General features: G+C 39.1%; 3 protein-coding genes across 4 annotated transcripts in view; 2 read left to right on the top strand and 1 right to left on the bottom strand.

Moving 5' to 3' along the window:
* The window catches only part of LOC127650577 (gonadotropin-releasing hormone II receptor-like), a 14,410-nt gene extending 704 nt beyond the window's left edge, over positions 1 to 13,706 (bottom strand). Inside the window, exons 1-3 of the mRNA XM_052136078.1 lie at positions 13,627 to 13,706; positions 5,079 to 5,610; positions 1,391 to 1,598 (exon numbers count right to left, since the gene is read on the bottom strand). Coding sequence (XP_051992038.1) covers positions 1,391 to 1,598; positions 5,079 to 5,609 — 739 coding nt within the window. The 5' untranslated portion in view covers position 5,610; positions 13,627 to 13,706. The remainder of the gene's footprint in view (positions 1 to 1,390; positions 1,599 to 5,078; positions 5,611 to 13,626) is intronic.
* Positions 13,707 to 24,079: 10,373 nt separating this feature from the next.
* LOC127650848 (transcriptional repressor p66-beta-like) lies at positions 24,080 to 109,598 on the top strand. 2 transcript variants are annotated; one of them, XM_052136485.1, is made up of 11 exons: positions 24,080 to 24,096; positions 91,641 to 92,000; positions 92,813 to 92,942; positions 93,062 to 93,193; positions 96,316 to 96,441; positions 97,011 to 97,181; positions 98,949 to 99,315; positions 99,734 to 99,936; positions 100,017 to 100,127; positions 100,658 to 100,868; positions 104,949 to 109,598. In XM_052136485.1, exons 2-11 carry the CDS (start codon positions 91,642 to 91,644, stop codon positions 105,083 to 105,085), a joined length of 1,947 nt encoding a protein of 648 aa, XP_051992445.1. In that variant the 5' UTR covers positions 24,080 to 24,096; position 91,641; the 3' UTR covers positions 105,086 to 109,598. The 2 variants fall into 2 exon arrangements, with proteins under 2 accessions (XP_051992445.1, XP_051992444.1); XM_052136484.1 differs by lacking the exon at positions 24,080 to 24,096 and adding an exon at positions 24,719 to 24,932.
* A 13,293-nt stretch (positions 109,599 to 122,891) lies between these two features.
* LOC127650873 (tubulointerstitial nephritis antigen-like) overlaps positions 122,892 to 144,179 on the top strand; it is a 44,995-nt gene continuing 23,707 nt past the window's right edge. Inside the window, exons 1-3 of the mRNA XM_052136506.1 lie at positions 122,892 to 123,000; positions 130,368 to 130,678; positions 134,782 to 134,848. Coding sequence (XP_051992466.1) covers positions 130,375 to 130,678; positions 134,782 to 134,848 — 371 coding nt within the window. The 5' untranslated portion in view covers positions 122,892 to 123,000; positions 130,368 to 130,374. The remainder of the gene's footprint in view (positions 123,001 to 130,367; positions 130,679 to 134,781; positions 134,849 to 144,179) is intronic.

Here is a 144,179-nt window from a genome sequence, read left to right as displayed (position 1 = left end):
GGATACATAACAATCACACACACACACACAAAAAAGAACTAAATAAATGTGTGTGTGTATGTGTAGGTGTACAATGAAGGCCATGACATTTCTTTTAAAGGGATAGTTCATCCAAAAAGGAACATTTTCTCATCATTTACTAACCTTCATTTCATTCTAGATGTGTATGACTGTGTATGATGTGTATCTTTCTTCTAGAGATCACAAACTACGATTTCTAGAATATCTCAGCTCACTAGGTCCATACAATGCAAGAGAATGGTGACCAGAACTGCAGAAGGTCCAAAAAGCAAATTAAGTCAGCAAAAACAAATCCATATGACTCCAGTGGTTAAATCCATGTCTTCAGAAGCTAAAGGATAGTTGAGGTTGAGAAGCAGATCAATATTTAAGTCCTTTTTATTATAAATCTTCCCCTTTGAAAAGAACCAACACCAGAATGTGAAAGTGAAAGTGTAGATTTACAGTGAAAAAAATACTTTTATATATTGATTACAATATTGATCTGTTTCTCAATCACACCTATCATATCGCTTCAAAAGATATGGATTTAACCACTGGAGTCTTATAGATTACTTTTTTGCTGCCTTTTTGTCCTTTTTGAACCTTCTGAATACTGGTCACCATTCACTTGTATTGTCATGACCTACAGAGCTAAAATATTATTCTAAAAATCTTAATTTGTGTTCAGCAGAAGAAAGAACGTCATACACATTTGGGATGGCATAGGGAATATTCATTTTTGGATGAACTATCACTTTAATGTCCGTAAAATGTTAGTTAATAATTGAGTCTCCTCCTCGCTGTCTAAATGTAAAATCACCCAGACTTACCTTTTTTTGGGCATGCGCAGGTATAAATGAATGCTTCAATTCTGATTAATACAGGCATATTCCAGTTGTCTTATTTAGATTTATAGAAACCAGAATATTGGCCTAATCCGGTTATGGCTATCAGGTTAACGTGTTTACATGATGCTCATATAAACAGAATGTGACCAAATTTTGATAAATATCTGAATATTCTTGTAGGTAAGTAGTCAAGTCAACTCAGTTTTATATGTATAGTGCTTTTCACAATACACTTTGTTTTAAAACAGTTTTACAGAAAATAATGCTGTAATGCCTTAAAGTTGAGCAGTTTCATTGAAGAATGTCATTGAAAATCATAATTTAAAAATTAGGCCCTCAATGAGCAAGCCAAAGGCAGCTTTGGCAAAGAACCAAAAACTCTCTAAGATGTTAGTTAATGGAGAAAAATAAACCCAGGGAGAAACTAGGCTCAGTTGGGGGACCAAGGTCCACCTCCAGCTATATTGCATGAAAATAATGCCAAAATCAGTTAACTATGTGAAATACAACAGGTACCATGTCAGAACAGCACAAATTACCTTTTCCTTTACCACGTGGCATCTGGCGGTTGATTTCCACTAGGATTCGAGTATAGCAGAAACTCATGACAAGCAGAGGGAACACATAGAGGGTGACAAAGTGGAACATGTTGTAGGCTGTTTCCTGCCATCGCTGCTGGAAGCTTCCATGTGTAACACACTGCACAAAGTCTACTCCTTTAGCTTTAATTGTCCTGAAAATAAACAACTGCAAAATAAAAAAAGAACAAAGAAAATGGGTTGATAAGGTGAGGTAAGATGTAGAGCAACCCCAAAGATAAATACTCACTGTCCTTTGCTTATATGGGCACTTGCCAGTATAAGTGTATGTCTTAGGTCCTTTAACTGGTCATCATTTCTTTTAAGTTTTCACCATTTCTAACCACCTTTTTCCCTCAACTAGTTAATTTTAAATGGTCCTGCAGTGTGACAAATATTCTATGTAGTCTGTCAAATAAAATTATTAACAAAATGCCATTTAAAATAGTTAATACCATTCTATTAATGTAAACTACCCGAAAACATGGTAAAGTCATGAATGTTTCTGTTGTGGTGTCAAAATACTTTGTTGTTCTGACTTCATGACAGGAGTTCCTCTGTGAACTGTGGGATGTATAATGGATTTTGAGGGGGAAATAAAAAAAAAAACACATTCTGTTATCCATGTTAAACTTAAATCAAATACATTTTTGTCATGTTATGCCTTTATGCTTTCAGATAAAGGAAATGTATGTGCTCTAGGTTGGCATTATTTTTCCATTCAGTGTGCCTCTCTATAATCTCTTACACATTTTTATCAGGTAGCACACAGCATGACAGAGGGAAGCCCCACAATTTATTCTCAGGCTGGGGGAGGTGTGCACTGTGTGCATAGAATACAGGAGTGGGGGTGGCAGTGAAGAGAAGTACAGATGTATTGATGTACACATCTCAGTGCCCACACTCTTGTCTACAAAGTTACATCTCTTTCCCATTATCCGTGACTGACTAACTGCCCTTGTATCAGAGTGGCTTCTTTATTTCCTTCTTAATGATTTTAAAAGCCAATGTCACATCCACAGGCTGCTAAAAATAACAACTCCTACATTTCTGGAATTTAGTATGTGGAGAGAAATCTTTCTTTCAGAAGGGAACAGGGGGTGAACTTCCCCACTGAAGGGAGTCAGTCAGGCATGTTAAAGGTTACAGAAAATGCTCCACGCCTACACCGCTTCAAGCTACTACTAATCAATTAAAAGAAATGCTAACCTTAGATGGATAACAGAAGATGCTTCATGTGGTATACTGAAAGTAGTATTTCTGCATCATTTCAATTGAATTAACTTTGGTACAAAGCAAAACTAATTCAGTTTGGCCATGTGTCATCCAATACTTAAAGGTGAAGTGTGTAATTTCTCTGCTACTGGCCTCTAAAGGTACTGCAAAAATAATGACAGTTTTCATTCAGGTTTCACAAACATTCCCCTCATCTGTCATCGGTCGAACAAACAGATAGTCCCACCCCAAACTCCCACCATTGGTTAAACCAATGTTACTGCATGCAAATCAGGCTGGTTGGGATGCTGAAACAAACACAGAAGTTTTTTAAAAGCATTATTGGGGGAATCTGCCTGCAGATGGCTTTATACTTAGTTTTTATAGTTTTTTAACAAACACGGGGTGTCATTTCACTGTTATGCTGATGACACTCAAATATATCTGCCCTTGAAGCATCATGACAAAAATGGCTTAAAGTCCTTATCCACTTGCCTGTCGGATATTAAGTCATGGATGTCCTTACATTTATTTTAATATCTAAATAAGAGCAAAATAGAGACGATTGTGTTTGGGCCTTCAGGCATCTCAGGCAGCAAAAAATAATATTTGGGAGATTTGGAATCTTATGTTAAACTCTCTGTGAAAAATGTTAGTGTCATATTTAATTCTGCACTGAAATTTGACAAACAGATAAATGCACCTCTTTATCTTGCATTGCTGTTTGTACAGCATATCTGTATTTATGTATTTTTGTGATATTTCTTTTATTATGGTTGTACAGCACAGTGGCCAACTACTGTTGTTTTTATTGTGCTCTATAAATAAATTGATTGATTGATTGATTGATTGATTGAGTTGTAAAAAATATTTATCAGGTAACCTAAAAACGTGCTTCATGTGTAGTGTTGTTAACTGTTTGCTAGGACATCCTATATTTTGGCCAAAATGAGAACCTATGCACCATTTGTCCCATATTTTAGCAGCAACGCATTTGAGGGGGAGCATCGTCCAGTTTCTTTGTTTAAAATGCTCAAGTGTCCCGTATTCACATGGTGAAATGTTGGTGTAACGGGATCCAGCTGGTACGTGATAGCTGTGCAGTATGTGTAAACCTGATTACTCTGGCCTCTAGAGGCACACTAGCGACTGATGATAGGGGTTGTAGCCTTTAGCCTCCTTGTTAACACGCCCACCTCCCTTGCTGGAGATGTTGGTTCGAATCCTGTACGGAGCAGGTCGAGCAGGTCCGGTTTCAGTGGTGCCGTTGACCCGGATAGGAGTGAAGTTCAGGGTGGTGAGAGGAGAGGGAGCCAGCTGGTACGTGATAGCTGTGCGGTATGTTTACACCTCACTACCCTGGCCTCAAGAGGCGCACTAGTGACTGACTCTAGAGGCTGTAGCCTTTTGCGTCCTTGTTAGTGCACCCGTCTCTCATGCCGCAGGACCGGTTACATTGGCAACCCTGTTTCAGTCATCACAACTCTCAGAAAGATTGAGCATGTTCATTTGGGTATGACATAATGATAGGATATTGGTTTTGGGGGACTAGATCTGCTATGCTACTGCTGCTGTTACAGAGCACATACGCAGACTTGCTAATGCTAGGAAATACAGTACACAGACATGCTGAGGTAAGCATGTACAAATGCGACTGCTGCTGCACAATTAGGCAAAATGCAAGACATGCTGCGTTGAGCATTTATGACATGCTGCTGCACAAATGTACAAAATAATCCCTATATAGCAGATCTAGACGTGTGGAGGTGGGTTTCAGAGGAACAAATCTTACAGTGTACTCCACTGAAACTGGCTTTTCTGCTAAATTTAGCAAATGAAATGTTAGACAAAGAGAGAGAGATGATTGGCTACCTGATTACATGTCAAAGGACCATTCATCTTGCTTACACCATCTGAACCGGTTGTCTTAACATGCCACATGTGAGCAAGCTGATTGGCTAACACATAATTAGTTCAAAGCACTTATCAGCTTACACCACATGGATGAACTCTGGTCAAACATGTAGTAGCTTCTAAATTGACTGGTTTTATTCTAGTAACAAATATTTAATGTGACTAAATTAATCTTAATACATTAGGTTGCACAAACAAAATAAATTTTTAATGGTTATAGAGCAAAATAAAATACTTTCCCCTATCCCATCTTAGAATCCTGACCATCCTGATACAGCATAATTGGCTCAATTTATGGTGTGAGTTTAGGGAGGGACTCTTTGTCCATCATTTCTTTAATAGCAATTATGTTTTAGTGGCGGAGAAATTACACACTTCAGCTTTAATGAGTGCCCCCAAACACCATTATTATCATCAATCTATAAACCTTCTGAGACAGTTTAGTGCTGGTTCATAACAAGACAATTCCACACATGACAACTCTCATTAAAATAACGTCTTGTTAATTCACTTACTGTACCTGTGGAGAAGCAAGCAGTATGCTGAGGATCCAAGCAGCCAGCAGCATCCTCCTGTTCCTGCGTCCAGCATCTAGAGCTTCCAGCGGGTGCAGAATGGCATGGTGCCTGTCCAGACTGACCACCACTAGGATAAATGCAGCGGAGTGCATGGCAAAGAGCTTGAGGAAGCAGAGCAGCTTGCACATGGCATCACCGGCATACCACTGCACTGTGACATTCCAAATAGCATCAAGTGGCATAACCACAAAAGTCATGACCAGGTCAGCAGAGGCCAGGCTGGCGATGAGAGGCCGCAGGTGGGATGCTAGGCGGCGTCCACGTCCCCTGGTGACACTGATCAGTACTGAGAGGTTGCTGATAGCAGCGAAGATAAAGAGCACCATGGTGGCCACCACACGGAAGCGAGCAGCTACAGTGAATGTGGGTGCCTCCCAGTTAGGTGGGAAGCGAGGAGGGGAGGTGATTAACAGAGAGGAGTTGTCCCAAATGATTGTGGGACTTACTGAAAAGAGAGACAAGTTTCCTGACATCCTGTGAATGGAAAAAGACTTTGTTGAATAATACAGGATTGACACAAATTAATACAGGGGTCACACAATGTAAAATTGTTAAAATTATACAACATTTCTTTATCACATGGTTTGAACAAGGGTGAATGATGTCAAGCTCTTTTTTTGTCGAGATCTATTAAGTCACTCCAAAATACATAATAAAAGCACACAAAACAACTGAAAATAAATAAATAAATAAATAAAATGTTTAATTAAAAGCTGATATTCTTGAAAAACTTTTTTTTTGACACTAGCAGTTTGGTATAAACTTTTATTATTATTTCTTTAAAAATAAGCAGTGAAATTTAGTTTAGTTTTGTTTTTTAAATATATTTAATATTTGAAAAACCTTTTCCACCAAATCAAACTCTGCTGTCATGTAACAAATAAAAATACAAAACAGAGTAGACCCTTTTAGAACCTCATGACTATGTATTCTTTATAAAAATCAGATATTTAGAAAATTTTTAATGAAAATGCACATTATGTTCATGGAGTAACCATAAGAACCTTGAGAAATTATATAATAATTATTTAATAAGCAATGTATTTTAATGTTTACTTGATGGTTACAGAACATGGACATTAAGTCATTAAATATATATATATATATATATATATATATATATATATATATATATATATATATATATATATATATATATATATATGCTATACAGTATACTATAACAGAAATGTTTTTCCAAAATGTATAAAAACAACATGGACACAGATTTTGTGTGTACCATGTGTGTTTTGAAACTGTATTTTCAAATGTTTTCCTATTTTATTACCTCATACAACCTAATTTGTCCATGACCCGTACAGTTGCAGAACACATTTACATTACATTTATGCATTTGGCAGACGCTTTTATCCAAAGTGACTTACAGTGCACTTATTGCAGAGACAGTCCCACTGGAGGAACCTGGAGTTAAGTGCCTTGCTCAAAGACACAATGGTGGTGGCTGTGGGGATTGAATCAATAACCTTCCGATTACCAGTTATGTGCTTTAGCCCACTATGCCACCACCACTCCGAATAAAATGAAACCATTTGGATTTACATGGATTTCTGCACAAATTGGTCCAAAAATTTACTAAGTCATAACAACAGACAAAACACGTTCTGCTTAAATAAGTGACACACAAACAATGTTATGTTTTCAAGTGTGAAAAAAGTGGAAAAAGTGAATCCTCATGCCTATAACATCTCTAAAACCTTGGAATCAGGAGTCCACTAACCTAGACTCCAATAACTAAGCCGAGATTGGAGATGGTCAGAACCACTCTGCCCTTAAAAACTTAAATATTTTCAGTTTGCTATTTACAATAAGCATTGCATGCCTAATATGAACTATGCTTCAAACAAAAGAGAACTCAGTGCATCTAAAATCATAGAATAAAGCCGGAAAGGTTTTCAAAAGTACCTCTAAGAGCCTTGATGTTCATTTGTCCACCTCTCTTATAAGGACAGTAAATTCTTGGTATCTCTTTTAAGCACATCACTGATTAATCCTAACATTCATATTCTGAGCACATCTGCTAGAAACCCTGATTACCATTACATTAGAATAGACGCATCATTCACCCTCTCAGCATAACACCTCAATATCCATTGCCTCTGCTCCATGTACTGTAATATCCCATGCTTTTAGTGGCCATTTCATCTTCTAGAGACAGGAAACTCTTGCCAGGGGCCTTTTCCCACTCAGGATCACCTCAAATTGGGGGGCCTTCATAAACGTTGCAGGGAGATTGATTACTCCTAAGAGGTTCTTTAAATGTTTATATATAAACCTCAGAGACAATTATTACTGCTTTTAGATCATGCACATTGTTTGTTTGTTTTTTTCATTCACATGTACAATATGTTCTAACTGCCTTGTTTGTCATGCTTGTTGATATCTGATTAGGCCAATTATGGTATTGATAAAACATTAAGCAGACTACAGTACATTTAAGATTAGTTTAAATTACCATAAATTTGATCAAACTGAATGAATGTTATTTGATCAAACTGAATGAAATGTTAATTCCAGCATACAGACCGCTCGTCAGACGCACAAAACCGCTTCAGAAGCAGGTGAAAACCTGGCCAGCAGGAGCCATCTCTGCTCTTCAGGACTGTTTTGAGTGTACTGACTGGCACATGTTCAGGGAGGATGCAACATATGGCGATTCTACCAACTTGGAGGAATACACAGCATCAGTGACCAGCTACATCATCAAGTGCATTGATGATGTCACTTTCTCCAAGACCATCACCACACGCTCCAACCAGAAGCTGTGGATGACTCGTGGAGGTGCGACGCTGCTGAGGTCCCGAGACTCCGCCTTCAGAGCAGGCGATAAGGCAGGCCTAAGAACAGCTAGGGCCAAACTGTCACGGGCAATCAGAGAGGCAAAGCGCAGCACACCCAGAGAATCCACAGTCACTTCCAGGACAGCGGTGACACGCGGCGCATGTGGCAGGGCATCCAGGCTATCACCAACTACAGGACAACATCAGTTGCCTGTGACAAAGATGCCTCCCTTCCAGATGCGCTGAACGACTTCTACGCCGGTTTGAAGTGCAGAACGACGTGATGGCGAGGAAGTCCACCCTCCTCCCAACGCACCAGGTGCTCTGTCTTACCACGGCAGATGTGAGGAAAACTCTACGTAGAGTCAACCCACGGAAGGCTGCTGGACCAGACAACATTCCTGGCAGAGTGCTCAGAGGATGTGCAGACCAGCTAGCAGATGTTCTTACCGACATCTTCAACATCTCTCTGAGCAGCCCGCTGTTCCAACGTGCTTCAAGGCCACCACCATCATCCCCATGCCAAAGAAGTCTTCAGTGTCCTGCCTCAACGACTACCGCCCCGTCGCGACTTACACCCATCATCATGAAGTGCTTCGAGAGGCTCGCCATGAGGCAGATTAAGACCCAGCTGCCCCCTCACTAGACCCACTGCAGTTTGCGTGATCGCTCAAACCGCTCAACGGATCGATGCCATCACCACAACCCTCCATCTGGCCCTCACCCACCTAGACAATAAGGACTCATACGCTCAAATGCTGTTCATAGATTTCAGCTCAGCATTCAACACAATCATTCCCCAGCACCTGATTGGAAAGCTGAACCTGCTGGGCCTGGACACCTCCCTCTGCAACTGGATCCTGGACTTCCTGACTGGGAGACCTCAGTCAGTCCGGATCGGGAACAGCATCTCCACCACCACCACACTGAGCACTGGGGCCCCCAGGGCTGTGTGCTCAGTCCACTGCTGTTCACTCTGCTGACTCACGACTGTGCAGCAATGCACAGCTCGAATCACATCATCAAGTTCGCCGATGACACCGACCGTGGTGGGTCTCATCAGCAAGAACAACGAGTCAGCATACAGAGAGGAGGTGCAGCTGCTGACTAACTGGTGTAGAGCCAACAACCTGTCCCTGAATGTCGACAAAACAAAAGAGATGGTTGTTGACTTTAAGAGAGCACAAGGTGAACACACTCGCTGAACATCGACGGCTCCTCTGTGGAGATCGTCAAGAGCACCAAATTCCTTGGTGTTCACTTGGCGGAGAACCTCACCTGGTCCCTCAACACCAGCTCTATCACCAAGAAAGCCCAGCAGCGTCTCTACTTTCTTCGAAGGCTGAGGAAAGCACATCTCCCAACCCCCATCCTCACTACATTCTATAGAGGGACTATTGAGAGCATCCTGAGCAGCTGCATCACTGCCTGGTTTGGGACTTGCACCGCTTCGACCGCAAAGCCCTGCAGAGGATAGTGAGGACAGCTGAGAAGATCATCGGGGTCTCTCTTCCCTCCATCAAAGACATTTACAAAAAACACTGTATCCGCAAAGCAACCAGCATTGTGGACGACCCCACACACCCCTCACACAAACTCTTTACCCTCCTCCCGTCTGGCAAGAGCTACCGAAGCATTCGGGCCCTCACGGCCAGACTGTGTAACAGCTTCTTCCCCCAAGCCATCAGACTCCTCAATACTCAGAGACAGGTTTGACACACACGTGTCCTGAGTTGCACTTTAAATTACTGTCACTTTATAACTGTCTGCTACCTCAATAACTGCTATGTGCATAGAACACTATCTCATAGTATGTTATGTTTACATTTTTAGAAACTGTCATCTTTTTGCACTACTGTGTACTGGTCGGCGCTGCACTGTCTATTGTCCTGTTCATTGTCAGTAATTTGTTGTACTGTCCTGTACTTTTTGCGCATGTTTGCACGTGCACTTTATATAGGTATATATAGGTAGTTTATATAGGTATTTTATTTAGTTGTGTTGTCTCATGTGGTCCTGTGTTGGTCCTTTGTTGTTTTTATGTAGCACCATGGTCCTGGAGGAACGTTGTCTCGTTTTGCTGTGTACTGTACTAACTGTATATGGTTGAAACGACAATAAAAAACACTTGACTTGACTTGACTTGAAACAAATTTCCACTGATGGATTACCTGATGGACCAGATAAAAACATAAAGTGTACAGTCTTGATAACATCATGCTGCCCTAAAGACAAAATAATAATTTAGGGTTCCTGCTCTGGTTCAGATATAAATGCCCTATCATGTTGACAAATGGCTGTTATCATTATTTCCCTTCATTTTAAAGTGATATGTATGGTCTTTTGTGTGGTTGTTGTCCGGGTAAACAGCATGGTGGTGATAGATAGAGAGAACAGTAAACAGAACCACTGCACCAATCTACCTTGTATCTGCACCCCCACACCAGTTTGGCACAGTGCTTTAGTACTACAACACTGGAATTGTTGTTCAATGCTTCACCTGAATTACATTCACCATAGAGTAACAAAATTATTGACTACACTTTAAAGAGTGGTAACCTGCAAGTGTTACCTTAACCTGTTGATGCGCGATTCCCCCGCATGTGGTGGTGTCGTCACTCTGCTCACGTTTAATATATAATTTACTGTCTATAAATGTAATTAATGTTAACAAATTAAACATCTTTTCAAAGGTCTAAGGGTTCAACGTTGATATCCGATCTCTGTTTCACGATAGCTATGCTCCAGAAACAGCAATTTAGTTATTTGTGCCAGGAGTACAAATGAAAACATGCAATATCAAAACAGAACTTCATACCTTTGTTATGAAAATGAGATCGCCAGATGAATCCAATTCACCACATTTGGGTCAATTGTCCATGTCAAGTGTTCATTGAAAAACATCCAATAGCACTTTTTGTCCATAAAAGTGATAAATCTGAGAAATATTGATATATTCTCCATTGTTTACATGACTAGTTTCTTCACAAACTATGCAATCTGAGCACCATTCATGTTGTAAAACTCTATAATATCTTATATATTAGCGTCCCGTAAACAACATGAGCCTGTCTCCAAAGTCTATTTTTTTAAATGTGGCATAGTTTTATTCATAATATCCAAGCAGTGCAGTCAAATTTTGTGTCGTCTTGAAAGGTGGAGCCTTAATTTTACTCTGTACGCTTCCAGCGATTTTACAGAGAAAAAAGCTTTCAGGAACCTCATTTTTTGTTAGATCATCTTCAAATTTGAAACATAACTTCTTTAGACTTGTGGCTTTGAGAACATTGTATTTCTGGCACTTTTATTATTATTTTGTAGAAAATATTTCCATTACTATAAACTTCATCTTCTCTAACTTTAAAAAATAACAACATATATTAATTCTTAACTTGGGAAATAAAGCCCAATGTGTCTTCTTTCAAAATATACTACAAATATGTCCATACACCAAATGGTCCAGTAAATACAACCATTTAAGTTCAGGTATGTCATTTTCATGGTTTGTGCTCAAAAAGGGGGGTGCGTATCAACAGGTTAAAGAGCTATTTCTACCTGATCTAGCCCTTAAATGAGTTTTGTTGTAAAACAATGAATTCAGGTTGATTCAGCGATGTTAATTTAGATGTTACTACTAAGTAAATTTTTTTGGTTAACATTTTTTCAGTGCAGTAAAACTCTCAAGATGCATTTCCAAATAATTTGATATTTTGTTGGATTAATTGAACCAAATGAGCCTACCATGGCATAGAGTATATCTCTGATTTATTCATAGAGTTACAAAAGCAGACTACATTATTACATTTCTTTCTTTCTTTCTTCCTTTCTGTTTTCCAGTGGCCTTAATGACTTATTCATGGTGCTGTGTATTATTGCTGATTGCTGAGATGCACTTATAAGCATCTGGTTGGAAAAGTCATACTGTATTAATGTAGTTTATTTTTGAAAGTTTTTGAGGGATCATTGCCATCATACTATTTCACTTTGTGATTAAGGATAATTCTATTTATATTCTTGATCATGTGACAAATGGCTTAGAGACAGTTCATTAAGATAAGGTTAATGAGAATATTACGATTTCACAGCAAATTACTGTGTGAGTGAGCTGACATTTGCCATAGTGCTTTGAGACAAGGCAGTGCTTTGAGAGAAGGAAAGTTTAGCCTTTAGAGGATTATTTCCAAACATAAAAAGAAAGAAAATAGTATTCAGAAAATAAAATGATAATAAAGTTTAATGAAGGCAAGGCAAGTTTATTTATATATAGCTGATTTCATACACAATGCCAATTCAAAGTGCTTTACATAAAAAATTTAATATAAGATACATTTTAAAACAATTTAAGGACAAGAAATGAGAATACGAAGTGATAGAATACATAAAAACATAAAAATTATTACAATGAATAAAAAAGAAAAGAATACAGAAATAAAATGAAGGAGTACAATCATTGAGAGCAGCACAGTGCTCAATTAGTAAACGCAAAGCTAAACAGATGTGTTTAAGTCTGGACTTGAATGTGGCTACGGTTAGAGCACATCTGACCTCTTTTGGAAGCTGGTTTCAGCTATAGGTGTCATAATAGCTAAACAGTCTCACCTTGGTATTTCGAACTGTCATGATTCTAATGATCTGAGAGGTCTGTTATGTTTATATTCACCAAGCACATCTGCAATATATTTAGGTCCCATGCCACTGAGTGATTTTTTAAATAAGTAAGTAATATACTCAGATGTTTTGGATTCGGGTGAGAATCCTTGCAGCAGCATTCTGAATGAGCTTGTGCTGTCTAATGGTCTTTTTGGGAAGGCTGGCAAGGAGTCCATGGTAGTTCTCCACCCTACTGGTGATGAATGCATAAACACGTTTCTCTAAGTCTTGATTGGATAGAAAACATCTAATTCTAGCTATATTTTTTAAATAATAATTGGCTGAATTATTTATTGAAGGTTAAAATGTGACTCCTGCCCTCAGACATATTTCTATTCAATTTTCAATTAGAGACTTGTTAGGTGTTAACTGTACTTAGGCAGTTAAAAAGTTATTTACACATTACAGTAAGGTAATATAAATGTTCTGTAACAAGCAAGGTTTTATCCTGCACCTCACTGCCATGTAACCAACTTTATCAGCTTCAACATAAAGCTCAACAGATTTTTTTATTGGCCATTTGATACAGTGAAATGTCTGAGAAATACACCTTAATGAAGTCATTAGCTTTTCTATTGTACCTTTTTCTTTCCTCGCCTTAAAGGATTACACTTACACTGTAAAAAAAATGTTTTGTCTGGTAAACCAAAATATGTGCTTCCTGTGGTAATATCTACATCTACTGGGGGTTTTTTTTTCATGAGAAAAATAGTATTTAAAATCACTCAATCTACCTGAATACAATATAGTTTTGTTGGTCCATTCACAACGATTTCTTTAAACAGATATCTACTAAACATGGGTAGCCCTTCAAATACGAGCCTATTTTTAGACATCAGTTTTGAGCTCAGGTGACTCAGAACCCACACATGATAGCCAATAAAGAGCTATACAAGCATATGATGCCCAGAAATGCCAAGTAGGCGGCATGGTTTGATACACAACCTTGATAGGGACAGTTTTGATCACGATCCTATACGAGAGTATAATATCGTGAAAAGTACTAAATAACTATTATAAAAATTATTGTTATTAGACTTACCTGTATGCTGGAATGTTTTCAATGTATAGATTAATCCATAAATTGTCCACTAATTTTTCCCAGTCTTGAGTCAGAAATGTACATATCAGACATATTATGCTCCAGATTAAAAAATAATGCTATTTATTCGGTCCGATATCAGAACATCAAGACTAGTACTGCATTGATAAACATGCAAATCCATGAGAAGTCTCGTCTGAGACGCGGAGCTTTATCGTTTCCATCTCGGCTTGATCTTGACAGCATCGCGTGCAGCAGAATACAGTTTGCCGCAGTCTACAGTTATTCCCCCATCAGGGTGGTAGCCTAACGATGATCTCCTGGAACAAAAGTTTGGTAGCTTGAAGGTTTAGAATTCTAGGACTGTTTTTAAGAAGCTAAACTGTAGGTTTATACGAAAATTGCAATTCTGTTGACTACGGATTTGCGGAGCTGTCCAGGTGCTGAAGAGTCTCCAAAGCCAAGCGTCAGCACTGTCTGTATCCATAACACCCACCACTCCTTCACCTTGAGTCAGACTTATCAGCTGCATAAAATCCTCCTCAACAGAACATCACAGTGATGAAACCTCAGCGTCACGATACAGCTGTTATTGCGAATGGACTGGCAATCTGAGGGTGTGTATTCCACTTTTAGCAATTGTGTGAAGATTAAAAATAGCCTTGAATATAATCAGTGGATATAAAAAGTCTACACGCCCCTGTTAAAATGCCAGGTTCTTGTGATGTAAAACAATGAGACAAAGATAAATCATGTCAGAACTTTTTCCACCTTTAATGTGACTTATAATGTGAACAATTCAGTTGAAAAACAAACTGAAATCTTTGAGGAAAAAAAAAACAAAACAAAAAAACCTCACAATAACCTGGTTGCATAAGTGTGCACACCCTTAAACTAATACTTTGTTGAAGCACCTTTTGATTTTATTACAGCACTCAGTCTTTTGGGGTAGGAGTCTATTAGCATGGCACATCTTGACGTGGCAATATTTGCCAACTCTTCTTTGCAAAAGTGCTCCAAATCTGTGCACAGCACTCTTCAGATCACCCCACAGATGTTCAATTGGATTCAGGTCTGGGCTCTGGCTGGGCCATTCCAAAATGTTAATCTTCTTCTGATGAAGCCATGCTTTTGTGGATTTGGATGTGTGCTTTGGGTCGTTGTCATGCTGAAAGGTGAACTTCCTCTTCATCTTCAGCTTTCTAATGGACGCCTGAAGGTTTTGTGCCAAAATTGCCTGATATTTGGAACTGTTCATAATTCCCTCCGCCCTGACTAAGGCCCCTGTTCCATCTGAAGAAAAACAGCTCCAAAGCATGATGCTGCCACCACCATGCTTCACTGTGGATATGGTGTTCTTTGGGTGATGTGCAGTGTTGTTTTTGCGCCAAACATACCTTTTGGATTTATGGCCAAAAAGTTAAACTTGTTTCATTAGACCATAACACATTTTCCCACGTGCTTTTGGGAGACTTGATGATTGTTTTTGCAAACTTCAGCTGGGCTTGGATGTTTTTCTTTGTAAGAAAAGTCTTCCGTCTTGCCACCCTACCCCATAGCCCATTCATATGAAGAATACGGGAGATTGTTGTCACACGTAGCACACAGCCAGTACTTGCCAGAAATTCCTGCAGTTCCTTTAATGTTGCTGTGGGCCTCTTGGAAGCCTCCCTGACCAGTTTTCTTCTTGTTTTTTCATAAACTTTGGAGGGACATCCAGTTCTTTGTAATGTCTCTGTTGTGCCATATTTTCTCCACTTGATGATGACTCTCTTCACTGTATTCCATGGTGACTGTCTTCACTGTGTTCCATGGTATATCTAATGCTTTTGAAATTCTTTTGTACCCTTCTCCTGACTGATATCTTTCAATATTGAGATCTCTCTGATGCTTTGGAAGCTCTCTGCGGACCATGGCTTTTGCTCTGAGATGCAACTAAGCAAATGTCAGGAAAATCCTACTAGAACAGCTGAACTTTATTTGTCACTTTAAATGATGGCAGGTGTGTAATGACTTCTATTTAACAAGAGTTTGAATGTGATTGGTTAATTTTGAACACAGCCACATCCCCAGTTATAAGAGGGTGTGCACACTTATGCAACCAGGTTATTGTAAAGTTTTTCATTTTCATTTTCCCCCCACGAAGATTTCAGTTTGTTTTTCAACTGAATTGTTCACATTATAGGTCACATTAAAAGTGGAAAAAGTTCTGACATGATTTATCTTTGTCTCGTTCTTTTACATCACAAAAACGTGGCATTTTTACAGGGGTGTGTAGACTTTTTATATCCACTGTATATATATATATATATATATATATATATATATATATATATATATATATATATATATATATATATTAGGATTTATACATAGTCATTTCAATAATAAACAAAAAAATTAATTGAAAGTCTCTTTGTGGTTTAATTGGTCTGTGAATTAATGTAAGGCATGTATATTGTTTTTGCGTTGCAAAAAAAACAAGATAACTAAAACAATAAGTAAGTATATACAGTAGGTAGGTAAATAAATAACTAAATTGAAAGTCTCATGGCAGTTAGCTTGATGGTCAGAAAATAACTAAAGGTATAAAACAAGTTTACCCAATTCAATAATCTTGTTCTTATTTTAAGCAAACCAGAAAAACTGATTATGCAAGAGAAAAGAGAACCTTTTTCTCAAATAGTATGCCTTTAAAACAACAGGGAGTCTTTGCTAAACTACTTTATTGGGTTGAATTTTCTGAACGACAAATACTTGAGGTGGATTAACAGCACATGGTTACTGACTTTTGATTTATTCCCTCAGTGGTAAATGTTATAAAGATCTTTTGTTATAAATTATTTTATCATTTGTCTTCACCTTTCCTGTGTATTGCCACGTTAATGGATGCATCAGAAAGTTACAGGCTTTAACATTAGCCTCCGTAGACATTTTATTTGCTAAGAATGTGTTGACGCATTGATCTCTGCTGTCAAATCTCTCCAAGGTTAAGTGGTCCAGAGATTAAATTTCGTGAAAGAGGATAATTGCATTCCATTCTTCATGCTCTGTTGATTAAATAAATCAATAATATAAAGTCAATTTTTGGTCACCTTTACAGTGTGAATGTAAAGAATGCTTTAATTTCCAGTGTTGATGTGGTGAGAGACATTGAACAGAACTCCTAAATCGGTTAATTTTGTTCTTTAGTACTTGCTTAATTATAGACTGTACAAGGTTTTACCATTCTAAGTAGCAACATTTACTATTTAAGGAATTTAACAGATGCTCATATCCAATATGACTTTCATAACATATAGCTTCCATGGTTGTGGACTCAAGTCACATGACTTGGACTTGAGTCACAAATTTGATGACTTGCTACTTGACTCGACATAATCAAAGTGTAAGTTGCGACTCAACTTACATTTTGACAACAATGACTTGCAACTTGACTAGGACTTGACTAGCCCTCTGACTTGGAAAGACTTTATACCTTCTAAAACCATATATCGGAGTTGTACATTTAAAAATATGCAGCAAATCAAAGATAAGTTTAGTTTCCCCAATAAACAATTCATTTGATTTTCAAATCTGCATTTCCATGCTCAACATTCAAATAATCAGACAACCATCCAATCAACTTCCACGAGAGCAGGACAAAGTTTGAAGATTGCACATTCAAGGACGACACAGCCAAAATGATAACTAAAGGTAATATAATTTGGATACAAAGGATACAATACATGTTTGATACAATGAACAATGAATACAAAGGCAACAAAAGGACTGCAACATGTAGAACCTGTGGTTAAAAAATTACAGATGCTTTATCAACAACGTCCAATTTTGTGAGGTATCAGAGGCTGCAGTGGGCCTACCATCTGTGCACCTCAGCAAAAATCAAGATTCATCAGAGCAGGCTATGTTTTTCTATTCTTTGATTGTCCAGTTTGGGAGTCTGTGCTCACTGCAGCCTCAGATTTATGTTCTTGGTTGACAGAAGCGGAATCCGACGTGGTCTTATGTTGTTGTAGCCCATCCCGCCCCAGGTTTGACATGTTGTGCATTCTGAGATGCTATTCTGCTCCCTGCAGTTGTACAGAGTGGTTATATGAGCTACCGTAGCCTTTCTGTCAGCTCAAACCAGTCTGCCCATTCTCTGTTGACCTCTCTCATCAACAAGTGTTTCCGTCTGCAGAACTGCCGTTCACTGGAAGTTTTTTGTTCATGGCATCATTCTGAGTAAACTCTAGAGACTGTTGTGAGATCAGCAGTTATACCATACCAAAGTATTTATACCAAATACTCATACTAGTCCATCTGGCACCAAAATTATGCCACAGTCAAAATAAAAAATGTTCCCATTCTGATGGTTGATGTGACCATTAACTGAAGCTCTTTAACCAATACCTGCATGATTGTATGCATTGCACTGCTGCCACACAATTGGCTGATTAGATAATCACATGAATAAGTAGGTGTATGGGTGTACCTAATAAAGTGGTCGTGAGTGTATATCTCACATGAAATTGTACTGTGTGATGAATATACTTCAAAAAGCCTTCCTGAAATAAATTAATATGAATTTAATATGGTAATTAAGACAGACACTATTTTGGGCAAAGAACACTAATGACTTGTTTAATTCTTGAAGCTTAAATTTGAGGACTTGGGACTTGACTTGAGACTTGAACACAAAGACTTGAGACTAACTTGTGTTTTGTAAGTAATGACTTGGTCCCACCTCTGTTAGCTTCCAATGTTAGACAGTTGTAGCCTACTCAACAACTAGCAAGCAAGCATACAATTCGGAGCATTGTCGTTGTAATTTTCGATCTTTGTAATATTTGATCTGTTGTCCATTAGATATCATTGAATTGAATGGGAAATCCTGACTGTTCAGGGGGTCACATATAAATACAGCACTATAGTAATGCAAATTAACATAGTTTACTTTATGGATTTTTCTCTCGATTGTTTAGTATTCCTGAAACGACTCTGAAGGATTCTGCAATGTGCTTAAACCTTAATTTAAAAATTAACTCAGAGGTCATTAGAGAACAAAAATGTCCGCATCCAAAAACTGCCATAACAATATTATATATTAATATTATTTTCCACTTTCACTGACTTATTTAACCAACATCAGTCCTGATCATAACTACAAAATATACATTCACACACACACACACACACACACACACACACACACACACACACACACACACACACACACACACACACACACACACACATATGTTGGTCTACCTATCATTATGAGGACTTTCCATAGACATAATGACTTTTATACTGTATAAACTATAGATTCTATCCTCTAAACCTAACCCAACCCCTAAACCTAACCCTCACAGAAAACCTTCTGCATTTTTACATTTTCAATAAAACATTGTTTAGTATGATTTTTAAGCGATTTGAATTATGGGGACACTAGAAATGTCCTCATAAATCACATTTATAGCATAATACCCTTGTAATTACTAATTTGTAACTTACAGAATTGTCCTCGTAAATCACAAAAACACGCGCGCACACACACACACACACACTCATACACACACACACACACACACACACACACACACACACACACACGGGAAAAAAGCATAGGCTAAACATGGGAAAAATGGCACCATCTGGTGGAAGATATAAAAACATTTACTTTTGAAGCCAGGGCTCTAGAATAAAAGCATAATATCGTAGAATTCATGATTTTATGCTTTAATGGCTCTGGGATCAAATATTGCAGTTTTATGGGTTTCAATGGGGAAATTCTTTGTCCTTAAGTTCCTGAGTGTAACTATTTTGTGTATATAGATGTAACGTGGGAACTGAAGTTGAAATATCAAAATTCCCTCAAAATACACACTTTTGGCTAAATTGATGCCCTTGGCATTAACTCGAAAACACAAAATTATCAAAACACGAAAAAACGTGAAAGACAAAAATGTTACGAAGGTCGCACAAGGTAAACTTGTTAAACTTGTTTTAGGAGCATTGAGTCGGAAATGATCAAAGCATTTATTTATTTACTTTCACTTAGTTATATAATTTGTTATTGAAAATATATAATTTACCTTGTGCATATTTCCTTGCACTTTTTCTCAAATTGGGACATTTTTGCAGAGCATGTACTCATGAATGGCAATGTCCCTTTAGGCTGTACTGCCCTTTGCTGGTAAAATATGGTTATGCCAGCTGGAAGTGAAAGAAGAGTCTCAGAAACAGACAACAGCCACACATAAAAACATATTTTAGCTTATTCTTAAGATAAATTCATAACAAAATCAATCCAAATTGTATGTACTTTTTTATTGAAATTGAAATTCGTAAATATGTTTCAATTAACAAAGAAATATCATGTGTAAATTTGGTTTAATGAACAGTCATACATCAGTGATTACAAATCAACCATAGCAATACAATAATCAAACAGATCAAAATCATGAGTTATTTCAATGAATATGCATAAATGCTCTTGTTGACAAAAAGCCTAGAATTTAATTTTATTGTTTTGACAATAGAATTCCATTCATGCTAAATTTGATGCTGAATGTTGATTTCGGTGTGTTTTCTATCCAAATGTTATTTATAACAATGAACATTCAAAGCTTTAAATGAACTGACAGCTCACACACCAAGGAACCCCTCTGCCAGTTGTGTGTAATAATCCTTAATGCTATTCAAAACTTACTGAGCTGTAACTCATTGACGGGGTGCTTAATTATTCCCTGTCTACAGACTTCCTAAGTCTTAAATTTGAACATTAATTTGCAATGAGAAATAATCTGTAACATTTGATCAATGAACAATCATACACAAGTAATGTTCACTACATTCATATAAAAATATTTAATTATGCTATTCATACTATGTAAATGTAACATGTACAGTGATGCAATTGGAGAAATAAGGCATCAGTTGCATCAAACAAGTTACTTTTTATATATAATCCACTATAAAGCATTTATTGTATACCTACAAAAAAAAAAACGCTACACCCATATGCAAGTGTTCCACTGTGATAAGTACTTAATGCTGTTTATTTGTGAATTACATGGAGACTGTTGTCTTTTTATATATGTATTTATTTTTCTTTCAAGTTCACTCCTTAGATGGAGTTTAACATTATGACCACCAGGTGGGAGACTAACTCTGTAAAAGCACAATCAAACGCAATGTAGCCTTTTGTACACTACAAGGCACTACTTGCAAAATCAAGCCAACACAGATCAAACAAAATGTGCAATGATCTATGTTCTAAGCTCATATTTTGACATTATAATTGACGTGAACAGTGTATAAGAAACTGGTATTACAATGGAAACGTGAGTGGATGCAATCTCTGTTCTCAATTTGATGGAGAAGGTGTTTACCTAAAAGCTTACGGAACTGATGGCATCATCGAAGTCGTAGTTGTTGTTTCCCTTATTTTCAAGTCCCAGTTTTTAATCACGAGTTAAACCGCTTAGTCTACTTAGATTTAGTCTTTAATGCAGAACTCATGCTGATTTACCCAGTTTGTGGGTAGAATTTGGGAGATTCTAATAGGCTATAACAAATATTTTCCCCCTTGTTTTAATTGACTTGAAGCCAAGAAAGCGCTGTTAACGTCTCGTAATGTGTTTTTACACATTTCCAATGTGGGATTACTGGAATCAACACAAGTGACAGTAGTGCAAAAACAACAAGGCTGAATGCACTGGTATAAAGAAATGTGGCAGTTCACACTATTTTAATTTAAATAGTATGTACATAAAGCTTACAGGAAGTGTATTGGTTCACACATCTCAAGCTCTTCAGCATTTTGTGTTCAAGAAATTTTCATTTTTAGAGGCTTGGGTCATTTTCTTCAAAAGAAAAGCCATAAGATGGCAGGTTTGTATGAGAACCTAGTTTGGATGTTACAGTATTATTACATTCTTTATTCCAAACATGTGACTGCACTCATACACTTACCACATGACACCATGTGACTGCAAACCTTATAGATGTGTGTGTGTGTGTGTGTGTGTGTGTGTGTGTGTGTGTGTGTGTGTGTGTGTGTGTGTGTGTGTGTGTGTGTGTGTGTGTGTGTGTAGGTTTGGATGGTTTACGAGGAAAACATTTTAGGTTACAAACTGGTAATTACAAGGGTATAATGCTATAAATGTGGTTTATGGTGTATAATAATTCAATAATTCAAATCGATTAAAAAACACACTAAAATATGGTTTTTTATGTAAAAATGCAGAACGTTTTTGTGAGGGTTAGGTGATAGAATCTATAGTTCGTAAAGTATAAAAATCATTATGTCTATGAAGAGTCCACATAATGATAGCTGCACCAACATAGTGTGTGTGTGTGTGTGTGTGTGTGAGTGTGTGTGTGTATGTGTGTGTTTGTATGTGAGAGAGAGCGAGAGAGAGAGAGAGAGAGAGAGAGAAGGAGGGAAAAGAACAGGAATTTGGCTTCTGTCCCCTAACCAACAAAAACTTTGGTTGTTCGTATTTCATAAAGTGAATGTGAGTGTTCATTGGACTACCATGCAAATGGCCTATCTGTGAAGAGAATTCTGGATAAGCACTGCATGCATTATTTAGCTCTAATCTGTATTCTTAAATCCAACAAGCTCTCCTAATTGAAATGAATTACACATAACCTGATTTGAGAAGCACAAAGGAAGTTAAGCCATCATCTGACTCAAAATAACTAAAATAAAATATATTGCTGCATGGGAAAATGCTTGTCACATACTCTGTTTTAACACTGAACCACTCACTTCTGTGTCATTCATAACATTTCAGTTCTGTCTGGACTTAAAGGGCAATCTAGAATCCATATGGGTAAAGTTGTGCAGTGTTTTTTCCTTCTTTGCCGAGAATGGAGAACAAGAAGTATTTTGTTAGCACAAATAAGAAACTTCTTCTAATTATAGGTTATTTTAAAATGAACGCATGACTCATTGAGAAGTTTTTCTTTTGGGGAGAAGGCAACTCTTAATTGGTGAACGTTTCAGTATTGAAAACATTTGTTAGATTTTTCTTAATTTCTATAGGCCTACATATGAATTAGTCTATAAGTATTGTAGCGTACAATGGGGCTATAGGCACAGGTTAAGGACAATATGCTTTTTTCTGGTCACAAAAGGTGGCAAGGGAGCCTTTAATAGGTATGGCGGTTATAGTGAAATCATGTAAGTATAGGGACAATAGTTATAGGGCAAGACGTGTCACCTTAGGTGCTGTCACAAATACTTTTGAGACAGCAAGATGTTTTTTTGAGTAACAAATTAAGATAATGCTCATTCAAAATGACCGCTTCAGAAAAGTGTTAACCTTTTTCTGTTATTAACAGTCACATATGGCATTTTATCCCATATTCAGTTTTCTAAACAAATGAATCTCCATTGTGATTGGATAAGACATTGTGAGCCCACTCTGAACTATTCCCCCATTTGAGAACCCCCCCCCCCCATTTTTTATCCTTATATATTGTCCTTTCACCTATTTGACAGTTATTGAAAAACTTTTGATTTAATCACCTCAACAATGAAAATGACAAATAAGTGTTCTGTATCAAAATCAATTATTATTAAATTGAAATTTTCAGGGATTATCCTACATAAAATTGCAACATTTAAACAATTATTAAAAATTAGAACAAATTACATTGAAAATCAAACGTTATGCATTGTCAAAAAGATCTCATGGAATCAGGAATATTTTAGTGCATAGTGACAGACAGGTATTAAGAAAAGTACTGGTGTATTTTGTATTATTATTGTTGCTGTTTATTGTTTTGAGAGAATAGAATCAAAAGTGCCTTTCGCCCCTGATGGCCTTTAGCCTCATTGTACCGTATACATACAACTCAAAATAAGTTTGTGTATCAAAGTAAGCCTGTGATGTAATGCTACACAAAGTAGCTCACACCCTAGGTGCACACAGTAAAGTTATTAATGCATCATGTGACCCCATGTTGCAGTGACACACTCAGCTACTTAGAGCGTTTCAAATCTACCGTAAGCAGCACAAACCACCGCTAGAGGTCCCGATTCCAGTGTTGACAAACAATAAAAGATCAATGCATAGATAGATCATGTTCAGATAAAACGCTTAGCGGTTTTATGGTGGACAAATGTCGCGATTTGTCAGGTCAGTCTTCTTCTAAAAAGACAGCTCCAGTTAACCATAGAACAGCTTCCCATGCGACTGACGGGACAAAGCCGTTTCGGTCCCGTAGACCCCAGTACAGTACTGTACAGTAACAGTATTTGTCGAGCGAGATACATACAGTATAAAACCCGTCACTGTAAACAACACTCGGTATAACCGATGAGTGAAAAAAAAACCGAAACCAAATAAACACTGCATGTAGAAATAATCTGACTGAATCTTATATTCCTGCGGGTGTACTTGCTAACGACAACCGTCAATTATATATTAAGGAACACAGCGTTTTTCACCTGCATGCCGATTTTCTGGTGTAAGTAGGTCAAGGGAGAATCGTATTGTTCTGTGTGTCACTGCCCGATCAGTTGTCGTGTAAGAAATAATAAATATAAGCAAGGAAACGAAAGGGGGAAAGACAAAAAGACTTAACAACTGCAGTATTTTTGATATGCACTCCAAATGAGGTATGTCATGCTACCGAAAACAATTGAGCAGATTCGGATATCTCCTTTAAATGCGCATCTTGTAATTATTATGAATACGAATTTTCTAACAATTACCGAGTCAGGCAATAGCATATCAAATTTCGCAGGAATCACTCTTGTCCACCTATGCGGCCTGAAATAAAATAAAAAAAATCACATATCTGATACTGTAAAAAATACTGTCTGTTTTGGTGTTCTGTAAGTTTTAGGCACGATCGAAGAATGTCAAAACCCTCGCGACGGTTTCAGATCACGATGTTCCTCAAAATGCTCCAGTCAATCGCCCCTGAAGACCTGAGGAGGGAGTTAATATGGCTGTCCACAATTTATCTGTCAGTGTAGTAGTAAGTTCTCCTTGTGCTGCCGACACGACGCGCTGCATAACAACCCATTTAGTTCACATCATTTCAGAGCTTCTTGTCCCCTCCCCTCCAGACACAGACAACAACATACACCTTAATAAGGGCGCGTCTCCGACACAGCCGCCGACCAATAACCCGTATGTCTGGGCAGAGACCAAGGGGATGAGCGCTCGCCGAGGCCCAATCAGCGCTTTTTTGTTGCCTGCCGGTGCCCGGGACTGGTTGTGAGGAGCTACAGCAGCGCTTCAGGATCGGAGAGTAAACCCGGAGCCAGAGGAACCTGAAGGGGAAAGGCGAGTCAGGTGAGTCCGGGGGTTCGAATGAGGCCTAGCCGGTATCGGAACGGATTCGAATTTACACGCGAAATGATTTACAAGCACGAATGATGCGTCAGTTGATGCAACCGAATGGGGTAAACGAGTAAAAGCGATCACCGACGCACGCTTTTGAGGAGCCAGACAATAGCATAGCAGCATTTGCGTGGAAAGCAAATCGTTTCTAACATGCAGCAGTTCAAAGTGGCTGGCTAATATTATTAAAATTATCTCGGGATTGCTCTGGTGCGCGTCGTAAACCGAGCGGCTCACTTTTCTTCGGAAAAGTCGTTATGTTTAGGAAGCAACTTTAAGAAGTTTGGTGGTTTATTTGTGTGAAATGGGTTTCATTGTTTCATCTGGCGTCTCTAGGGGTTAACCCAGATTGGCGGAGAAAGCCTCGCGTTCTCCCGGCTGTGGCTACAGTAGCAGCGGCTCAGAGACAATGAAAGATAATAACAAATTCACTCGTACTGCGCCATCTAAATCAATCTACGGGATATTTTCAAACAATATCAGCTCAAACGTGCTGTTTAGTGTCTGTTTTGGGGGAACGGATTTTCTCAGAATTGTGTTGAGGACACACGGTGGTGCACGGTGAGCCTTTATGACTGTATAATTAGAAAAAAAGAAAAAAATCTCGAAATGCATCAGCCATTTACGTAAGTGAGGACGTTCTCTCAACTTGCTTCATATGCACGCAAATGGCTGCCCAACACTTGACAGACGTGAGAGTGAAATCTAATTCCAGCGTGAATGCAGGTATTGATCCAAGCCAACAGGGAGTCACTGATAATCTGGGGGGAGATGACGTTTAGAAAGAAACTCTGATCAATGATATATATATGCAGTTTGTTATTCGTGCTCTACAGACACGTCCAAAGTGAGACAGTGCTTAATTTATAGGCTTTGTATAGTCAGCGGCTTACTATAGTAGTCTGATTTGCAGAGATTGGACCCCTCAAGGATTTATAATATGCTTTTAGGAGCCAAATAATAGAAGTTTATGGAGAGATCCTTAATTTTTTCCCCCTTCATTCTTTGACACATTATTTTATCTATTGTGTACAACGCATCACATTCAAAGTTAGTTTGAAAGCATTTTAAGTAAAAAAAATGTACTTGCCACAGATTTCAACGTCCTACATCTTTCCACTATATGAACAAATTTCAACAATCAAGTCAAGTAGTTTTATAATTTGCACATCTCATACCGTTTACTGAGCATTGAAATGCTTGGGATGAGGCTCAGATTGCAGAACAATGACAATTTTGACAATCGGGCAAAAACAAGATGCAGATGAAGAATGGAAACACAAAGGTAATATAAAGTATAGAGTAAAAATCTAAATGAAAAAATATAAAATCGAATGCATATGAAGAACAGTAAATTAACTCCAAAGGTGTAGTGCATAATATGAAATAAACAAATGGACAACGCAGTAATATGATGTGCTGTGTGGTAGTAGAGCAATGATAAATAACCAATTAAATAGTAAAAACAGTAATTGAAGGTGTGCAGTGGCCAACCCACCCAAAAAGTTATAATTTTAAAGGAATATTCTGGGTTCAATACAAGTTACGCTCAGTAAACAACATTTGTGGCATAATGTTATTGGCACAAAAATAGTTCATTCTTCTCTTAACTTGTGTGTTGTTTAAGCTGTGAAGTTTTTTTAAACTATCGTTTTTAATAATCTCATTCGGGTTTACAGAATTATGTCGTTATGGTAACAAAGTTGTAAATTTGGAAATAACTTTACACAGAAAAGTTTACTTCCTGATTTTATCACACTAATATCTAGTCTGCTTATTGTTTACATCTTGTGGCTATACTTTTGAAACATTGAATACTTAAACATTTACAAATTGGCCCCATTCACTTCCATTGTAAGTGTCTCACTGTAACCCTTTTTTTTTTTTTTTATGGGACGGGCAAGTCGAAATACATTTTTGTGATAATCAATATCGTGCCACAAGCATGGATTAAGCTTAACTTGTATTGAACCTGGAATATTACTTTAAATGCAATGATTTACTTAAGAATCTCACACAACTACTTTTGTACTCCTATGCAATATGTTGTATAGTATGTAAAAGTGTCAGAGAAAAGGCTCTCCACCCACTGTGATCAGAAGTCATGGAACATATACGTCTTGTGGAATGACCCTGTTCAATCATACTAATGTCTCATGTAGAAATTTGTGTAAACAGAACTTACAACTAAATATTTTTTAGCAAGTGACACATCTGATAAGGGCCAATTGGACTGCTTTCTGCTAATTTTTGAAAAAGGCTGCTGCAGGGGCACCTCACTAGTATTACATCCTCAAGAGGGGTCCAAACAATGTTCTTATTGACTGTTTTGCTCAAAGACATTTTGTGTGGACTGTTCCCTCCCTCCTCTCCCTCAGGCGGAAGATACTTGGCAGTGTGGTATTTATTTTTCTACCTTTTTTAGGCTATTCGTCAAGCTTATGGCAATCGCTTGTGAAAGGATCTTATGCAGTTTGTTCTCTTTAATTTCCATGGTGCATGAGCACCTTATTGCTAGTGACTGTCTGGTCTCGTTAAGTCTACAAAACCTGTGAAGTGTGGTGCCAAGTGATAAGATGGAGCTGAGTAAAGACTCTGAGCTCAAGTTATCAATGGAGATTTCATCATAGATCTGTCACAGTTTAGAAGTACCTGTTCAAGTACTGCTTATACCTGCATCACTCCAGATCTTATAGTGCCACAAGTGCTTCACCACACCATTGATATTCTTATGCTAAATACACCACTATAAGTCTAGGTCCTATTTTTTAATGAAAAGATGAAAATTGTCATGTTTACTCACTCTCATTTAACTAAATCCAAGTTGACTTTTATTTTTACGTAAATGAAACAAAATGTAAGGGACTGACAGCCTCAGTCACCATTCACTTTCATTGTAAAGAAATATAGATGCAATGACTGGGGCCAGCATTCTGGCTAACATCTCTTTTTGTGTTTCATATTAGAAAGTCATATGGGCTTGAAATAACATGAAGGTGAGTAAATGATGACAGAATGATTTTTAAGGACTAAATAGCTATTGACATTATACCTAAATACAAGACTGTTGAACAGTTCCTTAACATTTCACTGGCTCCTCTGTTCAAATGTGGATTGTCTGAAAGACCAGTTCACACTTTGCCATTGAAAGCTGAAAGAGATATTTGAAGTGGAAATCACGTTTAGAACTGGATATTAACTCTTGGATCAGAAAGAGTAGTCAAGTTGGCTGAGTTTCAGGCCTGCTGAATGGTCAGAGATGGTAGTGTTTAGAATTAGCACAGCAGTCCCCCCTTGTCAAAGGTTTTGTGTAGACACAATAAGATGACTTGCTCTGTAAACATACAATGTGAGATTTACGGCAGTGCAAAATGATGTAGACCCAAGTTGTCCTACTTTTGTAAAGTGAACCCTCACTGCGACAGTTCCGAGACACAAGAGGTCGGCACTGACACTCGCATGTCCTCCCATTGATCTCTTAACCTTCAACGCACCTTCAGTACCTACGCTGTTGTTTTAAAGCCAGTCAGAATGGCTCATTATGTGATAGTGGGTTTAAAAAAAAAGACCCTCCGGACCGAACTGTCCGGTCCAAAAAGTTTGATTCATTGGCTCTTGGGGAGGCTAGGGGCTGCTGTTCACTCTTTCAAAGATAAGACTTATTGGTCTAGGAAACAATATGACCACGTCTTTTGGCTTTATAAAGCAGAGTGATGACAACATCATTACCTCAGACCTTCCCATTGACATCATTGTAAAATGTATTACCCCCTCAAATACTCATAGGAATGTTATCTGAAGTTTTCAACTATTTCCTTTTGGTTAAATTTGTGTTCAAGTGATGTTCATACTAGTTATTTCTTATTTGTCTTTGATAATTGATCAGTTTGTATACCAAGACTGGCAGCATTCTCTTCTCATTGGCTGTTAAGAGCGGATCACATTGATTATACGTTAAAATCAGTGCTCTTTTCATGGCCCATAGTTATTTAAAAAATAAGACCTGAATGCCTTATGTTTTGAGAAAAATGAAATCAATGTAATTACTTCTTAATCAGAAAAATCCTCAATGAAAATCCTTTGAGGGGAAAAGTCTTGTCAGTTGCTGGTACATAATTGATATGTATGATGTTAATGAATGCTTGTGAAGCAATAAATCTAGAGCAGCAAATGAAGACTAGTATCAATTAAGCATAATGTAGTCAAACTGTTTCTGTGCCTTTTTGGACTTCAAACCACTCTGTCCATTTTCACTAATAGTGAATCAAATGAGTACAGTTAAGCTATAATAAACAATTTGGAAACCAGTATAGGCTACTCTAGGTGTCAAATTCAAGTTTAATTTGAGAATAGTTATTCCTCTCAAAGTCGTCAAACAGATTCTGCAAATAGTCCTATACTATGCTGTTTTTAGAAGTAGAGCTTAGGGCTGGGTGGTTTTTCAGATTTTTCGAATTAGTTCCAATTTGCGTTTTGGCACAATATTTTAAAAACTTTTAAATCGAGATTTTGCAAAAAATATTGCAAAAGTTATAGTTTTAAATCCACCAAAGGCTGAAAAAGGAAGAGATAAATCATTCATAGCGCTTGTCTTAATGCCACTCCTAATTTGATCAGCTTTGAATGTGACGGGTGAACAACATGGAGACACAGTAGGGCTGCAACTGATTATTTTGTCTATTAATCTAACAATTTACATTTTTAGATAGTAGAACGATTATTTGACTATCCAACGATTTATTGCAATGATTAATCATTAGGTCTTAACCGATTATTCAGCTTGTGCCCGACTTAATAGGCTGTAAATGTGCTTTCTAACAAAGAGGACAAAATCATCTTTTAAAAATACCTCCTAATGACATTCACTGAATTAAAGGGAAAATAACTTTTATTAAGTTTCATTCAGTAAAGAAATTCACTGCAAACAATTATATAGTTATCAAGTGTTTTTGTCTTGTTTTCCATTTAAAATAGTCTAAAAATCCTTTAAAAAAAAAAAAGATACACTTACTTGACTTTAAGACTTGCTATCAGAGAATGTATCTTAAATATAAGAGTATTTTGTATGCAAGTGTATTTTTATATTTATGCGAGTGCAGTTAAGACAAAATGTACTTGTATTCAAGATCTATTCTCTAAAAGCAAGTCTAAATATCTTATATGCTGCTTCTCAGGTGCATGCATATTTTCTTTAAGGATTTTTAGATATTTTAAAATAATTTTATTTTTAATATTATATTCAACATTTCAGATAAAAATATTTTTTCAGCAGTACAGCTGCTAAAGAAAATGTATGTTTTTTTTTTTTTAGATATTTTTATTTGAAAACAAGCCAAAACAAATCAAAAATGTATTTTGTTCACCTTTCTCTTCACATCTTTAACTCACAAAAACAAACTCTTATTATTAATAAATAAATTATTAATAATGAATTATAAGTAAAATCTTATTAAAGCTGCATATTGCCAATTTTCTTCATGATATGAAATGCACAGTTACATATATTATGATTCAGTAAGTCGTGAGCAATCACGTTATAATCTAGCTGCATTAAGCGTGCACGCTCGAGGGATGAGCATCCCCGCGACAGAGATTGCATCAGCCGGTTGCTGTTTCAGTCTCTCCCCTTTATGTATTTACACTATGCACAATTCATCAAAGAGGAGCTGACTGCACATAGAAATGCCAGATTTGAAGTTTGTAGATATTTACATGATCTACTTAAATTATTTTAATTTTAATTAATCTATAAAGCATTAAATATAACTGCATTTAAGATGTAACTCTGGGATGTTTCCTTTAAAGGCTCTCGACATGCAAGTTTGCTCCAGCTCCACTTATTCCACAACGAGAGAGTGCTTCTGTATTTACTTAGTAAAGCTGTGAACATTTTGAGTTCATCTGGACTGTGAGCTGTGTAATTCTTCCTCTCCTCAGTCAGGTGCGAATTGCAGTGCTTCTCTTACGCAGCATCATTGGTTTAATGTGATCTCATGTTATGTTAAATGAGATCAAACGACTTCGACAACAAAATTTTTGTCGACACTTTTTTTTGTCTATGTTGTCGATAACATTGACTAATCAGCCCTAGTACACAGTGTGATTGTAGCTCAGCTTCGTCCATCATGCAGGTATACAATGGCTTAAGACCATAACTGACCTGGCATTTGTATGTTGATTAACGGTCTCTTTTCTTTTTACCCATAAAAAAACATAATTTACATGACCATTATTGCACTTCATTTCAAATCATTGAGGCTATATATGGGAGAATCAAACATCCGCAGCTCTTGCCATGATGATTCAGGTAGATTGATAATTATTAATGGTTGGTGCATTTGTAAATTTTTCTTGCACACTTTTGTTTCCTATAATGAAAAGAACTTGATTTTTTTTAACCAGGTTGCCTTACATTCTAATAAAGTACATACAATTTGAATTATGTTAGAGTACATATAAAAGTTGAAAAAATCGAATCATGAATCATCCATAAGTTTGATCAAAATCAAGATAACATTTTCTTTTTTTTGCCATATTTTAGGACAGGCCTAGTAGGACAGGCCCTAGTAGGCCTGTCCTACCCCTTTGGGGGTCTTCGGTTGCATGGGGACCTTTGACTTCTTCACTTCTCCATTCAGTTCTGTCAATTGCAGATTAATTATTCTCCACCATTTTATTTGTGATCTTAGTTGAGCACCATGAGAAGGTGAAGAGACGGACTGTTTCTGTCGACCGTAATGCATTGCGTGTATGTTTGTATGCTGGTCTTTTTAACACCTGAATGGGGTAGGCTGCATTCTGCGGGCCTCCTGCTAGGCTTATTAAACCCCACGCAAAAACAATCAGCCCAGATGAATGACTTCCTGTGAAGTTTAATTAGAGGGCCTCCCTGATGCTTTTGCTGGATAAACAGCAGCAAGAAACAACATGACAGGCCTCTTATGTTGATTCTTGAAGAATGTGTATATACAAAGAGTGGTTATTCCAACTGGAAACTTGCACAGTTGCACATGAAAGTAGGCAAGAATAATATTGTGATGTACAGGGTTATTTAAACCTGGTTACTTTTATGTGTTTTACTGATCAGATAGCGACCATTGCAAAAGTGTGTGTAAATGCCCTCCAAAACGGATAGCAATGCGATCATTCAATCTATCTCAGGAGGGCGTTTTAGATGCCTTCAATATTCGACTACTCTGTACAGTATACTCCGTCTTTACATGTGCCGTTATGTCTAATGGTCGACCGATTTATCTGCCTCTGCGATAGATCGGCTGACATTCTGACTGTTTTAGTAATTGCCATCAGCTGAGAAATTTTCCCCTTTGGCCGATTTGTTTCTTGAGGCCTCTGAGAATCGCCTGCTTTCATGTGAAGCGATTGAGACATGTAACGACCAGTCACAGTTCGTTTTGTTGGTATGTGCCATAGTGTTACTACAGAAAAAGAACAGTGTGCAACATAATCTAATTTAAAAGGTCCACATATCAGAGCCGCAGCAGACGCGTTAGAGCTCATAATGTTAAAGTGCTCATCTGTTTCATTTTCCCTCTCTCTCCTCAGCAGTTCCCTGTAACAAGGGATGACCAGATTTCACGTCACGACCAAAAACCAGGAAAAAAACCATGTTGTCTAATGTCTATTTTTATATATATATATTTTTTTAAATGGACTGAAAATGTGTCATTCGGTGTGGGTCTAATTGCTTGCGCCGTGCGTGTGTCCTGCCCTCTGCCTGGCTGGTCTGTGAGGCTGTTACTATGGTAACGGAGTTCACGAGGCGATTGTCTAGGTGAACTTTCAGTGCACGTGAAACTCTCAAAATGAAAACATGGTGGAACAACGCAATCTCCCGGAGTTGTATCCGCCGAAGAAGCGAATTAAATGAGCTATTTAGGGGCATTTTGTGTATCTAAAATGAAAAAATGTGTATGCGATGCCTCCAAATAGTTTTTCCTACTTGAATAAGATTTCAGTGAGCGTAAATGTTCTTTGATTATCCGGCCGATCGTTAGATTACGCAAAGAAAGAAGGTTCTCCTAGCCTGACACCGTTTTATTTTAAATGTATGGTTTAAGTTATAGTTATTTATTTTGTTATTTTTAATTTATATATACATTTATTTGAATTTATTGAAAGGGTATACATTTTTGTTGAAAAGGTACAGTACATTTTGGTGTAAGAGGGCAGATAGAGAAAATTATAAAAAACTTAAATACAAGTATTTTACCTACTTGTTTTCAGTTAAAAGTAGGAATATATATGTTAACTGCATATCCTAACGAACGCTGCAATAAAAGTTGTGATTTGTTTGTGGAGGTTTTTATTGTTGCATAATAGGTACATTTGCAGATAATCGTGATTTTTGTTTTTTGATTTTTTTTATCAGACAATAATCGTACCATCAAAAATTCACATCGTGACATCCCTACATGTAACTTTTAACTGTCTTGTCAATAAAACTATCATATACTGTCTGCAAATCTGCACATATCTCGTTTTAACAGATGTAATAAACCAACCTCACACAATTTCAGCAGACTCAACTGTTGAGTCTCTCCTCAACAGTCCCCTGTAACCTTTCTTTTTTTGTGTGATTTTTCTCCCCTTTTCCTCCCCAATTTGGAATGCCCAATTCCCAATGCATTCAAAGTCCTTGAGTTACCTCCGTGTCTGAGACCATCAACCACCGCGGTATCCACGCACAACTCGCCACGGGCCCCACCGATAGTGAACCACATTATAGCGACCACGAAGATGTTACCCCATCACTCCACCCTCCCTAGCAACCGGGCCAATTTGGTTGCTTAGGAGACCTGTCTGAAGTCTCACAACCCACAATTCTTTGTTTCACGGAAATGTCTAAAAATTAAATTACGTCAATTTTCCCATTACATTAGAAATTGTATATTAAGTACTTTGTTTATGCAGCATGTTATAATTTGACTTAATTTCAAATAGAAAAATAAGTCCAAAGGTCCGAAATATCCCACGACCCACAACGTGGGTCACAACTTTTTTTTAACAATAATTAAACTCAAATTCGTACTAAACATGAATATTTTAAGAGGGAAATGCTAATACTTGCTTTTCTTAAGTGTATTTATATTTTAACAATACAGTTGGCTGCATGCACATATTATATGGAGTCCTTCATGTGCGTTTTGCGGTATTTACAATAACGATTAATTTATTAAATTGATCGTTAATTTCCACATTGATCGATTATGAAAATGTTTAAAAATTGACATCCCTATATGGGAAGAAAAGAGACACTGGGCATTTGCAGTGCATACATTTACATTTATGCATTTGGCAGACACTTTTATCCAAAGCGACTTACAGAGCCCTTCTTACAGGGACAATCCCCCCCGGAGCAACTTGGAGTTAAGTGCCTTGCTAAAGGACACAATGGTGGTGGCTGTGGGGCTTGAACCAGCATCCTTCTGATTACCAGATTACCAGTTATGTGCTTGGACCACTACACCACCACCACTCATACATACCTTATTCCAAAATGTATTATATTCATAATGACAATGTGAAAGAAGTTTGTTTGAAATCTTTGCAAATTTATTACAAATAAAAAACTAAAAAAATCACATGTACATAAGAATTCACAGCCTTCGCACAATACTTTGTTGAAGCATCTTTGGCACCAATTACAGCCTCAAGTATTTTTTGAGTATGATGCTACAAGCTTTGTACACCTATTTTTCGGCAGTTTCTCCCATTCTTCTTTGCAGGACCTCTCAAGATCCATCAGGATGTATGGGGTGCATCGGTGCACAGCCATTTTCAGATCTCTCCAGAGATGTTTAAGTCTGGGCTCTGGCTGGGCCACTCAGGGACATTCACAGAGTTGTCCCGTAGCCACTCTGTTATCTTAGCTGTGTGCTTAGGGTCGTTGTCCTGTTGGAAGGTGAAACTTCGCCCCAGTCTGCAATCCAGAGCGCTCTGGAGCAGGTTTTCATCAAGGATGTCTCTGTACATTGCTGCATTCATCTTTCCCCTCAATCCTGACTAGTCTCCCAGTTCCTGCCACTGAAAAACATCCCCACAGCATGATGCTGCCACACTGTAGGGATGGTATTGGCCAGGTGATGAGTGGTGCCTGGTTTCCTCCATACATGAGGCCAAAGAGTTCAATATTTGTTTCATCAGACCAGAGAATTTTGTTTCTCATGGTCTGAGAGTCCTTCAGGTGCCTTTTGCTGAGGAGTGGCTTCCGTCTGGCCACTCTACCATACAGGCCTAATTGGTGGAGTGCTGCAGAGATGGTTGTTCTTCTGGAAGGTTCTCCTCTCTCCACAGAGAAACGCTGGAGCTCTGTCAGAGGGACCATTGGGATCTTGGTCACCTCCCTGACTAAGGCCCTTCGATTGCTCAGTTTGGCTGGGCGGCCAGCTCTAGGAAGAGTCCTGGTGGTTCCAAACTTCCATTTACGGATTATGGAGGCCACTGTGCTCATTGGGACCCTCAATGCTGCAGAGTTTTTTTTTTAGTTTTTTTTAGTTTTTTTTTGTACCCTTCCCCAGATCTGTGCCTCAATGCAATCCTGTCTCGGAGGTCTACAGACAATTCCTTGGACTTAATGTCTTTGTTTGTGCTCTGACAAACACTGTTAACTGTGGGACCTATACAGGTGTGTGCCTTTCCTAATCATGTCCAATCTACTGAATTTACCACAGGTGGACTCCAATCAGGTTGTAGAAACATCTCAAGGATGATCAGTCAAAACAGGATGCACCTGAGCTCAATTTTGAGTGTCATGGCAAATGCTGTGATACTTATGTACATGTGATTTTTTTTTTTTTTTTTTTTTTGTAATTTGCAAAGATTTCAAACAAACTTCTTTCACGTTGTCATTATGGGATATTGTTTGTAGAATTGAGGAAAATAAAGAATTTAATCCGTTTTGGAATAAGGCTGTAACATAACAAAATGTGGAAAAAGTGAAGCGCTGTGAATAATTTCCGGATGCACTGTAAGTGCATACAATGACTTAAAGTCTTTCTGGATAATAAAATGTTAAACTGCTTTCTGGATTATAGATCCGTCCCTCCACACTAAGAGTAATCACTATTTTTGGACTGTTTCAGAATTTTCACATTCTCCATTTCCGCATGGCTAGAGACCAGTAACATGTCTGTTAGTAGGTAAAAGTGTTGCAAAACTCAAGAGCTAATAGATTTTAATTTGAGAACATGTACAATAATTCACACACTCCAATTTAATTTAATATCTCTTTTTATAACCTTACAGTTAATTATACATTTAATACAATTATTACGCTAGTGTTATATGTAGAGGTGCACCGATCAGGAAATTTGAGGCTAATGCAATCTTTGATTTTTAGAACACTAAGATCCGACGAGACCGATTATTTATTTATTTATTTTATTTTTTTCTTAGATCCCTTTCTTAGATTAAAAGTTATATTCTGCAGTTATGTTTATGCCCCACACAGTAAAATATGGAAAGACTTTACAAAAAAGTTCCATTTGTTAACATTAAGTTCATTAGTTCATGTTAACTAATGTTGTTAATGTTAGTTACAACATATAATATTGAGTGTTTTAAATCAAAAGCTGTATTGCTTAACATTAATGCACAATGAATATTGTTAACTAACATAATGATTTATAAATGCTGTAAAAAATATATAATTCATTGTTTGTTCATGATAACTAATGTGAAAGAAATGATGCCTTTTTATTAAGCGTTACTTAAATGTATTTATTTGTTTTGAAAATGGTTATGAATAGTTATGTTGTCAATATCAAAGGTCATTGTGACATACTGGCAACCAGTAAAAAACATGAGATCATCACACACGGTAGACATATGTTCAAAGAAAAATATATCCATTACAAGATTTAAAACTGCTCCAGTGTTTGCTGTTGGCATCTTGTTGTAACACAAATCACGAATTATTAAGCAAATGCTTGAAGAATGCGGTGCTGTTATTGAACAGTTTTATCTTTTATTAGTGGTATTGTGACCAACATTAATCTGATTTAAATTGGGAACCTCGCAGAATAGCGCTGAGTGTCTGTGAGATATTGAGAGCACCTGCAGAGCGCGCATGTTTGACACCGAGAGCGCTCATGTTGAAGGAAGTGAAGCTGAAAGTGCTCATGATGGCTCAAACACTCTCTATCGCTCCACACAACGAGTGATTGTCACGACTCATGTTACATCATGTGTACTCCGTTTGTATTTGTTGTTTAATTTGTTTTATATCCATTTGCATTCTCTTTATCCTCTACCTGCTCACAGTGCAGCGAGTTAGAATTACTATCTTGATGACTCTAGAAAATGGGCAACTTAATATTCTTACACCTCTAATTCTTACACATTTTTAAAAACAAAACGTCATATCATGTGAATTACATCATGTCTGAAAGTTTACATTTGTGAATCCTTGGAATTGCCAACATCTCCAACCATCCAAAGGCCACTCTGTCATTCATCAAGGGCTCAGTTAGTGCTCATACACTGCTATGTGAACCACACAGGAACTGTGAAACAAGAACTGCCCTTATTCTAGACATGATTGGCTGATCACTGATTTAAGACGAAGATGGGCCTATTTCGATCGGTGCACCCCTAGTTATGTGAAATTAAATTTTCATGCTTTGGATCCAACTTGAACATTTTATTGAAGTGATAAAAGCAAAATATGAAATGAAATGTACAATCTCACATACGTGTGTGTGTGTGTGTGTGTGTGTGTGTGTGTGTGTGTGTGGATGCTCCCTTCTCAGTTAGCTGATTAGCTTTTTAGTTTCAGTTGCATTATGCTTGCATGTCGTCAAAAGTGTGGTGAGTATGTAAAGTATTAGCCGATGGCCATTCTTTCTTCATTGTCCATAGGTTAGAGATCAGATTTAAATGTGTTTTGTTGAGACACATGAATTTGTCCAAGTGTAAATGGGATGTGCATACTTCAATCGATCAAAAGCAGGGGTCTTCAACCATTTTCATGCCAAGTACCCTTTGGTGGGTAGAGAGAGACGGACTAAAATTGCAGGCTACCATGTTATTGTATATACTGTACATACTTCATGATATTTACATTGCAAAGCCATTGAAAAAACAATTAAATGCTGCCCTGCTGAAAAGACCAGCTAAAACCAACATTTGCTATTTGGCTGGTTTTAACTGGTCACCCAGCCTGGTCATATCTAGTCAGGCTGGTTTTAAAAGGGGTTTGAACACTTCTTTTTAGCTGGTCAGGGTGGTCTTAGCTAGTCTCCCATTCTGGCCAAGCTGGTTTAAGCTGGGAGTCTAACTGGTCTCCCAGCCTGACCAGCTAAAACCAGCCAACCAGCTTAGGCTGGTTTTAGTTGTTCTTTCTGCAGGGGTCTACAACATTTTTGGCATGAAATAACATTTTTAATATTCCTTGTTGATCCCTAGTGCCAAACCTCCTTCAAAAAGAAAGAAAAACAGACAGACCCTGTCCATGCAGACTAAAACAACTCTTATAAGGTTACTAAAATGACCTTCATCTTATGCGAGTGATCGATTTTTATACATATATTTTGAAATTAATGTTAATTTCATTGAGTAAATCTTTTAATGATGAAAACGATGACTGAGTGCACCTTGAATTATGTTGATTTGAGGGTCACCATCACGTGTGCGTGTGTGTACGCGCGGAACTCACGCTACCTTCCACTGCAGCGCTGCTAAACTTGATGTGTGTTGTGCATTGAAGGGTTTTGATGAGCATGGGCACGTGAAGGGTTTGTCCGGGCTGTGCGCTTCTGATGACAAGCTCTGTTTAGCCACACTTTAGGATTTGGCATGCAGCTGTGAAGGACTTCAACGTGTCGATAGACTAAAATTCATACCCCTGTAACTCGTGTGCGAGTGAGTGATTATTACTAATGACAATGTCGTATCAAACAATAATTTGCTTGACTCTCTGGGGGCCGTGGACCCCCTGTTGAAGACCCTTGATCAAGCGGCATAAAGTGACTTTGGTATAAATAGGCCCACAGTGACAAAAGATGTTTTTAGGTTTAAGAAAGTTGTCGTTTTCATTTTGTGTCTGTAATTCTCCTTTCTTCCTCCCTCCCCCATGGATGGTGTCTGAACATCCCAGTCATAAAATTTGGATTTTGTTCCAGCTTCAAGAGTGAACTTGTCACTAGTGTTTTGGATTGTTGTTAATTTGTTCAACCTCTCTTAAGTGGGAGTTCTGTAAAGATGAGATGTGGACTGCGTTAATTGCGAAGTCTCCAGGTATTGGCTCTGGTTGAAAAATTCTGAAGTATTGATTCAGGCCAAGCTGTTTTCATCGTTCTGCAATGTGTTGATTGTAGCGAGACGGAAGCTGTCAATGAATATGAAGCACATAGACCTGTTTTACCATAGAGTAAGGTGAGGATATAGAATCCCCTGATGGGTGACTCTCGTAGTGTGACGTTCTTACTGCACTTGTGTGGGAATGAGGAAACTGTGTGAGTTGGTCGAAGGATTGCTGGAACCCTGAATTCAATGGAAGATAAAAAAGCAGAACCCATACAAAGCATTTCTCTATGGAGCCATCTTGGATTTCATGGCCTGGGGTTAGTTTATCTATTAATATTGATGGACTTGACAATATGCATGGCATTGCATCATTTATTTAAGGTAATCTTGACTTGGAATGTGATGTTTAGTTTTTGGCAATGCATTCATGAAAACTTGGTTTTAGTGATTTTTGGCACACTCACATAATTCGGAATGCCTGTACTTGTACATTTTACATGACATTGTCAATTCCACAAAGCAGTTTAAACTGAAACGACTACATAAGAAGTCCATTTCTGGTGGTTGACCTCTATGGGTTTTTTGATGGCTGATCCGACACCAATATCTGTAGAGTAGAATCAATTTTATGTTTGTGTGTTTCTTTTTATATTAGGGTTGCAGCAGTATACCAGTTTCACGGTATGAAAATGTACAGTTTTATACCATGTACATTTGCTTATCTATGGTATTGAGAAATAAAATACAACCGGACAGAGAATCTCACCTGTGCGTGCACATCTCTTTTCTCTCTCGTCTGCCTGTCAGACTCATTAACTTGTGCTACACACATGCAACGGAGAAGACGTCAGAGAGAGGCAAGGCGGTCTGACATAAGTGTGTGTGTGTGTGTGTGTGTGTGTGTGTGTGTGTGTGTGTGTGTGTGTGTGTGTGTGTGTGTGTGTGTGTGTGTGTGTGTGTGTGTGTGTGTGAGTGTGTGAGTTAAAGCAGTGTTTCTCAACTGGTGGGTCGCATGTCTAGTTAGACTGGGTCACGGACAGCAGGGAAAGAAAATTGCCATGGTTCTCCCATTGAAGATATTTCAGTGGATCCCCATTTGATAGCCTATCTGCTGAGGCAGATTTAATGATAATCTCGCAATCGGCTAAAGGCTTCTCATCTGCACTTTCACACAAGTGTTGCGGAAACCAGCTCGCGATTATGATCTGCTCTGCTTTATGGCGCACGTGCGTGCAACAACCGGGCTTCCCTCAATATTGCAGAGCACAGACCTCAAAACTGATGTGACCATCCTATTAAGACTTTTCTAGATTAAAGCGTTACGAAGTCAAGTCGAACCTCTCAAACAGTAGTCTTCCCTGACATGCCAAACAGCACTGAGAAGGAAAAGAGCAACACTGCTATTTTTTTTTATTATTTTTTTTTTCATTATGCTTTATCACCTTTACAAAATTGTTTCACGATTTTACATAAGTAAAAGTAACCATTATATTTTGACAATGTTATATTTTTATATGAAATAACCTAAAGGTAGACTCTATTAGACTTCTTCAACAGTGGCATTTTTGAAGATGTGTTTCAGCTAGTATTTATTTTTTTCATAAATATTACAATTTGTTATTTTTTTTTTTTTTTAAGACTAGCTACACTGTGCTAACCATGGTAATGAGGAGCCTTTCCTCCTGTGTAATATGTATGTTCTGTTTGAAATTGGAAAGTAAATGGGATAATAATGGGCTCATATATTTAAATATGCTCTTAAATGTTTAAAAGGGGGAGAGAAAACTTCCTGCTAAATAATGTCACTTGATGCATGTTCTTGTACTTGAAAACCATGAACAAAACTATGCAACATAAAAGGAAATGTGACCCATTACATGTTAGGTTTTTACTATGGTGGGTCGCCACTTGATTTCCAATGTAAAATCTGTCCTGAAGCAAAACCAGTTGAGAACCACAGAGTTAAAGGTACAGACAGGAGCAGTATTTGTTAAATATTAATAATCATAAGACATTACTTTAAAAGCTCACACAGCTGATGTTATTTTTTCATTTAGTAGTTAATTTAACATGCTATGCTAACATGTAAACTAACATGCTTTAGTTATATAACATGTTCTAGTTGCATGCTATTTTTTATCGTGTTTATAATTCGATTTATTATTATAATTCTGTTAGATTTCTTATTTTATTTATTTTCAGAAGGGAGACTTTTTGTATTTTTTTACACATACTTCAATAAAAATAAATGGTTTCAATTATAATTAAGCGTTTGTTCAACCAAAAAAAAATTATCAGTTACTCATTGTAACTGATCATTGTAACTGATAATTATAATTGTGTAATATTGTGATATTTTCTGAGACTGTTATCGTACCCTTGAAAATCTCATACCATTGCAACCCATATATACATACATACACCTACTTATTCATGCAATTATCTAATCAGCCAATTGTGTGGCAGCAGTGCATAAAATCATGCAAATATGGGGCCAGGCGCTTCAGTTAATGTTCACATCAACCATCAGAATGGGGAAACATTTGATCTCAGTGATTTTTGACTGTGGCATGATTTTTGGTGCCAGATGGGCTGGTTTGAGTATTTATCTAACTGCTGATCTCCTGGGATTTTCACACAAAACAGTCTCAAGAGTTTACCCAGAATGGTGCCATCCATTGAACAGCTGTTCTGCAGATGGAAATGCCTTGTTGATGAGAGAGGTCAATGGAGAATGGCCAGACAGGTTTGAGCTGACAGAAAGGCTACAGTAACTCTGATAATCACTCTGTACAATTGTAGTGAGCAGAATATTATCTCAGAATGCACAACATGTCAAACCTTGAGGCAGATGTGCTGCAACAGTAGAAAACCCCATTAGGTTCCACTTTAGTCTTCCAAGAACAGAAAGCTGAGGCTTGGTGGACACAAGCTTACCAAAACTGGACAGTTTAAGACTGGAAAAACATAGCCTTGTCTGATTAATCTCGATTTCTGCTGAGGTACAAAGATGGTAGGGGCACTGCAGTCTTGGCTTTCTGTTCATGGCTGATAGAAGTGGAACTCGACTTGGTCTTCTGCTATTGTAGCCCATCTGCATCATGCTAGTCTGCTCAGTACAATTGTACGGAGTGGTTATCTGAGTTACCGTCTGACCATTCTCTGTTAACATCTCTCATCAACAAGGCACAGAAATAATACACATCTTAATATCAGGTGTAAATGGGGTCTGACAGTATACATTACAGTGCTGTGAAAAAGTATTTGCCCCTTCCTGATTTCCTCTGTTTTTATTTTTTTATATAAAACAAATTCTAACAAAATGTAACTTAAAACAAAAGCTATCTGAATAAACCTAAAATAACATTTTTAAATGATAATGTTATTTAGGGCCCTATGAAATCTGTCTTATTTTTTCAAAAGGCAGTTTTATTTTCCCCCACATTCTGTGTTTTCTGTTGTATTTTCTTTGAATTCCGGGTTTTGAAGTTTAATTATATTTTATTAAAAAAAATTAGTGAGGTATACTTTCAAAGCTGTGCACACACAACGTGCATGAGATGGAACGGAGCGCGCAAAGTGAAATATATCTGGGCCTTTAGTTACTAAATCCCCAAATTTATTCAAATGCTTTCATAATGGGGTTCAGCTGGACTATACACACAGGCCTGATTACTGCCAGCCATGTTCAATCAAATCAACACCTAAATAGAACTTTTTCAGCAGCATAAAGTTGGCTAAAAGTTCTCACCCAGTAGCACACTGTACCAAGGTAGAAAAAAATTACAGAAATGATGAGGAAAAAGGTGATTTGAAATACATCAGTCTGAGAAGGGTTAAAAAGCTATTCCAAAGGCTCCGGGACTCCAAAAATCCACAGTGAGCCATTATCTCCAAATGGAGAAAACTTGGCAGAGTAATGAACCTTCCCAGAAGTGGCCGACCTTCCAAAGTTCCTCCAAGAGCGCAGCGACGACATCCAGGAAGTCACAAAAAGCCAAGGACAACATCCTGAACAACTGCAGGCCTCTCTCACATCAATAAAGGTCACTGTTCATGACTCCACTATCAGAAAGACACTGGGCAAAAATTGCATCAATGGAAGTGTGGTGAGGTGAAAGCCACTGCTAACCCAGAAGAACATAAAGACTCCTGAGTTTTGCTAAAACACACCTTGATGATTCTCAAACCTATTTGGGAGAATCTTCTATGTACTGATGAGTCGAAAGTGGAAAACAGGGGTCCCGTTTTATCTGGTGTAAATCAAAAACAGAATTCCACAAGAAAATCTCTACTGTTAAGCATGATGGTGGTAGTGTGATTGTGTGGGTATGCTTTGCTGCTTCAGGGCCAGGATGACTTGCAATAATTGAGGGAAACATTAATTCTGCTCTCTACCCTAAAATCCCAAAAGAGAATGTCCGGTCATCAGTCCATGAATTGAAGCTCAAGCGCAACTGGATTATGCAGCAAGACAATGATCCAAAGCATAGGAGTTTGTCCACCTCTGAATGGTTCAAAAGAAGCAAAATGTAAGTTTTGGAGTGGTGTAGTCAAAATCCTGACTTGAACCCAATTGAGATGCTGTGGCAGGACCTTAGACGGGCAGTTCATTTTCCAATGTGTCTGAACTAAAGCAATTCTGCAAAAAAGAATGGGCCATAATTCCACCACAGTGTTGTGAAAGACTGATCTCCAGTTACCGGAAGCGTTTGGTTGCAGTTGTTGCTGCTAAAGGTGGCACAATCTGCTATTAAGTTTAAGGGGGCAGTTAGTTTTCCACATGGGTGATATAGGTGCTGGATAACGTTTTACTGTCGAGACTCAATGTTGAGAGAACTTTATTCAAATGCAGAGCAATATCGCACAGCAACTACAAGAGGAGTGAAGTCGGAGGAGCAGTTGTCAGTGTCGATCTGATCACAGATATTTCTTATAAAAGTGCTCTTTGCCACACGTATGAAAATTATTTATGTTAATGCCACATACTGTAAAATTACTTTCAGCTTACTGTAGTTGTGAAATGCTAACATTTGGGGCTGTCGATTTAACATGTTAATTTGGTGTGATTGATTGTATTAAAAATACCTTTAAAATTCGACTGTGTTTATGACACGGTGCTGCCAAAGAGTTCCAAGTTTGTCTGACACAGGTGTACATTGACTTGTACTTAGGAAAGCCCTTAGAATAAATATATCTGTGACATAGGATGCGTTCCATTCCGAAGGGCTCATCCCAATGCTCTAATCTCTTCAGAGGGTTTGCCCTCCAGAGTGAGAGCTTAGGATGGTTTAAAGGTGTAGGGCTCAAAAATATCAGTCATTCGGAATGCACTTCAGCATCATCTATCCAGGCCAAAAGAGCCGCTGCCGTTGCGCAAAGGCTGGCGCTAATGAACATCACCTGTATCTAATCATAAATATTTAAACATGGTTTTGCCTCTAACTGCTCTTCAGAATGCAAACCTAAAAGAAGTTATTTAAATGTTTGACTTTATGAAAAAAATATAAGCTTCTTGTTTGTTTTATGGAAAAAAAAGAACAATTATACAAATGTACAGTGTATATTTATTTTATTTCAACTCCTTTTATTAAAATAACAGATCAAGTGAATTTACAGGAAACTAACACAAGCAAAAGCCAGTTTCAAACAGAAAGCAGGGGTTTAAAAGTTTATTGTAATAATGAAAAGCCTTTATAAACCACCAAATTTTAGTTTATAGAACCAGAGTGTTTAGTTGTGCAACTGGTTTAATTTACAACAAACCTGCAGACTTGTAACATATGCTCTGCTTCCGGTCCGCTTGGCAGTGACGCGTCCATCAGGTGAACCCTATGGAAATGGCTGTTTTGAAGTGCCCTTAGAAGCAGCTATATGAGCCCTTCAGTTTGGAACGACCCTTAAACATGGCGGCCACAATCGTTCCCCCTTTGAAGTGCACTTCGGAGGAAAATTTGTCCTGTTTTGAATGCAGGGATTTTGACGAATTCTATTGCAAAATGGATTGCGGTGGACTGTGGGCCAATAATAGGCTTATATTCAATAATTTTTCATATATTCCCTTCCCTAAAGAGACCTTTTGTTTTATCAGCGATCATTCGTCTGCCACAATGTAATACATTTCAATTATCTGAATTATTTGTTCACTATATATTGAATTATTGTTATTTGATGAGCTTTCTCAGCAAATGTTTGGGCTATATATGCAGTTAATTGTGATGTAATTCGATGTTAATCTCAATATCATGCAGGGCTCAAGGCTAATGATTTTTTTTCTATTGGTCAGTTTGGGCCAGTACTTCAGATTTTTACTGACCCCAACATGAAAATGACAAATAGCTGTTTTCACCATCATGCCTTTAAATTATTTCCAAAGATAAATATTTTTTACATGTCTTATGTTTTTAATACAATGTCCCCCAGGGGCCTGGGTAGCTCGGCAAGTAAAGACGCTGACTACCTGGTGTCGTGTGTTTGAATCCAGGGCATGCTGAGGGACTCCGGTCAGGTCCCCCAAAATTGAATCACATTTATAATTTGCAAGATATGATTTATGCCTTATGTAATCCCATATATGCGCTTTACAGATATACAGTGGGTACGGAAAGTATTCAGACCCCCTTAAATTTTTCACTCTTTGTTATATTGCAGCCAGGAAAGATGCAACAAGTTTTTCCACATCTGGATTTGGGTATCCTCTGCCATTCCTCTGCCATTCCTCCTTGCAGATCCTCTCCAGTTCTGTCAGGTTTGATGGTAAACGCTGGTGGACAGCCATTTTCAGGTCTCTCCAGAGATGCTCAATTGGGTTTAAGTCAGGGCTCTGGCTGGGCCATTCAAGAACAGTCACGGAGTTGTTGTGTAGCCACTCCTTTATTTTAGCGGTTTGCTTAGGGTCATTGTCTTGTTGGAAGGTGAACCTTCGGCCCAGTCTGAGGTCCAGAGCACTCTGGAGAAGGTTTTTGTCCAGGATATCCCTGTACTTGGCCGCATTCATCTTTCCCTCGATTGCAACCAGTCGTCCTGTCCCTGCAGCTGAAAAACACCCTCACAGCATGATGCTGCCACCACCATGCTTCACTGTTGAGACTGTATTGGACAGGTGATTAGCAGTGCCTGGTTTTCTCCACACATACCGCTTAGAATTAAGGCCAAAAAGTTCTATCTTGGTCTCATCAGACCAGAGAATCTTATTTATCACCATCTTGGAGTCCTTCAGGTGTTTTTTAGCAAACTCCATGCGGGCTTTCATGTGTCTTGCACTGAGGAGAGGCTTCCGTCGGGCCACTCTGCCATAAAGCCCAGACTGGTGGATGGCTGCAGTGATGGTTGACTTACTACAACTTTCTCCCTTCTCCCGACTGCATCTCTGGAGCTCAGCCACAGTGATCTTTGGGTTCTTCTTTACCTCTCTCACCAAGGCTCTTCTCCCCCGATAGCTCAGTTTGGCCAGACGGCCAGCTCTAGGAAGGGTTCTGGTCGTCCCAAACGTCTTCCATTTAAGGATTATGGAGGCCACTGTGCTCTTATGAACCTTAAGGGCAGCAGAAATGTTTTTGTAACCTTGACCAGATCTGTGCCTTGCCACAATTCTGTCTTTGAGCTCTTCAGGCAGTTCCTTTGACCTCATGATTCTCATTTGCTCTGACATGCACTGTGAGCTGTAAGGTCTTATATAGACAGGTGTGTGGCTTTCCTAATCAAGTCCAATCAGTATAATCAAACACAGCTGGACTCAATTGAAGGTGTAGAACCATCTCAAGGATGATCAGAAGAAATGGACAGCACCTGAGTTAAATATGAGTGTCACAGCAAAGGGTCTGAATACTTAGGACCATGTGATCTTTCAGTTTTTCTTTTTTAAAAAATGTGCAAAAATCTCAATTCTGTGTTTTTCTGTCAATATGGGGTGCTGTGTGTACAATGAGGAAAAAAAATGAACTTAAATGATTTTAGCAAATGGCTGCAATATAACAAAGAGTGAAAAATGTAAGGGGGTCTGAATACTTTCCGTACCCACTGTACATTCATAAATACATCATTAATCTCGTCCTGCCATTTACACATGTGTTTTTAAGCCAAGAGTTCTGTGGAGGAGATGATGGGTTTTCGGTCACCCGTTTAGTCATGCTGTCATGCAACATTTGCCCATGTGTAGTGTTTTCACAAGAAGGATCAAAGATTATCCACTGAGTTAAATATTTGATTATTGACTGAGAGAACAGATTTCCTACTAAATTGGTTGTGATGTGTAATATACAGTAGGTAAATATTAGGGCTGATCTGTGAATTAACAATGTGTATATAACATGAAATCAGACAACCCAAACAAGACCAAAACTGACTGATATACAAAGAACAAAAACAAAAATACCCATGTTTCAGAAATGAGACATAGAACAGGTGTTTTATTAGGATGATATGAAGTAGACATTTTCAAATATTAATCTTCACCCTGCAGCTGAACAGCTCTGATAATAATAGCCTAATAGAATAGTGATCTTGCTTCTTTTCATATCAAACGGCATTATCATGTCAAATTAATGTTTACGTTTTGAAACATTACCTAATTAAATGCATACTTACATATTGGATATTGTGCAGCTCGTGATATGCCAGACACATGTATAACTGGGGTTTAACAAAGTTTATTACTTCTCATTCTGCGTTTCATCTCTTAAGGCAAAATAATGAGAGAAAATATGTTCTTTTTTTACAGTGGGAATAAAACTAGCGCTCTGTCCCTTTACGAGAGCACATGCATGTTAAACAGTCTACGCTGCACTTAGAGAGATGATGATGAGACGCATGCACAGAGAGACATGGATTTTCAGTCCTGTAGAAAGAAACTGTGGTGATTTCTTGTGTTCCAATGTGTGGATTACTAATTTTCAACAACACGTAAAAGCGAGAAACCGGAATGTGTGGGGATACTTAAAATATTGCACAACGTTAAATTCATTAAGTGGGGGTTTTTCCTGCTATTTTCTACACCTTGGTAATAGCTGCTGCAAAGACACTTGGAAAACAGTGAGGACAGTGCTAGGAGAGTGCGCTCGGTGTCTGCACGATCTTGTGCATGCACACGACTGTGCCTTGGTGCGTCCAGTATATTATGCATTTGCGTGTCTTTGCGATATAAATATGCTCGCTTTTTGGTAGAAGTCTTTGTTCGCTCCATGTAATTTGTGTGCTCTCTTGCTTGTTGTTTGCTTGCACTAATGTTATAAATACAGCACTGGCCCGATCGGGCAATTGACAGTTCTAGCAACTGGCCTGAATCTTTCTCACACTGGCCCCGGGCCATCGAGCAGTCCTTATTGTTGAGCCCTGCACTTGTAACAGTGCAAGGACAGTTTTCGCAGAGCACCCTCGGTGTCTGCACATTCTTGTGCACTCATGCGACTGTGCCTCGCCGCGTCCAGTAAATTATCCGCTCGCTCATATCTGCCATGCACAATCAGGCAGTCCTTATTGTCGAGCCATGTCATGTAATTAATTAGATTAAAAAATGTTATCGTATGAAAGCCCTAATTTGAATTAAAAAAAAAACTTTTGTCACTATCAAAAATCATTGGACAAACTGCAACCAGTAAACACCATGAGAGCACCACACACAGAGTTGGTACATTAAAAAATAGGAGAGAGATATCCATTACATGCTCCAAAACCGCTCTATAGGGAAATCATTTGGAATCTATGATTTGTATACGTCTTTGACGTTTAGTTGTGAGGTATATCATGAATCATTACACAGATGGGGTGCCATTATTGAAGGTTAAACCGTTATTGCTGTTTGTAGTGTTGTTGCAACAAACATAAACCTGCTTAAATATGTGTTGTTGTTTTTTTTTTACAAAATACAGCTGGAATTAGTGACTGATAAGAGCATGCATGTTTGATTTGACACTGTTGTCGGAGGGAGTGAAACTGAGAGCATGCACAATTGTTGAGACAGTCTCTATTGTTCCACACTAGGGTTGTCACAATAAAAAAAAAAAATGCAGTAGTCAGTACCAGGGTTTTTCCTGGCTAAACATTAGGTGGAGCTGGCACCATACTGATCAAAAGGTGATGTTAAAAACAAATAAACGTTGGCTTTGCGTTAACTAATGACTTTGCAACTGAATAATAGTGTTAATTTGGTCATCTGTTTTTTTTTTTTTTTTTTTGTCTTTGTCCTATGTCAAATGTCCTTATTAGATTTTAGCATATTTATTCAATCTTATCATATTATTTGTAGTCATGTTTTAGTTGACAAATACTGGTCATTTTAATGTAGTTTTAGTCAATGAAAACTGTTGACATTTTAGTAATATTTTAGTAACATTTAGTCATATTGATATTTTAGTCACTGAACACTGTAAACATTTTTAGCCATAAGAGTATTATTGATAAGCATTTGTCAATCTTGTCTATCCAAAACATATGTGTATGTGTGTGTGTATGTATATATGTGTGTATATATATATATATATATATATATATATATATATATATATAAAAACACACACACACATTTTATTGTTGTTATTTTTCACATAAAATTGATCTCATCAATGATGCAACACGTTACGAGCTGCAGACAGCGGGGGTGAGAGACGAGTATATAACATTTTGCACCAGTAACATCCCTTGCACAGAGTATAACAGGGACCAAATTGAGTCTGTGGTCGGTAGTAGCAGTACTTCTGAAACACCGGTCTCATTACATCTTTTTTTTAATTTTATTATTTACTTTGTATCATATTGCTGGTACTTTTGACATCACTACTCCACACAGACAGTCTGTTGCTATTCATGTTACAGCAAGTATACTCTGATTTTGTGTTCATATGTTTATTTGTTGTTTAATTCAGTTTTAGATGCATTTGCAGTATCCTTGTCCAACTGTACATCGTAATGACTCTTTAAAATGGCACCTTAATATTCATACACATTTTAAAACAAACCAACATATTCATCTGAATTACAGCATGTCTGAAAGTGTAACATTTTTGAATGCTTTGAACTGCCAATTAATCAACCTCCTGGGGCATTAGTGGTGGATGTGATTTTGTGCATTCTTTAATTAAAACCAAAAGTTCGGCCCCGAATTTAGACACGTTCTGCTATCACAGAATTTAAGATGAAGCTCGGCTGTTCTAAATTGATGGCGGAAGATATTATTCCTTTTTGACTCCTGTTGCCTCTATGCCTGTGCCCATCACAGTAAGGAAATACTAAGAAATGTTTTAACATTAAGTAAATGCATTTTTTTAAAACTATTGGCCGATTAATCGATTAAAACACCAGCTGAATCGGTGTCTGTTAGTCGACCTCCATATAAAATATTAAGACAATTTAATGATAGCAAATATTATTTTGATAAAAATAAAGACTTATTTTAAACAATATTTACTAAATAAAAATAAAAAAAACTTTAATCATTTTATAACAACATCAGAATCAGCTTTATTGCCAAGTATGCTTACACATTCAAGGATTTCGTCTTGGTGACAGGAGCTTCCAGTGCACAACAATACAGCAACAAGACAGAGATAATGAAAAAATATAATAAAAAAAAAAATTAATAGAATAAATGTAGAAATGCACAATAAATAAAAAAAAAAATAAATAAAAAATAAATAAATATATATATATATATCCAATCACTATTGTTACACAACCATTTACACAAGTGCAATATAGCAGTCATGACCGTGATGAGACCTAAACCAATTTACAATAAACATCAGATTTTACACACACAGTATACATATCTAATATACACATAATTGCACAACACAATATACGATAATGATATACAATGTACTGTATACAATATAGAAAATACACCGTATACAATAACAAATATGTTGTATTGTGCTTTATTGACGTTCAGGCTGTTGGTTGATAGTTGCCAGTATTATTAAGAGCGAATATAATTTATGACAGTCCAGTGTGAGATAATAAGATTAATAATGTGCATTGCTGATGTATATTGATTGTGAGAGATCAAGAGTCTGATTGCTTGGGGGAAGGAGCTGGGAAGGAGCTGGCATGGAGTCTGCTGGTGCGGGTCCTGATGCTGCGATAATGCCTGCTTGATGGTAGCAGTGAGAGCAGCACATGGGTCGGGTGGCTGGAGTCTCTGATGATCCTCAGAGCTTTTTTTTTTACACATCGCCTGGTGTATTTGTCCTGGAGGGAGGGAAGCTCACCTCCGATGATGTGTCTGGCAGTTCACACCACCCTTTGCAGGGCTTTGCGGTTGAGGGCGGTGCTGTTGCCATACCAGGCTGTGATGCAGCTAGTCAGGATGCTCTCTACAGTGCTGGTGTGGAACCGTGTGAGGATGTGGTGGTTTATTCCAAACTTCCTCAGCCTTCTCCGGAAGAAGAGGTACTGGTAAACCTTCGCAACAGTGTGGACGGACCATGTGCGTTCCTCTGTGATGTAAACACAGAGGAACTTGAAGCAGCTAACTCTCTACACTGGTGCTCCATTGATGGTGATGGGGCTGTGTTCTCTGTCTTTTCTCCTGAAGTCCACCACAAGCTCCTTGGTTGAGGGAGAGGTTGTGATCCTGACACCATCGTCTCAGAATCTGCACATCCTCTCTGTAGGCTGATTCATCAGTGATCAAACATACCACCGTCGTATCATCAGCAAACTTAATGATGGCATTGGAGCTGTGTGTTTCCACACAGTCATATGTGTACAGGGAATACAGGAGTGGGCTGAGAACACAGCCCTGCGGGGCTCTAGTGTTGAGGGTCAGTGATGAGATGTTGCTGCCCATTCTGACCACCTGGTATCTGCTTGACCGGAAGTCCAGGATCAAGCTGCACAAGCTGAGTTTCACATTAAGCTTGGTGGGCTCTAAGGTGTTGAATGCTGAGCTGTAGCCTACAAACAGCATTCTCACATATATGTTCCTTTTTTCAGGTGGGAGTGAGCAGTGTGTAGTGTAGATGTAATGGCATAATCAGTGGGGCGGTTGTTGCAGTATGCAAACTGCAGTGAGTCCAGTGAGGGAGGCAGCAGAGATCAGATGTCTCTCTGATTAGTCTCTCAAAGCATTTGCTGATGATAGGGTCAGAGCAACATGATGCCAGTCATTTAAGCAAGTGATTTTGGGTTGCTTTAGTACAGGCACAATGGTGGATGTTTTAAAGCATGTGGGGACCACAGACAAGGAGAGGTAAAGGTTGAAAATGTCTATAAAAACACCAGCCAGTTGGTTCGCGCATGCTCTGATGACGTGGCCCGGAATGCCTTCTGGACCAGCGGCTTGACGGATATTCACCTGTCAGAAGGATTGGGTTACATCCATTACAGAGATTGAGAGTGAACTAACCTCTGTAGCTTCGGCTGTGAGTGCTCTCTCCATGAGAGAGACGAGGAAATATTATTAAGCTCTAATAAACAGCGGTGTTCACGACTGAGTTTTTATTCCTTTTTGAAGTCTGTGATATTAATTACCTGCTACATGCTTCTAGAGTTGGTGGTGTTGAACTGTCCTTCAATCTTGTCCCTGTACTGGCGTTTGGCTGCTCTGATTGTTTATGCTCCTCCGCATTCCCGGAATTAAAAGCTGAGGTCCACGCATTAAGTGCTGCATGAACATTGCTATTAATCCATGGTTTCTGGTTCAGGTAGATCCGTATAGTTGTGGTCTGTACAACATCCTCTATGCCCTTACTGATGAAACATGTTAAGGCGTCAGCGTAAACCCTCGATGTCCTCATCAGAGGCAGACCTGAACATCTCCCAGTCCGAGTGATCAAAACAGTCTTGTAGCACATAATCTGATTGGTCCGACAGCACTGGATTGTTCTGAGGGTGGGTGCTGCTTGTTTCAGTTCAGCCTGTAAGCGGGCAGAAGCAAAAAGGAAGAGTTGTCCAATTTGCCAAATGATGGTCGGGGAGGGATTTCTAGCCATCCCGGAAAGGAGAGTAGCAATGTTCCAAAACCACGTCCCCTTAAGTGTTGCAACATATATGCTGGAAGCTTTCGGTGGGATTGATTTGAAATTGGCTTTGTTAAAGTCCACGGTCACAAGGAACGTGGCCTCAAGGTGCACTGTTTCCTGTTTGCTTACACTCCCGTACAGTTCCTTGAGTGCCCAGTCTGTGTCGGCTTGTGGCTGGATGTACAAAGCTGTGATAATGACCGCTGTGAATTCCCTCGGTAGCCAGAATGGCTGACACAGAAGCATGAGAAATTCCAGACCAGGAGAGCAGAAACACTTGATAGAATGTACGTTCCGCTGATCACACCAAGATTTGTCTATCATAAAACATACACCACTACCTCTGCTTTTACCTGAGAGGTCTTTCGCTCTGTCCGCTCTGTGCATAGAGAACCCCCATGGGTTCGATAGCGGAGTCTGGAATCTCTGCAGACATCCCAGTTTCTGTAAGGCAAATAATGTAGCAGTCCATCATCTCTCATTGGAAAGAGATCCGCGCTCTCAGCTCACAGAACGTGTTGTCCAGAGACTGAGAATTTGCCAGTAGAATACTGTGTAGCGGGGGACTATTTGTGCGACGACTTAGTCTGATAAGAACGCCGGCTCTCCTTCCCCTTTTCTGGCTACGTTTCCACGGCCGGGCAGCCTAGACAAAGGGCTTCGCTGGTGTGTTTGTAAATAGCGAGTCGGCATTGAGGAATTTACAGTCTAGTTTTCGGTGTGCTATCACAGAGCAATTGTCCAAAATTGTTTGTCTATCATTGACGATAAGGCAGACAACATCAAAGACAAAAAAAACATAAGAATTGTAGACAAAACAAACAAAAAACTGCAATGTTGGGTCGGACCTCGCAACGCATCAACCATACTCAGCGCCATCTTGAACTCAATATATACGCATGTACAATATGCAAATACAAATCTGGGGAAAGCAAACATAAATTTAAGTGAGGAAAAGTCTGAAACAATGCTGAACCTGTGGTCGGGAACTTTGATAAGAATTACAGAAGACTTGCCATACTTGCACAACCGCAAGATTAAATTCCCATAATCCCTGCACAAATGCCCCTTTGTCTTATTACTGTGTTCAAGCAGATTAACAAATTGAACCTTAGCACTTTTAAGCATCCTCTCCATACACCCCCTCTTTGTAACTGGTACTGGCTGAGGGTGGAGCTTGTGTGAATGCTGAAATGTGGATTTTCTTAAAGTTGTGGATCTATGCTCACCCTAATTCAGTCTATCTCTACCAGCCTATCTGTTTTTCCAGAGTGTGTCTGTGTACCCATTACTTTGAGCGTCATAGGGGAGCCTCTGCAGATTTTATCGCAACTTGATAAACCACTGGTCATATCTGTGTGTGCCAAGGTAGTGTGCATGGATTGTGGACTCTGTATATTCTGTTTTGGTGGATTTAAAAAAAAATAATTTTTTATTGGTTTTGCCTATGCTTTATTTAAATAGCATTTTTGTTTTTGTCTCCTGTCCTTGCAGCCTATTTCCCAATTCCACCCCATTTTAAAATCTTTTTACTACCTCACTCTCTCCAGATGGCTCACGTTCCAGCATTTTTCCCTTTTTTTCTTTTCTTTTTGTTTAAACAACGTGTATGCCCCACCCTGTGGTCTGAAGTTCCGCAATGAGCCGTCTTGTCAAGGTGCCAGGTTTTCGATTCAGCGTCTCGTAAGATGTACATTTTCTTCTCTCTGCCCCCTTTGGCCCCCTCCTTTTCTATTTTTTTCCTTTCTCTCTCTCGCTCTCTTTCTGTGTTCGTGTGACGTCCTGACCACTAACGGCTACATATTAAGAGATAATTCCATACTCTGAGGTTACAAACCAGCTTAGACTGGCTCTCTCACATTTTGACTCCACTGGGTATCCTGGGTGAAAAAAAAAGATATTGTAACTCCCAGATTTTTTTTTTTTTTTTTTTTTTTTAAAGGAACAGGAGACATAGTCTCACCAAGAATGACATCACTTTGGTTGGCAATGCCTGAAACAAACATATCATACATAATGTCATTCTACAAGGTTTGCTCATATCCCTGAAAGCACAACTAGCTAATCATGGACAGTTTATTGTCTTGATCAGAAATATGGTGATTGGAAAATTATTCATTTTGGTTTGGCATAATTAATCACTTTAGTCACAATAATGCAAGCTTTAGTTCAGAGTTGCGTTTTCCACTTTTGCACATGGGTTCTGCATGGACTCCATAACAGGGCACCAGTGCCTTATGGTTTAATGAAGTAAATGTTCTAGACTGACATGAAAACAAGGACAATGCTTTTCTTTCTCATAATGTTCTGGATCTCAACTGGTGGGTTACAAAAAATAGGTTGAAAGCCAGTTCTGACCAGGAAACCGACAGCACCAAAAAAAACTATGCTAAATGCAAATAATAAAATAATAAAATGTAATGAACCATGTTATAATGCATAGTTAGCTGCAACTAACAATTATTTTGATAATCGATTAATCTAATGATTATAAAAATGATTTAAATATTCTGCGATTTATTGCAATAAGTAATCATTAGCTATTAACCGATTATTCAGCTTGTGCCCGACTTAAAGTTTACGTGCTTACTATTAGGAGTGGTGGTGGAGTAGTGGTCTAAGCACATAACTGGTAATCTGGTAATCAGAAGGATGCTGGTTCGAGCCCCACAGCCACCACCATTGTGTCCTTGAGCAAGGCACTTAATCCAGGTTGCTCCAGGGGGACTGTCGCTGTAATAAGTGCACTCACTGTAAGTCGCTTTGGATAAAAGCGCCTGCCAAATGTATATAAATAAATATTAATAAAGAGGACAAAATCATCTTTTAAAAATACCTCTAAATGACATTCACTGAATTAAAGGAAAACAAATACTTGTTATTTAGTGTTTTTTGTCAAGTTTTTTTTTTTTGTCTTGTTTTCCATTTTTTTTAATTCTCTAAACATCCTTTAAACAAGATACATTTACTTGATAAGCAACATATATAAGATATTTAGACTTGCTTTTAAGATAATTTATCTTAAATATCAGTGTAGTTTGTATACAAGTAATTATTGTATTTCTTCACTTAGTTATACTTCTGCGAGTGCAGTAAAGACAAAATATACTTATATTCAAGAAATAAATTCTCTAAAAGCAAGTCTAAATATCTTTATATGCTGCTTCTCAGGTGAATGCATCTTTATTTAAAGGATTTTTAGATATTTTAAAATATTTGTATTTTTAATATTATATTCAACATTCTCCGATAACAATTTTTTCTTCTGCAGTATAGCTGCTAAAGAAAATGTACTTTTGTTTTAAAGGAGTTTTAGATATTTATATTGGAAAACAAGCCAAAACAAAAACAAATCAAAAAATGATTTTGTGTTGCAGTGTATAATTGGGCAAAGACTTTCTCTCTCACCTTTCTGTTCACTTCAATCTATCCTTAACTCACAAAAAAAAAACTCTCTCTTATTAACAAAGCTGTGTAATTATCTTAATAATAAAGCAATAGCCAATTTTCTTCAAGATAAGAAATACACAGTGACCTATATTGCGATTCAATATCACTGCAACGCAAAATAAATTGCGAGCCATCACGTGTGCGCGCTCTAGAAATGGGTGTCTGTGCGACAGAGTGTGCCTCAACCGGGTGCAGTTTCTAACTCTTCCCCTTAGATCGTGACATCCACGCAACTCATAGAAGAGGTGCAGACCACACAGAGAAATGCCAGTTTCGGAGTTTATAGTTATTTACTTAATCTGCTTCTGAAATTATTTGAACTTTTATTAAAGCTATAACGCATTAAATATAACTGCATTTAAGATGTAACGCTGGGGTGTTTCCTTTAAAGATGCTTGACACGCAAGTTTTGCTCCAGCTCCACTTATTCCACAACGAGAGAGTACTTCTGTATTTACTTATTTTGTATTTTTCATTATAATTCCCTCATACTTTGCGATATACATCACCTGAAGCTGTTTGGAAAGTTTAGAGTGCATCTGGACTGTGATCTGTGTAATTCTTCCTCTCCTCAGTCAGGTGTGAGCTGCAGTGCTGCTTTCACGTGTCATCATTAGAGTTCAAGATGATCTCGTGTTACGTGAAATGAGATTAAACGACTGTTCGACAATGAAAATGTTTGTTGACAATGTTCTGTCGACATTGTCTACTAAACATTCATTAGAGTAAAAAGGGACCATCTATCACAAACATAATTGTCTTTTTGATAAAAAATGCATATATACTGCATATAATATGTAGTTTTACCATTAGCTATTTTGCACATATTAAAATTAATCTTATATATATATATATATATATATATATATATATATATATATATATATATATATATATATATATATATAAATGTATTATAATTTTTTTTTGTAGAAAGCATATGGACAAAGTCCCATATTGTAGGATATCCTAACATAACATTATTACACTATTTAATTTTCATTCAATGTGGGACTTTTATTTTGAAAACATGTCAAAGTGCTTGCTGTAGACATTTGCTTTCTGCTTTGGTTTAATGTGCTTGTTGTCAGTCCGCGCTGAACTTGAGACCGAAAAGAATGATTTCAAAGGGCAATCCATTAATTAAAACCCATCTTTTGATTCATCCACATAGACCACATCAGCCATTAAACAAGCCACGTTTGAATGTGTATACCAACATCTAATCTCTTTATTATCTGCACACACAAAATGCAGAGTGAAAGCAGAGGACAGCGCTGGCTACAGCTACATATGCACAAATTGTGACATGCTCCATCATTTGAGTTGGTGCATATGCCTACTGTACGTACGCACACACACCGTAACAACCGTGTGGCCAGTCTATTCTCTGCTATCTGCGTTGTCTTGAATGTTACTGTATTAACATTGTTCTGTTTGTGATATGCATATCCCAATATGTACATTTGTGATATTTAGATAAATTTGTTCAGCGCTAGTTAGAATTAAAGTGAAAATGCTTCCCATTAAGGATGTCAAAAGTACCGGAATTTGTGTACCAAGTCAATGCTAAAATTAAAAGATGAAACAATACCAGTGTTTCTGAAGTACTGTTGGTTCCGTGCACCGACTCAATTGCTACCACCCTATTTCCCATACTTTTTGTTGTTTAGATCAAAGTTTGTATGTCCAATCAAATGTTGACGTCAATTGACAAAAAAGGCAGATACCAATATGGACCGGTTGCACAAAATACACTCAAACAAAACTATGTGAGGTAGGCTAAAAGAAAAATGTGTAAAGTTATGTGCCTATGCAGTTCCAGGAAGCAATGACTGTTGAGAACCACTGGTCGTTATTAAATGATTTTATAATGTTGTGACCATCTTTCAACTCTTGTCTGTCAATTCTTGTCTTTCAGCCCCAGCCACATCTTTGACTGTTCCTCTTGCATGCCTTTTTGGATAGAAAGAAATAATCTGTGTTTATTTGCTTTGTGTGTTTTCTCACTTTTGGCATGAGCATTAGATTTCTCCTTAACCTTGAAGTCTGTTTGGATCTTGTATAAATAGGTCTCTAGCTTTATTCAGATCCTCTCCCTTCCCCTCTCTACAGTTTCTGCTGCTTTCATAAAACCTCCTGTTGAAGGCTTTCCCATCCCTCTGCTTATTTGAACTGAAATTCTGCTTTTTTTCCCCCCCTCTTTATCCTAAGCAAGAGCAGCTGAGAGAGAACTGTGTCACTGGGCCTGTCATGGCCGATTGAAGTCAGAGAGAAGAGAATTACTATTGTGAGAAAGAGAGTGTGCCCGATACGATAAGGTTGAGTCTATTGCTTGGTCAGCATAGTCTAGGTTACAATCTGGGTCTGAGTTTAAAAAATATATATTTTATATTGTTTATTTTGTATATTATACACTAAAATATTGTCTTTTTTAGTGGTGATGCTTTGATTGGCTTGCTGACAGTGTGCTGTACTTAAGCTGTTAAACAGTTTACATGGTAAAAACCTCTTGTAAAAGTTGTGTATGTAAATTCTTCCCCTTAAATGTACCAATGCTACATCCACAAAAATTGTGATGTACGTCTTTTACTGGAGTTGCATGATGCACTGTTCTCTAAATGTCCCACCACCAAAGTTGTGATTCTAAGATGCCTGTCATAAAATCCAAAAGTCTCTAGGCCCATATGTTCAGTTTCATTCAACTGATACCATGTTAAGATGTTTTTTTTTTTTTTTAACAAACTGTGAAAAAAAAAAAAAAAAAATATGATCTGTGTCAGGTGAACCAAAAACCAGCCTAATTATACAGGGCTGCCTTAAGATCAATTAGTCAGCCTGCCTTTGAACAACCCACAGACTAGTCCACTAGTCTATCCACAAATATGTATGGACATCCCTACTCTTAAAAACATTTACAGTATGAAGTGTTGAAGTTTAGTTTCCCCCCTATGTGCAGGGGTCTCCTGTCTGAAAGGTCTGGTAGGCCTGATTGCAATTCTGTGTTGTTTTTGTACCTGAGATCAGCTCGGGCCTCAGGTTAACGCACTTCCTCACAGGTCTAATTGGGTAGGAAACCTGGTTTGAGTTTGAGGCACATTTCCTTACTGTAGGCCATCTTAACCACTGTTGTGTCTTTATTTGGTCTCTTTGTCTTCAGCCTCTCTTCCCTACACACTTCCTCCCCTTTGCCCCGTGCTACTGCCCCCACCCTCCTCCTGAACCGCCCCTCCCTCCCTCGGGCGACAGCAGAACAGGAATTGATTAGTGGCCTGGCTTAAAAATAGAAGGGCTTGTTGTCATGGCAACGGCCACAATGAGCTGTTGTCTTGCTTAATGAAGAACGAGATTTTAATTGTTGTGGTTAAACAGTACAGTGTGCGGGAGACACCATTTCTGGCTAGGTGTGTAGTGGTGTTTGCAGACGCTGGGATGGAGATATTTGCAATAATCTCATCCCTTCTGTTAAACGCTGCTACGTTGGGTGCATGTGTTATGCTGTATGCAGATGGTTGTGAGTGTTTTGCATGTGTATGTGCAAGCGTACAAGTGCAGGACAAGCTTATGTGCGTGTGTGGCTTTGCAGGTACATCTACCAATCTGCTTTGTCGCAGTCTCATCCTTGTTGATATGCCCTCAGATATGCGCTGAATCTGCAGAGGTGCATTAATGTAAGGCATCAAATGCATCATGCGTTGGCAGCTCTAAAACACATTATGGACTCAACCCGCATCCTGTTACCCATACGTCCCATACACATCAAGCCAACCAATTACAATCTTGTTGCCATGGATGCCATCCGCCTAATTGGCCTCATTAGTGTCAGAAACTGTCCGCATGCAAATTTTGGTCATATTCCCGGCAGATCTCTTCTCTCAGTTATATACAGTAATAGTTAGCCATTGTGTAGGTCTTTGGTGAGGGCAACGGTCCAATTAGCAAATTTCCCATTAAGCTTAGATACCTCCCAGAAGTGTTTTTGAAATTCCTGTCAGTAGCGTAGGACTGCACTCGTGACTGGTTGTTCGGTGTTGGTATACTAATAAGGCTGTCCCGAAATTCCCTCACACCAACCACAGCACAGCTGACTTTCAACATCTCAATTATGCTTGCATTACATTGCAGCTGGATTGCATGTGATGAAAGATGTGATTTAGACATAAATATGTCAACAAGGTTCTTTTTTTAATTGGAATTGTCATTTGCATCTCATGAATTGTTGCAGAGCTCTAGTGTGGTGCCTTAGATATGATATGTACTGGCTTTTCTCAGTTTATGAAGGACTTTTAACCAGCCTTGCTGTGTGAAGTTAAAGCTTTTTCTTCTTTCTTTTTTGATGTGAAAATACTTTCAATCTAGTCATTTGTTGGTTGATTTCCCTAAAACTGTGGCACTTGTTTGAGTAGCTTGACACCGCAACATTGGCCCAACCAATGGCGTGAGTTTGTGGCAGGAATATCTTAACAAAGGCAGATGATGGTGTTTCAGAAAAAACTGTTTGAAAACAATCATTATTTGTGTAATTCCATTTGGTGATACTTGGTTGCATAGAAATGATACGCATAAGTTTTAAAGATTTTAATCGATTAATAGCCCTAGTTTAATCAAATGAATTACATGGTGTCCCGATTAATTAATCGCGATTTAATCGCATATACAAATATTTGCTGAGAAAGTCCCTCATATAACAGTAATTCAATATATAAAGATTATACATATTTATATCAATATATAATTATACATAGTTATATTTAAAAATTATATATTTATATATATATATATACTATATATATATTTTTTTTTTCAGATAATTAAAATGCTTTAGATTCTTGTAGCAGAAGAGTTAATCATTGATAAGACAATACAAAAAGCGGCTTTAGAATACAATGTATTGTTTACTACCATATTATTGATCATAAGACAATAATTGGCATACAGTTCACAGCAATCCATTTCACAAATTAATTTGTCAATCAGTTGGATTTATTATGAGGGCTTGTTTAAGGACCCGTCAATGTACACCTGCTTCAGACATGCTTGTGTAGCATCTCGGGTGCGTTGCATCATAAACATAAAATGTTTAGTTCACGGTTTCAAGTTAAATATAGTTTGATACTCAATCTTTAAACACATCTTGAAATCCCTTAGTTCGCATTTGCGCTCCTTAAAGTGTTTTGAACGCAAGAACGTAACGCATGTCTGTGTTGTGGGTTGTTTTCACTGTATAAACTGTGCGTTGCTCATACAGCTGAAATTTCACTTAACTGCCCTGTGGAGTAAACCGGTGGAATTACAAGTTTGCATTTCTCAGGAATCTTCCTTATTATGGTGCGATTAATTGCGTAAATTTGTTTAACGCGTAATTTTTTTGACAAATTAATCGCACTGAATTAACGCTTTAAATCGACAGCCCTACGTTAAACTCTTAAGAAGGGATGTAAATTTTGTCCATTTATTTTATCTGAATAAAAACCAGTATTAACCAGTTATTAACCCAGGGTTTCTGTATGTCTTAAAGTCTTAATTGGCCCTTATGCAAAATAAGGCCTTAAAAAGGTCTTAAATCGGAGCAACAAGTCTTTAATTCATAAGGTCATGGCATTATATGTTGTATGAGGGATTTTATAATTGCGGTATTGTTCTCTTGTTGCGTTTAATTAGGGTGACCAGATTTCCCGTTTTAAAGAGATGTGCCCTGGTGTCCCGACAATTCTCTAAACATTGTAATTATGTCCTGGTTTCAGCTGGTAGGCTCACTGATTTGTTCTACTTACATTTGATGTACTCTTTTCCTTCTCGCTATTGTCTTTGGTATTGTTTGCGGAGAAGAGAAGCAATTTTGCACGTTGATTTGATGATTCTTTCATTCTAGTCTTTCTGCTGAAATGTAACTGGATACCACTACAATGACGTCATACGCTTGGCCCGTACTCTTTATCAACCTGTCAGTCAGCACAAGTAGAAATGCACCAATAAAAAAAATTATTTTTCAACAACAAGCTGAAAGAAGCCGATCTATTTCTTCATGCAGCACGTGAATATGTAAGCGAGTATTTTTCTCTGTTAATTTCCCACGAGCACTGAGGTAAATCAGACAATGTCACATTTAGACAGCTACACTGCACTTTTTACTTAGTCCAAGCACTGGGGCTGCCCCTGATAGTCGACCAAATGTTAGTCAACCAAGTCTTCGTCTTCGTCGACCAAGTTTTGATTGGTCAGTTGGTCGCAGAATAAACTCCACAGGAAACTAACAAACAATGGTATTACCGCTGGTTGGACGCTAGTTTGTAATATGGGGTAATTTACGTTAAGCAGGGTTAGGGTTAAGCCTACACAGTAAAGCAAGACACCTTGGTTTCAAACCAAATTTTTTATTTATTTTAACTAAAAATATAAAAGAAAGTGGAAAAAATATAAATGCATTTAAAATGTGTGTTGTTCAAATTTTTGAAAGATGGTTTTACAACAGTCAACATCTCTCTGGCAAAGAACCTCATCTGTGCATTCTCTACCGGTCTGGTATTTCGTTGTCTGGGAAAATACATCGCGTGTGAATAAATTAGAATGTTCCCTCCTTCACGATAGATAGATGGATGGATGTATGGATAGATAGATAGAATATTCTTGCTTTAGTGATTTTGCATTGATTTAAGTTTTTTCTATAAATGTAATTTTCAAATACATTTCTAAATTCAAATTGCACTCCAAACAAAATGAAAAAGCAAATAAAATAATGAAGTGATAAAAATAATTTTATATATATTCCAGTTGACAAGGGGTTTTCAAATTGGGTGAAAGTGAGCACTTGAAGACAGCCTTTCAAACACGTTTGTCTTTCTATTTTAAACATATTGTGAACACATACTTTGCAACACATTTTTACATTCAAGCAAATGGGAAACTGTTTAGCCTTCTGTACAGAATCCTCCAGACAAAAAAGTAAAAGTATTCTCAACATAGACAGACAGAACAGACATAGAACGAAATCAGCACAATGGACAGCTCTATTTTCTGATCACTGAACAGATAACCCTCTACGGTCAAATAACTAAACTGGAAACATGTTCATTAACAGCCACAGGCTACTAACGTTATCTCAATTGAATAAGAGCTATTTTGAAGATTTTAGGCTACTTAAGCCAATTCAACTTTGAAAACATCAACATCAGAAATCGAACAACATCAGCTATGGACAGCACTGTTTTGTCATAGTATCAAATGCGTAAAAATCACTTCCATATAGGCCTACGTTAAGCAAAAAAATTTAATAAAATCTGATTGCCGATTTTGCCTCTTCATATTCATCACCCCTGCATCAGTGGGAACAATGAGTCCGACTTTTTGATGCACACAGGTGATCGATGTGGTGCTGCACGGTAGGCTTGATCGGTATTTGCTTTTAAGCAGGGTCAAATCGGGAAAACCCACACTCACATAAGTGGAGGTGAAGGGCATGAGGATTTTCATAGCCTTTCAAGAGAGGTGTGCAAACTCAGTTCTATATGTAAAGCAACGCGATATGATGCTTCAGTCGCCTTAGTATTAACAGAGCTAAAAGTCTGGATTTCTCTCTTTTGTTTTTGCAATTCTTTCAGCTTTCTGTAAATAAATTCCAGTGTCTTGACCACCAGACTAGAGCTTGGCCTCAATGTGACACCGGAGTTTATAGGGTCTCATTTGCTAGTACCTCTTTGCAAATAACACACTGTGGCAGCGGCACATCATCAGGACTAGTCCACGAAAATCCCAACTTTAAATATTCGAGATCATACTTCCTCCGTTATTTTGCTTGGCCCAGAATCTGCCTCCTCTCCTGTAGACTTTTTTTTTTTATTGTAGACACTACATAGCAATCCATTTTGCAACACGCATTTGCATAACATGCACTTTAACATGCAAGCTAGCAACGCCTCCCCTGGGGCTCTCTTGCGCCTTGGCGCACCTCACCTATTGAAAACCTCAGCAGTAGACAATTCCTGGTCTAATATTGTTTGGAAAAACAGATCTTCTTTCCCAACCTGGTCTCATAGGGAAAACGTGACTCTGTATGCATTTTTTTTAAAACTTGTTAGTCTCCAGGTACTATTCCCTGCAGTTTCCAGGAGAAATGAACACTAGAGGTGGTACAACAACTGTTTTTTTTTTTTTTTTTGTTTGTTTGTTTGTTTATTTATTTAAATATAAAAAAAAAAATCACCTTAAAACCATGTCTGAATACACCATTTTACTTGCTTTTGGGGCACCCAGCTGAACATTTCACTAGTAACCTGAAGCCAAACGTGATCTACAGTATGAAAATTTTGAATGGCAAATGAATTCAATTTTCTTAATCAACAATCAGAAATATTAATGAATGAAAATAGATTCATAATTAACAATACCAATAATAAACTGCAAGTGAACAACTTAAAAAAAATAAAAATAAAAAAAAAATAAGGTTGCATATTTTCTTCAATTAAAGTTTGATTTTTGATTGACCAACCGTTCTTATTCAAACTTGAAAACATCAACGGTGCATCAGAGAAAGATTCCTTACTAAGGATGTGCATGCAGCATAATGTTTAAAGGTACACTCACTGAGCACTTTATTATGAACACCCGTACACCTACTTATTCATGTGTTTATCTAATCAGCCAATGGTGTGGTTGCAGTTCATAAAATCATGCAAATACGGGTCAGGAGCTTCAGTTAATGTTCACATTGACCATCAGAATAGAGGAAAATGTGATCTCTGAGATTTTAGCAAATTCTCTCTGTCAAGAACATAAAGCTGAGGCTACAATGGCCACAGGCTCACCCAAAACTGGACAGTTAAATACTGGAAAAACATGGCCTGGTCTGATGAATCTCAGTTTCTGCTGAGACACACACATGGTAGGGTCAGAAATGGGTACCGACAGCATGAATCCATGAACCCAACCTGCCTTTTGTTAACAGTCCAGGCTGGTGGTGTAATGGTGTGGGAAATGTTTTCGTGGCTCACTTTGGGCACGTTAATACCAATCAATTATCGCAGTTTATTGGAGTATTGGATGAACAAGGTCAGCAACCTTAATGACCACAATTTACCCATCTTCTATTTGCTATTTCCTATTTCCAACATGATAATGCATCATGTCACAAAGCAAAAGTAATCTCAAACTGGTATCATGGACATGTCACTGTTCTTCAGTGGCCTTACCAGTCACTGTATCTGAATCCAACTTTACACGTTTGGGATGTGGTAGAATGGGAGATTTGCAGCATGAATGTGCAGCTGACAAATCTGCAAAAATTGCATGATGGAATCATGTCAACTTGGACCAGAATCTCAATGGAATGTTCCCAACATCTTGTGGAATCCATGCCACGAAGAATTGAGGCTGTTTTGAGAGCAAAGGGAGACCTATCCTGTATTAATATAGTGTTTCTAATACAGTGCTTTGAGGTTTTTTTTTTTTTTTTTTTTTTTCAGTTTATTTGCATTCAGGTGATGTTCACTATGCATTTGTAAACGGTTTAGTTTATGCTTAATGTCTTACCTTTTAATAATAACATTTCTAGAAGAGACAAACTGAAGTTCATTAAAACTTCACGTTGCAGATCGTGGGATATTTCAGACCTATTTTTTATTTTATTTTAAATTAAGTCAAATAATAATGTGCTGTGTGAATTAATCCTAATAGGTCCTCCTATAATGAGTCCTAAAATGTTGTGACATGCCCTTAAGTTTTAAGAGTTTAAGAGTACTCTTAAATTTCAGAGTTAGGAGCTACTTTTAGCCTTACGATTTTTTTGGAAAACAGGCCCTGATATTGAAATCATTAGTGACCCTTGCCCTCTCACCTCTAGTGAAGAGCAATCACAGAGGAACATTAATCTGGGCTGGAAATACCCCTCTATTCCCACTTAGTAGTTGAGATTGTGTAGTCCGAGTTGTGCTTTGTTTCTGGATCACAGAATTCCGGATTCTGGATCCTGTTGACTTTATGAATCACTATAACCAACTGAGTCAAGTACCTGAAAACCTTATTGTTGGTCCCTGCTTTAACTCAGTTAAGTTTTTAGGAAAGTAAAAAAAAAAAATCTGGAAAGTAATTTGATTCATGTTCTTGAGGAGCTTAGGGAGCTATTCTGTTGACATATTTCACACATTTAAGCCCAAGTGTTCTGCCACTCCATACTGATCAGAGGGCTTACTCAATTGGAAGGCTAATCTGAAAACCCAAAGGTGACAAATAGCTGTTGTGAACTAGTTAGCCCCTAAAGCATGTCTTTGGTCCAGAGAGCATGCTCTTAGTCAAGTATGCTGTGTTTGGTCATTTTCCACTTTCACATTTTCACCACCTTGTTCAGCTTTTCTTTTTTTTTTTTTATCCATCAAAACCTACTCTCAGGTGGTGGATCAGGGAGATGTAGAGCGAAAGAGACAGCAGAGTGAAAGACGTCAGGTAGGTTTTGACCAAACAGGTGTTTTCACCTGCTTTGTGTCTACTGAAGTTGTGGCTGTAGAAATGGCTGTGGTATTAGATCATGTGGCCCAGGTTTGCTGTTCAAGTCATATTTCTGCTTTACGTGCCCTGGGGGAGGTCACACTCTCGCTGGTGCTTTGTTACTTGTGAAAGCGAGTTCACGGAGTGGCAGCCAGCTGCTGAGGAGCTGAAGATAAACCTCATAATAGCAAATGGAGGGTCATCACCTTGTTGACATTTTGTTCTGCAATGTGCCAGAAGGGTCCGGGTGTTTTAAGGTGTGAATCCACGGCATCCAAATTTAATATAGTTCTTTTGAAACTTGGTATGCTTAGCAGCAAACGTGGTTACTATATGGTCACATTGAAAGGGATTCCAGCAAAGTAATTTGCAAATTAGCATATAGTTACTGTTGTATGATTAAAAGAAGATTAGAAGTGTCAAGTGTTTTTTATAATTCAGATATGCCTTAATTAAATTTAGGATGTTGAATGCGTCCCAAATATTAAAATCCAATCCTGTTGGAGCTATATTTTTCTTATGACGTCTATGCTCTATACCCATGATGGTGAAAGTAAGGGGGAATGTTTATTCTGTAAATGAAGTGTTTATTCAGGATCCAGAATTCTTACATGGGAAATGTCAAATGAAAGCCCACTCTTCACAAATAGTATAAACAAATAAAGTATCCTCCTCATTCTCTACACAAGTCAACAGAAGTGTAAGGACAGATAGAAGGACACTTATTAAGGGATGGACTACATCCTTACTGTTGCACTTCTCACAGGCATCTTGAAGACCCAATGAAATTGTTTGAGCGCAGTTTTGATGTGTGGATTTTTGAAACGGGAAGTTTGGGACATATTAAAGGCAGTGGTGTAGTCCTACCAAAAAAAAAAGTGGTTTGCCACCAGGGGTGGGTTTGGGGGATGGGGGGCTGTTTCCAACTGTACATATCGTAAATGGGTCATTTTTACAAATGTCTTCATGTTTCATCATTACAAGGATGTATTAAAGATTGTATGAATCTATCTGGTCAAGTTACATTACAAAAAATTCTGATGTCCATATAGTTAAATGGGCAGTATTAGGGTGGACATTCAGTGGATAAATGAACCACTACATGGTCTGTGATTTGATATCTAGGAAACATATTTGTAAACTAATATTTATGATTTTATTTCTGTTAACATAAATACTGTATATTGACATTTTAAAATGATATAAATTTCCCATAATAGAGTGGATATGTTATGCTTGACTACATATGACTAACACCACAAAATAAAGGAAAACATAAAAAAAATAGAGTTATAAACTATAAATAAACTATAACAAATAACGAAGTAATTTTGCAGAATGGCTGATGTCCACCTACTGTGTGTGATGTCATTTCCTAACATGTATTGTATCTTCAATGAAAGGTCATGGTATCATGATATAATGGTGCAAAATAAATCAAGGGACACACAAAAAACCTCCACTATCAGTGTTATAATGACACATTTACCACAAATGAATACATGTATGTGAGAGAATGTAACACAATTAAGAGTTTAGTATGTGGGGGAAAAAATTGAAATTAAGCGATTTGGCATTTCTTTTTGTTTAATATGATTGATGTGCAGTTTTGGGGGCAATTATCAAAGGATTTAAAATGTAACTTTTCAGCCCACAGAAGTGTGTGACATTATAAAAAATTTTTATTCTTTTTAACAAGCCTTTCAAAATTGTAATCGGGTGAAATTAAACAATAGAAATACCACACACGTGTAATGGGGACTTAAATATCAAGTCAATTTTATTTGTATAAAAAGGCGCTATACAAATAAATGTCAAGAAATTGTGGGAATGACCCATATTTTTAGGCGTTTCTGCACGAGACGCTGCTTAATATTGAAAAACGCATTCAGTATGAACATCCCCTACTAAACTTAAAATGAAAAACGTTTTAATACAATGACCAGGAGTGAAAAGGCTTAACTTGAAAATAGTGTTTTTCTTAGTGTCATTGTTTTGGCAGTAAATATTATTTACTGTAAGGGAAATGTAAGAGAATCATGTTGTGTTTTAACTAAACCTGTACTACTGTACATTTATTTAGAATTAATGCAGTTTTACTTGAGACTCTCTTTTTCAGAACAAGCTCTGACATATGCAATAAAATATAAAGGCATGTCATGAATAGGTGTGTATACTAGTGTTTCGCTTTTGAATGCTATGATTTTTTTTTTCAAAGTTATCTTGCTTCTGACATGACAGAAGACATCTGATTGTCACTGATCTTTCCCCCAGCAGTTTCTGTCAAGTGTAGCATCCATGTAAAGCAGCATCCGATATCTCACACAACTCACGCGATAGGTGTGTATGTTGCAGGTCCATTTCTTTCGATTTGTGAAAAATTCTCAGCAGTTTGGGTGTATGGATTTCTTATGGAACACAATTCCCTCAATTATGGGACAATTCCTTATTTTACAGGACATTTGGCATATTTCGTTAATTAATTTTGCCTGATACTGCTTCAGCATGAGGTAAACTCTCCACTCACTGGCATGAATTACCTCAGTCGATGACGACAGTGACAGCTGTTGTCAGAGGCGGGGATTGATAGAATTCTAGTAATAATGAACCAATTACAACAAAGAATCTCCAGTTTTACAAAACGGCATCCAATACAGTTAAAGGGAAACTAACAGGACAGTAGATTATAGACTTCTAAGGCCACAAAACAAGTGAGTATACCGAGGGCATATGCAAATATTGATCCTTAGAAGTTGTTGTTACGCAAACAGCCAAAGCATATGGTGTATACGTGCATGTGACCCTGACTACATCACCTATTGAAGGGTTTGACCTTTTTGGTTTTTTTTACCATAAAAAGTCTTTGTTTACAGCACAGCCATTAACCATGACTTGTATGTTGCAGGTGGTGTTAAGGGGAGGGACATTTGATTGGATCAGAATGTGTGTAGTGGAACATGAGTGATTAACATTGTTGGTCTATTTTCCAGAAAGAAAAAGACTATTTTAACTGTGAGAAGTTCATTTTGTCAACTTTTGCAAGTGTAAGCGGTCCTGCTCGACCCGCTGCGAGGGGCACCTTCTGTGTGGGAGGCGGGGACACTAACAAGGAGGCTAAAGGCTACAGCCTCTAGCATCAGTCCCAGTAGTGCGCCTCTTGAGGCCAGGGGAGTGAGGTTTACACACTGCACAGCTACCTACCAGCTGGCTCCCGTTACACAAGTATATTAGCTTATAGATTGCTTCAAAACAAATAGACATGGACTAACAGCCACAAAACTGAAATTCATGGGGTCTTTAAAAGTCAGTTGGCTCCTGCCAAAACACAGCCAAATACTTCCCCTATAGACTCCAACAGGAGAGCACATTAACCTGAAGCTTGCATCCAGACATAAGCCATTGCGTTCACGGTAGCTCACCCTGTGTGACCCTATGCCAAGCCCATTCTATACAACTTTAACTAGGTTTCTGCGGCAATGTCTGCCATGTACAATAAATCACCCTCCTTACATTTAAGGTAAAAAGAACTGATTCCAACTAAACAATCATGACCCCCCATTTGTTGGTCAAAGCTGTCTTTGCCCGATATGTGTTTTTATTCATCAGGGTGTGCACACACCTTAGTGAAGGCATAGCAGCCATTTTGAGGTCTCCGCATCGGACGCTGCAAACAGGAAAGGTTTAATCTAGCTAACTTAGCGGGTGGGTGTTCAGATGGGCTGCATGCGAACAGGCAGATTTGGGAGATTGGCAAGACTCAGATGGTGAGGGAGGGGGTAGGGGTGGCGGAGCAAATATGGGTGCAAACTCCTGCTCTTTCACGATAAGTGCTGTGCCTTAGCATGAATTGCAGGGGGGCGGATGGGGGGTGGAGACTGTGTGTCTTTAAAACAAGATACCATCTACCTCTCTGGGCAGAGGATGCAATGCCACAAGCACATTAGTCTTGGAGGTGGGGCAACGAGTTACGTCAGCCAAATGAATTGTCATGATGCTGATCATGCGTGAAATGAGCTGCGGATTCCATCGTGTAGTCACAAACGGCCATATTATTATCATTCTCTCTTAGCTGGTCCATTTTAAATGTACTTCTGGATCAGTTTTTTCTAGTGGGACAAGAGGCATTGATTGTGTTTGTATGTGTACGGTTTCGGGGGGCTTCATGGTGTGATTGTGTTTGTAGTGGGGGCAGACGGAGGAGGACATTTTTGTGCTCTCAGTGAACTGATCGACAAGCAGCAGTGGCGTGTTCATAAAGAAAATGGTGTGCAGGTGGGGGGATGGGCAGAGGGGAATTAAGGGTTGGCATTATGACAGGGTATAGCGTGTCAGTAGAGTGCTGCTGTCTTTTTTCTTCCATTTCATATTTTTTCAACTCAATCTCACCCTATTCATCTTCTGTCCACCCTAACTCTCCCCCACCCTCTAAAGAGGATCATTGTGTATGTAACAATCTATTAAAAAGTATGAAAAAGTTGTTTGTGGTTGTCCGTACCTTTAAGGGGCCCACAGAAAGTGAGCTTGTGTTTATTTTTACAACGCAGGGAGGAAAAAAAGGAATACATTTTTTTGGAAGGGGGGGAGGGGTGGAGAGCGAGAAGGGAGGGGTCATTTTTCGCTCTCGGCTTTGTGGTGTGTGGCACAGCTGTATTAGAATGGCAGGTCTAAAGGGCACAAAGTGAGTCTTGTGTCAGCATGGCCCACGAAACCAAGCACGCACAGATTGTTCTTTTTCTTAACTCGATTTTAGGCCTGTTATGTACCTAGTAAATAAACTCTGAATTACCCCAATCTATTAGAGTCCTAGTTTGAATAGGACAAAAGAGTGATAAGGTATCTATAAAAAAAAAAATGTGATTTGCACTTTTTCCACAGAAAAGTTGACATTTTTTTTGATGGGTGGTTTATGCTGATGTGATCCTTGGGAAGTAATCACATTCAGCGATGAGTGAGAACTTTCCGTTCTCCAGTCCAGGGACAATCCAGCACAGTGCATCATGAATAAGTCAAAAGGTTGATCCATAAAATGTTGATTGCACTTTTTACTGAAAAGTTGTCATTTTTTGGAGGGGGGGTCTTGGGGGAGATTTTTAGGCAATCTCATTTGAAGCCAAGCGATATCATTCCACCGTGGCTCTTCCTTTCTCTGTCTCATCATTTTGTTCTCCATCTATCTTTGTCTTTCTGTTTCTCACTCTCTCTCTTTTCATCTCTGAGCTGCTGCTGCTTTGGCTGGCATTGTGCCCAAAGCAGTGAGTCTGTCGTAGAGTGCGCGTGTGCAGGTTTCTGGGGAGGGGGGCGGGGTGGCTGGGGTGTGTGCGTCGATATGCAAAGGGGGGGGGGGGGGAGGAGGAGTGGGCAGAGTAAAGAGAGTCTGGTTTTTGTAGCAGCTGACTGAAACAGTCATTATATTATGTAAAGGGGACAAGGTAAGGGGGGGGGTTGATGGTGGTGGGGGGGTTCAGACTGATGTGCACGGACACTCTGATGGGCTGGTTGGTGTCATTGTTGGTTATGTCTATGATTGTGTGATGTTTGCTCAAGCTCTCTGGAACTCCTCCCCTATACTGTATCAGTCACTTGCTCTGTCTTTTTTTTTCAGTCTTGTATTCTTTCAGTCATACATTCTCAGTTTTGGTCAAGGTGGGTGGTTTGTAGTGATGGTTTCTCTTTACAAATGCTTCAGTCACTGTTTTAAGATTAATGTGTGCTCTCAGAATATCTGGTCACCTGTTAAAAATGTTGTGCAACACTTTCATCGGTTTTGTTTTGAAGAGTTTTTCCGAGAGGGTAACCAGAGCTCTATTTCCAAAACCTTGTAAGCTGCCTGGCTGCCTACTACCTAGACAACCAGCTTCCACACTAATACGTTTCGTATGAAATTACATACATTTCACTATGTTTACTCTGCATCCACACTAACGAAAATGAAGCATTTAGAAAATGCTCTCCATCATCACATACTTTGCAAAGCAGTGCCTAAGGCCACATCCATACTAATGCATCTTTGCTTGAAAATAAAATATGTTTACGCCTCTCGTCCACACTGAAGCTGCGTTTTCCTCCCCTGAAAATGGAACACTTCCATTTCCCCCAAAAAATTCTCCATTACCACTTTGGAAAACGATGACTTTAGAAACTAAAAACGTTTTTTTTAATTTTTTATTATTAAATGAAAACAGATTTGTGTGGACTTGGCCTAAGGTAGCATCCTAACAGTCTTGGATCCTTATAAGCAACTGATTTGGAATGCTGTAGATGGGAAGCAACTCTGCACGCCACACACATAGCGCTCCGTATTGGAGGCAGACTAGCATTTTGCTAGGTTAACTGCGTGATACTTTAATATGTAACAATATTATTGGGTAATTTTTAATCACACAACCTTAAAAAAATACTTCAGTATTGAATAGGGCGGACTATTGATAATTTCCAGAGCGATTTGATACCGAGTCACACGTTATTGATTAGATTAGATTTTGATTCAATATAGATGCATATGGGTGTATTTGTTATAAGTGTCCATTATGTTTACAGATGAAAAAATATATTATATATTCTCAGCTAATGCTATTAATTACACAGGAAATTTGTAACTAGGTACATATTCAAAAATAATAATTTTACAAATTACATTTTGTTATCTCTAATATTATTATTAGTTTATATGTATTCCATCTATATGATGTCTGTGAATTTTATATATAATATTGCACACACTGTATTTTGTTACATGTTTATTGTTTATATGCATACTTTGATATATTTACAACTATGTACAATGATTTGTAGATCACGCACTAAAGCGTCTCCGTGTTTTTGGTTGAACACACGCACACACACAGTCGAGAGAGGACTGGAATGGCTTCTTTATGAGCATCAATGATATTTTTGATAAGAATTAAATGTTTTTTATTTTTTTGGATCAACAGCTGACTGTAAAGAATAGAAAAGATATTAAAGACTGTATTCAATCGCAAATGAATTGCATGTTGCTTTGTAAACACTACTGTATACTCTGATTACATGGAAGGAGTCAAACCAAAACTAAACTTTTTACACACTCGACAGGCAGCAAAAGGATCCCGGTGCTAAACTTCTTCACCATACTACTCGAGCACTGTTGAGTGAAAATCTGAAAATGTACCAGCCAGTGGCTAATCGCAGACATTATAAAAAAAAATTGGTCACGTATTCAAGTAATTAACTTTCATTTTAGGGGGTTAAAGATTGAGAATTCTAGAATGTAAGGATTGATATTGAGATTAGGGCTGGGCAATACAGCTAAAAAAAATGTATTGCGGTATAATGTTTTGTATCATTCTGAATCGATAATTATTGATACATTTTAATAACCTTTTTTAAACAAAGACCAGTAGAAAAAAGGTTTATAATCTACCTTCTCTACAAAGAATACATGCAGTGCTGCCTTAGAATTTGGCCAAAGTAAAGGTGCGTACACACTGCCAGCGACATCGACTCAATAACATTCATTTTCAATGCGAGCACAGCGACTTCCGGCGACACGAGCTGTCGCGACCGTTGGCGCTAGATGTGGGCGTGTCCAGCGACGCGACAAAGTTGAGAAAAGTTCAACTTTGAAGCGACTAACGGAAGCGACAACCAATAGGAGATAAGACAGGAGAGCTCACATGATCCTTCTCTCTCTCTCTCAGCTCCTGCAGTAACGGAAAGATGGATGAAAGGCTAATTCTTGCTGTTAGAAATTTTCCAGTGCTCTATGATATGTCTCTTCCCACGTACAAGGACATTTTTAAGAAAAATACTGCATGGAAAGGTGTATCTGAGATCGCGGGGATTTTATGGACCCAGACAGACCGGAATTTGCATTTTCGCCGCAGATAAACAGCCGCTATGGCAAATGCCTTGTTTCTCATTCATCTTTGATATAAAGCATTTTATGTACTGATTCCATTTATATTTAGTCTTTTCCGTCCAAAATGTTTGTTTTTAGTGGCAAGAAAAGAGATTCGCCGTCAACAGCAATGGAATGACATCCGTGAATGTCATTTATAAACGTTACTAGGCAACCAGTAGTGGGAACACCCACTAGCGACTTCACCGCCAGCCACTGGCGACCTGCAGCGATAAAGTCGCTGGCAGTGTGTACGCACCTTAACGTATTTTAGGGGGAAGCAAAAATAAAGTGATAGTTCAGCCAAAAATTAACATTCTGTCAATTATTCACCCCCCTGTGGTTAAACACATATGATGTTCTATTTCTTTACGCAAAGGGAGAAATTTTGAAAAAATGCTCTGCTCAGTAATATCATAGAAACTCAGTTTATGGTGACCACCTCTTCAAGCTTAAAGGTGCGTACACACTGCCAGCGACTTTATCGCTGCAGGTCGCCAGTGGCTGGCGGTGAAGTCGCTAGTGGGTGTTCCCACTACTGGTTGCCTAGTAACGTTTATAAATGACATTCACGGATGTCATTCCATTGCTGTTGACAGCGAATCTCTTTTCTTGCCACTAAAAACAAACATTTTGGACGGAAAAGACTAAATATAAATGGAATCAGTACATAAAATGCTTTATATCAAAGATGAATGAGAAACAAGGCATTTGCCATAGCGGCTGTTTATCTGCGGCGAAAATGCAAATTCCGGTCTGTCTGGGTCCATAAAATCCCCGCGATCTCAGATACACCTTTCCATGCAGTATTTTTCTTAAAAATGTCCTTGTACGTGGGAAGAGACATATCATAGAGCACTGGAAAATTTCTAACAGCAAGAATTAGCCTTTCATCCATCTTTCCGTTACTGCAGGAGCTGAGAGAGAGAGAGAAGGATCATGTGAGCTCTCCTGTCTTATCTCCTATTGGTTGTCGCTTCCGTTAGTCGCTTCAAAGTTGAACTTTTCTCAACTTTGTCGCGTCGCTGGACATGCCCACATCTAGCGCCAACGGTCGCGACAGCTCGTGTCGCCGGAAGTCGCTGTGCTCACATTGAAAATGAATGGAATCGAGTCGCTGGCAGTGTGTACGCACCTTAATACTGTAAATCTTCACACCCCATGTCGCGATCGGGTGTATATATTCTGTTGCTTTTGCACACTTTCATGAGCGTGCACAGGACAGCAACGGTATTGATGTCTCATACAACAATTTATTAGACTTTACATTTTTTTTTACTTTTGTGTCCTTTTGAAGCTTGAAGAGTTGGTCTTCGTAAACTGCCATTGTATAACATCATTGAGCACCAACCTTTTTCAGAATTCCTCCCTTTGTGTGTTAATAAAAATAAAGAAAGCCATATGGGGTTATAACAGCACAGGGATGAGTAAAATATGGGTCTGTTCCAAAACTTAGTGAGCTGTCTCGCTGTCTTCTATGGCAGCATCCTTACTGAAATGATGCCTCCATAAGAGAGCCGTTTTGAACACACTACATAGGCGGCAGCTCCGCACATCTTTCAAATAGTGCTACCCACTTGCAGCGCACGGGACACTTGACTCGCAACTGCTTTCAATACAGGTGACGTGAGAGAAATCATGCAATCCTCTAATGAGCATAAATATGCAGAGCACAGTTTTGTATCATATTAAACTGTTATTTATCAACACTTTTCAGTATGAATGGATTATAAGTATATTTACAGTTTAAGTCAGAAGTTTACATACACCTTAGCCAAATACATTTAAACTCACAATTTGTCAAAACCCGTAGCCTTCCATAAGCTTCTCACAATAAGTCAGTGTTGTAGTCAAGAACACCTAAACTGAGACCAAGTCAAACCAAGACCAGAGTGTATTGAGGCAAGACCTAGACCAGACCAGTGTGAGTCCCACACTGCATGACACACTTAGGATAAAATGTGGAACACGCAACCCGTAGGCACTCCTCAAATTGTTCTGAAAGACACACATTCCCATAAAAATACCCATAGAAAACAAATAAAGATTCCTCTTCACCTCGTGTGTGTGTGTGTGTGTGTGTGTGTGTGTGTGTGTGTGTGTGTGTGTGTGTGTGTGTGTGTGTGTGTGTGTGTGTGTGTGTGTGTCATGAGAAATATCTTGATTAAAATAATCAAAAGGCATTGCAGACGTAAATTTTATGTGGGCACAAGTAAAACTCTGAGGAGATCTGCACCTCGAATGGACAGGGCACTTATTTGTAGAGCGAGATAATGCACCTTAATTTTTCCCGCATCTGTTTTTAAAGTATCGTCACGTGGGTACGCCTACGATGTTACCAAAGCAACCCATGCAGATAGGTTGGTTATGTCTGAATGTGAAAATCTGATTTGATCACTTGCAAATTAATAGTGCGGACAAATCTGATTTGCCTGCATTCTGAACATGGCATAAGTCGAGGTTAGATTTGGCTTAAATTGTGATAGTCAATTAAAAGTGTATCTTAGGAGGCAGCATAATTAAGAGAGCTTTTTGAACAGTCTTTGCGTTGGGAGTGTGCCTATGTTGTCTTAAAATGGTGCCTCCAGAGGATGTTCACTAGGTTTTGGATGAATCCCTTTAAGATGCCTACCTTTTGGAACTGCCTTTTTATTGGGTAATGCATCCATGATGTCTTATAATGCTGCCTCCCTAAGCAGCACACTGGGTTTGGGAACAGAGCACAGATGTTTTTGTGCTAATTAAACTTGAGTTGGATCTCTTAGATTAAATGTTGCATTATAATGAAACAGTGGATGTAAGATAAAACCATGTCAGAAGATGGTTAACTGTAAACTAGGGCGAATGATGAAATGATGACACAAGACATAATGGGATGATAGAGAGATGATTAAGTCATCAGGGGACCAATTACAGCTCAATTTAATTTGTAATTGGGGATGTCCCTACATTAAGTTTTTTTAAAACCAGTCACTTGTGGATCTCAGGAACTTAATTGGGTTTAGGAATAACTACAGTACTGTATGTTTTATATAAACTACAGTTTGAACTTGTTCTGCAAGTTCACTCGGGTGTAATTTTAGTGTTTGGTACTGGGATTTGCAAGGCACTTTTCTCCAGATTTAAATAATACAAAATAAAAATCCCACTGGAATCTCACTGCTTTGCTTTACCTAAAAATGTATATTTTATGATACTGATATAATAAATTATTTTATTTCCTCCACAAATTATAAGACAAGTCAGATTGGACTCCTGCACAGGCTGTGTCTTTGACACCCCTGCCCTTGATGGCAATCTGGTCTCTCAGTGAAAACATGACTCAATATATGTGTTTGCAAAACTTGTACGTGTCTCCACGTACAATTCCCTTAAGTTTCCAGGTGCAATGAACACTAGAGGTACTACAACAACTCTGTGTTGGATTCACTTTCACTCAAATCATGACTTTAATGGCTGATTATGAAATTATAAATACTTATCTTTCCATTACTCAGACCCTGCTATTTAATGATATCGACAATTTTACTCTTAATGCATCTTTTGAAAAATTATAATGCTTGTATTACAGACTTGCATATATACACAAACACACACATATATATATATATATATACACTTCTACACGAATGGCTTGTGCAGTAGCTGACCTGATAGGGAGTTGGACATGGAGTCGGAGGACCGCGGTTCAAGCTGGCACGTGACAATACAGTCAAAGAAGCGGCATGAAATGTGTGAAAATTTGCTTTTTCATTTGGCTTCTGTATTTTAAAACACTAATGGTTAAGTTTAGGCATTGCTAAATGTCTCATAAACATTTTAAAACCCTAATGTTTGGGTTCAGGCTAAAGTTTTTGGTTAGTGTGGTATGTTTTAAAAATTATCTAAAATTCTCCTTAAAATCAGAGAAAGTCCAAATGACAATGTGACGAGTCCTTTGTCTTGGGTAACAGAGGTCTTAGTCTTACTGTAACCAAAAACCTGTCCAGTTAGTGAATACAGATTAATCTTGCTTGTAATCTCACACACATTTAAAAGCCTTCTTTTTTCCTTTGTAGCTCAGCAGGTAAAGACGCTGAGTACCACACCTGGAGTTGCAAGATAGAATTCAGGGCATGCTGAGTAAATCCAGTCAGGCTTCCTAAGCAACCAATTGGCTCAGTTGCTGGGGTGGGTAGAGTCACGTTGGGTTAACCTCCTTGTGGTAGCTTTAATGTGGTTCTCGGTGAGGTGTGTGGTGAGTTATACGTGGATGCCGTGGAGAATAGTGTGAAGCCTCCACACGCGATAGGTCTCCACAGTAACTCGCTCAACAAGCCACATGATAAGATGTGCAGATTGACTGAGATTTGTCCTCCGCCACCCGGATTGAGGCAAGTCACTATGCCACCACGAAGACTTGGAGCGAATTGGGCATTCCAAATTGGGGAGAAAAGGGAAGAGAAAAAAGGCCTTCTTTCTTAATATTGTGGCTCAGCAAGCCCTACCATATACTGTACTGTACTGGCCACGATTAGACGCGTCTTACAGAGAAAGAGCTCTGCTGTTCAGGAGCTGGAACTAATATTAATTAAGTCTTAAAACATACCCTTCCCAAAATGTATTTTTGCTTCGTATATGTTGATTTTGTGTGTTTGTGAAATCACTGCACTCTGCTGAGGTCTTGTATCAAGGCTGGTGCAATGCTCTCAAGCTAATATCACAAAGAGCATCATTAGTCAACCCACAGATAACAGAAAATCTCTTTGTCTCTCTCTGTCTGCTGCTGCCATTTATTTATGTGGTCTATTAGTGCAGGAGTGCAGTACCACACTGCTCTTCTCCTGCATGATACGTGTGTCCACACACCTTTGATCCCACCTTCTATCCAGTGCATCACATTAAACACAGAATCCCTTGCTTGGAGATACTCTAGAATCAATCTAGAGTTATGGTCTCCCAGGGCAAATGTTTGAATTCTGCATGACCTCAAATGGAGAGGGGAGATCAGAGGTGTCCAAGACCATCAACTATGAACATTCAAAATGTTCTTTATTTCAAAAGTGAGATTCAGTGTTTATTTTATTTATTGACTGCTTCAGATGGGGTTCATCAAACTTTAAACATTTGATGGCTCTACCTTTGTGAATGTGAGAAATAAAGGGTCCATTCTTACAATTTTCAAGTGCCAAATGCAAGTAAAAATTTGCTTTGGAGTTGCTCACCAGTGGCTGGTAACTGTATAAGAACTTGATATTTGGTTTAAGGGAGCTGTAAGAATAATATTCGGATTTGAATCATGCACGTCACTTGTATCAAGCAAGGGTCAAACTTGTACAAACGGTTTGCTACAGAAAACATCTGTGCACTAAAAATATCCTGTTAAATATCCTGAAAAAATGGCAACTGGAGTTGGCAGAAATTCACTGTAAAAAAAAAAAAAAAAAAAGTACAAATGTTAATTGGTTTATGGTAAACTTGAAAGAACTGTTAAATTTACTGTTAAAATCTGGCAGCTGTGGTTGCAAGAAATTTACCGTAAATAAAATAGTGACCACTATCATTTTATTAAATTATATAAACTTGATACACTAACCTTCTGGAAGTGTATAAATCTGCATTTCACTTTAAAATGTATTGTTAATCCATAGTGACAACAGAAGGGCACATGCTGACATGAAATTCATCTAGAGAGAGGCCCTTCCATGAACAATGACCAACACACATGTAGAGACAGTGTTGAGACAAACGTATCGGTTACCTAACGTAACCTCGGTTCTCTCTAGATGAGGGAACGAGTATTGCGTAAGCTAGCTTACGCTACGGGAAAGATTCATCTTTTCTGAGATATTGAAGCCAAAAAATTATCCTTAATTTTTGTATCCATTGTCAACGCAGTGCGGCAGCTGCAGACCTTGAGCGAGCTAGCTAGCGAGCTCATAGGTTGCTCTGCGGCAACTGCTGCAGCCTATAGACGAGCTTGGGCTGAACTCGCGATCCAATGAGAGGCGTCCGCGCTCACTGCATCAAAGCCCGCCAAAATGGGCGTGACTAGAGTGCATATAAGCGTAGTTCAGTAGGCTGGAACCCTGGTTTTCATTGACTGAAGCGAAAAGTCGCTCGTGGCGCTGAAGCGGCCGGCTACGCAATACTCGTTCCCTCATCTAGAGAGAACCGAGGTTACGTTAGGTAACCGATACGTTCTCTTCACGAGAGGTTCTCTCGTATGCGTAAGCTAGCTTACGCTACGGGAACCCATTGTCAACGCCGTCGCGCCAAGCATCCACTGTATGAGCCCCAGGGAATTAAGGGGGACCCGGGGAGCCCTTATGAGTGGGGAAATAATATTTGGTCGGCAAGAATGTGGGTCATTGATTGTGTAATACATAAGCACATAGTAGGACGGGAACGACAGAGCGCGGTGCCGGTCTGTGTGGAATGTGTCCCATCAGTGCAGCTCACCAGGGGAGCTGTAGCGTATTAAACCGCTAGTAGTTTTGCCTGCAGAGCGGGCACTTCCATATTGTAAAATCTGACAAAGGTGGAGGGGAAGTCCATCCCGCTGCCACACATATGTCGTGAATGGAAATTCCGCTGGACCATGCCCACGAGGATGCCATGCCTCTAGTGGAGTGAGCCCTAATGCCCAACGGGCATGGCAGGTCTTTTGACGCGTATGCAGCAGCAATAGCGTCCACTATCCATCTAGATAGTGTCTGTTTAGAGGCGGCGAGACCTTTGGTGCGCCCTCGAACGAAACGAAAAGCTGCTCGGAGCGTCTGAAAGCAGCGGAGCGTGCAGTATACAATCTCAGTGCTCTGACCGGGCAAAGGAGATTGGCGTCGCGTCAGCTATCCGGTGCTGGCAGCGCCGATAGGGAAATAACCTGTGCTCTGAAAGGAGTACCGATCACCTTGGGAACATAGCCGTGTCTAGGCTTTAAAATGACCTTGGAGTCACTTGGTCCAAACTCAAGACACGCAGCGCTGACAGACAGCGCGTGAAGGTCTCCCACACGTTTGACTGATGACAGGGCAGTCAGAAAAACGGTTTTGAGTGAAAGGTATTTCAAATCCACGGATTGAAGTGGTTCGAAAGGGGGCTTTCATAGTTTCGAGAACTATAGAAAGATCCCAGATAGGAACCGATGGGGGGCGCGGGGGGTTCATCCTTCTAGCTCCCCTGAGGAAGCGGATGACCAGCTCGTTTTTACCCCATGACTGGCTGTGCAGGGGTTCAGCGGCCGCCACATACACTTTGAGCGTGGATGGGGAACTGCCCTTATCCAGCAGCTCTTGTAGAAATACGAGCAGCGACAACACCCCACATGTCCGTGGGTCCAGGTCTCTGTCGGTGCACCATTTTGAGAACACAGACCATTTTGACGCATAGAGTCTTCTCGTGGAAGGGGCTCTAGCGTGTATGATGGTGTTTATTACTCCTTCTGGCAGAGCGACGGGTAGTCGTTGATCACCCACGCATGCAGCCCAGCGCTCTGGGTGGGGATGCCAGATTGTGCCGCGAGCTTGAGAGAGGAGATCTGCTCTCACTGGGATGGGCCACGGCGCTGTCAGTGACAGCTGCGTAAGCTCCGGGAACCATGTCTGATTCTCCCAACGCGGGGCTATGAGGAGCACCGAGTGACGCGTTTCCTGATCCTCTGCATTACCTGTGGCAATAGCGAGACGGGAGGGAAGGCGTAAAGCGGGCGTCTGGGCCAGTCCTGGGCCAGCGCGTCCTCGCTCGAGAAAAATATTGGGCAGTGAGAGTTCTCTTTGGACGCTAAAGAGGTCTATCTCTGCTCTGCCGAATAGGTGCCATAACGTCTGGACTGTTTGAGCGTGCAGGGACCATTCCCCTGGGGAATATTGTCTCTGGACAGTCTGTCCGGGCCGTCGTTCAGGTGGCCTGGCACGCGCGTCGCCCTCAGCGAGCGCAGGTGGCACTGGGACCAACTCAGTATGCGTTTTGTCAGATGGAAGAGGTTCCTGGATCTGACACCGCCCTGACGGTTTAGGTAGGATACCACAGATCTGTTGTCCGAACGGACCAGGACGTGGTGACCCTGAATGACCGGGAGAAAGCGCACGCAGCGCACTCGACCGCTATCATTTCCAGACAATTTATGTGAAGGAGCTTTTCCTGAACTGACCATAGGCCGAAAACCGGAGAGCCCTCGCGAGACCGCGCTCCAACCCGTGTTGGACGCGTCTGTCGAGATGACTTTTCAGCGAGATACAGCTCCCATTGTCACTCCCCGCTGATACCATTCGGCCACTGTCCAGGGCTGCAGAGCTGATATGCAGGTCTGAGTCACCTTGATGGGCTGGCGGCCTGTGGCCCAAGCCCGGCGAGACGCTGCGGTGTTTAGCCAATGCTGAAGCGGGCGATGTGCAGTAAACCCAGCTGAAGTACTGCTGCGGCTGAGGCCATGTAACCTAGCACTCTCTGGAATTTCTTCAGAGGCGTGAGGCTGTTCATCTGAAAAGATGCGGCTAGTCGCTGAACACGGCGTGCGCGCTGTGTAGATAAGCGAGCCGTCATTGCCATGGAGTCTAGTTCTATTCCCAGGAAGGAAATGGTCTGACTGGGCTGTAGTGAGCTCTTGGTCCAATTGACTGCAAGACCCAAACTGTTCAGATGGCTGAGGAGAACTGCTCTGTGAGACAGAAGCTCCATATGTGACTGAGCCATAATCAGCCAGTCGTCCAAATAGTTCAGAATTCGCAAACCCTGACTCCGCAGGGGTGCGGCGCCGCATCCATGCACTTCGTGAAAGTACGGGGTGCTAAGGACAGGCCGAACGGAAGGACGGTGTATTGATAAACCTGGCCGTCGAGGCGAATCTCAAGAATGGCCTGTGACGGGATTTATCTGAATCTGAAAGTATGCATCTTTCAGATCGAGAGAAATAAACCAGTCCCCTGGCGCACATCGCGCGAGGAGTTTCCTGATTGTAAGCATTTTGAACGGTCTTTTGCAAGCACCTTGTTCAAAACCCTGAGATCTAATATGGGTCTGAGGCCGCCGTCTTTCTTGGGAACAAGAAAATAACGGCTGTAAAGCCCCGACTCAGCTCAGAGAGGGTGGCACTTTTCTATGGCCCTTTTGCACAGAAGGCTTGCTATTTCTGAACGAAGCATGCACGCTGCTTCCGTGTTCACAGTGGTTTCGAGCCAGCTCTGAAGCGAGGGGGCGGCGATCGAACTGTAGCAAATAGCCCTGTTGTATTGTGCTTAACACCCACTTGGATATCCCTGGAATAGCTTCCCACGCTTTGAAGCGTAACGCTAGAGGGTGAATGGCCAATTCAGCTCTGATTGCCGCACACAGAGCTGAACAAAATGTGTGAGCGCGTTTAGTGTGTTCATGCATGATTGCTCGCAGACAGCATGAACAGGCTGTTTTGTGAGTGACTTCCGATTGGAATGAATGGGGAAAGAGTCACATCTGTTACGTGATGCGCAAGCATAGTCATGGGCACGGGACTTACACACAGAGGAATGGTTGCTGGCCGTGTAACAGAGCGGGCAGAGAATGGGCGCTGCGACGCATTTGTGGGCGCATTCATTGACTCTAGCGCTCGAGCGGTTCATAACCGCTTATGTGAGTGTGCTCTGGTGGGGACACGAGACATGCAGTGCTTGTGTGCAGAAGTGAACACTGGATTGTGGGCACATTTTCTACACATAGGGCTGGTCGTGTGACAGAGCGGGCAGAGAATGGGCGCGCAGACGCATTTGTGGGCGCCTTCATTGACTCTGACGCTCGAGCGGTTCGTGAATCGCTTTATGAGAGCGTGCTCTGATAGGGGCACGGGATGTGTTATGCTTGTGTGTAGGGGCGAACACTGGGTTGTGGGCACTTTTTCTACACATAAGACATGTTTGCTCTTTACAAGATTTATTTGGGTCGCCGTGAAAACGGCGTTTGAGTGCAGGCAAGCGGGCAGTGTCACCGGCTTGTTGGCTGCTAAATTCACCACTGTAGTAGCCTGAGAGAAGGGGACTGACAGGGGGTAAAGCTTTGACAGTGGTCCGCCGCGGCGGGACTGAGCCGTCGCTTGTTCAACACAGTTAGGAAGACTTCGGCTGCTTCGGGTTTCAGCATTACCTTAGATCGAGGCCCGCGGGGCGGCGGTCTCGCGGCGGCTGTCTGAGCGCTGATCGAGGGCGGCCGCCCTGTCGACGCTGAGAAGTCTGAGATTGTTGAACTGGGCGCTGTGAAGAGGCTCGTGCAGGAGGCTGATCACGTGAGCGGCCTGCAGAGGAGCTAAGCGACGCGGCAGGAAGAGGTTCATGGCTTGGGTGGCTTTCTGGACTTCTGAGAAGCGGTCAACAATGCCACTCACCGCGGAGCCGAAGACACCGGTTGGAGAGAGCGGTGCGTTGAGGAACGTGGAGCGCTCTGCTTCTCCCATGTCGGCTAGTGTTAGCCATAAGTGTCTCTCGGTCACAGTCAGCGAGGCCATGCACTTACCTAGAGCTTGGGCTGCAGCTTTGGTAGCGCGAAGGGCGAGGTCTGTCGCGCTCGTAGATCAGTAACAGCCTCTGGGTGCCTGCCTTTCTCATCCCACTCCCGAAGAAGGTCTGCTTGTAGGATCTGTAAAACGGCCATTGAGTGCAGAGCAGATGCGGCTTGGCCGGCGGCGGAATAGGCGCGGCCAACATAGGCGGAAGTCGCTCTGCAGGCCTTAGACGGGAGCACAGGCTTGGAACGCCATCTCGCGGAGGGCGGACAAAGGTGTGCTGCTACCGAGTCCTCGACCGGGGGATGGAGGAGTAGCCTCTCTCAGTGGCGCCGTCCACCGACGCGAGAGAGGTGGAGACGTGTGAACGGGTCCTGGCTGAAAAGGAGCGTTCCACGACTTTGCAAGCTCCATATGTAATTCCGGCAGGAAGGGAGCGGCCCGGCCGCGGGTGTAGAGCGGCGATGGCTTTGAAGAAAGCAGCCGTCGAGTCTGTTGGGTGCCTGCTCAGGGGCGGTGACCACTCGAGCCCGAGGCGGTCGACGGCCTGTGTGAGGAGGCGTGTTAACTCCCCTTCGACTCCGGCGCGGGTCCTGCTGGATTCCTGGGCTGAGGAGGAGGCTTGGGAGCCTGTCCACTCCTCGCTGTCCGAAGCCATGATGGAACAGCGGCCCTTATCCTCCGCCGTCATCCGAGATGGCAGCAGTCGCGGCTGCTCGGCAGCAACTGCGCGTCCCGGGGCGGGGAGGGTGAAAGCGATGCTCGAGGGAGAGGTTCCGGCGAGGCAGTCGCTTCAACCACAGTTTCCGGCAGCCTTTGTGAGCGGCGCTTCTTCCTGCGCGGCTGAGGGTAAGGCGGCGTGGCGGTTTCTGCTTTGACCGCTCGAGTCGAGCCCGCAGGGTCGACATCGGTAGCTCCTCGCAGAAATCGCATCCGCCCTCAGTGAGGGCGAGCTCTGCGTGCCCCAGTCCCAGGCAGAGAGCGCAGATGATGTGGCGGTCTCCTGTGCTGAGAAGGGCGCGACATGAGGCGCAAGTGGAGCGAGGCATCTTGAAAAAGACGCTCGTACTCTTTTGTGAATAGTTCGTGAGAACTAGCTTGCTGAATAAAAGGATACGTCGTCGGATGGCGTAGCTTCGCAGGATGGCTGAAGGTGGCTGAGACGGCCGGCTTCTTCTAGCGCTGTCCACGCTTGCTAGATGCCCCTCAAACGGCGACGCGGCTTCCAGGTCAGCGATCGCGGAGAGCTTCGCTGAAGAGATGAAAATCAGGGTTCCAGCCTACTGAACTAAGCTTATATGCACTCTAGTCATGCCCATTTTGGCGGGCTTTGATGCAGTGAGCGCGGACGCCTCTCATTGGATCGCGAGTTCGCCCAAGCTCGTCTATAGGCTGCAGCAGTTGCCGCAGAGCAACCTATGAGCTCGCTAGCTAGCTCGCTCAAGGTCTGCAGCTGCCGCACTGCGTTGACAATGGATACAAAAATTAAGGATAATTTTTTGGCTTCAATATCTCAGAAAAGATGAATCTTTCCCGTAGCGTAAGCTAGCTTACGCAATACGAGAGAACCTCTCATAAAAGAACACAAAGCTCCATCAGGGTAACAAATGTGACACTAAAATAATGCAATAAACATTAACTAAACAACTTAAACTATAACACAGAACCCCTCAAAGTACATAACTATATAATAACATAATTCCCATAAAATGTTATGAAATAACATGAAATGGGTCACGCAGGGAAAGTCAGATTCTTGTTTTACACTGTAATTTAAGAATAGATAACAGTGTAATGTTTTCTATTGTTAAACATAATATACATTTTTACGGTTACTTAAATGGTAAAATCATACTTTAACATTTAAAAACCAACATTTTTTGTTCAGTAGTCAAACTACACTGGTCATGCTCCATGTATCCCATGGAAGATTCAAAGAACTGACAAGAATCATTCGTTTGGGAATTGGACTACACTGCTCATGGTCCCTCTGTAAATTTGAAAGAACTGGCTCAAATTGGCATTGTCGTTCAAGAGCACTCTGGTAATGCTGTGTTTCACATTGATTCAGAAGAGGTGCAGGGCTATGTCGATACAATCAAATATCGATATATTGCCATACTTTTTCTTGTGATATTGTATCAATACTTCGATCCATGTATTGTGATATATTGTGATATTTTCATTGCAGTCAGAGCACTTGTTCAAACAGCACTTGTACAAATTAGGCATGTAAATAACAAACATGTAACAATATATAGTATATATGCAATATAATATATACAATTTCATTACACCATATTTATTGATGTAATTGACTACATTTAAAAAAAAACAAAAATGCTAAAATGTCACTTAAATGATGAAAAACAAATGATAAAATAACATTTGTAAATGTCCATAATTTAACAAGTTAGAAGATCACCTGTATAATGAATAACAGCATTAGCTGAAAGATTTTTTTTTTTTTCATACTGTTTGCAAGCAAAACGAACATTATATCTGAACTGTACCCAAATTAATTTAAATTACAAGTGAAATCGAACCATGATATGATATATCGAATTGTGACGTGTATTGCAATATGTATCGTATCATGATGTAGCTGCAAGACCCAGCCCTAAAAAGGTGTAGTGCTGTCGCTGAATAGCGCTGCAGGAAACCCTGTCAACTGAATTTCAATAAGGTGTTTTGTCCTCATCAGTGGAAAATGCAAGCTTGAGAACGGTTACTGTATTTTTAATGGTACTGTTTCTAAATAATAACCAGTTCTTGGTTCCTATCCCAATTATTAATAGGCCTATATGAAATGGCAAATTAATAGGTTGCCCATAAATGACAATTATGACATTATTTACTCACCCTTTGGTTTTTCTAAACCTGTATGACTTTCCTATGTGAAACACAAAAAGATGATTTTTGGTGGCTTGGGTATCTCGGCAAGTAATGACGTTGACTACCACCCCTGGAGTCGCAAGTTCGAATTCAGGACGTGCTGAGTGACTCCAGTCAGGTCTCCTAAGCAACCAAAATTTGTCCGGTTGCTAGAGAGGGTAGAATCACATGGGGTAACCTCCTCGTGGTTGCCATAATGTGGTTGACTCTTGGTGGGGCGCATGGTGAGTTGTGTGTGGATGCCGCAGAGAATAGCGTGAAGCCCCTACATGCGCCATGTCTCCGCGGTAACGCGCTCATCAAGCCACATGATGATATGTGTGGATTGATAGTCTCAGCTGTGGAAGCAACTGAGATTCGTACTCTGCCACCCGTATTGAGGCGAGTCACTACGCCACCACGAGGACTTGGAGCGCATTGGGAATTGGGCATAAATTGGGGAGGAAAAAGAAGAAAAAAAAGATGATGTTTAGCAGAATGTTTGTCTCTGTCACCATTAACCTTCATTAAATCTTTTTTCCTTTTGGGTTCAATGGAGAACAGAAAGTCATACAGGTTGAGAATAACATGAGGTAATATAAAGTACAGTTTTGTCTGATAAAGTATCTTTTTAAAGAGGTGAAAATATCATTTTCATTTATCCAATGTAAAAATATTTGTATTTTTGTGTACAGTGCAATTGTTATTCCTTGGTTTGGACTTGTGAAGCAAAGGTGAACCTGCATAAAACTGTATGTTGAGGAGACATAAGGGCTGAGCAGCACCTGATAATGTTCTACCTTTAGACTGGAGCCACACTCTGCATACAAATGTATCACACAGATAAAGAGGTTCCACCACAAACAATAGCCTGCATAGAGTCTGCACATTCACTGTCCAGACACTCCCCGTGTGTGTGTGTGTGTGTGGGGGGGGGGGGCTCTCTGTGCCCTCTGGCCATGAAGGGTCTGCTCAAGCATGTCTAAATAATAAAGTCGACAAAAAACACGCATGATCATTTTGATCTGTGGTGTATGACACATATCCAAAGCTCAGCAGAGTCTTATGTGTGCACACACTCAAATTCGGCAATTGAGCTTGTATGACCCTCAGTTTATATGTGCAGATTACATGGGAGCATATATACACTGTGTGTGTATATATGACAGACAGTCGCTCAATCACGTTGTAGGCTGGCTGTTGTGTTCCTTTGTGGTGAGTTGTGCTTTTGTCCGGAGGGGAGAACAGGAAGTTAATGGCTGACTGTAAGAATGCAGCAGTAAGGATTGCCTCATCTGGTGCTTCTGTAAACACATGTCAATGCTGCTTCAGACTGTCGGTTAACCATGTGGTATACAGTTTATTGACGGGAAACAAAAACTATTTTTTGATTCTGGTTCCGGTTTCTGAACACTTCCATTAACGAGCCTTTAGGACCCCCAAACATAAACGTACAGTATTGTTGTTTTTTTCCAAAGTAACTTGATTACAACACTGTAAGTGTGATAAACACCTTTTATTGTTTGAACAACCAGAGTCTCACAAGCTGAATATTTATATTTCTTTAATCCTATTAAGAACAGTTCTTGATATTTAATTATGCCTATTGTTAGATTAAAAACAAAAACTTGAGAGATATATATATATATTTTTTTTTTTAATCTAACAACTCTAGTACAATTATATATTGGGCTTTTTATTGGACCTTTTTTCAATCCACTTAAAATTGGTGGTTTTGATATGTCCCATCATTGCATAAATTTAGTTTTAGGAGGCAAAATGTGTGTAGGCTGTCTCTTTAGCAAGAATGCTTTAGGTCCATCTCCTGCACTACAGTTTCCTGTCACTGTCTCCCAAAACAGACTTGCTGTGCTTCAAAACTGCTTTCAACATTGGAGTTGTTGCCTAGTGGTTGACACACATGCTCTGAATCTGAAATATTATACTGTAACGTTCAAATGTGGGCAATGGATGAATGCAACTTGTCATTCCCAATTCTGTTTAATTTCCATCAATTTTTGTCTCTTTACTCGTATTATTGATTTAAAAAAGGCAGAAAATTGAATTATGACTAAAGCAGAAATGTTTTCGAACAGTTTCTTGAACACTCCTTTGTCACTGGTCATGCAAACAGATTTCCACCCTAAACACACTATTAATTTTATACTAATTATAATATTAATTTTATGTCGGGGTGATTGGGATGTTCAAACAAATAGCAATGTTGAAAGTGCCACAGTGTTTTCAGTTTTGGGAGGAATCAACCATCAAATTACATAGTTTTGTGTGGTAAGCTGGTAAAGGGGAAAGTATTTAAAAAAATTACATGCTTCATCTTCAAATTAATTAAAAAAGTAAAAATGTAACACTACTCAACATCAGAGAAAAAGGTTCCTGTAATTAGTGTTCTTGGGTAAAAGATGAATCCCCAACCACATTAATCTAGAGCCAGAAATGTGATTCCAGAAGTCTCCTCTTTCTGTGACCACTTTATATCAGGCAGGGATATTGTCAGTGGAGGTTTCGGGAAACTCGGTCTGGTTTTGCATCTGAAGTCAGAAATGACTCTTGCCTTAAAAGCAGCTGAATGTGAGGCAGGGAAACCCACTTAACTAGAAGCCCAAGCAAATTTCCTCAAGCCAAGCCAAGCCATGAAAGTTACACTGATTTGTATGTAATGATCATGTAATGTATCAATTAAACTTTGAGAGGCCTTGGTTCTTGAGAACTGTAGTACACGGCCTCAGCACGAGTAATAGCAGACTAATAGCTCTGTGGGCAAGTAAGGAGGAGTCATGGAGTTGATTTGCATTGGTCTCAAGCAGACAAATTTGCACTGATTCCAATGGATCATGAAAAAGATTAAGAAACGTGTTCAAAGATCATTGGATTTTCTTCATAATGAGGTAGGGGACATCAGCAACACTAGGAGGATGAGGAAATTTATGGGAAAAGCGTTCAGTATCACAGCTATAGGAATAATAGTCCAACCATTCAGTTAAAAGGTCATTTGCCTTTTTGATAGATTTTGTTTATTGGACTAGCCTAAAATAATAATAATAATTTTAGTATGATTTGAGCTAAAGAACCAACATTTGTAAGTATTGTTGTTTCAATTTTATTGCTGATTTGTTATATCATTGAAACGTAAAATTGACTAACAGTTTTGGATAATCTGGAACTGAACTAGGATAGGAGCATCCGAAACGTTTAAATGTGAGTGAATGGAGCGCGAAGTGTAGCTAGCGTGACCGGTCCTGAACTGAAATTTGGGACCTTGAGTTAATCTTTTCTCTCTTTTGGTTCTCTAATAGGATGGAGCGGATGTCTGAGGAGGCGTTGAGGCTGAACCTGCTGAAGCGGGGTCTGGAGGCGCCGGATGAGAGGGAGGAGGCCCTAGCCAAGCGCCTGAAAATGGACGGTCATGAGGCCATGGAGAGGCTGAAGATGCTGGCTCTACTCAAACGCAAGGATCTCGCCGCCTTGGAGGGGGCAGCAGTGGCGGCAGCCATGGCAGAGGGCAAAGGCCCTGGTGGCAGTCAGGGTCTGATGGGAGCAGTTGCCTATGAGGAGAAGATGAATGGAGCCTTGAGAGTCGGGGGCCACGGAGGACCTAGCAAGAATGGGAAGGAAAATATAGTGGATGAACCAGTGGACATGAGTGCCAGAAGAAGGTGAGATTATGAGAGAGGAGAAAATTACATTTACTTATAATGTCATTTTGAATCTGTGAGTAGGGCTGAGTATCATTCAAAACTTTTCGATACCGGTTCCTAAACGATGACAAAAAAATGGTTTATGGTGCTCTATGGAAAACGCCGAACACCGGTATTGCCGCTGGTTGTACGCTAGGTACAAGGCTATGGGATAAATTTCGGTAAACATGGTTAGGGTTAAGCTTACACAATAAACCAAGTCACCTTGATTTCAAACTTTGAATTGTATTTTGTATTTATTTTAACCAAAAATTCAAATGAAACTTTTTGAAAGATGGCTTTACAACAGTTGTCAACTTCTCTCTGGCAAAGAAGCTTCATCAATGCATTCTCAACCCGTAGGGTATTTCGTTATCCAGGAAAATATATTGTGTGTGAATAAATTCAGTGCCTAAAATGTATCGAACTTGATACCCAGCCCTATCTGTGAGTTCCAAAAAGGTATTGGTAAAAGGTATACTCAATTAAGTGATATTGCTTCTATACAACATTTCAATGAACAAGTACATTTGAAAAACTGAGTATGGTCATAAAAACCAAAAGATTTGTGCATGGAATGACTATTACTCGACCGATCAAAATCTGCCATTGCTGGTTCAAAACAAATGATGCATCCAAGCCTCTGTTAGTAATTCAAAATGTTCACTTCAGAATCCGTTATGATTTGTCCCAAATTCAGTTATTGGGTTTAACAAAGGATTTCTGGGAAAATGTTATTATGTTATTAATAATCTTCGGTTATTCAAAGATCTTTGTTTTGTGTTCCTCAGTGAAATTATTCGGGAGCGACGCACTCCATCACCAGACGTTATAATTTTATCAGACAACGAGGCTTCCAGCCCCAGAAGCACGCCCCACCCTGAAGAGAAACTGCATCAAGCTAACTTGGAGATGTTCAAGGTACTACATCTATCCCATAGAGGAGCTCAGATCTTCGACTGGTTTGCCATCTCTTGAGTTGGTCTTGTGAATCTGTTTGCTTATGTCTTACACTTCTTGTTTTCGCATTTTTTCTGCAGGGGAAGACTGGTGAGGAACGGCAGCAGATGATCAAAGCTCTTCGAGAGGAGCTCAGGCTGGAGGAGGCCAAGCTGGTGCTCCTGAAGAAACTGAGACAGAGTCAGATGCAGAAGGAGAACGTGGTGCAGAAGGTCAGAACCGTACTTCCTCTGCTTTACTACCATTTGCTACACCAGGCACCAACTATGCCACCCCACTTGGAGAAACTTGAAAATTATGTTTTTGAGTTTATTAACTGAACACATGCATTACAATGTACTACATTGACAAGTTTGAGTTGATGTAGCTCAACTGGTAGAGCATGATGCTAATAATGCCAAGGTCATGGGTTCCATTCCCTGGGAATATACATAAAATATATAATTTGCACTTTAAGTCTGCCAAATGCATAACTTTTAGATTGGTACAATACACTAAAGTTCCTGCAAGCGTTCCAAGGTTCAGTCAGACAGGACAGAGGTGCGAATTTATGAATTCTACTATGGCGAACACTTGGTTTGTGAATATTAATTTAGGTCACTGGAGTGGATACAGGTTATAAAGCAACATGAGCATTAAATAATATTCATTCAAGTATTTTGCTAATTTTTATTTGTAATTTCATGCACCCAAGTACCTTGTAGTCACTGAAGCAACCACTCATTCTGTGCTTATGGTCCACCAGTGGGAAATCTGCTTAAATCTGGCTGTATTTGTATTCCTCATATACACTGCAGCTCCTCTGTACAGCACATTCACCTTCACTGTTTTAGCACTAAGCAAAATAACCTGTGCATATGACCAGCTGAGTGTTACTGTATATCAATGCCAGGACAAAATGATGAGGTAAATCGTTCTTCTGTTGAAAGGACGTTAGTTGCTGGTGGGCGTGAAATGGGGTAACGAGAAGTAAGATGGGCAGCCATAACCCCACAGATTTCATATCACATCTCTGTGTGATGTTTGCTGGTGTACTGTAGCATTGAGATGTTTTGTCTTTGGGTCCAATGCCAGTGTTTCTCCAAATACAGGAACAGCCCATAAACACTAAAGTGTTACAACACACTTTGCATGCACCTTGTTTGCTCGCACATGAATTGGAATATGACCATTTTTTAGTTCGTTGAGATTTTAGTGAGAGAGGAAAAAGTAGAAATAGGGATTGTGGTATTACTATGTTTAGCATACTACTATGTTAACACCATTTTTTGGACATACAGAATACTTTGGGATTCTCTGTAGTATTGGATTCGAGTCCACCTTAGTCGAGTCAAGTCAGAGTCTTTAAGCAGTCGAGTTCGAGTTGAGTCTGAGTCCATAACAAGTCGAGTCAGAGTCCGAATGAATCTGTTCATGAATCTGAATTAAAATTGTAACAAACTCGACATCAATATTTTAATCTTATTTTAAACTTCACAACTAAGAAAAACAGTTTGTCAATATAAATGTAACAAAAACACCTCTGTTGCATTTCATATATACATTTTATTATTGGTATCCTGCTGAACAAACTTCAAAGTGGTTTCAGAATGAAAGCATGTGCTTTAGGTGTATGAAGTCAAAACTGTCCTTCAACACACTTCTTACTGCATTCTGTTGACATTTCAATTATTTGTTGCTTTTTCCCCTTCACTCAAACATGGACTAAAGAAAGTGAAAGCTGCATCATTACTACCGGAGTTATTGTTTCAAATTTATTTTAATTTTTTATTTCTACTTAATTTTCAATTTGTCAATTTAATTTAGTTTTATTTCAAATGATCCCTATCTAAAGAAATAATAGTCTATACTGAGATTTCTGTCTGAATCTTTTTTTTTTTCTCTATCTGCCAAGGGAAAATACAGTACATATTAATGACTCAACACAGTAGTAATTAGCACTCGCTGAGTTAAGTCAGCATGATTTGACTGCAAATGCTACATCCAAAAACACTGGAAAAGCCCACTTTATTAGGGCCATGTCGACACAGACACTATTTTCTAGTTAATTTGCGGGAAACCGCACAATGCAGGGCCATTCTTCGTGCTGCTCGTGTGCCTAAATCCCTGATGCATCCATGTACGTCTCGCAGCAGCTGCCGCAGAAGATAAACCTTTTTTAAAAAATTTATATTTGCTTGAGCAGCATCCGCATTGGTCTGCAATCAGTCTAAAATCTTTAAATACCAAAGCTCTTCTTTAACTGCAAAACATGAATAATAATAATTTTGCGTCATAAATTTAACAGAATTGTCAATCAAAGGTGTCATAGATATAGGCTAAATAGAAAGACGTGCATAAGTTACCCGGTGGTTTAAAATAAAATAATAATAATGTTTCCGTCGTGCCATCCTCCTCAGTAGTCGATGTTATACATTAGTCTCTATAGTAACATTCAAGCGTATTGGTTGACTGACTGTGTGTGTGTGTGTGTGTGTGTGTGTGTGTGTGTGTGTGTGTGTGTGTGTGTGTGTGTGTGTGTGTGTGTGTGTGTGTGTGTGTGTGTGCTTGTGTTTGCTTATACACAGTGAAACAACTTTGGCTACATCTACGGCTTCAGTGGCTAATTCAGCTGCATGCAGACAGAGATGTGGTCATTCATTTCTGTTTTGTCATACATTTATTTAATTGCATCACAAATGTCAAAAGAAAATGAAAAAAAGTTCCCAAATATAGTCTGTGACAAGTCCAAGTCCATTAAAATTGGACGAGTCCAAGCTCGAGTACCCCAACTCTACTTTGAAGTACCTTGGAGAACCATGAAAATACCAGGGTATACAAATTAGCTAATTATTAATTGTATGTGAATTACTATGAATTATTATATGCTAATCATTCATGTGGTACTTTGATATAGTATGTTTGACAAAAGGTCAAAATTGTTAAAGCAGCTTTAAAAAAAATAATAAATGCATTAAATTTCCCTATATCCTGACGATTATCACTGCAATAGGTTTCTCGAGAAATCGCATTTGTCTGTGTAACATCCTTAGGCTCTGTTAACAGTAAAAGAAAACTTGGGGGTGGCTTTCTGCAAACCTCAATTAATGGCACGAGTTTGATGCAGGATTTCATGTTTGTAAAAATAGCAAATTATCATTATGTCCCTTACAATTCCCAAACAATCAACAAAATTCCAAAAGATAAATGTTTCCATTTCTGTTTGGTGCCACCAGTGGTACAGAAGTTGTTTGCAGTAGCTTTTTCATGAAAACCATCTCACTGGACCATGGACCACTCTAGATTTTGACAGTCTTGGCACCCTCTTTGACCTGTCATTTGTGCTTTCTTTCAGGTGCCGGTGGTCCAGAATGCCCCTTCTTCAGTTCAACCGTCTCCCATGCACAGTTCTCAGGGGCTGGGCAAACTACCTGTGCGGCCCGGCCTGCACTCAGAGTCTCAGAATCTGCGCACTGCACAGGTGCACAAATGTTCTTGTTTTGTTTTTTCACTATGCTGCCTAATGAGCAGTGTGTAATCTCTGGGCCTATTTTCACTTAATCATTACATGCAATGGAGATTGTCTATGCACATACAGTACATTCATACTTAGCCACATAAATGTATCTGCACAAAACAGATATATATCCGATCTACTGTTTCTATGCTATATAACAATATAATGGACTGCAAATACCCCCTCAGTCTTTTTTAAATCTGCATTACTGCTCATTTATCCTATTGTAAAAGTAATGCTTTCAGTATTTTTTTCATTATGCATTTCCTGCACATGAATACTCTATGTTGTACATATTAGACTGAACATGTTAGAGCCTGCTGTTGGTTGCCATGGAAACAGCACCTTAAGATCAGCATAAGAGTGTAGAACAGTTACCATTTGTAATTATGGTCCATCTGTTGAGTAGAAACCAATCCATCGGTTGCAACCAACAATTTGCAATCTGATCTACAGTGTCTGCTGTCATCTAGTGGCCATAAAGTGCATTGCACATGTATATTAATCGCTGCCTGTATGTTTTGTTTTCTTAGGGCCACACAGTAATCAGGTCTGCTGCCAATGCATCTTTGCCCCCCATGATGATGTCACAGCGGGTTATTGCACCCAACCCTGCCCAGCTGCAAGGTCAGAGAGTGCCCTCCAAACCTGGTATGGGCCGCTCCTCCACAGGTGGTTTGAGTAACACAGTGAGCTATCAGCAGGTACGGTCAATCCGAATCACAACATTAAACTCTTTAAAGTCTGAATTGGTTTTTTGTTTGTTATCCCTGCAATTTGTTGACATTGGACTTTTTTTTACAATGTAGTTCAGATTTTTTTCTGTGAAGTTAATAGTCTGATAAATCTACCTCATTTAATACATTAATACTGCCCTCATTTAAAAAGATGGAGTACATGAAGCAAAGCTATTTGATATTGCTGGATAGTCTCTGTTTTTAATCTTTACAATTTAATTTGCCTATTCAGAGCAAATTAAAAACACAGGACTATTTCAGTGCAAGAGTCATTGTTGCCAAGCATATTCAAAAGTTTGAATGCAAGCATATAAAAAAAAATGTAATGCAAGTAATATACATAAATGGTAATTTCAAATAATAATATAATAATTATTATTCTGTTTTAAAGGTGCTCTCAGTAAATTTTTGTTTGTCATCTTGGACTTACAGTGACACCTAGTGGTGTGGATGCAACATAATTCAAAATCAATAGTTTTCAGTTACAGATACATTGTAGAAATTCACTATTCACAATCGGCCATGATTAATTTAATCCAAGAGTGAAAATGTCCAATAACAAGACTGTTACTGAAAATCTTGGAAGAAATATATGTTGTGCTAAATGGCACATAATAATAAAATAAATGTTATGCTAATATGCTTCAGTGTTTACAGCATGATGAAGCGCAAAAAGTGTAAGAACAAAAAAAAAAAGGTAAAAAAAGTCGGGCACTGTTTCTATTATATTCCCTGGGCTGGCTATACTTGCATTGAATCTAAATGCAAACATTACGATAATTCTCAGTTATTTTAGTAGAATACCCTGAGCTGCTTCAGTCAGGTTTATTGTCATTTTTCATATTGCAGTGCGATGAACAAAACTAAATGTGGTTCAGGAAATATACAGTCTAACGGTCACATCTAAGCAGACAGATTAAAGTCATGGGCTGCATTCATGGCACTGAATTATAACAGCTACAACAGTCAATTTTAAATAATATATAGGAAGATATTAATACATTTAATATAAGACAATAAGTATTTACCTAACAGTGGATAGGACTATGATTTGAAGATCCAACTGCAGATTAGTCGGACCATCCCCATATTTTTAAATGGGAATATGGTTAGCCTACTTGGGCGTAGAAAAGTAGGCTTCTACGTGACAGCATTGTGTGCCTTATTATCGGACAAATCTGAACGCTATATGCTGATTTTTATTTCACTGGTCAAGCTTTTGAGAGACAAGAATTCATGAACAAGTCGCTCAATCCCAAGCACCCTGTTAGAGCTCGCTCATGAAATTAATCTTATTTCTTTACAGTGTAGTAGGTCTATGCTTCTATAGTCATGTGGATTTATTGTTATTTTCATTATTTCGGTAATATTGACTGAGACACATTGATCTGAAAAATGTAACGGCAATTAACTGTTATTTTGCTCAAGGCCTTGAGGAAGAACAAAAAATTTAGCAGGTTGGCCAATCAGAAAAAAGGAGCATTTCAGGGTCATTCACATGTGTGAATAAATTTTTCACCTCTTATAGTTTCTTTTTAGACTGAATCAAATTATTTTTCACTTGAATATTAAATCGAAAGTACGAAAAGTCAGTTGTTATTTTTTTATTGGTTTGTTTATGATTAATTAAATAAGTAATTTTTTTGTTTCCCTGATTTGTAATAATTAATTGAATATGAAAAGAACAAATAATAAACAGACTACTGATGTTTGCCCTTTTGCTCTGTGTTGCAGGCTGTTAGCCAGCAGGTGGGGGTCTCTCAGCGTTCAGGCTCCTCGGCTATCTACATGAATCTGGCACACATGCAGGCAGCAGGAGCAGCTGGCGTGGCTGGGGTTGGGGTGGGTGTGACTGGGGTCGGTGCTGTCAGCCCCTCCACCCTATCCAGTGCCTCCAGTGTCGCTTCTCTGAACGACCAGGCCAGCAGCCAAGCAGCCGCTAAACTAGCCCTGCGCAAGCAGCTGGAGAAGACCTTACTGGAGATACCTCCACCTAAACCTCCAGCACCCCTGCTGCACTTCTTGCCCTCTGCTGCCAACTCTGAGTTCATCTACATGGTGGGGTTGGAGGAGGTGGTGCAGAGTGTCATTGATAGTCAGGGTAAGAGTGTAAAACAATAACGCACTTCTGGATTCTTTGCTGTCATCCCTTTGGAGAAAAGAAAGTGTGACATTGGATTGTTACTCTAAAATTCATATGTGGGTCCCCTAATTTACATATTTTGGTTAATTATTTTTATTTTTTTATCTCCATCTGTTATATTTGTATCTAATTACATATTGTCCACACATAATATAAATTGTCATTCAAATTTATTTTCATTGATCAAGTAGTTTTTTAAAGAGAAATTAGTTTTGACCCAGGACGAAAGAGAGAGTGAACAATAGGATATTACATTAGGTTGAAATAGTAAGTAAAACTATGCGGTTAATGTTAACATAAATTAGGATTTTCCAGCCATCAAATTTATTTCTGTTTGTCACTGAACTGCCACTTTTCTGTTTTTGTCATTGTTTAGGTAAAATGCGGGGGTCACTGCCACATATGGAGCCGTTTTTCTGTGCTCAGTGCAGGACTGACTTTACCCCGCACTGGAAGCAGGAGAAAAGTGGCCGTATCCTCTGCGAGCAGTGCATGACTTCCAATCAGAAGAAGGCCCTGAAGGCCGAGCACACCAATAGGCTGAAGAATGCTTTCGTTAAAGCTCTACAGCAGGAACAGGTCAGTCGATATCTCCGCTTTTAGTTTACTGCTTGTAGTATCTTGAACTGTGGGCTGACTTTCTGTCCCTTTCCTGTCAGGAAATCGAGCAGAGGTTGCAGCAGCAGGCTGCTCTGTCCCCCAGCTCTGCCCAGACTGTGCCCAGTGTGAGCAAAGCGGAGACCATGATCAGACACCATGCCCTCCGACAGGTGTGCACTTTAAAGGCATCTTCACAGTCCAGTTAAAGCTTTGTGTCGGATCCATATTCTGTATAAAAAGGCAATGTTGCATAAAAGCCATACTTAAATATGCCATATCTGACCCACCTCAGCCCTCCAGTATGAAAAGTGTCTCTGATGCAAGATGTTTTGTAAATTAAATGCAGCATCTGTGTAGCCATATACATTTTAGAATGTGTAATTTCTTATATATAATTTCACTTGTTCAGTCATTGTTTATTGTTGCTATAGTCATAAATTCACATTTAATATATGGAATATATGCAGCTTCTGTGTCGCTCTTGCAGAGTAAGATGACAGCACTGTCATTGTATACAGACTCATTTAATCTTGTGGGCGTGTTTTTATGTATTATATAATGGCTGTTTTTATCTGGCCTTTAAGCTAGTCATTGATTTTAATGACTGATGATTAAAAATTATGCAATGGCATTACCAGTTTATTGATACCTAGAGGTGTAATGAAATTTAACACTTATCCTCTTTCAATTCCTCTCTCAGACTCCACAACCACAGGCTGCAATGCAACGGGGTCTGTCCAGCTCAGCACGAGGTGTCCTCTCTAACTTTGCACAGGCCTCCCAGCTCTCGGTGGCCAGTGGGCTACTGGGTATGACAAGCAAGCGCTGTGGCGGCGGCGGCAGCAGTACCAGTGGTGGCAGCAGCAGTCGGGCTCAGCATGACAGCCGCAGGCAGATCTACAACATCCCTGGTGAGTAGGGCTTCACAATCCCAATTTAAACACAAATGAGTGCTGAAGAAATGTCAACAGACAAGGGCTGGATTTTGATAGCGATGTACCGATTTGTTTCGATTCTGATTCACAAACTCTCGATTTAATTCCGATATCAATTAAATTAGAATTTTTATGGGTGTATAGTGCATCGGGAAAGTATTCATAGCGCTTCACTTTTTCCACATTTTGTTATGTTACAGCCTTATTCCAAAATTTATTAAATTCATTATTTTACTCAAAATTCTACAAACAGTACCCCATAATGACAATGTGAAAGAAGTTTGTTTGAAATCTTTGTAAATTTATTAAAAATAAAATAAATCACATGTACAAAATCACATGTACATAAGTATTCACAGCCTTTGCCATGACACTCAAAATTGAGCTCAGGTGCATCCTGTTTCCACTGATCATCTTGAGATGTTTCTACAACTTGATTGGAGGCCACCTGTGGTAAATTCAGTTGATTGGACATGATTTGGAAAGGCACACACCTGTCTATATAAGGTCCCACAGCTAACCAAACCAAACCATGAAGTCCGAGGAATTGTCTGTAGACCTCCGAGACAGGATAGTATCGAGGCACAGATCTGGGGAAGGGTACAGAAAAATTTCTGAAGCATTGAAGGTCCCTATGAGCACAGTGGCCTCCATCATCCGTAAATGGAAGAAGTTTGGAATCACCAGGAATGTTCCTTGAGCTGGCTGCCTCGCCAAACTGAGTGATCGGGGGAGAAGGACCTTCGTCAAGGAGGTGACCAAGAACCTGATGGTCACTCTGACAGAGCTCCAGCGTTTCTCTGTGGAGAGAGGAGAACCTTCCAGAAGAACAACCATCTCTGCAGCACTCCACCAATCAGGCCTGTATGGTAGAGTGGCCATACGGAAGCCATTCCTCAGTAAAAGGCACATGACAGCCTGCCTGGAGTTTGCCAAAAGGCACCTGAAGGACTCTCAGACCACGAAAAACAAAATTCTCTGGTCAGATGAAACAAATATTGAACTCTTTGGACTGAATGGCAAGCATCATGTCTGGAGGAAACCAGGCACCGGTCATCACCTGGCTAATGCCATCCCTACAGTGAAGCATGGTGGTGGCAGCATCGTGCTGTGGGGATGTTTTTCAGCGCCAGGAACTGGGAGACTAGTCAGGGGCGAGGGAAAGATGAATGCAGCAATGTACAGAGACATCCTTGATGAAAACCTGCTCCAGAGTGCTCTGGACTGCAGACTGGGGCGAAGTTTCATCTTCCAACAGGACAACAGCCCTAAGCACACAGCCAAGATAACAAAGGAGTGGCTACGGGACAACTCTGTGAATGTCCCTGAGTGGCCCAGCCAGAGCCCAGACTTAAACATCTCTGGAGAGATCTGAAAATGGCTGTGCACCGACGCTCCCCATCCAACCTGATGGTGCTTGAGAGGTCCTGCAAAGAAGAATGAGAGAAACTGCCCAAAAATAGGTGTGCCAATCTTGTAGCATCATACACAAAAAAACTTGAGGCTGTAATTTGTGCCAAAGGTGCTTCAAAGTATTGAGCAAAGGGTGTGAATACTTACTGTATTTGTTATAATGTCCATATTTGCTTGCATATAAAATTCTCTCAGCTAATTTTACAAATGATATTTTATGTGATTTAGTGTTTCATCATTTTGGTCACATACATATACACCGATCAGCCACAATTTTAAAACCACCTGCATAATATTGTTTCGGTCCCCCTCATGCCGCCAAATCAGCACCAACCCGCATCTAAGAATTGCTTTCTGAAATGATATTCTTCTCACCACAATTGTACAGAGCGGTTATCTGAATTACCATAGACTTCGTCAGTTCGATCCTGGCTATTCTCTGTTGACCTCTGTCATCAACAAGGCATTTCCATCCACAGAACTGCTGCTTACTGGATTTGTAATTTTTTTGGCACCATTCTGTAAATTCTAGAGACTGTTTTGTGTGAAAAACCCAGGAGATCAGCAGTTACAGAAATAATCTGAATGGTGCCAAAAACAAAAACCATACAGTGAGTGGCAGTTCTGCAAATGGAAATACCTTGTTGATGAGAGAGGTCAACAGAGAATGGTCAGACTGGTTTAACTGACAGTCTACAGTAGGGTTGCTCCGATACCAAAATTTCGGCTTCGGTACGATACCAGCCCTGGTACCTCAGTTTATATACTAACTCGATACTTAGGCAACAAATTAAAAAAAGCCTTATTAACCTTAGCGGTATTCAAAACGCTTTACACTGCTTCTCATTCACCCATTCATACACCAATGATGGCAGAGCTGCCATGCAAGGCACTAGCCTGCCATTGGGAGCAACTTGGGGTTCAGTGTCTTGCCCGGGAATCGCCAACCCTGGATTAGTGGACAACCTGCTCTACCACCTGAGCCACAGCCGCCCCTATAAAAATACACATACTTGACTAAAAGAACTGTATGTCTTATTGGTATAAATTATGCTTTTTTAAATTTTTCTGGATTCCATGTTTAATGTTTTAAATGTTATGTACAGCTTTACTCAAATGAAAATATAATAATTTTCAACAATATATAGCCATTAAAAATGTATATATTTCTGTAAAAAAACAAAAAAGTTGCACATCAGAGCTTTACAGTATTAATGACAACATTAAATAAAAAAATCTGATTACCTGAGGCAAAAGAAAAATCACAACATGCTGATATTCAGTACACTTGCTTTTGTGATATTGTTGCTTCCCCGCGACATGTGACCTGAAATCTCCGAGCTGCAATGGTGAAAACAGTCATTTGTGAGTTTACAGCCAGTTATACACTAAACGCACTGCTCTGCAGATGGACACTATTGGACCGTGTGTGTGTGTGTGTGTGTGTGTGTGTGTGTGGAAGACTGAGCAGGACGGAGCCTCTCATTCGTTCTGTGGCACGAATGTGACTATATTATTTCATTAAACGACATCCTTCTGCTGTTTAATGATCTTACTTGGCCGTATCGAGACTTTATTTTTTAATTATTATTTAATGGTCATTATCAAATGGTCTTTCGTTTCATCTCAAAACTCCCACATTACAGTACATTTATTTAATGGCAGCATAAATAAATGTATGTAGCAAAATATGGTAGCAAATATGGTAGCAAAATTCACAACAAGATGATATCATACCGTTTTACATTTTTTGGTATGGCGATATTTCATTAGTACTGGTATAACGTGCAACCCTACGGTAACTCAGATAACCGCTCTGTACAATTGTGGTGAGAGTAATTCTGAGATGCAGGTTGGCACTGTTTTGGCGGCACGAGGGGGACCTACACAATATTGTTTGTGGGTGGGTGGGTGGCATGTAATGATACACAAATTTCATAATACGATGTATAGTCCCATGATACGATGCAATTATAACAAAAACAGTGCCCACAAACGTTTTGCTTCAACTTATTCAATAATTTGCCACAATTGTATTTTAAATCTTAAATGACACAATAGTGTCTAACATTGCCAAAAAAAGCTGAACTCTATAATAAAGTAGCTTCCCAGGGAGGAGACTGTTTTGCCACTGTCAATGTTGCATTGCTTGGTTTTAAATACATCCTAAGCAGTAGCCATATTAACACTACTGGTTATGTGTTTATTTCCAGTACTGAACACTACAGGTTATATATTTATAAAAAAATAAATAATTATTGCTTGGTATTGTATGATACAGCGCTCTCGATACGATATAGCACGTATTGTTTGATACAATATTTTTTACATCCCTAAAATTTTTTTTTTATATATATATATATATATAAAAAATGTATATAATATATTAATTATACATTTTTAGGTCTTCATTTTCTAATAAACAAATAATTTAATATGGGATCTGTTCCCAGTTTGTTTTGGATTTGTAGGCTGAATATAGCATACAGTTGCCATAGCAAGTATTACAAAGTAAATTGTAATATTCACAGTTACATTATCAAGGTAAATCATCAAAGTATGATTCTTGAGTTACATGGCATTTTTACAACTTCTTAAACTTTTGGTCTGTCTGTCTTTGCTGTTGTGTCCCATCTATCTTAGGTCTCAATATTGCCTATCTAAATCCGGGAGCCATTGGGGGCCATAAGGCATCAAGCCTAGCGGACCGTCAACGGGAGTATCTGCTTGACATGATTCCCCCACGCTCCATATCCCAGTCCATCACCGGGCAGAAATGAGCCCTGACGGGACTGCAGATTACCCTCGGATACCCCACCACTCCTCTGTTCTACATCAGAACACCCCCTTGACCACGCTTCCCCAACACACACGCACACCATCACCCCATCGCATGCAGTGCCTGTCCGTGTGCCTACCCAACTAACCCATAAGAACAGCTCAATCAGCCAGACAATAAACACCAGACTGTCAGTGCATCTCAAACTTCGGTTTCCTACTATAGCAAAGCTCTTTATTGTTATCTCAACTTATTATTGCTGTTGTTATTGCTACTTCTATTTTTATCACAGTTATTATTAGTAGTATTATTGTTGCTTCTGTTACAGTTACTCTTATTACTCTTATTAGTAGGTTTAGTGGTTTTTGCATCTTTTATTTTCCTGCCCTTTTTACACTTTTTTTTTTTTCTTTTTAGAGGGAGGATACCAGATTGCAGGGTCACTTAAAAATAACACTTTTTTTTTTTTCATTTAAAGTCTCCTCCCTCAATCGCCCCTGTAAAATTAGACGCATTCACTCTTGTTGTATCTTCAGTTAAAAATTAAAAGTCTATAATATTTTACTCATGCTCATGTCATCCCAAACCTGTATGACTTTCTTCCATGGAACACAAAGAGATGTTAGGTAGAATGTTAGCTTCAGTCACCATTCACTTACATTGCATACTGTTTTTATACAATGAAACTGAATGGTGAGTGTGGCTGTCATGTTCTTTTGTGTTGAACTGAAGAAACAAAGTTTTGGAGAAAAAAAACGAGGGCGAGGAAATTATGACACAATTTTCACTTTTGAGTGATCTATGCCAGTAAAATGTTCTTATCTGCGAGAGATGAATCTTTTAAGTGTCACGCGTCTGAAACTACAATCTGCGACAAGAAACTTTTTTTCAGTTGGGTTCAGAAAATCTGAGACCGACTCCTGTACATCGATTTGATTGATCCTCAATGCACAATGGTGCTGATCTGGTCATTGTTGTTTCTGCCTTGAGAAGGCTACACAAATACAGAACACCCAATGTTATCAACAGATCGTCTAGTGAGACTGATGGTAGATGATGTACTGCACACAGAGGAATGGATGTAAGTGTGTTTGAAATGGGCTACACCAGAAGGGGAGAGAGCAGAGAGGACCTGCACTGGCACTGACGAGTCCCCTGCTGGTGAATGTACAAACTAAAATTTGAGGCCCATTACTTTGCTCAACATTGATATGTATGTGGCCACAAGTAGGATCTCCCATGTCTCTCAAATGCCTTCTTTCAAAGGATTCAGCGATTTCAGCTTGCCAGATAACTTCTTTTGTGGCAACATCGTGTCTCACTGCACCGCAAAGAATGAAGCTGTTGAGTTTCATCACCATGGACTCATTTTGATTTTTGGATTTTTTTATCTTTTTTGTCTGCTTGGGTGTTGTTGTTTTTCTCCCCTCCCTGTCTTTATTTGATGCTCTTGATTATTTTATTTGGGCGGCGTCTCCATCCGAAATGGTCATGTATCTGAAAGGTACAATGCCACGGGAGACGATAATCATTGAAATGGCTAACCGTGGAATTATTTTAAATCTGGTTTATGCATAGATTGTTAATGTGAGTTTTAACAGAAGGCATTGACAAGGATCAATCATCGTGTTAAAGCAATGCACATGAGATGCCTCTTTGTGGAGGAGCACTTTTTCCTAATAATTGAAAAAATGGTAAAAAAAAAAAAAAAAAAAAGAGGACAATAATGTTTGAACTCACAGGATTTTAAGGTATGGATGCCATCAGAAGTCTCGGAGAGAGTTTGGAGAAAGCTAATTTTGTGTATTGTGTTTTGAATTTCATGTTTTCAAAAGAGACCTGCTTTTTCTCTTTTCGACCTAAAGTTGAAATGATTAAATTTCAAGTTATGGTACGGTAATTATAGGCTTATATTTGTTTCAGAAGTCATGTAAGATTTCCTGGTGTCAATCAGGTGGTTCCGTTTGAATTGTGTCCATAGTGACGATACAAGCAGTGTTTAGTCAATATGCAGTATTAGTGATTAAATTAGTTTTGTGCAGGAGAATTCTGCATTCTTTTTGGCTTGTAGTCTTGGTTTGATTTAGTATGCATTATCATCAACTCCTGTTAGAAACCTTCTTAGGACAGTTCACCAATTTTCTGTGACATGGGTCATGAGATGATTATAAAGATGACAAATCTACGGTTTTAAGATCTGCTTGTTGACAAAATGTTAAGCACTTATATTTTTTCCATCCTAAGCATTTGACACGGTTGATACTTTTGGAAATCACTTTTCGAGGTCTACCATCCAGGTCAATGTATGTGTTAGAGTTTTAAAATGTTTTCTATAAGCGGTGAATTAATGGAAAGACAGCTGTGCACAGCATTCTTTTGTTCATGTGTATAAACACTGATCACTGGAATGTTTTTTTTAATGGTGTCCTATATAATGCCACTGATTTGTGGCAGAACGATGCAACCTTTGAACAAAATGATTTTGAAGCTACCTTGGATTAAATTTACAGGTGCAATATTAGACGATAGGATGTTTACATTATTTTTGTCTGGTAAATATGATGAATCAATCCCTCTTTGTCGATCTGTTCAGTATTTGATGATTTTAAAGGGATGATTTTTATCTTTTGTCCAATATTATGATTTTTGTTTTCTTTTGAACTTTTGGTGTTTATAGTAAAACTAATTTCTCTCTCCTGCTCTCTCTTGCAGACTATATTAGAAGGATCCATATACCTGTGTTCATATTTACAAGAAAGTTGGAATTCTGAAGTTTAACTTGCTTTGACTCCTCAGTTAAGTTCCATTTTGTTTGCTTGTTTAATTTCAGCAGTTTTCTTAAAAAAAATTTAAATAAAAGAAAGAAAAAAAGGAGTAAAAAATCAAATTTAATTAAAAAAAAGTATGAACAGATGATGACACGATATTTGCTAGGTCAGAAGTAAAAATGACTTATTGTACATATGCTTTTTTTCTCCCTTGAATTAAAAATAATGAAATGAAATTAAAATGGTTGTATATTGTGTAGAAAAGCAAACAAAAAGCCATGAATATTGTGAAGCTTGTCATTTTGTTTTGTGATCACTGTGTATTATTGTGTAACAAATGTGCAAAATGTATGGGATTATACTTATCTTGTTTTTGAATGAGCTCTTTAGATGCATTTTCTCCCCGGCTGTACGTTTTTGTAGTATGTAGTATTTGCAGAAGAAAATTTCATTGTTCTGGTGGAGCATTTGATCCATTCTGTAGTCTTTGGACTGGCACATGATGAGACAGTCTCAACTGTTACTTATTTGGTTACCTCTTTTTATTTCAAACGTTGAAGTTACGTAGCTGTTCAATGAAAAAGTTCCTTTATCTGAGATTTCCCACACAAACTGTTGGTCTTAAAGGAAATGGACTGGATGAAACATTTGGCAGTATTACCCCTCTCTTGACCAAATCCAAAGCAATCATCATAAATGTAAAATGCTCAATAATGTTACATTTAGTGAAATTACTGGGTGCATTTTACCCTACAGAGGAGATTGTGTAAAGTTTTGTTTTTGAATTTCTTACAGTACAAACTTTCTTCGATATATCCCCAATTTTTTTTATTATTATTGTTGTTTTTTTTTCCCCACTCTGTGGAAAGAAATCACAATGCTCTTATTTCGTTTTAATGGAAAATTGTATACATTGTATACGATGGGAAAAAAATGTTTCCGTTTGTTTTTGACTGTTCCAATGCTTATTGCCTTCAGCCTTTAAATCATAACACAAAAAAATGGATGGACAATTTGCACTCATGCAAGTATTGATTCTAAGGTTTGTTACATTATTTGATATTCTTTTTCAAGTTTCATTTCATGGATTCACTGTCCATAATTCTCTGACTGGACAATCAGCTTTTCTGTAGTTCTAGTGCTTGGGTTTACTTCTCTCCATGTGATATTTAGCATTGTTTTGCTCTTTCATTTGTGTCATTCTTTTGCTGAGATTATTTTTTCTCCTGATTTTTGTTTTTTTTGGTTTGTTTGTTTGCAAATACAGGTCAATTCTGTTGAAGTGGGAGAGAGGGTTGAAATTATAATTTCTGAAAATTTTATGTGAATTTAAAATATTTTTAAATAGACTTAGCTGCAGTTTACCCAGTTTGAATTTTTAAGCAAATGGCAATATGTTGACATCCGTTTGTAAAAGAGAACTATGGTTCATTAAAAGTGTACAGTTTAAAAAAAAATGAAGTACTGGAGATTGGCTTAATTATTGATTTTAGTCAAGGAAAAGAAGTGCTTTTTGTCAAGTTTTTTTTTTTTTTTTTTTCCATTTAGAACATTTAATCCAGACCTTTTGCACATCCTTGATATTTAACTGTCTAAAATGGAGATGGAAAAAAATGCTGTTTGATTACTGCCGGTTGACTAACAACAATTATGCATTGACTGAAAAAAGAATAAGCTAATTTTGGAGGAAATAACTTTGTAATATTTATCACTTGCAAGCTATGTTTAATAAAGGATGGAACAGTTTATCTCTGTGTACAAATTTGTTCAGAGATCATTAATCATGTTCGTTATGTTCAAATATTATATGTCTTTTCATATTTTTTATACATTCATTATATTTTCTTTTACATATAGTTTATTATTTAGTATACCTTCTTTCTTAGTTCCTTTCCATGTCATTGGTATACATTTAAGTTCTCTTACTGAAGTTATTTGTATTATTATGTGACTCCTCATGGTGCCTGATAACAATCCATGTTTTCTGGTCACTTGAAAGTAACAGTAAAAAACTTTGTAATACTTTTGAATTTATGACCCAGTCAATCAGAGTCTTCGCACTCATCCAGCACATATGGTCGTCTTTTCGGAGTCCTGGTCATTCATGTACAGGCTAATTGGCCTCATTATAAGCTTGGACTTATCCGGTCACGACAGTTATAGCTATTTTTCCACTGCATCAGTGTTCCCTTGTATCCTGCCAGCAGAATTAAGGTTGTGCTGTCTTAGGAGTAATGTCCATTACTGTGGTCCAATTTGACCAGTATTAGTTGATTCAGGTGCATACAGTATATGATCATCTGATTGGATAATGTATTTGGGAGTCATTACAAAACTGTGATTTTTATATTTTACTCCTGCCAGGCATTACAGCAGTGGGCAAGCATCTTTGTGTTGGGAGTAATTTGCTTTTATAATCAAAATAGTCTCTTTAAAATGGATGAACTCTGGATTTACTTCACAAACACAACCAACGATTGTCCATAACTAGAATTATTCGGTTTAGATAACAGTCATTTTAAGATACACAGAAGTGCCTCTGAAAAGCAATGTTTATTGAAGATTCCATAGTATTCTCTCAAGGAATACCATCCAACTTATAAACATAGACTGGGCCTTCATCCAACATTCTAGCCCTCCCTGTTTGCAAATGCCTCACATGGTATATGGCATTCATGCGATTGTAAATCAGTATATATCCTGACAGAAGAACTCAACGCTCAGAAAAACAGCCCTTAATTTTCTCTTTATATGAAAAACAAATAATGTGCCAAGATGAATAGTTTACAACAACACCAGGAAAATGTATAACAAAAAAACATTTTCACCTTGTGGTTCAGGACTTCTGTGTAAATATGGTTAATTTTGATATCATGTTGACTACGACAAATGGATGAATGTTTCTCCTAACTTAAATCTCATTAGGTAACATTAATCATTATCAAGTCCTGTAATGTTGCAAAAATTCTAACATTGTGTTATTATTAGTTATTTGAAGGTACAGCACATTTCATAATCCTCTGCTTTGTGTTGGTACATGAACACTCACTTGTATTAAGCAATATCCTTTTCTTAACATTGAGTACAACCCACATGGTTTGTTTTTTCTGGGAATCTTCCTACAAACATTTCCATGTGTTCCACAGTATTTTTCTGGCAAATTTAGGTGTGTTTTAGTGCTAAACATGTGCCCACCACCTCTCCGTTCCCTTATTACTCAACCTCCATTCCCTGGCCAGGATAGGGGAAAAGGACCAGTGAAAGGCAGCAAACTGGGGCCTGAAGGGGCATAATGTTGGGAGCTGACCATTCTGTTCTCGGACCCCGAGTGTGTCATTGGTAAGATCTACACAGCTGGGACGGCCAAGGTCGCAACATGCATGCCATGCTGACATCACGCCAACATGTTGTTATGATCACAGATTATATAATCAAGAGTTGTGTAAGAGCCATTGTTGAAAAGGTTTAAAATCCTCCTGGTAAAAAAAATATAATAGAAATGTATCCCACTGGAAATATAGATGTTGATTGGTGTTGCTCCCTTTTTCCATGGACTTGTTTTAGTTCCTAAGGCCACTACATAAACATCCAGAACATAATGACTGCATCCACACATAGAACAACTGAAAACTATTAGTCATTACTATCAGTGTCACTTCCACCTGCACACACATTGTTTAGTGACAGCTTTTACCAATTATATCTCATTAGTCATCAGGAATGGTGTCTGGAGATGCAGGTCAGTGGAAGTCACAGCTTTGGGCTGCAGCTTGAAGCATTTACATGTTTCCATTGATCATGGTATATTTATTGGGTTATGGGTTAATACAATTTTAAGAAAATTATGGCAAATTGTCTTGAAATTACTTTTTTCTCATTAGCACATATTTTAGCCTATTTATAGCCTGCTATCTTCTAAACACATTTTTATTTTATTTTTTAAACCTGGCAAATCAATTACCAATCTACGGAAAGTCAAAAGGGATACAATAATTGAAAACATTGCTTTGGCACCCTCAGGATATGTCTGCTAAGTAAGTCAAGCTGTCTCAGGTCTTGGTATGCTGTAGCGGTCCATCCCAGAAGTTACATGACCCTGACACCCATGACATTATGGTATTTGCCTACAGGACATATTCTGTTATAAATGCTTTGTCAGCTGAAGTCCACTCCCTTTAAAAAAATCTACTTGAATCCTTATTTTGGCTAAGTAACGGAAGGCCAACTGACTGTGAATGGGAAAGCACAAAAATTATGCTTAAATTCCGGCTAATGTTAATATAGCGATGCCTCAAAAACATATCAAGAAAATATCATGCCAATTGATAATCAATGCATCTATATTTTATGATATCTCTAGTGACAGTGAATGCAATAATTGTGAAGTAAATTGAAAATGTGTTCGAGGTCAGTTGAAGGGTGAGGGTTATTCAGGGTTATAGCATAGGGGCGTTTTCCAAATGCCATTTTTGCACCCTTGAAGGGTACTGCGGGAAGGGGACACCACTATAAGTGTCATTCCAAACAAAAGTACAAAAATTCTGTTTTTCACAAAGAGCCTTTCCATCCTAATGCCACATCAAGAGCATTTTCTTTCAGCATGAGTAGGGCATAGGAATGATAACTTTTGATTGGAATTTGCCCTTTGTCAGATGATGCAAGCATAGGGACAAGTGTTTAGACTTACAACAGCAAAGAAGAAACAATTCTAGAGCCTGGTTCTTGTATGTTTCTGTTCCCTCTACCAAATATAATGGTAAAACAGGAACTGGTACAATACCCATTACCACAATACCCACAAACTAATAATAGCTAGTTGCTTATATATCATTTCGTAAGCAATCCCCACCCCACCCCAAAGGATGCAAAGGATAAAGTGAATTTGCACAATCTAGGAGGTCTTATTTAAAATCATGCTGATCGGAATCGGAGCTGCCCCTTCCACAGGTTTACTACTTGGCCCTCTGAAAGTGTTGTTTTTGATGCTATAAAAGATTCCTCTTGCTTATTTTCAGTACAAAATCATCAATTGAAAAGACCAGCAAGTCACCAGCCTATGTTGTTTTTTAATCAAGATTGTAACCACATATTCAGGACTAGGGGAGACCAAATGTAACCTAAAAAAATGTCCTCGTATATCACCCAAACTCTCTCTCTCACACACACACACATACAATGTGTGTTGAGCTACCTTTTGTGCATCTTCTTTCCATGTAAACTTTTTGAGAAATATTTCAAGATCTCTTTATCATCTTATGTTGTGTTTGGGCTTGTTTGAATCGAGCTAGTCTACTGTAAGTTACGATATGGCATTATATATTATCTATGGTATATATATATATGTTTCAGGAAGTAATAAGGAAAAACATGACAAAAACTACTCCTGTTTATTATATTTATTTGTGTCAATGGGAATTTCATACACTAATACTCATTGCAGTTTGGCCTCCGAGTGAAGCAAATTTGCTCATTGCATTCTACTAATTGAGACCTTTTCAACATTATACGGTATAACACATGGCTATCTCATCTTTTTATGGTTTTACCAACTCTGAATATAATTGTTGATATAACAAATTTGCAAATGATGAGAACAAAACAGTTCTTATTTATCAGCCAATTAAAAAGCATTATTTAAGAATTAGGATCAGCTTTATGCTTTGTAAAGTCCAGATTCTGCAGTGGTTTTTCATTTATTATTTAATTATTATTATTATTTATTTATTTTTCCATAAGGAGTGCCCACCACTGGACTGGCATAAACTCAGTAATCTTTCTATCAATAAAAACAGACATGAAAGCCCGTTTGGTGTGATCAAGCCTTGTGAATGTGTCTGTAATAGTGAGACAGAGAGACTTTATTCTCACAAACTTGCACAGAGAACATGACTTTACTGGAAACGTTGAGACAACTGAAGCAATTCAATTATCTTACTGAAGATCTCTTAGCCAACATATTGTCTGATCTTGTGTCTCATTCAGCCAATGTTTGCACTTCTGTGAGTATGAATTATTCATCAGACACAGCAGGGCCGCTGGCCATATTGATGCTCTATGCAGAGTTCCAGGTGGACAGGGGTGGGTAGGGGATCACGTGATATGAGCGTGAAGCGATTGTCTTTGTTCTGCAACTGCATTTTTGTTTCATTGCTAATGATCAGGATATAAAAACAAATTATTTTAATTATTTAAAAAAAAAATGATTGGTATGGTAGGAAGAATGAGAAAAATCAAGAGTAATCATACATATGTTTGACACAGAGAACAGCAGCAAGTCTCAGAATGTGTTATAATTACTTTAGCCTCCCTGACTCTTTGATCATCAGTCTTATTCTGAGCAAATCAGAAATTAAAAACGAACTTGCGTTTTTCTTGTTATGCAACACACGATGCCATAGGTGTGCTTGAATGTTAAGTCATCATCATCAGCACAGTGAAACACGACCGTTGAGTTTGAGTTCAGCAGAAGCATGTGAATGGAGAGCCCCTATACCACCATGATGATGCCTTATTCTAAATTGAAGAAATAGAGGAGAGCAAGTGAGAGGATGAAAGATGGGACAAGAGGAGGTCCAGGCCTGCTGAAAGTGTCTTGATAAAAACAATATAGTTAGAATCAAAGGGAAAAACATTGGAAGCTCAGTTGAGAGAGTGTAAATGGGAGCGACAATGCTACAACTAAGTCTGCTACGTTCTGGTGTGTGTGCAATCTGGCCAGTTGAATGATGAGCTTATGAGAAAAAATGCTGTGCATGTGATGCTTATGCTTTGCTGAAATAGAATAGTTATTCTTGTATATCATATTTACTTTGTCAGCTTTTAAATCAAAAGATTACTCAAGGATGTTTTAGTCACAAAATTTGCTTTTGTTAAATAATTTACATTCAGCCACAAATTCACATTGTCCTCAGACTCCACAAAAATCCTAAAAGAAAGCCAATGGAACTTCTGTCATAATTTGGAATCCTTTTTTCCGATTAACACTATTTATTGATTCAAACAAATGAAACAGAAAAGCAAAACATGTATACACTTAATCAAATTTTAACCCCCATTATTCCCTTTCCCCCTGCCAATCCCCAACCCCACCCTGACCTTCAACAAATATCCCTGTGGTAAAATTGAGTATACACATTTTTTTTAATAAAAATACTGTACATAAAAATAATAATAATAATAATCATAGACATTTAAAACTACACATCTCTCTCCACTGCCCAGCTTTAAATACCTGAAGAATTGAGACCTGGGAATCTCAAAATGTTGAAGCATATTTTCAAAGGATCTCAACACTACACTCTCCTAGAGGTCACTGAGCGTATTAACCTCCCTCACAATCCACTCTGTCCAGAAGAAAGGGGACATATTAATACATAATTTTGGCTTTAGCAATATGCTCGAAGCAACATTTAAATAAATGTCTGAATTAAAAACTCTGGACACTTTTGTCCATACCGCGTGCAAATGTGAGATAACGGGGTGTAACTTAACTTCTCCGGTTAGTTTGATATCAAATCAAATCACTTATTGTCACACGACCATATGCACATGTTCAACAGTAGGTGAAAGTCTTGTGTGCAGTTCCGAGCAACATAGCAGTCATGACAGTGACGAGACATATACCAATTTACACAACACAATTTACATATTTAATGTATTCCATGTGTGTACAGGGAATACAGGAGTGGGCTGAGAGCACACCCCTGCAGGTCTCCAGGGTTGAGGGTCAGTGATGAGGGGATGCTCCTGCCCATTCTAACCACCTGACGTCTGCCTGACAGGAAGTCCAGGATCCAGATGCACAGCGAGCTGTTTAAGACCAAATTCCAGAGTTTCTCATCAAGCTTGGAGGGCACTATGGTGTTGAATGCTGAGCTGTAGTCTACAAACAACATTCTCACATTCATCTTGTGCCTGTACTGGCGTTTAGCTGCGCTGATAATTTTGCGGAGGGCATAACTGGCTTGTTTACGCTCCTCCGCTTTCCCGGAATTAAAAGAGGAGGTCAGCACATGCCGCGTGAACATCGCCGTTAACCCATGGTTTCTGGTTGGGGTAGATCCGTATTGTTTTGGTCGGAACAACGTCCTCTATGCACTTCCTGATGAAACACGTTACGCTATCAGCGTAAACCTCGATGTCGTCATCTGACGCGGACCGGAACATCTCCCAGTCCACGTGATCAAAACAGTCTTGTCGCACAGATTCTAATTGGTCCGCCAAATGAATAAATGTAAATGTCCGACCAGAACTGGATCGTTCTGAGGGTGGGTGCTTCCTGTAAGCGGGCTGAAGCAGAACGGAAGAGTGGTCTGATTCACCAAATGGTGGGCGGTGTAGGGATTTGTAACCATCCCATAAAGGAGAATAGCAATGGTCCAAAACCCGGTCCCCTCGTGTGTTGAAGCTGATGTGTTGATGTGTTGGTGGTATTTTGGTGCGATTGTTTTCAAATTGGCTTTGTTAAAGTCCCCGGTTACAATGAATGCGGCCTCAGGGTGCACGGTTTCCTGATCACTTATACACCCATACAGTTCCTTGAGTACCCTGTGTCGGCTTGTGGGGGGATGTACTCAGTAGTGATAATGACTGTTGTGAATTCCCTCGGTAGCCAGAATGGTCGACACAGAAGCATGAAAAATTTCAGGTCAGGAGAGCAGAAAGACTTGATAAAATGTACATTCCTCTGATCGTACCAGGATTTGTTGATCATAAAACATACACCTCCACCTCTGCTTTTACCTGAGAGGTCTTTCGCTCTGTCCACTTGGTGCACGGAGAACCCAGTGGGTTCGATGGCTGAGTCTGGAATTTCCGCAGACATCCAAGTTTCTGTAAGCAGATAATGCAGGAGTCCCTGGTCTCTCATTGGAAAGAGATCCGCTCTCTCAACTCGCAGAGCTTGTTGTCCAGAGATTGAACATTTGCCAGTAGAATACTGGGTAGCGGGGGTCGGTTTGCACGATGTCTTACTCTGATGTAAATGCTGGCCCTTTTTCCCCTTTTCCTTCTGCATTTCTGCGGCCGGGCAACCCAGACAAAGGGCATTGAGGAATTTGAAGTCCGGATTTTGGTGTGCACTTGCAGAACCAATGTCCAAAAGTGTTTGTCTGTCGTATGCAATAAGGCAGACAACATCCAAGACAAGAACACAAAAAACTGTAAACAAAACAAACAAAAACCTGCAGTGTTGTGTTGGAGCTCACAATGCAGCAGCCTTACTATGCACCATCTTGAGTCCAATTTTTCAATAGAAAGGCTTTGCAATGGTGTAATAGGGGCAACAACTTCCTGTTCAATACAAAACCAGGTAGGGGCTCTCTCAGGTGGAAGTGACCAATGAGCCAAATGTCTGAGACTGAATGCATAATAATAAAACAAATTCTTGGGTAGGCCTAGCCAACCTTTGTCAATCAGCCTCTGTAACTTACTGAAGTGTAATATGGGATGTATACCATTCCAAATGAAAGATGTTACTATGCTATCAGATTGCTTGAAATAAGAGAGGGGGACATCTAAAGAGAGACATTGTAGCAGGTAGTTGAATTTTGGAATAAAATTCATTTTATTAACATTAACCGAATACCGAAATACTTAATGCCCTGTTTCAGCAACTGAAAGGTGCCCAGCTTAAAATCTGTTACAGGGCAGTACGCTGTCAGAGCCAAAGCTTAAGATTTAGACCATTTCACTCTGTATGCTGAGAACTTAGAAAAGTAATTAATAATTCTGTGGAGGCAAAACATAGATCTAGTATGGTCAGAGACAGATAATAAAATATAATCTGCGTAAAGCAAAAGCTTATGTGCCATACCTCCCACCACCACCCCTGGAAAATCATCCTCTTTTCTTATGCCGGTTGCTAATGGTTCCAGGGCAAGACAGAACAATAAGGGGGAATGAGGGCAACCCTGCTGGGTGCCCTGATCCAGAATAAAATAATCTGAAATTAATCCATTTGTTTGAACCGCCGCTACCGGGTGTCTATAAAGTAACTTAATCCACCCAATAAAAGTATTCCTGAACCCATACATTTCCAAAATCTTAAAAGATAATCCCATTCTACCATATCAAATGCCTTTTCGGTGTCAAGCTAAATGTCAGCGACCGGAGTCTGATCGTTCACCACTGTCCACATGACATTAATTAAATGCTTAATGTTATCAGAAGAGTTACGGCCACGAATAAACCTCACCTAATCTGTATGTAAAAGAGATGTCATAACTTTAGCCAAAATGTTTGACAATATTTTAACATCCAGCTGGATCAGGGAAATTGGACGGTAACTCTTCCACTCACTTGGATCTTTGTCCTTTTTAAGAATCAGACTGATCCTGGCTTGCGTCATGGTTGGCGGAAGCTCTCCATTCTTTAATGATTCCAGATAAACTTCTAGGAAAAGTGGAGCCAGTTCTGTAGAATAAGATCTAAAAAATATCAGCGGCAATGCCGTCTGGTCCCGGACACTTGCCTATAGGCAAGGCCTTAATTACCTTGCCAAAATCCTCCAAGGTTATCTCAGAATCAAGAGAATTTTTGCTCAGTCGTCAGTTTAGGAAGTTCTAATGGTTCCACAAAGTTTCTAATATCCTTATCAGTAGACTTAGACATGGAACTATAGAGATCAAGATCAAAAAGTCAAGCACAATTTCAGTGAGCCGGTCCACCAGTGAGCCGGTCCACTTCAACATGAGTGCAAACAGATGACTTACACCAATGACTTTGCAACAAACTCCAGTCCATAGGAGGAATAAGCAAAAAGAGTGTGTAGATTCATCCATAAACTGTCCTGGAGATGTGTTAAAATAAACTCCAACCGCTAGGCGGAAACAGCTCAAAAATAGCAAGTAGATTCCTCAAACAGTCAAGCGAATGTTCAGTGAGCCGGTCCACTTGGATACAACGTAAGTGCAACAAGATGACTTACTCACTCAATTGAAATTATAAAGGACATCACTTGCTGTGGGCATGTGAATGTTTTACAGCCATCTTTAGCATTTTCAAGTTGGCCGGGAATATCATGGCAAAAGCAAACTTCCGTTGAGTTTCTCTCTTGTTGAATTCGCAAAGTCTGGGAAAAAGAAAATGCTAAGCTTCTTCCTTTACTCCTAGCCTCACGCAACACAAGATCTTTATCATATGATCTCAGAAATTTGGCCAGAATTGATCAGGTGGATAGATGAGCAGGAACCCTGTGAACTCACTCAATTTCCAGCTTATTGCATGCTATGTCGAGCAGCTTCAGAAGGAGCCCATCCAGGAATTTCACTTTATCCTACCCTCTACTCCCTCAGGGATTCCGATGATACGGACATTATTCCACCTGCTACGGTTCTCCATGTCCTCCAACTTCTCCCAGACATGCTCCAAATTCACCTTGGTCTCTAGTAGATTAGCAGATAATTCCCTCTTCAGTTAATCAATCCATTTCTTGACATCTCCCACTCTTATCACCACATCAGTGAACTTTGCCTCCATGGCAGTGATCGTTTGCTGTATCACAGCAAGATCCTCCAAGTCGGCAACGACTTTCGTCAGCATTGCCGACATGTTCAGCATCTCTCGCCGCATTTCCTGCACCTCCCTGACTAAGTCAGCTCCCAGGCTTGCGGCCTGTTCAGGGCATCAGCTTGAGCATGTAATTGTCTTTTAATGTCACCAGAGTCAGAGGATCTTGAATTTTTTGACATATTGTCCTCCTAGAACAGTTATGAACAGAGTGTATCTAATCACTGGTTAATGTCATTAAAATCATTAAAGCTAGCAAAGTGCACAGAGCTCGCCATTCACACGTCCGATCCTCGCATGGCGTCACGTGACTACCCATAATTTGGAATCCCAAAGTGCTTTAATTCATGCAGGAATGGCTGGAGGGGAGGCTGTCCACTTGCCTGGAGTTCAGTCCGGCAGATGCTCACCTCATCCTAAGACCACGATCGGGCTAGGTGCCCAAGGTTCCTACGACCCCCCTTCAGGGTTTAGGTTGTGAACCTGCAAGCGAAGCTGCCCCAGGAGGAGGCAGACCCAGCCTCTTCACTGCTGTGTCTGGTACATGCTTTGCATACCCATGTGGACCGCACGCAGGGCTCTAGATGCTCTGAGCAGCTCTTTGTCTGCTTTGACGGATGGCAGAAAGGGAACGCTGTCTTCAAACAGAGGTTAGCTCATTGGGTTGTTGACTCTATTTCCCTAGCTAGCCTATCACATCCAGGCCATAACCAGGCCAAGCACTCTACGAGAAGTGTGGCATCCTCATGGGCACTGGCCCATGGCACCAACTTAGCAGATATCTGCAGAGCGGTAGGGTGGGCAACACCCAACACCTTTGCTAGGTTCTACAACCTCAGGGTTTAGTTGGTCTCGTCCACTGTTTTGACAGGTCCGATCCGGTAGAACTCGGTAATACGGAACAACCGAACGGGTGTTCCGCTTGCACCTTGCGCCCTTCACCAAGCTGATCCAGTGCGCCTTCTTTCCCAGGTGAGCCAGTAAACTCTCGCTTCCTGGATGCTCTTCCTCCCTAGCCCTCTGGCTGCAGATTCAGTGGAGGAATTCGCCGCCAGACTTGAGTCGAGTGCTCCGTGTTGGGCTTGGGCTCCACAGGCATAGTTCCCACTTCAGGCAACTCCCTGTGACGTCTTTTCCACGGTACGGTCCCCCCACTGGCAGGACCCGCGTCTCCCTGGGGCAATCCTCGCTGCCCCCTGGTCGCCGTGTCTGTAGCAATTCCTCCCTTGTCAACTCCTCCTCATGTCCACAGGTGGCTTGACAACCCCAGTGTGTATTAACCACAAGTTACCTCCAACCAGTTTGGCCAGGTTTTGGTCTCCGCAGGGCCTTTTCCCCTGAAAGAATAGGAACGGGAAATGACGCCTTCCCCGACGCATCGTTAGCGTTAAGATAGCCCCAGCCGCTTTTTAACTCTATGGCGAGAAACATAGAGCGAGAAAAGGCGCAGCTGGCCAGCTGGCTCCCATGCAAGTCATGTCGCCTGTTTCCGTACGGGTACGGGGTACGGGGTACCTAAGAGCACCATATGACACCTTTTATTGGGGACGTTGGGGAGGGTTACGTGCAGCCGTCCCAGCTGCTTCTAGCATGCAATATCCTGCTTGCACCTGGCTCGGCAGCCATGTAACACTGGGTAGTGCATGGCGTTGGGATCCCTTGTGTCACTACAATCGACACTACGTCGAGTGAGTGACAGAAGGGGAACGTAATGGTTACTGTTGTAACCTCGTTCCCCGATGGAAGGAATGAGACGTTGTGTTCCCCTTGCCACGTCACTATCCCTACCACTGTAATGAAAACCTGTCTGGCATTCGCTCTCCCGCTCCCTTTATACCCGTATGTCCGGGCGGGGCATGCAAATTCTGTCTGCCAAATTGACATTAGCCTTTTCTGAAGTTCAAGTTCAGAGGTACGCAAGGCTCTCAGAAGAAATGCACCTCGCTTGCTGATCAAAACTGATGAGTTGATTCTCAGTGAAATTGTCATACTCTTCACAACTTCTAAACATGATTTCATCTTGTGAGCAATCACATGCAAAATGATCCATTCAATTATCAAAATCTGTCAGACATACATGTATATTCAAAAAAATACCAATGACATGGAATGTTTTTCATTGTTGTAGGTTTTTTTTTGCATGGATGTCATTTTGTGGCAATTTTCTGTTCCCTAAATATGACTTTAAACGTAAGAATTTTTTTAAAATGGATGTGCAAATGTGAATTTTCTGTTTACATGTAACACATTGCTACAAATATAAATTTACTGTATACAATGGCAGCCAAAAGTTTGGAATAATGTACAGATTTTGCTCTTATGGAAAATAAATTGGTAATTTGATTAACCAAAGTGCACTGAAATGATCACATTGTATAGTCAGGACATTAATAACATGAAAAAATACTATTTCAATTTGAAAAAAAAAAACTACTCCTTCAGCAGCACTGTCGAAGTGCCCAGGGGCAAAGCTGCACTGCCGTGCAGAGAAGGATAATACCACTGATATGTGCCGTAGAGCCAACAAAATACGCTCTGTAGAGATGAGTGGAACATTAAGTGAATGCAGCTCGCTGATTACACAACCGCTCGGCTCCGAACAAAAAATCTGAATGGACAGATGTATATTTCCCTCCCTTTATACCTGTATGTCCGGGGGAGGGACATGCAAATTCTGTCTACCAATTTCTCATTGGCCTTTTCTCAAGTTCAGAGATGCACAAGGCTCTGAAGGGAGACCCCTAGTGTGGCTTCTTCAACACAACATCGTAGTGAGCGACAGACTGGGAAGCCATGATGTAGGCCTGCTGTTTGTAATAAAAATATCAAGGTTTTACCATATTGTTACAATATATGTACAATATGTTGTTAGTCCGTTCATTAATGCTACACAATATGTAGTATACAGGCTACTAAAGAAAACTTTCAAATGATGCTCCATAAATCACCAGAAATTAATGCTTTGGTGCAGTGTTTGCAAAATAAATAAACAAATAAATAAAACACACATACAATGTGCATAGATCTTTAGGGCAGTCTGCCTTTTTTTTTTTTATATCTTCAACTACTTGTTTACATGCACTTTATTCCTATGTATAGTGATACCCATTTATGATGCCTACTTAAGGTAATAGCCATTGATTGAACAAATTTGTTGGTGGTAATCCAGCAACTGATGTGAATGAATTTGGGAATGTAGTTGCCCTTGTGACCAGCAGGTGGTGAGGGAAGGACTCTGAACTGACTTTTGTGTATAAAGAAAACTACAGAAGTAGAGCGATGGATAGATGCAGTGGCATGAACCAGAATAGATAACAGTATGCCTCATAATTCACAAACAGGAAAACTGTGGCATGCAAAGATAAGGTGCTCCAAAACTCATACAAACACACAAAAACAGGACACAATTTAACCTGAAGTGGCTCCATGTCTCTGAGGGAGAGAGATCTGAGAGAGTGTGTGTGGGGGGGAAAGAAGGGGTGGGTCGGAGGGCTTTATATAGAGAAGGAAAGGCAAGAGTGTGACTAAGGGCCAGAAGGCAGAGAGAGAGAGCGTGTGTACAACTGTGTTAAAGTGCTTTCACCTGGAGTTGATTTTTCCACTGGATATAAGCAGGAAGGAATTGAATTCACTCAGCAAGGTGGGGGATGTTTTTCAGCTATTTAATTATTGTGCTTTCTGTGTAACCTCCTTTCCTCCCTTTCTAATTCAAATGTGGCATACAGGTGCGCAGAGCAGAGGAACAGACTGAGGCTCTATATAGACTGTATTGTGTTTGCATATACACAAAATGAGATTTTATGACTTAAAGCTAGGCAGACAAATTAAAATTGTTAAGACTCTTTTTACTTCTGATAGGTATTTGAAACTGGAATATTCTAGAATATTATACAATAAGTTTTTTAGGTTGTTGGCACAGATTGTAACATGATGAAAGTTACAATATAGTTAATATTCTGAGAAGTTTACCTTTGTTAAATCTGTTATATAACTCTCATAATTGATTTAGAAATTGAGATTAGTTATTGGGAGCATGGCAATAATGATTTCAGGATTAATTAATGTATTGAAAATGGAAAAGGTATTTTACTGTGAACTTCATTACAGTTAGAGTTAAAGAGCCAAAGGAATATTTGAAGGAAAATTAATGTGATAACAAATATACCTCAGTTTAGCACAATGGGAGAAGAACAGGTGCTTGATTTTTAGTAACATTGTTGCTTTCACCTTTCAGTGTTAGAATGCTACATGTTTACATTATATCAGGAATAGTTGGGTGTTTTAAGCATTAAACTCATTTGACAGCTCAAGGACCTGGATTATTATCGAGAACCCTGGTCAAAATCGTCTAGAATATTTCCTCAGTCCACTATCTTTCTGTACAATTTTACAAGTGGAATATTCTAGACTTGGCTCTCAAAGTCCGTTATGTGTCTGTATTATCCTGTATTATTTGTCTTTCTAAAAAAATATATATATAGATATAAATATAAAAGAAATATATATATATAGAATTTAAATTGTGTATATATATATATATAAATATATATATATATATATATATATATATATATATATATATATATATATATGTGTGTGTGTGTGTGTGTTTTGTACTTTAATTATACAGATATATTTTATAAATATTTTAAACATTAATGTATTTTAAATATCCTCCTTAAATATAAGGTGTTTTATTTTTACAGTTGGCTAATTTAATGCATTTTAAATGCTTATTTAAGCAACCAAAGTTTGTTAGTACCCCCTTCTTGAGTAAGAAGGTAACACATCAGTATCCAGCACACAAGACCGAGAGGAAGCGATAACTGGCTGTAATTGGCCTTCTGTATTTATTGTCTGTTCTGGAGGGGATTTTTTTTCTGGTGTATCTGTGACAATGGTATGTGTACTGCTGTGTGAGACGTTTGGTGTTGAATCTTTTGTACATTTACATTTACATTTATGCATTTGGAAGACGCTTTTATCCAAAGCGACTTACAGAGCACTTATTACAGGGACAATCCCCCCGGAGCAACCTGGAGTTAAGTGCCTTCCTCAAGGACACAATGGTGGTGGCTGTGGGGCTCGAACCATCATCCTTCTGATTACCAGATTACCAGTTATATGCTTAGACCACTGGCATATGTATTGTGTTTTTAGCCCATTGATTTAATTCCATGATCTAAAGTGTTGATGATAGGTATTATCTATCACTGATCACTGTAATTCACTGCCATGTGTAGTAGCAGCATTTTACTGTCTACTTCACATCAAACTGTCATGCGGGCAGTCTGTACTGTAAGATATAAAAGTCAACACGTCTCTGCATGCTGCATCAAGTGGCCCTTAGAAGTCTAAATGTTCGCCTGCTCCGCTCACTGTATAGCTGCATTAATACTGATGTTCAATGGAATGATCGCCTTGACAACAGGGTCAAATAGGCATCTCTCTCATGAAAGACCCTCAATGAGAGTGTCTTTAAACAGAACTGCCACAACAACACTGATGCCATATGCTTTAGAATGTGTGTGTGTGTGTGCGTGTGTGTGTGTGTGTGTGTGTGTGTGTGTGTGTGTGTGTGCGTGTGTGCGTGTGTGTGTGTGTGTGTGTGTCTGTGTGTGTTGAGGTTGTGGATTGGTCAACTAAAGGCACAGTCATGCAGAAAACTGCACAGAAATGGACTTTGTTTCCAGGGCTGTTCTGTGCCTTCATGGGGGCATTGTGCTTGGTGCATTGATTGGGTAATTAATGGTGCCATTTTTGCAACTTTCTTACCATCCCCTTGTCTTTGTCAAGTCTCTCCTCTTTTTAAAGGGATAGTTCACCCAAAAATGAAAAGTCTCTAACCATTTGCTCACCCTCATGCCATCCGAGATGTGTATGACTTTCTTCAGCAGAACTCAAACGAAGATTTTTAGACAAATATCTTAGCTCTGTAGGTCCATTCAATTCAAGTCAATGGTGATTAGGCCTTTGAAGCTCCATAAATCACATTAAGGAAACATGATCAGAAAGTAATCTTTATGACTCAAGTGTTTAAATCAATATCTTCAGAAGCAATATAACATGTGTGGGTGAGAAACTGATCAGTATTTATGTCCTTTTTTACTCTAAATCTCCACTTAAACTTTAACTTTCAGGTGTGAATATGAAACTAAACAGACACCACATGTGACTTTCTAATGTAAAAGTTTAAGTGAAAATGGTGTTTTAGAATAAAAAAAGGACTTACATTTTAGCTGTTTCTCAACCACACCTATTATATTGCTTCTGAAGGTATGGATTTAACCACTGGAGTCATATGGATTACTTTATGCCTTTATGCCTTTTGGAGCTACAAAGGCCTGATCACCCATTCACTTGCATAGTGTGGACCAACAGAGCTGAGATAAAATCTTATATATTGTACAGAGTTTGATTGGACACACAGCCAATTGCCATCAATAGCAAAAAGATATGGGAACATTTCCTCCTCCCTTTTAAAAGCTGATAAATACAGAATACAGTATTTACAGTATTTTGCTTTCCTAACTTTGCACGATTATATGGTTGTATGCATTTTATTATTTACATTTAGCAAAGATAACTTAAACTTTATATCCATTCTCAAAAGAAAACAAAATGCATATATATCTGACAATATATGTGTATTATATGTATAAACAGACATTAAAGTGTGGTACACGTATTTGGTATAAACAGTAATGAAGTTTGGCTCCATTAGTTTGATAGTGGCATTATTTTCCTTCTTGAACCATGAAGATAAACTGGTACATTTTCCTTAAGTTGTTAAAGGGCCATTTTTGTTCTGACATTTTAATAAACAGTGTAAAAGCAAACAGAAGTGCATAGCCCTAATGGGGTGACAACATTAAGCCAAATATCTCCAAAAATACCTCTCATATTTAAGAGAAACCAGGTAGCTAAGTAGATTAGCAGCATGAACACAAAATGTCAATTATCCAAGCACAGTAATTATGCAATTACATATGTTTTTTTAGCATGCTGAATAAAAAACAATGTACATTCCTTTATTAATATGAAAATCCTCCTAGTAGATTAAGTAAATGATGAGATAATTTGCATTTTTGGGTAAACTATCCCTTTAAGTTTCCACAGTCATTATGTCAGTAATGCTCATATTTGATCCATGGCAGTGCAAAGTATGTTGAAATATGATAACGAAACTTTAAATACATGGTTCAAATATTGCAAACATGGCAAAATATCTCAAGAAATTACAGACAAGTCTAGTGGGGAGAATCTTGAATATGCCTACATTTACACAGCAGTATTCACACCTGTGAACTTTTCCTGGACAGTGTAACAAGAAAGTAAAGACTGGGCTGGATGTCTACAGTAACTTAACCTAATTCAGATGACCTCGCCCTTTCTATTATACACACCACTATAGAGCAACCATGCCAAAGAAGCTCTTGCAGTTACTTGTTTCAATGGATTTAGGGTTGGATTTTAGACAGGGCAAGTGTTCTGAGGGCCTCAAATTGTCAGGTACCTCCAGATTCTCAGGCTATAGGACTCAAAGAACTGATCACTAGGGCCTCTAGGCCCCTTGGCACACGAAGTGCTAGCTGAATACTTGGGGCCCCATTTGCTTAAAGTAGGAAAAGGTTTTCTGGGTGGGTGGGGCCTCCAAAAACGTGTGCTCAGGGGCCTCACAAGACAATAGGCTGTAATATGACAGGGCTGAGGGCAGGCCGGTCGTGATTTTACACACCCGGTCCCTTATCAGGCTAATCAAGCCTCCGAGAGTGATAAAGGCTGACTTCGGACAGTGGTGTGACAGAGAGAGAATGTTTACAGGTAGCTGTCCATCCTATGTGTGTGTTTGTGTCTTTTGGTTTATTTCTTTATTAAAAAATTATCTATATTATCAAGCTGGTTCTCGCCTCCTCCTTTCCATTGAACTGCATTACACTGGTGCCGGAACCCAGGAAGGAGGAGGGATACGCCGTAGTGGATTTCTCGTCGCTACATCCACTCCAACGGAGCAGCCGCGGCTGTCTTCCAGGAACGGGGCTTAGGGCACGCCCTCCCCCAGGGAAAGAGGGGGTGTACGTCATGCCGGGGGCATGTGTATGTGTGTAAATCTCACTCCTCTGCCCTCAAAAGGTGCACTAGCGACTGACGGTAGAGGTTGTAGCCTCCTCGTTAGCGCACCCACCTCCCATGCCAGAGACCCTGATTCAAATCCTGCTCGGAGCAGGTCAAGTAGGACTGGTTACAGATGCAGCATCAATCAAACACAATAGTTTACAGTTACCAATGCCATTGTCCACCCTTTTGCTGAACACAGGAGTGTTCCATGATTCTACTGTTTTCAATTATACAGAGAAAATATAATGTTTAAGGTATTACATTTGTACAAAATTGTCAAAAACATATTTCTGTATAGCGCAGATACCTCACAGAGTCGAGATTACTTTTTTTTATTGACTACCAGTGCATCAGCTGAGTGTGTAGATGTCATGAAGCAATGGTCGAGATTAGTTTTGTTGATATCATTAATACTTTGAGTTATTACAGTCCAAAAGTGCACAAGATGAACCTGACATGAATCTTTACTCCATAACCCTTAAATGGTTGTTGTTCTCCATCTTTATCACTCATTTTGGTTAGTTTTATATCACGTCTCGAAACCAGGAATAGAAAACTTGCGATTAGATTTATCATGGTGGTGCCCTGCTGGAGCAGCTGCCCCCGCGACCCGACTTCGGATAAGCGGTTGAAGATGGATGGATGGATGGATGGTGGTGCCCAGTGCTTGCTCAGGAAAACTGTGGATAGAAATTCACTATTCACAGTCAGCCATGATTGACTGAATCTACAACTGAAAGAGTCCAATAACAGAGCAGTATTTGGCTGTCATGTGATAATAATATGCAGCCCCCATGAAGGGACCTACTCCATGTAGATTTAAACAGCTGTTATAAGGTAACTGACATGACATGAGTCTTCATCTCAAGTGAGTTCTCATAATTTTATATAAATGTTTTTCAATTACAATTCATTTGTTTAGGCATAAAACATTTTTAATGAGGAAAAAATTACTGAGTGCAACTTTAAACTACACTTTCCTACCGGACGGTGCAATCATTCAAATACAGAAATGTCACTGAAAACAGCGAATTAATTATTGATTTTAGTGTTAAATGATAACATACTCTCAGAATAAGAGTTTTCACTCTTGTCAAGTCTAAAACCTCTATATCATTGGTTCTCAACCTTTTTCGATGAACATCCCCCTACTTCATTCCCTTACCACAAAAACGAATTATATTCCCTTACTCCCCTAATGTATCCTATGAAAAATGTAATAGAGCTGAAGTAGTGATGTGATCATATTTATTTATTATCTATTTCTTCCTAAAGTACAGTTAGTGTTACTATAGTAAATTAAAGTGTGGTAATGTAGAATTCAAATGGTTTCCGCTTCTCGCGCCTTGTGCCTGATTCTCTCAAAGCTTGAGCTTTAAGAGATTTGTGCTCGCGCTGCTCTGTCCATTGAGCCGTATCAATCTACAGAGCCATATAGGTGTATTACCTGAGGTTGTGCCTCCGCCTGTGTATTTGAAGCTGCTAAACCAGATACGTCTCTAGACTTCAAAATCAGATGAAATGTGGTACAAATGCGCACAAACCCGTATAATTAAGAACCAACTGATATATTCCAAGTCTAGATAAACATTTTAATGCAAAGAGGAACTTGATGATATATTTGATTATTATGACTGATAAATGCTCCCCATTTGTAACCTAACACCCCACTCTGTACTGATTTGCTCTCAGCGCCCCATGACATCCTTTGAACGCCCCCGTTGAGAACCACTGCTTTATTTCAGGCAATGGAGTTCTCAACCGGGGTGGTACTGCATTCAAGGATACTTGGTATAGATTTGAACAGTGGCGGATTAAGGCATAGTCGCCAGGGCAGCCCCCCCGATCAACAATTCTGGGGGCGCTCTCATTTAGAATCTTCACTGCTGTCGAGGTTTACCCTGCAAACATATACTTCCGTGTTCCAAAAACTGGAGTGTAATAAAAAGGTCTCAGCGAGCACAAAGCAGGTGTGTTTTTACTCACAGACCGGTCTCGAGCTGTTAAATGCGCACCTCTGATCATTGCAGCGCTGGGAGTATCAGTGAGAAGCAAGGCGCCAGACGCGGAATCCATTTGAATTCGACAAAGAATTCTATGACCACCCTTGAATTTACTGTAGTAACACAAACTGCACCATAGGCAGGTGTTCGCTGTTCGCAACCCCCTTTTGGAGTAAACCTGCCCGCTTAGGGAGAAACCATGCTCTATTTTCGAGATTCTGGCCCCCTTTTGGAGATCTCCGGCCTGCAGCAATACCTACTTGGGTTCTCCAGTAGTTGACAGTTTATAGGACAACATCAGGAAGAAGTGAGTTCCAAGTCGCACATGTGCACAAGAACATAGAACGCTGTAGCCGTCCTGTAGGCAGCTGTTGCATAGAGTCCCTAATGATTTGCCCTGTGGACAAATGTTGAGTGTATGAACAATATATCTGTTTGTGTGTTTTCTCTTAGTTCTTTACAGGTTCTTCTTTACAGAATCTTCTGCTATGTCTATGGTCATATGTCACCATGGTGTTATTGTGCTTGCAGGATGAGGGCATTATTTAAATAAGAACAAGAAGGTGGTCTGTTTATAAGTCTTGTTTATATTCAGATTGCTGGCTCACAGCCTTGAATTCAGTCTGCAAAATGGACACAGTTAGGAATCAAAATGCTCTGGCCTGGTTATCATCAAAAACAATTTTCCAGTATCTGTTACTTCTGTATCCACTCAAGCATTACAAATCTTATTTCTTTTGTATTCATATCTGTTGTCATTATTTTATTTGCAGCATGATGGATCATAATGTTGTAATAGTTAAAATTTTTCATAATTGAATACTGATAAAAAATTTGAGCCCAGTGGCTAATACCATGTTTTGATGAATTGATTTGTCTTTGACAGGTAAGCAATGTCAAAGCTTTTGATGCTCATCACACTGCTCCTCATGCTATTGGAAGGGGGGATGTCGGTACGCACTCGGCCTCGCACTAAGAGAGAACTGGCCAGCCCGCTGCACCTGAGGGGGATCCGGGATCCCTTAGGCTCTTACTGCCAGGAGAGAGGAGACTGCTGCCCAGGCAGAAATGACCAGTGTACTGTGCCTTACCTGGACACCATCTGTTACTGTGACCTGTTCTGCAACCGCACTGTGTCCGACTGCTGTCCCGACTTCTGGAGCCACTGCCTGGGAACAACTCCTCCATATCCTCCCAGTAAGCAATGCTAATTAAAGACCTTAGTTTTCTTTCCTATGTTGTAACAGAAATTTGGGTGGAATGTATCAAAGGGTTTATCCCTTTTTTTTTTTTTCTTTTTTTTTAAATAGCTAATAGGCTTTAGTTACATCACAGCCTTGAAGCATGATTTGCTACTTGTTAGTGGGTTGCAGGAGGAGGGACAGTCTCATTCTAGACAGCATTTTATTTGGCAAAGAAAGTCTAGAGGCATGTCTCAAACCACACACTTCTGCACTGCTCTACGATATTTTGTAGTGTAAGTAGTGCGAGTGGTCAGGGCTGCAGTAATTCTTGGGCTAGGTGCAAAACGTTTTCAGCAGGACAGTTATCCCATCAATGCTTTTGCGCTCTGTCTCCATGTTTATATATCCGTGTCTCATGCTGAATGCATTTTAATGCGCTCTACAATATGGAATATCCTTTTTGTGGGGCCCCCTTCAGTCCAGGCCCCCCTCTAGCCTAGGCCTGGGACAAAAGGTCTAGTTGTCCCCCCTTATGAGTGGCCCTGCGAGTAATATGTTAAAATCGGCATGTAATGGAAATTGCGACTGACTTTTCTTCTGTATTGTAATGTAATGTATTTCCGAGTGAAACAACTTAAATTGAGGGGGGAATTAATTTTATCTATCAGTTGTTGATTGGATTGTGAAAGGTGAATGTTGCATACCGGAATGGATGCAGACCTGCCAGTTTGCAGTCGACACACACACACACACACACACACCAAACCCTTTCCACCATGCCCCTCTGACTTGAAAACCGAACAATGATCTAACTGACAACATTAGTCCATAACCAGCCCACAAACGCTCACAGCACATAAGCAGGTCTTTGTTTATTTCAACATTTTGAATCACAATACACTAAATATAAAGGGAAAAAAGAAGACTTGTGCTGATGCTTGCATTAAAAATATGTATAAACCACAGACGTATCTGACTCATATTGTATTCAGTCACGATCACCTTGTGGCGGAATGATCCACCCCCCCCGTCTCGTCATCGTCACCCCACCTTTTAGGGCCACCCTTCAGCCAGGCTCACGACAGGAGTTAGGCAGGAGAACGAGAAGAGGTGCATAATTAATAAGCCTCATTCTGTTCAGTTGTTTAATCAGATTAAAAATGAACACAAGTTACATTTTATTACTTCCAGTGTAACTTCTGGTACACCAAACAGAACTGCAAAAATAATTTACTTGTTTTCAAACAGGTTTCAGTCATTAGCAATTTATATGTTGCTTTTTTGCAATATTGTCATAATACATGGCAACATTTGAGTGGCCAGCAATGGAAAAAACAAGATTTTTGCCCACAGAATGGTGATTCCAGAGTGCAAGATTCCCACTTTATTATGAACATTATTCCCCCTGGATACTTTATTTTCCCCTTTTATGGACATTTTACATTTATTATTATTTATAATGTCTCTTGCTCACCCTACCACAACCTTTGGAAGCATTCAGATGTGAACTGTCTTAAACACAACCGCAAATTAGCCATTGTTCCTCCTTCAAAATTTCAATTCATGCCAGCAGCACGTAACCAAGTTAGGTTTGGGTATGGAACAGGAACTATGGAGTAAACTATGAAGTGTACCCGGATGATGCACTTCTTCAACCATCAAAATGGAGTGTGAAATTTTAGACTGGCTGCATTGTTGGTCTGGCAAATCAATAGTAAATGATGGCGAATGTAGGGGGCATGGGTAGTAAAGGGTAAAGTGTCAATTAAAGACACTGACTACCACCCCTGGTGTCACAAGTTCGAATACAGGGTGTGCTGAGTGACTTGAGCCAGATCTCCTAAGCAACCAAATTGGCGCGGTTGCTAGGGAGGGTAGAGTCACACCATAATGTGGTCTCGCTCTCGGTGGGACTAGTGGTGAGTTGTGTGTGGATGCAGCAGAGAATGGCATGAAGCCTCCCCACATGCTATGTCTCCACGATAATGCACTCAACAAGCCACGCGATAAGATGTACTGTCTCAGATGCGGACGCAACTAGTTTTGTCCTCCACCACCCAGAATGAGGTGAGTCACTACGCCACCACGATGACTGAGAGTATATTGGGAATTGGGCATTCCAGATTGGGGAGAAAATGGAGAAAATAAAAATATAAAATAAAAAAAAATAATGGAGAATGTAGCAACTAGCGAAACTTTAGTCAAGAAAGTATCTTACAAATATCCATCCCCCCACACATTGTGAATATCTCTGTTGTTTGAGATACAAGTGTTGAACTGAGTTAGGGTTAGTTGGGTTAATGGTTAGTTATTTTTATATAATGGAAATCCCAAGTCCACATTCTTCTCTGGTAATATTTTTCTGCCTCCCTTGCTAAAAATACCAGCTTAGAATTTCCAAGTTTATGTTGGGTTATGCTGGTTAGTGTTGGTTTGATGCTGGTGGACCAGCATTAACATGCTGTCATCCAACTAAAAATGCTGGCTCAGCATGGTCTTTCAGGTAAAGTTTGTTGACCAAGCGATTCTTGCTGGTTTCGATACATTATTAGACAGAGACCCCTTTACGCCATAAGGACCAGCATCCAAAACAACATATGCTGTTGACAAGCAATGCTGGTCTTTTGAACAGGGTCTCCTGGTTCATGGACCTCTCTGTGGTTATATTGTACCACTTATGTGTAAAATGTTCAATTGAGGACATAATAATCAAAAGAGAACATTGGGCTCCTCATGACGAGTAGAATAGGAGAACGGAAAGAGAGAGCAATGAAGAGAGGTCAGTAGAAAGAATTCCTGAAATGTACAAAGAGGGAAAGGGGTTAAAGGGTGACTGCGAGCAGGGAGGGATCAGAACAGGTATGTGTGCAATGTATGTTTGCTAAACAAGGGACAATTATGTCTATAGGGCAGGTATGACTTCACAGATCACTGTTCACCCTTACTCAGACTGAGAGGGTCAGGAAATCAGTAAGTGTTTTCTCTGGAATGTGTACTTTCACATAGAGTAAAAATAACAGCTGATAGTTCACACTTCCCATTATTTCAGAGACGTTGAGGGAACTGTTGCCTCCAAACATTCATAACTTTTGAAATAGTTTTACAAAAGTCTGTACCTATTGTTCTTCAGTTGTTTAATCAATTTCAAAATGAACACAAGTGAAATTAGATTTGTTTATGGCTAAAGTTGAAGTCATTATCAATTTATATGTTGCTTGTTTGCAATATGGAACAAACAAGCTTTTTGCCCACAGAATGGTAGTGTGGCTCCTATCAGCAGGGGCTAGCTACTCATGCTAACCAGCCAAACCTTGATGCCCTGGCTCAAATAAACAGATTCCAGTTCCATTGAGTGTTGCTAGTGGTGCAGAAATTACTCACTTCATCTTTAAGATGATGGTTTTACATGATTGATATGATTTTGAGATTATGTGACAGGATATGAAGGTCTCCTTTATAGCTAACATGTCCCTTACAAAAATCGAGTGTTCATGGCAAATTCGCCACTGATTATATTCACATGTAAATGAGCTTTGCTGCAAACTTGCTGCAAATTGTCCATTGTTGACAAAGGTTTGCTACAGGTTCACCACTATCAGAGTAGAGCTGCAAACATAGGTGGAGAATCACAAGCTTATTTAAATGTGAAAATAATGCATGGCAAATTTGCAGCAAATTTTCGGCAAGTTTGCCAGAACTGTAGATTTTTATGTAAGGGGTTCTTTAAAATTAGCATCAAAACATTCCTCTCTTGTGTATACTTAGTATAGCCTACTAATAGCCCTAGTGAATTGAAAGGAGAGGAAAGATGGCTTTTTCACTTTCAGCCGGGCAATGTGGCAATCTCTGATTAAGATCGTCAAGGCATGACAACAGCAGTCCCTGGGAAAGCAGAGGAAAGCCAAGAAAACATTCCACTGCTGGATTACAGTAGCACGTGGCTCAACAGACAATATCAGACATTAATATAAGATTTAAATTTTAATCCACATGTTCAGGTTTGCTATATGTTTGTGTGTGCAGTTGTTACCTACTTTTTCCCCTAAAAACCTATTTCATGTGTTAGGCATACTGCAGACTGATTCATGATCAGTTGTTGTTGTTTATTGATTTCAGGTTCTTGTGAAAGGAATGGTCGCAGGTTTCACTCAGGAGCAACTTACAGAGAGAACTGTAATTTATGGTGAGTTTGAAATCCAACCAAAACCATATACAAATCCTTATTCACTCGTTCTCTAAACAAGACATTGTAATTCGGTATCAGGTGAACAGTAAAAAAGACGTTACGAGACCCAAATTCTGGTCTATATGAGATATTAATGTTAAATACATAATTAGATATGTTTTAAGTGAATGTAAACTGGTGTGAGAAAAATGGGATTTGTTTTACAATATCAGATCTGTGCATTAGGTCTTGCTGTCTACTGTGTTGTTCAGATTAATCAAACAAACATTGAGAAAAACACTCCTTAAGTGTTAAAGCTCTTAATTGATTACAGACTGTTTACTTGAATAATTAGCCTACTTGGAAAACTGAAGCAATGTTTACTTAACCCCTCATTTTTGTGTTTTTATTTTTTGTGTTTAAAAAAGACCTGGTAGAATACAGTAGATATACAACCCAACTCCTTTTATAATGCTACATTAATAATTGTTATTGCTTATTTATTGTTTGTGAGATTTCAATTGCATTTTTACAAAATACAGATTAAGATTTGTAGATTTTCTCTGTCTTTAATTCCTAAATGTGTTAAAAATGACCAGACATAACAGGAGGGTTAAATAAGAAATAACTGAAAGCTGCATGCAAACCTTTTAATTTAATTTGTTATATTTCTATGAACATTTTACTTAAAAACAGATGGGGCTTTTGCCTTTATTTAAATGTAATGTGGAGTGTGTTGATGTCTTCACAAGTTCACAACAACCCTACTCCAAACAGTATTTTCACAACACTTTGACCTTCCAAGGGCACTGTGGAAGCCCCTATCCAAGACCACTGTGCGATATCAAAACATACTGTACTGTATGTTTGCAGGATTTATCCACAGACCAAGAGCATCTTCATTGGACTGCAACACTGTGCAGGACAGTAGGGTTCCCTCAGGTCCTGAAAAGATTACACACATTTCTCCTCTCCCATAGCCCTTTTCCATCGAAATTGTGATAGTTCTCGTGCCGAGCCTGTGCTCCGCTGTTTCGTGGCCGGGGCAATCTGGAGCCTATCGTAAACTGACCACGCTTTTCCACTGACCTGAGAGCCAAACAGTGACGTATGGGTTACTTTCTACTTGGTAGTTTCACGTGACTACCTCAAACATAAACAAACATGGTATATCACAGTATTTTTGTATACAGCTTTTACTCTTTGAGGACATATTTCAACATATGGATTAATGCAATCCATTGTTATTACATTGCTCAGCAAGATTGTCAGAGATCACATCTACACTAAAGACGACATGTACTGTGATTACATTATATTGTATGAACTATGGCTTAACTTCTGTAAACTGTTACAGTGGAATCATTATTAACAATGGTGTAGCAGATGGTTGTATTTGGATTTTTGCCATTGCATATAATAGTATTGATTGAGAATCCCACTGTTTTACTTAACAGATAGCCGTGATATTCCAAACTTAGTGAGTAGCTGGTCAAAAATCCCCTTACAGAATAAAACAATGCACAAAATAAGAGGATAACAGTGTAGCGATTCACTGTTTATCACAAGTGTTACTGGCTGAATTTAATGCCCCGGTTAGTTAGCAGACTGGTTGGTGTCCAAGTCCAAAACATTGTTGCTCCATCCACTGTCACTTTTGCTTATGTCCTTCTTATGGTCCCTGTACTCCCTTAAGAGTTTTTCAATTTGTTTATGATTTGGTCAATTGTCCTATTGAAGGCGGTGTGCATCATTTTCGTGCTGTATCTTCATTCTTGAACATCCTTTGCGATCTCTCTAGTTTATCTTGAATATTCGTAAATACCATATTTCAAGTAGAGCACTCATTTCATCCTGTTACGTGAACGCTTTTAATGTCTGATAATGTTGTGTTTTTTTTTTTATTGTTGTTATAGAGCAAAGAAGTACTCCTTGCTGCAGACAGTAGCTACTGTTGTTGTTTGGGAAAACTTTTCCATGGTGATGAAACATTATCCCGCCCTTCATCCCCTGACGTAATCGGTCTCTGCGTAGAGACCAGCAAGCTTTTGGGGCTGGTGCGGAACCAGGTTTTCGGCCCCGGAACGGCCTTTTGTGCAGTGAAAATGTGTGGAACAGTTTGAGTATTCACACCGGCCCAGGAATCCGCACCCGAACCATGTAGATAAAAAGGGCTACCAGTGTTCTTAACATCTGCTTCACCTTTAGCGCCCTCATTACGCTGACAGTGTGAACAGTACAAACACACGGCAGGATCATGTACAGCACAAATACATATGTCCATAATATTTGACTAACCTTTGTTTCTCTCTCCCTTTACATAAGACCCCATGCTAATAGGATTAGCTCTCTCCATAGAAAATCAATCTAATCCTTCCCACAAGCCATGAGCAGCAGATTCCCTTTCATGCTGTTTGAGGACTTAGTGGATACATTCTCAGTTAATGACCAACAAAAAGGAAATCATTATTTTATTTCCATAAAATCCATTTTACAATTGAATATAGAATATAAATTAGTAAACAATCTACTATATACTTTGGTGATATCTGTTTATTGGTGATTGAATGAATATTTGTTTTGCTTTAAGAGGCATTGCAGTTATTTGTGCAACAACATCATGTTGACTTGAGTTCTTTATGTGAGCTACATAACCTCAAGCTGATCTCTGCTGTGAAAATTGTGCATAAGTGGAGAACGATCTCACATGTCTCTTCAGTAAAAGTCACCTTACAAACGGTTTAAAACACACTTTCTTTCTTGCGTGCTTGTGAAAAGCTTTATATTTCCAAATTGGTAACATTATGCATATAGTTCACATGAAAAATGAACTAGTGAAGGCCATAAGATGATTAAAAATAGTCAAATAAATTGGAACAAATGATAAAAAGAAATTAAATGATTTGTCTTAGAAAAAGAAATCATAACCAAATCTTAAAATATTTACTTTCCATTGTACATGCATATACATTTTAACCTAAAATCTTGACTGTGATTTACAAAGAAGTCCATGGGTACATTATTTATAAGCTACCAACAGACAAAAAAAAAACCCAAAACAAATCACATACAAGTTTCTCTCTCTCGCACACTCTCTCAGGTTCAGATTCAGAGCGTTTACAGCTGAACTGCATACAATTAAAACAGTGCGATACAAAGACAATGCGAAACAAATAAAAAAGACTAAATATATATAATATATTCTATATATAATGTATTCTTGACAAATAAGATAAAATGTATCATGTGAAATGAATTTGCACAAGTTTAAAGTTGCAAGTAAAGGTAAAATTTTATATTACTAAAAAACTATAATAAAGAGACAAAGTAAAGTATGTTGGAGATACAGAATTGTGTCTGGTCACTTACTTTCCCTCATTTTGTGGCAGACAGACACATTTTATGCTGCTATCACACAGCAGTCCTTGTATTCACCTAATAAGAAGAGCAGTATTTTATTGCTTGTTAAATGTCCAAATGTCCTGTCAATATGTTTAATTTCCCGGATGGCTGTGTATTTTGTGAAATTTGTTTTGATCACAGTGTGGACACAATCTTTCTGTAGTGAGGTTGTGTCCACTGAGTCTGTACCTTGTTATGGTGGCTCACATTTTTTTGTCTGTCACTGTGTACAGATAGTCTGCCATGGTGTATTCTCTTTTTAGGGCCAGATGGCATTACATTTTTCTCTGTTATTGTATTTGAGTTTCCCAATAAGTGATATAATTCTGTTTTATTTGTGCTATAATTTGGCTGTAACTAATTCGTTTAGCAGTATTGTTCTGGTCCAGGTCTCTAGATGAGGGTTAGTAGATGTTGGTGATGCATCAGGACCAAAGCTCCAGACCAGATGAGAGAGGGGATTGGTTTCTTTGCTCAACTGTTAGTATTCTAGGGCTTTATAATTGTACGAGTGCAGGTCACTGAGATTTAGATGTTTCCAGAATTTGGTTGCCCCTTTTTGTGTTTTTATAATTAGTGGATATTTGCCTAATTCTTCCCTTCGTGCATTATTTGTTATGTGCCGGTGTACAGAATTCTGCATGCAGGGTCTCAATTGGATGTTTTCCCATTTGGTGAATTCTTGATTTGTTTTTGTCAGTGGACCCCACAGCTCACTGCCATACAGGGCAATTGGCTCAATCACTGATTATTTTATTTTTTTAACCAAATTCTAGTAGGTATCTCTATAGCAGGGGTCGGGAACCTTTTTTCACTAAGGAGACAATTTTTACATTTTTGGTTGATGAATTTTTTCAAAAGAGCCATACCACAAACTAATCATTTACTATTTTACTAAATATTTTGACCATAGTCTACTCAAAAACAAACAAATATACAAATATTAATAGGTAACATGTTGCAATATGGAATTGAGTACACATGTTTGTACGGGTCTCCATAAAATGAATTTTCATGAAAAGTTGTGTTTCTCTTTTGGGCTGCTGATAATAATATCATGGTGATTAATGATAATCACATTTAAAATATCAATATCCGATTATAATCCCCAAGGTCGGTGAATATTTTTGCTTTATTTATTTTGCTTTTTCAAAATTGTATTAATTTATTGAAACATGAAAGACTTGAACAAAAGACATTTCTAAATTCAAATTGCACTTTAAACTAAACGAAAAAGCAATACAAATAACAAAGGGATAAAAAAATATAATATATAACCACCTCCCCAAATCCAAACATTTGCCATCATGCAAGTATCAGTATGCAGCAACAGGTGAAAATTACTAGCATATAACTTAAGAACTAAAGACAACTGTAAATGTAAAGATAGTTATAATAATCAACATAATAAATAAGCCTAAAAAATTGTGTTCCCAAAAAATGCTGCCAAATGTGTTCTTATCAAAAGTGTTTATATTCCGTTTTGGTCATTTATGCTGCCTAAAGAAGAAAAATACAACTCAATTTTAGGTTCAAGGCGAACGTGTCTTGTATTACTTTATGATTTAATCACTTTCGTCTTTGTTTATTTAATACAAAGATACCTGTATATATTACTGAACCTGCAGATTTGCGTTCACAATGTGTAAGAGCGAACTAAACTCGCAGCACCTCACGAGATGATCAGAGATCATGTGCAGCATTCTCATAGACGACATTATTCTTGCAAACAGTTTTCAGTTGAATGAAACAGAGAATAAGGAGTGATAACGCTTTACATGCGCTTGTATTACAAGACAGGGTGCTGTTGCACGCCTCTGAACAGTGAATCAGACACGAAGATTGACGGCTTTTGTTTGTTCTTAAAAATATAATAAAGTGTGTTTCTTCAAACACATCAGCATTTCTTGTCATGTGTCACTCCGAGACGCGTTTTGCAGGTAGATGAGTAAAATTACTCATGCATGAAATGCATTTGGAGAGGATCTCGCAAACTGGATTGAGTCTCGGCGCATTTTGCGGGTGCTATATCACACCCTGGTTGCACATAAAAAATAACGAACGTTCATAAAATCGCTCGTAGTAAATGCTCTTAACAGCTAAGATCAATAGTTATTAGAAACGAGGCCCAGAACTCATGAATGTTCGTGTGTTGGATAAGCACACACTCACTTTCATTGCACACATCAAATCAGACGTGAATCGGCGGCTTTTCTTTCGTCTGGTCTTCAAAATATTATCACGTTTCGTCAAATGCGTATCTTTGTGTCTAATTTCTTGTTATATATCTCCGACAAGTCTTACAGGTCGCTTTCCACAGTGACTGGTACATCAGCAAAATACTCCGCATTTGGTGGGTGTTCTTTTCAAATCTTGTTCACTAGAAGTAGGCTGTAAAATTCGGGAGAAAGGAAATCAAAACAGTGTCATTGACTTCAAGCTTTGCAATCGCACCCATGCTTTCTGTTGGAAAAGTATCTCTAGAAAAATTTTTAAACGATCGTGTATTGGAGAATGGTGAGAGACCCGGCGAGCCACTTGATTTTTAACAAAGAGCCACTTGTGGCTCGTGAGTCATAGGTTCCCGACCCCTGCTCTATAGGATATTGTCTTTTGTATGGCATAGATGTCCATGCGAGCTTTCATTCAGGCCCTCAGTACATTCACTGAGGCGTTCAAGTTTCCAGTTTAAGTGATTTTTTTTGTCATAGGTAATTTTAGTGTGATGTTTGTGTTATTTGGTTATTTCCTAAAGTGAATATTCATAGCATTCCCTGGGATCTAGATCTTTTTTGGAAGGTCATGATTTTAGTTTTATTGAGGTTAACTGTCAGGTCTGACAGTATTGCTATAGCAGGTCCAGGTTCTGCTGTAGACCCTGTTCAGTGGGAGACAACAGAACCAGGTAATCTGCGTACAGCAGGCATTTGATTTATGAGTCGTGTAGAGTGAGACCAGGGGCTGTAGATCGCTCCAGACTGTTTGTTAGTTTGTCGAAACAATGTTGGCCTTAAAAAGCATTCCTCCACGCTCTTGGGAAAGAAATCTTGTTCTTTTTGTTCTAATTTTGATGCCACATTTGCTTTCAGTGTATATTGATTTAATGAGGTCATAGATTTTCCCTCCTGTGCCACTTTCAATAAGTTTGTAAAATAGATTGAATGAAATGCTTTTTTAAAGTCAATAAAGCATGCAAAAAAAATAAATACATACACACATATATATATATATATATATGTATGTATATGTTTTTCAGTTAAGATTTGTAATGTGTAAATATGGTCAGATGTATGGTAATTTGGAATAAATCCAATTTGACTTCTGCTCAAGACATTGTGTGTTGTGATGAAGTCTAATTAATTATACTACAAAATATTTTCATTAGGTTGCTATTCACAGAAATGCCTGTAATTATTCAGGTCAACTTTATCTCCATTTTTAAAGACGGGTGTTACCAGTCCTTGATTCCCGAGGTCAGGGAAGTAACCTAAACTCAGAATCACATTGAATCATTTTAGAATGGCTGATTGGAATTTTGTGGTGGTATATTTTAACATTTCATTCAATATCCTATCAGGTGCAGATGCTTTTTGGGGATTTAGAATAAAAAATTTCTCTTTAAGTTAATAAGTAATAGGAAAGTCTAATTGGTTTTGATTATCTTTGATTGCCAATTCTAATACTTCCAATTGTTTAGTTATTTGATTTTGCTTACAATCTGTGCCAGTTTCTACTTTATTAAATTGTTTTTGGAAATTGGTTTCCCATATTTCTCCAATTTGGATTGCCAATGCTTCCTGGTCAGTTTTTTATTTCAGGTTGTTCCAATTTTTTGGTTCTGACTGTATGCTTTTATTGTTTTAATATTTAACAGTAAAGGCAAATCTCTGTGTTATATTTAACTTTATGTTTTTATTAGATAGCATTCTGAGTTTTTCCTCAAATTTCCTGACAAACTTGATCAAACCAATCTTTGTCATTTTTGCTATGTAATTGTGGCAGTGGGGGTGTGGTCAAGTGTCCATCCAGAGAGAGAAAGCAGTAAGGGTTCTTGCACCTGAGCTAGATTATGTCTAACACATGTCTCTAATTCCAGTGAGTATGGGGCAAGCGGCATATAAGCAGCCACCAGCAGAGAGGGAGAGAAAGTCTGGCATGAGAGACTCACGGTGAAGCTACTGAGTTGTGATGTTAAACAATTGTGATAAAGACTGTGTGACGATTAAGAGGCTGTGACTAGGAGCCTGTGATGCTAAAGAGTTTGTGGAGTTCTAGAAATTACAGTGCCAGTTGTGACTGTGTTAACCCAAAGTTTGTGACTAAAAGCACCCTGTCCCAATGTCATCCTTCCCTCATTCTTTGTGGCTTCGATAACAGTAATATTGTCTAGTTTTTGTTTTCAATTTTGACTGTTTTGCTGATTTCTCAAATATATAATTTATATCCTTCACAGCCAGATTAACACCTTCTTTAGTGTGAGCATAGGTGGGATCCTGAATGTTATATAATAGCAGTTGTATTGTTTGGCTGCTTATTGCTTTCTGGTGCATCTCTGTGCTGTTTTCAGTCTCTCTCCCCCCTCCTATTCTTCTATTTCTCACAAGTGACTAGGTACAGGGTCAGATTGATAAAATCTTAATAATTAAGTGTTCAGAGTCAGACTTACCTCTCAATTTCTGAGAACTACATCATTTATCACTTTGAATTTTTCACTTTTAACCCATGCATTTGCAGATTTACAGTATGTCTACATCTATTTGTTTTGAGGCCGTCTATATGCCAGTGTACTTGTAAATTCTGGCAAATTCCCTTCAGCATGTATATATATATTTAAAATGTACATTCTTTCTATTCTGAGAAACTTGATAAAAAATATTGATGACTCATCTTGTCCAATCGGAGGCTCTCTAGAATGACAATTTTCCTCCCCCTGATATCAGCTTCAACCGACTAGCAAGTAGCAAATCATGATTCATGGCTGTGATGTAAACTAAAGGCTATTGACCATTTAAAGCTGAAGTGTGTAACTTTTTCTGTGTTAAAATACGTATTCCTATCCCAACTTAATATGCAGGGGCAACTATAAGTAAGCCAATTGTAGGTACATTTTCTCGAAAAATGTAAAGACTGTGTCTCTGTGGTGCTTTATTTTCTTTTGAGCAGCCTGTTCAGGCCGACTCAACAACATTGACTCAACCAATGTCATGAGTTTTGGGTGGGACTTTCTGATTATTCGATCAACAGCAGACCATGTTTGTTTTTGCAAATCTGTTCAGTGGTAGAGAAATTACACACTTTAAAAAAGGACTTTTAAAAAGGATTGAATCCTGATATGTCCACCGCACTCATCAAGCAATGTATTTAAAACAAAAGATAATTTTGGCTTCATATATAAAAATAATTCACATCATGACTACAACTTGGATCAGAAGAAATTGTAATGTGAGTAAATTTTCTTCAGGCAAACTCGGCATGTAAAATAGCATACTGGACATGCATGAAATGGAAGGCTTGTCTATGTTTCTCGTTTCTCTGTTTGTATGTCTGACTGAGTCTGTTGTTGATGTGATTTGATTTTATCTGGTTGTTTGGCTTGACAGTGCTTTGTGTAATCACACCCAAACACAAGATTGGCTCCTCGAGCCATTTCCACATTATCTCCCCTCTCTTCAGTTCTCATTTTATACCAATCTCTTTCACATTCTCCCAAACTGCAGTTAGTGTTTTGCTTCCTGTGGTGGAGGAGGTTGATGAAATACTGGCTGCTGTCCCTGTGGAGTTGTTGTTCCCTCCTGGTTTGCATTCACCTCTGTAATCCTGAGATTTCCTGAGTTTAGTCCTCACTGTACGTTTGGCATGTAGCAGCAGCAGACCCTCTGGCTCCTGTAGGATCTCCCCCTCAGTCAGCATAGTGATGTGTAGTGCTGGTGTTAAAGCATAATCATTT

Source organism: Xyrauchen texanus, chromosome 10 (assembly GCF_025860055.1).
Source record: "Xyrauchen texanus isolate HMW12.3.18 chromosome 10, RBS_HiC_50CHRs, whole genome shotgun sequence".
NCBI classification, from domain to species: Eukaryota; Metazoa; Chordata; class Actinopteri; order Cypriniformes; family Catostomidae; genus Xyrauchen; species Xyrauchen texanus.
Note: the sequence above shows the minus strand (reverse complement) of the source record. Positions and strands in the feature narration are given on the sequence as shown.

What these genes read in the sequence shown, in the direction of transcription:
- LOC127650848 (XM_052136485.1), top strand. Translation starts at nt 91,642, where the DNA reads ATGGAGCGGATGTCTGAGGAGGCGTTGAGGCTGAACCTGCTGAAGCGG. An exon ending in GACATGAGTGCCAGAAGAAG is followed by an intron (nt 92,001 to 92,812) that starts GTGAGATTATGA and finishes TGTGTTCCTCAG; the next exon opens with TGAAATTATTCGGGAGCGAC. An exon ending in ACACAGTGAGCTATCAGCAG is followed by an intron (nt 97,182 to 98,948) that starts GTACGGTCAATC and finishes TCTGTGTTGCAG; the next exon opens with GCTGTTAGCCAGCAGGTGGG.